General features: G+C 41.9%; 1 long non-coding RNA gene across 1 annotated transcript; it reads left to right on the top strand.

The window, feature by feature from the left end:
• The first annotated feature begins 31,191 nt into the window (after nucleotides 1–31,191).
• Nucleotides 31,192–93,803, top strand: LOC128654749 (uncharacterized). The gene is made up of 3 exons (XR_008401484.1): nucleotides 31,192–31,277; nucleotides 45,468–45,608; nucleotides 87,944–93,803. It is a non-coding gene; the product is annotated as an uncharacterized LOC128654749 (long non-coding RNA).
• Nucleotides 93,804–144,179: the final 50,376 nt, after the last annotated feature.

Raw genomic sequence — 144,179 nt, 5'->3', positions numbered from 1 at the left:
TAATTAGTATGTAGGATAGCCTTATGCTTATCCCAGGCATTAATTAGTATGTAGGATAGCCTTATGTTTATCCCAGGCATTAGTTAGTATGTAGGATAGCCTTATACTTATCTCAGGCATTAGTTAGTATGTAGGATAGCCTTATACTTATCCCATGCATTAATTAGTATGTAGGATAGCCTTATACTTATCCCATGCATTAGTTAGTACGTAGGATAGCCTTATGATTATCACAGGCATTAGTTAGTACGTAGGATAGCCTTATACTTATCCCAGGCATTAATTAGTATGTAGGATAGCCTTATACTTATCTCAGGCAATAGTTAGTACGTAGGATAGCCTTATGCTTATCTCAGGCATTAATTAGTATGTAGGATAGCCTTATACTTATCCCAGGTATTAATTAGTATGTAGGATAGCCTTTTGCTTATCCCAGGCATTAGTTAGTACATAGGATAGCCTTATGCTTATCTCAGGCATTAATAAGTATGTAGGATAGCCTTATACTTATCCCAGGTATTAATTAGTATGTAGGATAGCCTTATATTTATACCATGCATTAATTAGTATGTAGGATAGCCTTATACTTATCCCATGCATTAATTAGTATGTAGGATAGCCTTATGCTTATCTCAGGCATTAATTAGTATGTAGGATAGCCTTATACTTATCCCATGCATTAATTAGTATGTAGGATAGCCTTATGCTTATCCCAGGCAGTAATTAGTATGTAGGATAGCCTTATGCTTATCCCAGGCATTAGTTAGTATGTAGGATAGCCTTATGCTTATCCCAGGCAGTAATTAGTATGTAGGATAGCCTAATGCTTATCCCAGGCATTAGTTAGTATGTAGGATAGCCTTATACTTATCCCATGCATTAATTAGTATGTAGGATAGCCTTATGTTTATCCCAGGCATTAGTTAGTATGTAGGATAGCCTTATGTTTATTTCAGGCATTAATTAGTATGTAGGATAGCCTTATGTTTATTTCAGGCATTAATTAGTATGTAGGATAGCCTTATACTTATCTCAGGCATAAGTTAGTATGTAGTATAGCCTTATGCTTATCCCAGGCATTAATTAGTATGTAGGATAGCCTTATGCTTATCTCAGGCATAAGTTAGTATGTAGGATAGCCTTATGCTTATCTCAGGCATTAATTAGTATGTAGGATAGCCTTATACTTATCTCAGGCATAAGTTAGTATGTAGGATAGCCTTATGCTTATTTCAGGCATTAATTAGTATGTAGGATAGCCTTATGCTTATCCCAGGCATTAATTAGTATGTAAGATAGCCTTATACTTATCCCATGCATTAATTAGTATGTAGGATAGCCTTATACTTATCCCATGCATTAATTAGTATGTAGGATAGCCTTATGCTTATCCCAGGCATTAATTAGTATGTAGGAAAGCCTTGTGCTTATCTCAGGCATTAGTTAGTACATAGGATAGCCTTATGCTTATCCCAGGCATTAATTAGTATGTAAGATAGCCTTATGCTTATCTCAAGCATTAATTAGTTTGTAGGATAGCCTTATGCTTATCTCAGGCATTAATTAGTATGTAGGAAAGCCTTGTGCTTATCTCAGACATTAGTTAGTACGTAGGATAGCCTTATGCTTATCCCAGGCATGAATTAGTATGTAAGATAGCCTTATGCTTATCTCAGGCATTAATTAGTATGTAGGATAGCCTTATACTTATCTCAGGCGTTAATTAGTATGTAGTATAGCCTTATGCTTATCTCAGGCATTAATTAGTACATAGGATAGCCTTATACTTATCTCAGGCATTAATTAGTATGTAAGATAGCCTTATGCTTATCTCAGGCATTAATTAGTATGTAGGAAAGCCTTGTGCTTATCTCAGGCATTAGTTAGTACGTAGGATAGCCTTATGCTTATCTCAGGCATTAATTAGTATGTAGGATAGCCTTATACTTATCCCAGGTATTAATTAGTATGTAGGATAGCCTTTATGCTTATCCCAGGCATTAGTTAGTACATAGGATAGCCTTATGCTTATCTCAGGCATTAATTAGTATGTAGGAAAGCCTTGTGCTTATCTCAGGCATTAGTTAGTATGTAGGATAGCCTTATGCTTATCCCAGGCATTAATTAGTATGTAAGATAGCCTTATGCTTATCTCAGGCATTAATTAGTTTGTAGGATAGCCTTATGCTTATCTCAGGCATTAATTAGTATGTAGGAAAGCCTTGTGCTTATCTCAGGCATTAGTTAGTATGTAGGATAGCCTTATACTTATCTCAGGCATAAGTTAGTATGTAGTATAGCCTTATGCGTATCCCAGGCATTAATTAGTATGTAGGATAGCCTTATGATTATCCCAGGCATTAGTTAGTATGTAGGATAGCCTTATGCTTATCTCAGGCATTAATTAGTATGTAGGATAGCCTTATACTTATCTCAGGCATAAGTTAGTATGTAGGATAGCCTTATGCTTATCTCAGGCATTAATTAGTATGTAGGATAGCCTTATGCTTATCCCAGGCATTAATTAGTATGTAGTATAGCCTTATACTTATCCCAGGCATTAATTAGTATGTAGGATAGCCTTATACTTATCCCATGCATTAATTAGTATGTAGGATAGCCTTATGCTTATCCCAGGCATTAGTTAGTATGTAGGATAGCCTTATACTTATCCCATGCATTAATTAGTATGTAGGATAGCCTTATGCTTATCCCAGGCATTAATTAGTATGTAAGATAGCCTTATGCTTATCTCAGGCATTAATTAGTTTGTAGGATAGCCTTATGCTTATCTCAGGCATTAATTAGTATGTAGGATAGCCTTATGCTTATCTCAGGCAGTAATTAGTTTGTAGGATAGCCTTATGCTTATCTCAGGCATTAATTAGTATGTAGGATAGCCTTATACTTATCCCAGGCATTAATTAGTATGTAGGATAGCCTTATGCTTATCTCAGGCAGTAATTAGTATGTAGGATAGACTTATACTTATATCAGACATTAATTAGTATGTAAGATAGCCTTATGCTTATCTCAGGCATTAATTAGTTTGTAGGATAGCCTTATGCTTATCTCAGGCATTAATTAGTATGTAGGATAGCCTTATGCTTATCTCAGGCAGTAATTAGTATGTAGGATAGACTTATACTTATATCAGACATTAATTAGTATGTAGGATAGCCTTATGCTTATCTCAGGCATTAATTAGTATGTAGGATAGCCTTATGCTTATCCCAGGCATTAATTAGTACGTAGGATAGCCTTATGCTTATCCCAGGCATTAATTAGTATGTAGGATAGCCTTATGCTTATCCCATGCATTATTTAGTATGTAGGATAGCCTTATTCATTAGTATGTAGGATAGCCTTATGCTTATCTCAGGCATTAATTAGTATGTAAGATAGCCTTATGCTTATACCATGCATTAGTTAGTATGTAGGATAGCCTTATACTTATCCCATGCATTAATTAGTATGTAGGATAGCCTTATGCTTATCTCAGGCATTAATTAGTATGTAGGATAGCCTTATACTTATCCCATGCATTAATTATTATGTAGGATAGCCTTATGCTTATCCCAGGCAGTAATTAGTATGTAGGATAGCCTAATACTTATCCCATGCATTAATTAGTATGTAGGATAGCCTTATGTTTATCCCAGGCATTAGTTAGTATGTAGTATAGCCTTATGCTTATCCCAGGCATTAATTAGTATGTAGGATAGCCTTATGTTTATCCCAGGCATTAATTAGTATGTAGTATAGCCTAATACTTATCCCATGCATTAATTAGTATGTAGGATAGCCTTATGCTTATCCCAGGCATTAATTAGTATGTAGTATAGCCTTATGCTTATCCCAGGCATTAATTAGTATGTAAGATAGCCTTATGCTTATCCCAGGCATTAATTAGTATGTAAGATAGCCTTATACTTATCCCATGCATTAATTAGTATGTAGGATAGCCTTATACTTATCCCATGCATTAATTAGTATGTAGTATAGCCTTATGCTTATCTCAGGCATTAATTAGTATGTAGGATAGCCTTATACTTATCTCAGGAATTAATTAGTATGTAGTATAGCCCTATGCTTATCTCAGGCATTAATTAGTATGTAGGATAGCCTTATACTTATCTCAGGCATTAATTAGTATGTAGGATAGCCTTATGCTTATCTCAGGCATTAATTAGTATGTAGGAAAGCCTTGTGCTTATCTCAGGCAATAGTTAGTACGTAGGATAGCCTTATGCTTATCTCAGGCATTAATTAGTATGTAGGATAGCCTTATACTTATCCCAGGTATTAATTAGTATGTAGGATAGCCTTATGCTTATCCCAGGCATTAGTTAGTACATAGGATAGCCTTATACTTATCTCAGGCATTAATTAGTATGTAAGATAGCCTTATGCTTATCTCAGGCATTAATTAGTATGTAGGATAGCCTTATACTTATCTCAGGCATTAATTAGTATGTAGGATAGCCTTATGCTTATCCCAGGCATTAATTAGTATGTAAGATAGCCTTATGCTTATACCAGGCATTAATTAGTATGTAGGATAGCCTTATACTTATCCCATGCATTAATTAGTATGTAGGATAGCCTTATGCTTATCCCAGGCAGTAATTAGTATGTAGGATAGCCTTATGCTTATCCCAGGCAGTAATTAGTATGTAGGATAGCCTTATTCATTAGTATGTAGGATAGCCTTATGTTTATCCCAGGCATTAGTTAAGTATGTAGGATAGCCTTATGCTTATCCCAGGCATTAATTAGTATGTAGGATAGCCTTATGCTTATCCCAGGCATTAATTAGTATATAATATAGCCTTATGCTTATCCCAGGCATTAATTAGTATGTAAGATAGCCTTATGCTTATACCATGCATTAATTAGTATGTAGGATAGCCTTATACTTATCCCATGCATTAATTAGTATGTAGGATAGCCTTATACTTATCCCATGCATTAATTAGTATGTATGATAGCCTTATGCTTATACCATGCATTAATTAGTATGTAGGATAGCCTTATACTTATCTCAGGCATTAATTAGTATGTAGGATAGCCTTATGCTTATCTCAGGCATTAGTTAGTATGTAGGATAGCCTTATGCTTATCTCAGGCATTAATTAGTATGTAGGATAGCCTTATACTTATCTCAGGCATTAATTAGTATGTAGGATAGCCTTATGCTTATCTCAGGCATTAATTAGTATGTAGGAAAGCCTTGTGCTTATCTCAGGCAATAGTTAGTACGTAGGATAGCCTTATGCTTATCTCAGGCATTAATTAGTATGTAGGATAGCCTTATACTTATCCCAGGTATTAATTAGTATGTAGGATAGCCTTATGCTTATCCCAGGCATTAATTAGTATGTAAGATAGCCTTATGCTTATACCATGCATTAATTAGTATGTAGGATAGCCTTATACTTATCCCATGCATTAATTAGTATGTAGGATAGCCTTATGCTTATCCCATGCATTAATTAGTATGTAGGATAGCCTTATGCTTATCCCAGGCAGTAATTAGTATGTAGGATAGCCTTATTCATTAGTATGTAGGATAGCCTTATGTTTATCCCAGGCATTAGTTAGTACGTAGGATAGCCTTATACTTATCTCAGGCATTAATTAGTATGTAGGATAGCCTTATGCTTATCCCAGGCATTAGTTAGTAGCCTTGTGCTTATCTCAGGCATTAGTTAGTACGTAGGATAGCATTATGCTTATCTCAGGCATTAATTAGTATGTAGGATAGCATTATGCTTATCTCAGGCATTAATTAGTATGTAGGATAGCCTTATGCTTATCTCAGGCAGTAATTAGTATGTAGGATAGCCTTATACTTATCCCATGCATTAATTAGTATGTAGGATAGCCTTATACTTATATCAGACATTAATTAGTATGTAGGATAGCCTTATGCTTATCTCAGGCATTAATTAGTATGTAGGATAGCCTTATACTTATCCCATGCATTAATTAGTATGTAGGATAGCCTTATACTTATCCCATGCATTAATTAGTATGTAGGATAGCCTTATGCTTATCCTATGCATTAATTAGTATGTAGGATAGCCTTATACTTATCCCATGCATTAATTAGTATGTAGGATAGCCTTATGCTTATCCCAGGCAGTAATTAGTATGTAGGATAGCCTTATTCATTAGTATGTAGGATAGCCTTATGTTTATCCCAGGCATTAGTTGGTATGTAGGATAGCCTTATGCTTATCCCAGGCATTAATTAGTATGTAGGATAGCCTTATACTTATCTCAGGCATTAGTTAGTATGTAGTATAGCCTTATGCTTATCCCAGGCATTAATTAGTATGTAGGATAGCCTTATGCTTATCCCAGGCATTAATTAGTATATAATATAGCCTTATGCTTATCCCAGGCATTAATTAGTATGTTAGATAGCCTTATGCTTATACCATGCATTAATTAGTATGTAGGATAGCCTTATACTTATCCCATGCATTAATTAGTATGTAGGATAGCCTTATGCTTAGCTCAGGCATTAATTAGTATGTAGGATAGCCTTATACTTATCCCATGCATTAATTAGTATGTAGGATAGCCTTATTCATTAGTATGTAGGATAGCCTTATGTTTATCCCAGACATTAGTTAGTATGTAGGATAGCCTTATGTTTATCCCAGACATTAGTTAGTATGTAAGATAGCCTTATACTTATCTCAGGCATTAGTTAGTATGTAGTATAGCCTTATGCTTATCCCAGGCATTAATTAGTATGTAACATAGCCTTATGCTTATCCCAGGCATTAATGATTATGTAGTATAGCCTTATGCTTATCCCATTCATTAATTAGTATGTAGGATAGCCTTATACTTATCCCATGCATTAATTAGTATGTAGGATAGCCTTATACTTATCCCATGCATTAATTAGTATGTAGGATAGCCTTATGCTTATCTCAGGCATTAATTAGTATGTAGGATAGCCTTATACTTATCTCTGGCATTAATTAGTATGTAGTATAGCCTTATGCTTATCTCAGGCATTAATTAGTATGTAGGATAGCCTTATTCTTATCTCAGGCATTAATTAGTATGTAGGATAGCCTTATACTTATCCCAGGTATTAATTAGTATGTAGGATACCCTTATGCTTATCTCAGGCATTAGTTAGTATGTAGGATAGCCTTATGCTTATCCCAGGTATTAATTAGTATGTAGGAAAGCCTTGTGCTTATCCCAGGCATTAGTTAGTTCATAGGATAGCCTTATGCTTATCTCAGGCATTAATTAGTATGTAGGATAGCCTTATGCTTATCTCAGGCAGTAATTAGTATGTAGGATAGACTTATACTTATATCAGACATTAATTAGTATGTAGGATAGCCTTATGCTTATCTCAGGCATTAATTAGTATGTAGGATAGCCTTATACTTATCCCATGCATTAATTAGTATGTAGGATAGCCTTATACTTATCCCTTGCATTAATTAGTATGTAGGATAGCCTTATGCTTATCTCAGGCATTAATTAGTATGTAGGATAGCCTTATGCTTATTTCAGGCAGTAATTAGTATGTAGGATAGACTTATACTTATCTCAGGCATTAATTAGTATGTAGGATAGCCTTATACTTATCCCATGCATTAATTAGTATGTAGGATAGCCTTATACTTATCTCAGGCATTAATTAGTATGTAGGATAGCCTTATACTTATCCCATGCATTAATTAGTATGTAGGATAGCCTTATACTTATCTCAGGCATTAATTAGTATGTAGGATAGCCTTATGCTTATCTCAGGCATTAATTAGTATGTAGGATAGCCTTATACTTATCCCATGCATTAATTAGTATGTAGGATAGCCTTATACTTATCCCATGCATTAATTAGTATGTAGGATAGCCTTATGCTTATCCCAGGCATTAGTTAGTATGTAGGATAGCCTTATGCTTATCTCAGGCATTAATTAGTATGTAGGATAGCCTTATGATTATCACAGGCATTAGTTAGTACGTAGGATAGACTTATACTTATACCATGCATTAATTAGTATGTAGGATAGCCTTATGTTTATCCCAGGCATTAGTTAGTATGTAGGATAGCCTTATACTTATCCCAGACATTAATTAGTATGTAGTATAGCCTTATACTTATCCCATGCATTAATTAGTATGTAGTATAGCCTTATGTTTATCCCAGGCATTAATTAGTATGTAGGATAGCCTCATGCTTATCCCAGGCAGTAATTAGTATGTAGGATAGCCTTATGCTTATCCCAGGCAGTAATTAGTATGTAGGATAGCCTTATGCTTATCCCAGGCATTAATTAGTATGTAGGATAGCCTTATGCTTATCCCAGGCATTAATTAGTATGTAGTATAGCCTTATGCTTATCCCATGCATTAATTAGTTTGTAAGATAGCCTTATGCTTATACCAGGCATTAATTAGTATGTATAATAGCCTTATACTTATCCCATGCATTAATTAGTATGTAAGTTAGCCTTGTGCTTATCCCAGGCATTAATTAGTATGTAGTATAGCCTTATGCTTATCCCATGCATTAATTAGTTTGTAAGATAGCCTTATGCTTATACCAGGCATTAATTAGTATGTAGGATAGCCTTATACTTATCCCATGCATTAATTAGTATATAGGATAGCCTTATACTTATCCCAGGTATTAATTAGTATGTAGGATAGCCTTATGATTATCCCAGGCATTAATTAGTATGTAGGATAGCCTTATACTTATCCCATGCATTAATTAGTATGTAGGATAGCCTTATTCTTATCCCAGGCATTAATTAGTATGTAGGATAGCCTTATCCCAGACAGTAATTAGTATGTAGGATAGCCTTATCTTTATCACAGGCAGTAATTAGTATGTAGGATAGCCTTATGCTTTTCCCATGCATTAATTAGTATGCAGGATAGCCTTATACTTATCTCAGGCATTAATTAGTATGTAGGATAGCCTTATGTGTATCCCATGCTTTAATTAGTATGTAGGATAGCATTATGCTTATCCCAGGCATTAATTAGTATGAGAACAGGAGAAGTGGACCGAGCGCTACACCCAGGGCCTTAAGCTTACTAACTATATAGCCTCCTAGTAGGCTAACAATACAAAAGTTAAAATGGGGAGAGAGTAAGCGCTAAAAAGCTTAAAAGGCTAGTAAAAGGTACATTTTAATACATATAAAAATTTACAAATGGCAATCGGACGCATGGATCCATGTCGGACTTAACAAAAAATATATATAATAAACAAATCTAAAAATATCCAATGGAGTATAGCATGTGACGCTGACTTAGTGAGCCAGTGATGAGGAGTTAGAAGGACATGTACATTCAATAATATAAACAACCTAAGTGAGTGATTGAGTGCACACAATAGCTTTCAACAAAGAAAAATAGCATTAGTATGCAGGATAGGCTTATGCTTATCCCAGGCATTAATAAGTATGTAGGATAGCCTTATGCTTATCCCAGGCATTAATAAGTATGTAGGATAGTCTTATGGTTATCACAGGCATTAATAAGTATGTAGGATAGCCTTATGCTTATCCCAGGCATTAATAAGTATGTAGGATAGCCTTATGCTTATCCCATGCATTAATTAGTATGCAGGGTAGCCTTATGCTTATCCCATGCATTAATTAGTATGTAGGATAGCCTTATGCTTATCTCAGGCATTAATTAGTATGTAGGATAGCCTTATGCTTATCCCAGGCATTAATTAGTATGTAGTATAGCCTTATGCTTATCCCAGGCATTAATTAGTATGTAGGATAGCCTTATGCTTATCCCAGGCATTAATTAGTATGTAGGATAGCCTTATGCTTATCCCAGGCATTAATTAGTATGTAGGATAGCCTTATGCTTATCTCAGGCATTAGTTAGTATGTAGGATAGCCTTATGCTTATCTCAGGCATTAATTAGTATGTAGGATAGCCTTATGCTTATCCCAGGCATTAATTAGTATGTAGGATAACCTTATGCTTATCCCAGGCATTAATTAGTATGTAGGATATCCTTATGCTTATCTCAGGCATTAATTAGTATGTAGGATAGCCTTATTCTTATCCCAGCCATTAACTAGCATGTAGGATAGCCGTATTCTTATCCCAGGCATTATTAGTACGTAGGATAGCCTTATGCTCTTTCCATGCATTAATTAGTACATAGGATAGCCTTATGCTTATCCCAGTCATTAATTAGTATGTATGATAGCTTTATGCTTATCTCAGGCATTAATTATTATGTAGGATAGCCTTATGTTTATCTCAGGCATTAATTAGTATGTAGTATAGCCTTGTACTTATCCCATGCATTAATTAGTACGTAGCCTTATGCTTATCCCATGCATTAATTAGTATGTAGGGTAGCCTTATACTTATCTCAGGCATTAATTAGTACGTATGATAGCCTTATGCGTATCCCAGGCATTAATTAGTAAGTAGTATAGCCTTATGCTTACCCCAGGCCTTAATTATTAAGTAGGGTAGCCTTATGCTTATCCCAGGCATTAGTTATTATGTAGTATAGCCTTATACTTATCCAAGGCATTAGTTAGTACATAGGATAGCCTTATGCTTATCCCAGGCATTAGTTAGTACCTAGGATAGCCTTATGCTTATCCCAGGCATGCAATAGTATGTAGGATAGCCTTATGTTTATCCCAGGCATTAGTTAGTATGTAGGATAGCCTTATGCTTATCCCAGGCATTAGTTATTATGTAGGGTAGCCTAATGCTTATCCCAGGCATTAATTAGTATGTAGGATAGCCTTATGCTTATCCCAGGCATTTATTAGTATATAGTATAGCTTTATGCTTATCTCAGGCATTTAGTTAGTACGTAGGATAGCCTTATGCTTATCTCAGGCATTTAGTTAGTACGTAGGATAGCCTTATGCTTATCCCAGGCAGTAATTAGTATGTAGGATAGCCTTATGCTTTCTTTTACAAGATATGACGAGTCCATGGATTTCATCCTTACTTATGGGATTACGCCTCCTGGTCAGCAGAAAGTGGCAAAGAGCACCACAGCAGAGCTGTATATATAGCTCCTCCCTTGCCTCCCACCCCAGTCATTCTCTTTGTCTGTGTTAGTGATAGGAAGAGGTAAAGTGAGGTGTTAGTTTAGATTCTTCAATCAAGAAGTTTTTTTATTTTAAAATGGTGCCAGTGAGTACTATTTTTCTCAGGGAGAAATCGTCAGTCTATAACTTCCCAGGAGGAGTGGAGACATCTTATTTTTCTGCCCTTATGTTGATGATCTTAGCAAATGTTATCTAAGATCCATGCTGGTTCCCACAGAGCAGTTGAAGGTAGTGTAAAGAAATATCTGTGGAGAACCGTGTCATGCTACAAGCAGCATTGAGGTATGTTCAGTCATTTGTTTCTGGGGAGACTTGATGCATCAGAACTGGCTGACATTATTCTCTATCTGGGGAGGGGTAATCAGTATTCACTATACGTATGGAAATGGTGTACCTGGGATTCCCTTTTATTTTGTTTTACTCATTTAAAAGTGTGTTAGTGTTTCACTTTTAATTTCATGTGTGGACTGACGCTGGGAGCGGTTGCTGGCTGCTGTTATGATGCGGTTATATTTGGCTTTACAGGAGATATCTATGAGTTGCGCTTTTGTATTTATAATAAGAGGGGCACATGGCTTATTATAAATTGGAACCGACATGTTTATTTTTCGACCCATGCGGGTCTCGGTAAAGGCTAAGAGTTATGCCCATGGTGGGCGGGGCCTATTTTTGCGCGCTGTACCGCGCAGTGTGTTTTCCGGACGGCAGCAAGGTTCTGAGGCTCCGGTGGGGCCTAGCTCAGTTTTTGTACCCGAAGGTGCAGAAAGACTTGTGACCGTTTTCTTCAGTGTGATCTGGGGGCAGGTAGGCGCCGCAGCAGAGCTGTGGCAAGGTGCAGGGGCCGGAATTGATTTAAGTTAATATACTGATAAAATTGTTATATAATTGATATATACCATATCCTAACAAGTGGTGCAATATTGTTAAGCTATTTTGAGCACATAAGGGTTTTTTTATTGCCTAAAACTTTGTTTTGTCTCATAACAGAAAAATTGTTGCGATTTTATTATTTAAAGGCGCAGTACACTTTTCTCCAACATTGGTGTGTCCGGTCCACGGCGTCATCCTTACTTGTGGGATATCTCTTCCCCTACAGGAAATGGCAAAGAGTCCCAGCAAAGCTGGCCATATAGTCCCTCCTAGGCTCCGCCCACCCCAGTCATTCTCTTTGCCGTTGCACAGGCAACATCTCCACGGAGATGGTTAAGAGTATGTGGTGTTTAGTTGTAGTTTTTTTTTATTCTACTATCAAGAGTTTGTTATTTTAAAATAGTGCTGGTATGTACTATTTACTCTGAAACAGAAAAGGATGAAGATTTCTGTTTGTGAGAGGAAGATGATTTTAGCAGACAGTAACTAAAATCGATTGCGGTTTCCACATAGGACTGTTGAGATGAAGTAACTTCAGTTGGGGGAAACAGTTAGCAGACTTTTCTGCTTAAGGTATGACTTGCCATATTTCTAACAAGACTGTGTAATGCTGGAAGGCTGTCATTTCCCCTCATGGGGACCGGTAAGCCATTTTCTTAGTCTCAAACAGAATAAAGGGCTTAATATGGGCTATAAAACTGGTAGACATTTTTATGGGATAAATCGATTGCTTTATTTGGGCATTTTATTCATATTTATGCTGACAATTCACATTTATAAACTTGGGGAACGTTTATTAAACGGCAGGCACTATGTTAGACACCTTTTCCAGTCAGGGGGCCTTCCTAGTTGTAGACTGAGCCTCATTTTCGCGCCATTACTGCGCAGTTGTTTTTTGAGAGCAGGGCATGCAGATGCATGTGTGAGGATCTGAAAGTAGTTGGAAAAGTTTCTAGAAGGCGTCATTTGGTATCGTATTCCCCTCTGGGCTTGGTAAAGTCACAGCAAAGGCTGTAGCTGGGACTGTATAGGGGTTAAATTTGTAAACGGCTCCGGTTTAAAGGGTTAAAGCTCTGAAAATTGGTATGCAATGCTTTTAAGGCTTTAAGACACTGTGGTGAAATTTTGGTAAATTTTGAACAGTTCCTTCATACTTTTTCACATATTCAGTAATAAAGTGTGCTCTGTTTAAAATTTAAAGAGACAGTAACGGTTTTGTTTTAAAACGTTTTTTGTGCTTTATTGACAAGTTTAAGCCTGTTTAACATGTCTGTGCCTTCGGATAAGCTATGTTCTATATGTATGAAAGCCAATGTGTCTCCCCATTCAAAATTGTGTGATAATTGTGCCATAGCGTCCAAACAAAGTAAGGACAGTACTGCCACAGATAATGAAATTGCCCAAGATGATTCCTCAGATGAGGGGAGTAGACATGATACTACATCATCTCCTACTGTGTCTACACCAGTTTTGCCCACACAGGAGGCCCCTAGTACATCTAGCGCGCCAATGCTTATTACCAGGCAACAATTGACGGCTGTAATGGATAACTCCATAGCAAATATTTTATCCAAAATGCCTGCATATCAGAGAAAGCGCGATTGCTCTGTTTTAAACACTGAAGAGCAGGAGGGCGCTGATGATAATTGTTCTGTCATACCCTCACACCAATCTGAAGTGGCCATGAGGGAGGTTTTGTCAGATGGGGAAATTTCAGATTCAGGAAAAATTTCTCAACAAGCTGAACCTGATGTTGTGACATTTAAATTTAAATTAGAACATCTCCGCGCACTGCTTAAGGAGGTGTTATCTACTCTGGATGATTGTGACAACTTGGTCATTCCAGAGAAATTATGCAAGATGGACAAGTTTCTAGAGGTTCCTGTGCACCCCAACGCTTTTCCTATACCCAAGTGGGTGGCGGACATAGTGAATAAGGAGTGGGAGAAGCCCGGCATACCTTTTGTTCCTCCCCCTATGTTTAAGAAATTATTTCCTATGGTCGACCCCAGAAAGGACTTATGGCAGACAGTCCCTAAGGTCGAGGGGGCAGTTTCTACTCTAAACAAGCGAACTACTATCCCTATCGAGGATAGTTGTGCTTTCAAAGATCCTATGGATAAAAAATTGGAAGGTTTGCTTAAAAAGATTTTTGTACAGCAGGGTTACCTTCTACAACCCATTTCGTGCATTGTTCCTGTCACTACAGCAGCGTGGTTCTGGTTCTCTACTGAGAAAAGTCGCTCAGTAGAGAGACTCCATATGAGGAGGTTATGGACAGAGTTCACGCACTTAAGTTGGCTAACTCTTTTATTTTAGATGCCGCTTTGCAATTAGCTAGATTAGCGGAGAAAAATTCAGGGTTTGCAATTGTGGCGCGCAGAGCGCTTTGGCTAAAGTCTTGGTCAGCGGACGTATCATCCAAGACAAAATTGCTTAACATCCCTTTCAAAGGTAAAACTCTCTTTGGGCCAGAATTGAAAGAGATTATCTCAGACATCACTGGGGGAAAGGGCCACGCCCTTCCACAAGATAGGCCTTTCAAGGCCAAGAATAAGTCTAATTTTCGTTCCTTTCGCAATTTCAGGAACGGACCGGCCTCTAATTCTGCATCCTCTAAGCAAGAGGGTAATGCCTCACAGCCCAAACCAGCCTGGAAACCTATGCAAGGCTGGAACAAGGGTAAGCAGGCCAAGAAGCCTGCCGCTGCTAACAAAACAGCATGAAGGAGTAGCCCCCGATCCGGGACTGGATCTAGTAGGGGGCAGACTCTCTCTCTTTGCTCAGGCTTGGGCAAGAGATGTTCAGGATCCCTGGGCACTAGAAATAGTTTCTCAGGGTTATCTTCTGGAATTCAAGGAACTACCCCCAAGGGGAAGGTTCCACATGTCTCACTTATCCTTAAACCAAATAAAGAGACAGGCGTTCTTACATTGTGTAGAAGACCTGTTAAAGATGGGAGTGATACACCCTGTTCCAATGACGGAACAAGGAATGGGATTTTACTCAAATTTGTTCGTAGTTCCCAAAAAAGAGGGAACCTTCAGACCAATTCTGGATTTAAAGATCCTAAACAAATTTCTCAGGGTACCATCGTTCAAAATGGAAACCATTCGAACGATTCTACCCACTATCCAGGAAGGTCAATTTATGACTACCGTGGATCTAAAGGATGCGTACCTACATATTCCTATCCACAAAGAACATCATCAGTTCCTAAGGTTCGCCTTTCTGGACAAACATTACCAGTTTGTGGCCCTCCCATTCGGGTTAGCCACTGCTCCAAGGATTTTCACAAAGGTACTCGGGTCCCTTCTAGCAGTTCTAAGACCGAGGGGCATTACAGTATTACCGTACTTGGACGACATTCTAATACAAGCGTCGTCCCTTTCAAAAGCAAAGGCTCATACAGACATCGTTCTGGCCTTTCTCAGATCTCACGGATGGAAGGTGAACATAGAAAAGAGTTCTCTGTCTCCGTCAACAAGAGTTCCCTTCTTGGGAACAATAATAGATTCCTTAGAAATGAGGATTTTTCTGACAGATGTCAGAAAGTCAAAACTTCTAAGCACTTGTCAAGTTCTTCACTCTGTTCCACGTCCTTCCATAGCTCAGTGCATGGAAGTAGTAGGGTTGATGGTTGCAGCAATGGACATAGTTCCTTTTGCACGAATTCATCTAAGACCATTACAACTGTGCATGCTCAAACAGTGGAATAGGGACTATACAGACTTGTCTCCAGTGATTCAAGTAGATCAGAAGACCAGAGAGTCACTCCGTTGGTGGCTGACCCTGGACCATCTATCCCAGGGAATGAGCTTCCACAGACCAGAGTGGGTCATTGTCACGACCGACACCAGTCTAGTGGGCTGGGGAGCGGTCTGGGAATCCCTGAAAGCTCAGGGACTATGGTCTCGGGAAGAGTCTCTTCTCCCGATAAACATTCTGGAACTAAGAGCGATATTCAATGCTCTCAGGGCTTGGCCTCAGCTTGCAAAGGCCAGATTCATAAGATTCCAATCAGACAACATGACGACTGTTGCGTATATCAATCATCAGGGGGGAACAAGGAGTTCCCTAGCGATGAAAGAAGTGACCTAAATAATACAATGGGCGGAGGATCACTCCTGCCATCTATCTGCGATCCACATCCCAGGTGTGGAAAACTGGGAAGCGGATTATCTGAGTCGTCAGACTTTCCATCCGGGGGAGTGGGAACTCCACCCGGAGATCTTTGCCCAGTTGACTCAATTATGGGGCATTCCAGACATGGATCTGATGGCGTCTCGTCAGAACTTCAAGGTTCCTTGCTACGGGTCCAGATCCAGGGATCCCAAGGCGACTCTAGTGGATGCACTAGTAGCACCTTGGACCTTCAACCTAGTTTATGTGTTTCCACCGTTTCCTCTCATTCCCAGGCTGGTAGCCAGGATCAAACAGGAGAGGGCCTCGGTGATCTTGATAGCTCCTGCGTGGCCACGCAGGACTTGGTATGCAGACCTGGTGAATATGTCATCGGTTCCACCATGGAAGCTACCTTTGAGACAGGACCTTCTTGTTCAGGGTCCATTCGAACATCCAAATCTGGTCTCCCTCCAGCTGACGGCTTGGAGATTGAACGCTTGATTCTATCAAAGCGTGGGTTTTCAGATTCTGTAATAGATACTCTGGTTCAGGCCAGAAAACCGGTAACTAGAAAGATTTACCATAAAATATGGAAAATATATATTTGTTGGTGTGAATCCAAGGGATTCCCATGGAATAAGATAAAAATTCCTAAGATTCTTTCCTTTCTGCAAGAAGGTTTGGATAAAGGATTATCTGCGAGTTCTCTAAAGGGACAGATTTCTGCTTTATCTGTCTTACTACACAAACGACTGGCAGCTCTGCCAGATGTTCAAGCATTTGTTCAGGCTCTGGTTAGGATCAAGCCTGTTTACAGACCTTTGACTCCTCCCTGGAGTCTAAATCTAGTTCTTTCAGTTCTTCAAGGGGTCCCGTTTGAACCTCTACATTCCATAGATATTAAGTAATTATCTTGGAAAGTTTTGTTTTTGGTTGCTATTTCTTCTGCTAGAAGAGTTTCAGAGTTATCTGCTCTGCAGTGTACTCCGCCCTATCTGGTGTTCCATTCTGATAAGGTTGTTTTGCGTACTAAACCTGGTTTTCTTCCAAAGGTTGTTTCCAACAAGAATATTAACCAGGAGATAGTTGTACCTTCTTTGTGTCCGAAACCAGTTTCAAAGAAGGAACGTTTGCTAACAATTTAGATGTAGTCCGTGCTCTAAAATTCTACTTAGAAGCTACAAAAGAATTCAGACAAACATCTTCTTTGTTTGTCGTCTATTCTGGTAAAAGGAGAGGTCAAAAAGCAACTTCTACCTCTCTTTCCTTTTGGCTTAAAAGCATCATCCGATTGGCTTATGAGACTGCCGGACGGCAGCCTCCTGAAAGAATCACAGCTCACTCCACTAGGTCTGTGGCTTCCACATGGGCCTTCAAGAACGAGGCTTCTGTTGATCAGATATGTAAGGCAGCGACTTGGTCTTCACTGCACACTTTTGCCAAATTTTACAAATTTGATACTTTTGCTTCTTCAGAGGCTATTTTTGGGAGAGAGGTTTTGCAAGCCGTGGTGCCTTCCGTTTAGGTAACCTGATTTGCTCCCTCCCTTCATCCGTGTCCTAAAGCTTTGGTATTGGTTCCCACAAGTAAGGATGACGCCGTGGACCGGACACACCAATGTTGGAGAAAACAGAATTTATGCTTACCTGATAAATTACTTTCTCCAAGGGTGTGTCCGGCCCACGGCCCGCCCTGGTTTTTTAATCAGGTCTGATGAATTATTTTCTCTAACTACAGTCACCACGGTACCATATGGTTTCTCCTATATTTTTCCTCCTGTCCGTCGGTCGAATGACTGGGGTGGGCGGAGCCTAGGAGGGACTATATGGCCAGCTTTGCTGGGACTCTTTGCCATTTCCTGTTGGGGAAGAGATATTCCCACAAGTAAGGATGACGCCGTGGACCGGACACACCGTTGGAGAAAGTAATTTATCAGGTAAGCATAAATTCTGTTTTGAGTTCAAATTTTTTAATATATGTTTTGACTTCAGAGTACCATATATCAAGCATAAAACAACTATTGTTGCTATTGCTAGTCTGTTTAACATGTCTGAACTTGAGGAAAATACTTGTTCCATGTGTTTAGATGCCATTGTGGATCCCCCTCTTGTAAAGAGCGAATTTTATTTAAGGAAAATATGTCTAAGGATGCTTCTCAGTCTGATGAGAATCAGGGTATGCCGCTACTTTCTCCCCAAGCGTCAAAACCTTTAACGCCCACCCAAGCGACGCCGGATTCTTCAACAGCGTCTACTTCATTTACTCAGGATATGGCTGCAGTTATGTCATCTACCCTTACAGAGGTTTTATCTAAGTTGCCAGTGTTACAGGGCAAACGCAGCATGACAGCGGTCAATTTGAATACTGCGACCTCTGATGCTTTGTTTCTGATTGTACCCTCACAGGGATCTGATTTGGGGGTCAGGGAACTTCTGTCTGAGGGGGAACTTTCTGATTCGGGAAGTGTATTACCCCAGACGGACTCGGGCGTCATGTCCTTTAGACTTAAGGTTGAACACCTCTGACTGTTGCTTCGGGAGGTTTTAGCGACTCTGGATGACTGTGACTCTATTGTGGTACCACCAGAGAAATTGTGTAAGATGGACAAATACTTAGCGGTGCCTGCTTACTCTGATGTTTTTCCGGTTCCTAAGAGAATCTCGGAAATTATTACACGGGAATGGGAAAGACCAGGCATCCCGTTCTCACCTTCTCCTAATTTTAAGAAAATGTATCCCATATCTGACACTGTTCGGCACTCTTGGCAAACAGTCCCTAAGGTGGAGGGACCTATATCTACCCTGGCTAAGCGTACAACTATTCCTATTGAAGACAGTTGTGCTTTCAAAGACCCTATGGATAAGAAATTGGAGGGTCTTCTAAAAAAGTTATTTATTCATCAGGGTTTCCTTTTACAACCGACAGCTTGCATTGTACCAGTTACCACTGTGGCGGCCTTCTGTTTTGACGCCTTAGAAGAGTCTCTTAGGACTGAGACTCCTTTAGAGGAATTTCTAGATAGAATTAAGGCTCTTAAGCTGGCTAATTCTTTTATTACGGACGCCGACTTTCAGATTGCCAAGTTGGCGGCTAAGAATGCCGGATTTTCCATTTTAGCGCGTAGAGCATTATGGTTGAAGTCTTGGTCTGCTGATGTATCATCTAAGTCAAAGCTTTTGGCTATTCCTTTCAAAGGGAAAACCCTATTTGGGCCTGACTTGAAAGAAATCATTTCTGATATTACGGGAGGTAAGGGTCATCTCCTACCTCAGGATAAAGCAGCTAAACTGAGGGGTAAACAAAATAATTTTCGTTCCTTTCGGCTAAGAATGCCGGATTTTCCATTTTAGCGCGTAGAGCATTATGGTTGAAGTCTTGGTCTGCTGATGTATCATCTAAGTCAAAGCTTTTGGCTATTCCTTTCAAAGGGAAAACCCTATTTGGGCCTGACTTGAAAGAAATCATTTCTGATATTACGGGAGGTAAGGGTCATCTCCTACCTCAGGATAAAGCAGCTAAACTGAGGGGTAAACAAAATAATTTTCGTTCCTTTCGGAACTTCAAAGGAGTCCCCGCTTCTTCTTCTGCTAAACAGGAAGGAAATTTTGCGCAGGCCAAGGCCGTCTGGAGACCCAACCAGGCTTGGAACAAAGGTAAACAACCCAAGAAGCCCACTGCTGCTCCAAAGACAACATGAAAGGGCAGCCCCCGATCCGGGACCGGATCTAGTAGGGGCAGACTTTCTCTTTTTGCCCAGGCTTGGGTAAGAGATGTTCAGGACCCCTGGACACTGGAAATCGTGTCCCAAGGGTATCAACTGGAATTCAAAAATTCTCTCCCAAGGGGGAGGTTTTTTTCTTTCATGATTGTCTGTAGTGCAGATGAAAAGAGAGGCGTTCTTACGTTGTGTAAAAGACCTCTCTACTATGGGAGTAATTCGTCCCGTTCCAATACTGGAACAGGGGCAGGGATTTTACTCAAATCTTTTCATGGTTTCCAAAAAAGAGGAAACGTTCAGACCCATTTTAGATCTCAAGAGTCTAAACAAGTTTCTCAGAGTCCCATCCTTCAAGATGGATACTATTCGAACAATTCTACCATTGATCCAGGAGGGTCAATATAGGACTACCGTGGACTTGAAGGATGCATACCTTCATATTCCTATCCACAAGGATCATCATAAGTTCCTAAGGTTTGCCTTCCTGGACAAACATTTTCAGTTCGTGGCTCTTCCCTTCGGGTTGGCCACAGCACCCAGGATCTTCATAAAGGTTCTAGGGTCCCTTCTGGCGGTTCTCAGGTATTGCAGTGGCGCCTTATCTAGACGATATTCTGATCCAGGCGTCGTCTTACCATCTGACAAAGTCTCATACAGACATGGTTCTGTCCTTTCTGAGGACTCACGGGTGGAAGTTGAATCTAGAAAAGAGTTCATTAATTCCACAGACCAGGGTCCCCTTCCTGGGAACGCTAATAGATTCCATATCCATGAAAATTTTCTTGACAGAGGTCAGAAAATTAAAGATTCTGAACACATGCCGAGCCCTTCAGTCCAATCCTCGGCCATCAGTGGCTCAGTGCATGGAGGTAATTGGATTGATGGTGGCGGCAATGGACATCATTCCGTTTGGTCGTTTTCATCTCAGACTGCTACAATTGAACATGCTCAGACAGTGGAATGGAGATTATGCAAATTTGTCTCCTCAGATAGATCTGGATCAGGAGACAAGAGACTCTCTTCTTTGGTGGTTGTCAACGGATTTTCTGTCCCAAGGGACGTGCTTCCGCAGACCCTCATGGGTGAAAGTGACAATGGACCCCAGCCTACAGGGTTGGGGTGCAGTCTGGAATTCCCTGAAGGCTCAGGGTGTGTGGACTCGGTCAGAGTCTCTTCTTCCAATCAATATACTGGAATTGAGAGCAATATTCAATGCGCTTCAGGATTGGCCTCAGTTGGCTTCGGCCAAATTAATTCATTTTCAGTCGGACAACATCACGACTGTGGCTTACATCAATCATCAGGGAGGAACAAGAAGTTCCTTAGCGATGACAGAAGTATCCAAGATAATTCGGTGGGCGGAGACTCACCCTTGTTATCTGTCAGCAATCTACATCCCAGGAGTGGACAACTGGGAAGCGGACTTTTTAAGCAGACAGACGTTTCATCCAGGGGAGTGGGAACTCCATCCGGAGGTCTTTGCCACCCTGATTCTCAAATGGGACAGACCGGAATTGGATCTGATGGCGTCTCGTCAGAATGCCAAGCTCCCAAGATATGGATCCAGGTCGTTCAACCTAGCTTATGTGTTTCCACCGTTTGCTCTCCTTCCCCCGGGTGATTGCTCGGATCAAACAGGAGAGGGATTCAGTGATTCTAATCGTGCCTGCGTGGCCTCGCAGGACTTGGTATGTAAAACTTCCATTGAGGCAGGACCTTCTCATTCAGGGACCTTTCCAACACCCAAATCTAGTTTCTCTGCAACTGTCTGCTTGGAGATTGAACGCTGGATTTTATCTAAGCGGGGGTTCTCTGATTCGGTCATTGATACTTTAATTCAGGCACGTAAGCCTGTTACTAGAAAGATCTACCATAAGATATGGCGTAAATATCTTTATTGGTGCGAATCCAAGGGCTACTCATGGAGTAGAGTTAGGATTCCCAGGATTCTGTCCTTTCTCCAAGGATTGGAGAAACGGTTATCAGCAAGTTCGTTAAAGGGACAAATCTCTGCTTTGTCAATTTTACTACACAAACGTTTGGCAGATGTTCCAGACGTTCAGTCTTTTTGTCAGGCTCTAACCAGAATCAAGCCTGTGTTTAGACCAATTGCTCCACCCTGGAGTTTGAATTTAGTTCTTAATGTTCTTCAAGGGGTTCCGTTTGAACCCATGCATTCCATAGATATTAAGTTGTTATCTTTGAAAGTTTTATTTTTGGTTGCTATTTCTTCTGCTCATAGAGTTTCTGAGCTTTCAGCGTTACAATGTGACTCGCCTTATCTTATCTTCCATTCTGATAAGGTGGTTTTACGTACCAAACCTGGGTTCGTTCCTAAGGTTGTTTCTAATAAGAATATTAATCAGGAAATTGTTGTTCCTTCATTATGTCTTAATCCTTCTTCTTCTTTTGCATAACTTGGACGTGTTCCGTGCCCTGAAGTTTTACTTACAGGCAACTAAGGAATTTCGTCAATCATCTTCATTATTTGTTGTTTTTTCTGGAAAGCATAGGGGCCAGAAAGCTACGGCTACCTCTCTTTCTTTTTGGCTGAAGAGTATCATCCGTCTGGCATATGAGACTGCTGGACAGCAGCCTCCTGAAAGAATTACGTCTCATTCTACTAGGGCTGTGGCTTCCTCATGGGCATTTAAAAACAATGCTTCTTTTGAACAAATTTGCAAGGCTGCAACTTGGTCGTCTCTTCATACTTTTTCCAAATTTTACAAATACTTTTGCTTCTTCTGAGGCTGGTTTTGGGAGAAAGGTTCTTCAAGCAGTGGTGCCTTCCGTTTAGGTTCCTGTCTTGTCCCTCCCTTTCATCCGTGTTCTATAGCTTTGGTATTGTTTCCCACAAGTAAGGATGAAATCCGTGGACTTGTCATATCTTGTAAAAGAAAAAAAAAATTATGCTTACCTGATAAATTTGTTTCTTTTACGATATGACGAGTCCACGGCCCACCCTGTCATTTCTAAGACAGGTATTTATTTTTGTTAAACTTCAGTCACCTCTGCACCTTTGGCATTTCCTTTCTCTTCCTAACTTCGGTCGAATGACTGGAGGGGGAGGGAAGGGAGGAGCTATATATACAGCTCTGCTGTGGTGCTCTTTGTCACTTCCTGCTGAACAGGAGGCGTAATCCCACAAATAAGGATAAAATCAGTGGACTCGTCATATCGTAAAAGAAACAAATTTATCAGGTAAGTATAATTTTCCTTTTTCCCAGGCATTAATTAGTATGTAGGATAGCCTTATGCTTATCCCAGGCATTAATTAGTACGTAGGATAGCCTTATGCTTATCCCAGGCATTAATTAGTATGTAGGATAGCCTTATGCTTATCCCAGGCATTTAGTTAATACGTAGGATAGCCTTATGTTTATCCCAGGCATTAGTTAGTATGTAGGATAGCCTTATGTTTATCCCAGGCATTAGTTATTATGTAGGATAGCCTTATGCTTATCCCAGGCATTAATTAGTATGTAGGATAGCCTTATGCTTATCCCAGGCATTAATTAGTATGTAGGATAGCCTTATGCTTATCCCAGGCATTTAGTTAATACGTAGGATAGCCTTATGCTTATGCCAAGCATTTATTAGTGTATATTAAAGTAGGATTCATTCTCTAGATTTAAGAGTTACTGTCTCTCAGAACTATCAGGTTATTGGTTTGCTAAGAGAGCAGCATTTACCTCTCTTGTACGCACCATGAGCTCAGGCACTTTCTCAGGTCTGAGGGCTATAAGGTCATTGAGGGTTTAATCCATGTAAGGTGAAGCATAAGTGCGTTTGGGGTTTAGTCTGAGATATACACAAGTCTCCGTTATTACATGGGACACACTCATCAGTCAGGTGGGCTTGTTTGTCAGTCAGTTGGCACATGTGCAGTGGGACACACACACATCAGTCAGGTGGGCTTGTTTGTTTGTCAGTCAGTTGGCGCATGTGCAGTGGGACACACACATCAGTCAGGTGTGCTTGCTTTTTTGTCAGTCCGTTGACACATGTGCAGTGGGACACACAGATCAGTCAGGTGGGCTTGCTTGTTTGTCAGTCAGTTGGCGCATGTGCAGTGGGACACATACATCAGTCAGGTGGGTTTGTTTGTTAGTCAGTTGGCGCATGTGCAGTGGGACAAACACACATCAGTCAGGTGGGCTTGTTTGTCAGTCAGTTGGCGCATGTGCAGTGGGATACACACACATCAGTCAGGTCGGCTTGTTTGTTTGTTTGTCAGTCAGTTGGCGCATGTGCAGTGGGACACACACATCAGTCAGGTGGGCTTGTTTGTCAGTCAGTTGGCGCATGTGCAGTGGGACACACACATCAGTCAGGTAGGCTTGTTTGTCAGTCAGTTGGCACATGTGCAGTGGGACACACACATCAGTCAGGTGGGTTTGTTAGTCAGTCAGTTGGCGCATGTGCAGTGGAACACACATCAGTCAGGTGGGCTTGTTTGTTTGTCAGTTGGCGCATGTGCAGTGGGACACACTCATCAGTCAGGTGGGTTTGTTTGTCAGTCGGCGCTTGTGCAGTGGGATACACACATCAGTCAGGTGGGCTTGTTTGTCAGTCAGTTGGCGCATGTGCAGTGGGACACACACATCAGTCAGGTGGGCTTGTTTGTCAGTCAGTTGGCGCATGTGCAGTGGGACGCAAACACATCAGTCAGGTGGGCTTGTTTGTCAGTCAGTTGGCGCATGTGCAGTGGGACACATACATCAGTCAGGTGGGTTTGTTTGTCAGTCAGTTGGCGCATGTGCAGTGGGACACACACATCAGTCAGGTGGGCTTGCTTGTTTGTCAGTCAGTTGGCGCATGTGCAGTGGGGGACACACATCAGTCAGGTGGGTTTGTCAGTCAGTTGGTGCATGTGCAGTGGGACACACATCAGTCAGGTGGGCTTGTTTGTCAGTCAGTTGGCGCATGTGCAGTGGGACACACTCATCAGTCAGGTGGGTTTGTTTGTCAGTCAGTTGGCGCATGTTCAGTGGGACACATACATCAGTTAGGTGGGTTTGTTTGTCTTTCAGTTGGCGCATGTGCAGTGGGACACACTCATCAGTCAGTCAGTTGGCGCATGTGCAGTGGGACACATACATCAGTTAGGTGGACTTGTTTGTCAGTCAGTTGGCACATGTGCAGTGGGACACACACAGTCAGGTGGGTTTGTTTGTCAGTCAGTTGGCGCATGTGCAGTGGGACACTCATCAGTCAGATGGGCTTGTTTGTCATTCAGTTAGCGCATGTGCAGTGGGACACACACACACACCAGTCAGGTGGGCTTGTTTGTCAGTCAGTTGGCGCATGTGCAGTGGGACACACTCATCAGTCAGGTGGGTTTGTTTGTCAGTCAGTTGGCGCATGTGCAGTGGGACACACCAGTCAGGTTGGCTTGTTTGTCAGTCAGTTGGTGTATGTGCAGTGGGACACACTCATCAGTCAGGTGGGTTTGTTTGTCAGTCAGTTGGCGCATGTATAGTGGGACACACATACATCAGTCAGGTGGGCTTGTTTGTCAGTCAGTTGGCGCATGTGCAGTGGGACACAGACATCAGTCAGGTGGGCTTGTTTGTCAGTCAGTTGGTGCATGTGCAGTGGGACACATACATTAGTCAGGTGGGTTTGTTTGTCATTCAGTTGGCGCATGTGCAGTGGTACACGCTCATCAGTCAGGTGGGTTTGTCAGTCAGTTGGCGCATGTGCAGTGGGACACATACATCAGTCAGGTGTTTTTTTTTGTCAGTCAGTTGGTGCATGTGCAGTGGGACACACTCATCAGTCAGGTGGGTTTGTTTGTCAGTCAGTTGGTGCATGTGCAGTGGGACACACTCATCAGTCAGGTGGGTTTGTTTGTCAGTCAGTTGGCGCATGTGCAGTGGGACACACTCATCAGTCAGGTGGGTTTGTTTGTCATTCAGTTGGCGCATGTGCAGTGGGACACACATCAGTCAGGTGGGTTTGTTTGTCATTCAGTTGGCGCATGTGCAGTGGGACACATACATCAGTCAGGTGGGTTTGTTTGTCAGTCAGTTGGCGCATGTGCAGTGGGACACATACATCAGTCAGGTGGGTTTGTTTGTCAGTCAGTTGGCGCATGTGCAGTGGAACACAGATCAGTCAGGTGGGCTTGTTTGTTTGTCAGTTGGCGCATGTGCAGTGGAACACACTCATCAGTCAGGTGGGTTTGTTTGTTTGTCAGTCGGCGCATGTGCAGTGGGACACACACATCAGTCAGGTGGGCTTGTTTGTCAGTCAGTTGGCGCATGTGCAGTGGGACACACACATCAGTCAGATGGGCTTGTTTGTCAGTCAGTTAGCGCATGTGCAGGGGGACACAAACACATCAGTCAGGTGGGCTTGTTTGTCAGTCAGTTGGCGCATGTGCAGTGGGACACATACATCAGTCAGGTGGGTTTGTTTGTCAGTCAGTTGGCGCATATGCAGTGGGACACACACATCAGTCAGATGGGTTTGTTTGTCAGTCAGTTGGCGCATGTGCAGTGGGACACACTCATCAGTCAGTTGGCGCATGTGCAGTGGGACACACTCATCAGTCAGTTGGCGCATGTGCAGTGGGACACACTCATCAGTCAGGTGGGTTTGTTTGTCAGTCAGTTGGCGCATGTGCAGTGGGACACAAACACATCAGTCAGGTGGGCTTGTTTGTCAGTCAGTTGGCGCATGTGCAGTGGGACACATACATCAGTCAGGTGTGTTTGTTTGTCAGTCAGTTGGTGCATGTGCAGTGGGGGACACACATCAGTCAGGTGGGCTTGCTTGTTTGTCAATCAGTTGGCGCATGTGCAGTGGGGGACACACATCAGTCAGGTGGGTTTGTTTGTCAGTCAGTTGGTGCATGTGCAGTGGGACACACTCATCAGTCAGGTGGGCTTGTTTGTCAGTCAGTTGGCACATGTGCAGTGGGACACACTCATCAGTCAGGTGGGTTTGTTTGTCAGTCAGTTGGCGCATGTTCATTGGGACACATACATCAGTTAGGTGGTTTTGTTTGTCTTTCAGTTGGCGCATGTGCAGTGGGACACACTCATCAGTCAGGTGTGTTTGTTTGTCAGTCAGTTGGCGCATGTGCAGTGGGACACATACATCAGTCAGGTGGGCTTGTTTGTCAGTCAGTTGGCGCATGTGCAGTGGGACACATACATCAGTCAGGTGTGTTTGTTTGTCAGTCAGTTGGCGCATGTGCAGTGGGACACATACATCAGTCAGGTGGGCTTGTTTGTCAGTCAGTTGGCGCATGTGCAGTGGGACACATACATCAGTTAGGTGGACTTGTTTGTCAGTCAATTGGCACATGTGCAGTGGGACACACACAGTCAGGTGGGTTTGTTTGTCATTCAGTTGGCGCATGTGCAGTGGGACACTCATCAGTCAGGTGGGCTTGTTTGTCAGTCAGTTGGTGCATGTGCAGTGGGACACACTCATCAGTCAGGTGGGTTTGTTTGTCAGTCAGTTGGCGCATGTGCAGTGGGACACATACATCAGTCAGGTGGGCTTGTGTGTCAGTCAGTTGGAGCATGTGCAGTGGGACACATACATCAGTCAGGTGGGTTTGTTTGTCTGTCAGTTGGCAAATGTGCAGTGGGACACATACATGAGTTAGGTCGGCTTGTTTGTCAGTCAGTTGGCGCATGTGCAGTGGGACACATACATCAGTCAGGTGTGTTTGTTTGTCAGTCAGTTGGCGCATGTGCAGTGGGACACATACATCAGTCAGATGGGCTTGTTTGTCAGTCAGTTGGCGCATGTGCAGTTGGACATATACATCAGTTAGGTGGACTTGTTTGTCAGTCAGTTGGCGCATGTGCAGTGGGACACATACATCAGTCAGGTGGGTGTTTTTGTCAGTCAGTTGGTGCATGTGCAGTGGGACACATACATAAGTCAGGTGGTTTTGTTTGTCAGTCAGTTGGTGCATGTGCAGTGGGACACACTCATCAGTCAGGTGGGTTTGTTTGTCAGTCAGTTGGAGCATGTGCAGTGTGACACATACATAAGTCAGGTGGTTTTGTTTGTCAGTCAGTTGGTGCATGTGCAGTGGGACACACTCATCAGTCAGGTGGGTTTGTTTGTCATTCAGTTGGCGCATGTGCAGTGGGACACACATCAGTCAGGTGGGTTTGTTTGTCATTCAGTTGGCGCATGTGCAGTGGGACACATACATCAGTCAGGTGGGTTTGTTTGTCATTCAATTGGCGCATGTGCAGTGGTACACACTCATCAGTCAGGTGGGTTTGTTTGTCAGTCATTTGGTGCATGTGCAGTGGGACACACTCATCAGTCAGGTGGGTTTGTTTGTCAGTCAGTTGGCGCATGTGCAGTGGGACACATACATCAGTCAGGTGGGTTTGTTTTTCATTCAGTTGGCGCATGTGCAGTGGTACACACTCATCAGTCAGGTGGGTTTGTTTTTCAGTCAGTTGGCGCATGTGCAGTGGGACACATACATCAGTCAGGTGGGTTTGTTTGTCAGTCAGTTGGCGCATGTGCAGTGGGACACATACATCAGTCAGGTGGGGGTTTTTTTTTCATTCAGTTTGCGCATGTGCAGTGGTACACACTCATCAGTCAGGTGGGTTTGTTTGTCAGTCAGCTGGCGCATGGGCAGTGGGACACACACATCAGTCAGGTGGGCTTGCTTGTTTGTCAATCAGTTGGCGCATGTGCAGTGGGGGACACACATCAGTCAGGTGGGTTTGTTTGTCAGTCAGTTGGTGCATGTGCAGTGGGACACACTCATCAGTCAGGTGGGCTTGTTTGTCAGTCAGTTGGCACATGTGCAGTGGGACACACTCATCAGTCAGGTGGGTTTGTTTGTCAGTCAGTTGGCGCATGTTCATTGGGACACATACATCAGTTAGGTGGTTTTGTTTGTCTTTCAGTTGGCGCATGTGCAGTGGGACACACTCATCAGTCAGTCAGTTGGCGCATGTGCAGTGGGACACATACATCAGTTAGGTGGACTTGTTTGTCAGTCAGTTGGCACATGTGCAGTGGGACACACACAGTCAGGTGGGTTTGTTTGTCAGTCAGTTGGTGCATGTGCAGTGGGACACTCATCAGTCAGGTGGGCTTGTTTGTCAGTCAGTTGGTGCATGTGCAGTGGGACACACTCATCAGTCAGGTGGGATTGTTTGTCAGTCAGTTGGCGCATGTGCAGTGGGACACATACATCAGTCAGGTGGGCTTGTGTGTCAGTCAGTTGGAGCATGTGCAGTGGGACACATACATCAGTCAGGTGGGTTTGTTTGTCTGTCAGTTGGCGCATGTGCAGTGGGACACATACATCAGTCAGGTGGGTTTGTTTGTCAGTCAGTTGGCGCATGTGCAGTGGGACACATACATCAGTCAGGTGGGCTTGTTTGTCAGTCAGTTGGCGCATGTGCAGTTGGACATATACATCAGTTAGGTGGACTTGTTTGTCAGTCAGTTGGCGCATGTGCAGTGGGACACATACATCAGTCAGGTGGGTGTTTTTGTCAGTCAGTGCATGTGCAGTGGGACACACTCATCAGTCAGGTGGGTTTGTTTGTCAGTCAGTTGGTGCATGTGCAATGGTACACACTCATCAGTCAGGTGGGTTTGTTTGTCAGTCAGTTGGAGCATGTGCAGTGTGACACATACATAAGTCAGGTGGTTTTGTTTGTCAGTCAGTTGGTGCATGTGCAGTGGGACACACTCATCAGTCAGGTGGGTTTGTTTGTCATTCAGTTGGCGCATGTGCAGTGGGACACACATCAGTCAGGTGGGCTTGTTTGTCAGTCAGTTGGTGCATGTGCAGTGGGACACACTCATCAGTCAGGTGGGTTTGTTTGTCAGTCAGTTGGCGCATGTGCAGTGGGACACATACATCAGTCAGGTGGGCTTGTGTGTCAGTCAGTTGGAGCATGTGCAGTGGGACACATACATCAGTCAGGTGGGTTTGTTTGTCTGTCAGTTGGCGCATGTGCAGTGGGACACATACATCAGTCAGGTGGGTTTGTTTGTCATTCAGTTGGCGCATGTGCAGTGGTACACACTCATCAGTCAGGTGGGTTTGTTTTTCAGTCAGTTGGCGCATGTGCAGTGGGACACATACATCAGTCAGGTGGGTTTGTTTGTCATTCAGTTTGCGCATGTGCAGTGGTACACACTCATCAGTCAGGTGGGTTTGTTTGTCAGTCAGCTGGTGCATGGGCAGTGGGACACACTCATCAGTCAGGTGGGTTTGTTTGTCAGTCAGTTGGCGCATGTGCAGTGGGACACAGACATCTGTCAGGTGGGCTTGTTTGTCAGTCAGTTGGCGCATGTGCAGTGGGACACACTCATCAGTCAGGTGGGTTTGTTTGTCAGTCAGTTGGCACATGTGCAGTGGGACACATACATCAGTCAGGTGGGTTTGTTTGTCATTCAGTTGGCGCATGTGCAGTGGGATACACATCAGTCAGGTGGGTTTGTTTGTCATTCAGTTGGCGCATGTGCAGTGGGACACATACATCAGTCAGTTGGGTTTGTTTGTCAGTCAGTTGGTGCATGTGCAGTGGGACACATACATCAGTCAGGTGGGTTTGTTTGTCAGTCAGTTGGTGCATGTGCAGTGGGACACACTCATCAGTCAGGTGGGTTTGTTTGTCAGTCAGTTGGCGCATGTGCAGTGGGACACATACATCAGTCAGGTGGGTTTGTTTGTCATTCAGTTGGTGCATGTGCAGTGGGACACACTCATCAGTCAGGTGGGTTTGTTTGTCAGTCAGTTGGCGCATGTGCAGTGGGACACAGACATCTGTCAGGTGGGCTTGTTTGTCAGTCAGTTGGTGCATGTGCAGTGGGACACACTCATCAGTCAGGTGGGTTTGTTAGTCAGTTGGCACATGTGCAGTGGGACACATACATCAGTCAGGTGGGTTTGTTTGTCATTCAGTTGGCGCATGTGCAGTGGGACACACATCAGTCAGGTGGGTTTGTTTGTCATTCAGTTGGCGCATGTGCAGTGGGACACATACATCAGTCAGTTGGGTTTGTTTGTCAGTCAGTTGGTGCATGTGCAGTGGGACACATACATCAGTTAGGTGGGTTTGTTTGTCAGTCAGTTGGTGCATGTGCAGTGGGACACACTCATCAGTCAGGTGGGTTTGTTTGTCAGTCAGTTGGTGCATGTGCAGTGGGACACATACATCAGTCAGGTGGGTTTGTTTGTCAGTCAGTTGGTGCATGTGCAGTGGGACACATACATCAGTCAGGTGGGTTTGTTTGTCAGTCAGTTGGTGCATGTGCAGTGGGACAGCTGACGTCACATGTGGTTTATGTTTGGGGGGATGATGCAGAGCGAGATGCAGGAATGTACATCCGGTGTGTATCTGCCGTATTACTGACCATCTTATGTTCCCTCAGGTCCGCACTTTGTGGCTGTCAATAACAAGAATGAGATTGTGGTCACAGACTTCCATAATCACTCAGTCAAGGTGAGGTGTCGCTTTTGTGAGTTGCTTCCTCATGATGTCACAGCTTGTCAGTCTCTCCTCATGCCTGACACTCTCGCACATTTCTCTATATCTCTCGCCTTTTACCTGCTTATGTCTCTCTCGTCAGCCTTTTCTTTCTGTCTCTCCCTTTTTCTTCACCACCTCTTTCCTCAATATGACCCTGATTCCCAAAAAAAATGGTCAGGACGTGGTTTTCCACGCCAACACTCGCAGGGTCAGCCCTTGTGGAATTGTATAAAAAGGGGCGGTTCCTGCGAGTGGTGAGACGTCTTCCCTACAAATAATCAGAGCTGAGGTAAAAGTTTACAATGGAGCGTAAAGTACAGAGGGGGAAACCGGCATAAAACAGGAATATTTTGCTTAATACAAATCAAATGACGCTGTTTTCAGTGCACTGTACCTTAAAGTTGCTTTCATTTTTGTATAAATAGGTTTTCATTTCAGAATAATTAGTGCTTCTTGCATATAGGTGATAAGAGTCCATGATCCATTACTCCCTTCCTGCCACTAGGAGGAGGCAAACAGGACCCATTAACACTATATATATTTTTTGCTGTTTACAAAAAGCATATACAGATTCTCATATTAGTAAAATACCAAAAGTGAGTATATACATCAAGTACATTACTGCAAATGCATAAAATATAAACCTATCTGCATAAGCAATATAATGCTATAACTCTAGAGTGTATAAGCATTTCCTTAATCACAGTATAATATATATTTCTTTTTTAAGACACGATGAGTCCACTGATAATCTTAATTACTGATGGGATAATTAGCTCCTCCCTTCCCTCCCACCCCAGTCATTCTCTTTGCCTACGTTAGTGATAGGATGTGGTAAAATGAGATGTTAGAAAAGATTCTTCAATCAAGAGTTTATTATTTTTAAAGCAGTGCAAGATTGTGCTGCTTTGTTCTGGGGTGTAGCCGTAGTCCATATCAGTCTCTTCAGTAGAGCTTTTGGTGGCTTTAGAGCAATAAGAACTTGTGGGACATAATTCTCACTGCGCCTCCCATATTATTGCTGCCCTAACCATGAAAACCTGAGGAATTTATAGTCACAGGTCCATGTGGGGGATCGGACCCCTCAAACCTGGTGAACTGCCTTGGCTGTCAGGCAGCCATATGAGGTAAGTGCTTAATTTTCTTTTTCTTTCATGTAATTAGCAAGAGTCCATGAGCTAGTGACGTATGGGATATACATTCCTACCAGGAGGGGCAAAGTTTCCCAAACCTCAAAATGCCTATAAATACACCCCTCACCACACCCACAATTCAGTTTTACAAACTTTGCCTCCTATGGAGGTGGTGAAGTAAGTTTGTGCTAGATTCTACGTTGATATGCGCTCCGCAGCAAGTTGGAGCCCGGTTTTCCTCTCAGCGTGCAGTGAATGTCAGAGGGATGTGAGGAGAGTATTGCCTATTTGAATGCAGTGATCTCCTTCTACGGGGTCTATTTCATAGGTTCTCTGTTATCGGTCGTAGAGATTCATCTCTTACCTCCCTTTTCAGATCGACGATATACTCTTATATATACCATTACCTCTGCTGATTTTCGTTTCAGTACTGGTTTGGCTTTCTACAAACATGTAGATGAGTGTCCTGGGGTAAGTAAATCTTATTTTCTGTGACACTCTAAGCTATGGTTGGGCACTTTATTTATAAAGTTCTAAATATATGTATTCAAACATTTATTTGCCTTGACTCAGGATGTTCAACATTCCTTATTTTCAGACAGTCAGTTTCATATTTGGGATAATGCATTTGAATCAATCTTTTTTCTTACCTTAAAATTTGACTTTTTTTTTTCCCTGTGGGCTGTTAGGCTCGCGGGGGCTGAAAATGCTTCATTTTATTGCGTCATTCTTGGCGCTGACTTTTTTGGCGCAAAAAATCTTTTCTGTTTCCGGCGTCATACGTGTCGCCGGAAGTTGCGTCATTTTTTGACGTCCTTTTGCGCCAAAAATGTCGGCGTTCCGGATGTGGCGTCATTTTTGGCGCCAAAAAGCATTTAGGCGCCAAATAATGTGGGCGTCTTATTTGGCGCCAAAAAATATGGGCGTCGCTTTTGTCTCCACATTATTTCAGTCTCATTTTTTCTTTGCTTCTGGTTACTAGAAGCTTGTTTATTGGCATTTTTTCCCATTCCTGAAACTGTCATTTAAGGAATTTGATCAATTTTGCTTTATATGTTGTTTTTTCTCTTACATATTGCAAGATGTCTCACGTTGCATCTGAGTCAGAAGATACTTCAGGAAAATCGCTGTCTAGTGCTGGAACTACCAAAGCTAAGTGTATCTGATGTAAACTTTTGGTAGCTATTCCTCCGGCTGTTGTTTGTATTAATTGTCATGACAAACTTGTTAAAGCAGATAATATTTCCTTTAGTAAAGTACCATTGCCTGTTGCAGTTCCTTCAACATCTAAGGTGCAGAATGTTCCTGATAATATAAGAGATTTTGTTTCTGAATCTATCAAGAAGGCTATGTCTGTTATTTCTCCTTCTAGTAAACATAATTTTTTTTTAAAACTTCTCTCTCTACAGATGAATTTTTAAATTAACATCATCATTCTGATTCTGATGACTCTTCTGGTTCAGAGGATTCTGTCTCAGAGATTGATGCTGATAAATCTTCATATTTATTTAAAATGGAATTTATTCGTTCTTTACTTAAAGAAGTACTAATTGCTTTAGAAATTGAGGATTCTGGTCCTCTTGATACTAATTCTAAACGTTTAGATAAGGTCTTTAAATCTCCTGTGGTTATTCCAGAAGTTTTTCCTGTTCCTAATGCTATTTCTGAAGTAATTTCCAGAGAATGGGATAAATTGGGTAATTCATTTACTCCTTCTAAACGTTTTAAGCAATTATATCCTGTGCCGTCTGACAGATTAGAATTTTGGGACAAAATCCCTAAAGTCGATGGGGCTATTTCTACCCTTGCTAAACGTACTACTATTCCTACGTCGGATGGTACTTCGTTTAAAGATCCTTTAGATAGGAAAATTGAATCCTTTCTAAGAAAAGCTTATCTGTGTTCAGGTAATCTTCTTAGACCTGCTATATCATTGGCTGATGTTGCTGCAGCTTCAACTTTTTGGTTGGAGACTTTAGCGCAACAAGTAACAGATCATGATTCTCATAATATTATTATTCTTCTTCAGCATGCTAATAATTTTATCTGTGATGCCATCTTTGATATTATCAGAGTTGATGTCAGGTTTATGTCTCTAGCTATTCTAGCTAGAAGAGCTTTATGGCTTAAAACTTGGAATGCTGATATGGCTTCTAAATCAACTCTACTTTCCATTTCTTTCCAGGGTAACAAATTATTTGGTTCTCAGTTGGATTCTATTATCTCAACTGTTACTGGTGGGAAAGGAACTTTTTTACCACAGGATAAAAAATCTAAGGGTAAAAACAGGGCTAATAATCGTTTTCGTTCCTTTCGTTTCAACAAAGAACAAAAGCCTGATCCTTCATCCTCAGGAGCAGTTTCAGTTTGGAAACCATCTCCAGTCTGGAATAAATCCAAGCCTTCTAGAAAGTCAAAGCCTGCTTCTAAGTCCACATGAAGGTGCGGCCCTCATTCCAGCTCAGCTGGTAGGGGGCAGGTTACGTTTTTTCAAAGAAATTTGGATCAATTCTGTTCACAATCTTTGGATTCAGAACATTGTTTCAGAAGGGTACAGAATTGGTTTCAAGATGAGACCTCCTGCAAAGAGATTTTTTCTTTCCCGTGTCCCAGTAAATCCAGTGAAAGCTCAAGCATTTCTGAATTGTGTTTCAGATCTAGAGTTGGCTGGAGTAATTATGCCAGTTCCAGTTCTGGAACAGGGGATGGGGTTTTATTCAAATCTCTTCATTGTACCAAAGAAGGAGAATTCCTTCAGACCAGTTCTGGATCTAAAAATATTGAATCGTTATGTAAGGATACCAACATTCAAAATGGTAACTGTAAGGACTATCTTGCCTTTTGTTCAGCAAGGGCATTATATGTCCACAATAGATTTACAGGATGCATATCTGCATATTCCGATTCATCCAGATCATTATCAGTTCCTGAGATTCGCTTTTTTGGACAAGCATTACCAGTTTGTGGCTCTGCCGTTTGGCCTAGCTACAGCTCCAAGAATTTTTACAAAGGTTCTCGGTGCCCTTCTGTCTGTAATCAGAGAACAGGGTATTGTGGTATTTCCTTATTTGGACGATATCTTGGTACTTGCTCAGTCTTTACATTTAGCAGAATCTCATACGAATCGACTTGTGTTGTTTCTTCAAGATCATGGTTGGAGGATCAATTCACCAAAAAGTTCATTGATTCCTCAGACAAGGGTAACCTTCCTGGGTTTCCAGATAGATTCAGTGTCCATGACTCTGTCTTTAACAGACAAGAGACGTCTAAAATTGATTTCGGCTTGTCGAAACCTTCAATCACAATCATTCCCTTCGGTAGCCTTATGCATGGAAATTCTAGGTCTTATGACTGCTGCATCGGACGCGATCCCCTTTGCTCGTTTTCACATGCGACCTCTTCAGCTCTGTATGCTGAATCAATGGTGCAAGGATTACACAAAGATATCTCAATTAATATCTTTAAAACCGATTGTACGACACTCTCTAACGTGGTGGACAGATCACCATCATTTAATTCAGGGGGCTTCTTTTGTGCTTCCGACCTGGACTGTAATTTCAACAGATGCAAGTCTCACAGGTTGCGGAGCTGTGTGGGGATCTCTGACAGCACAAGGAGTTTGGGAATCTCAGGAGGTGAGATTACCGATCAATATTTTGGAACTCCGTGCAATTTTCAGAGCTCTTCAGTTTTGGCCTCTTCTGAAGAGAGAATCGTTCATTTGTTTTCAGACAGACAATGTCACTACTGTGGCATACATCAATCATTAAGGAGGGACTCACAGTCCTCTGGCTATGAAAGAAGTATCTCGAATTCTGGTTTGGGCGGAATCCAGCTCCTGTCTAATATCTGCGGTTCATATCCCAGGTATAGACAATTGGGAAGCGGATTATCTCAGTCGCCAAACGTTGCATCCGGGCGAATGGTCTCTTCACCCAGAGGTATTTCTTCAGATTGTTCAAATGTGGGAGCTTCCAGAAATAGATCTGATGGCGTCTCATCTAAACAAGAAACTTCCCAGGTATCTGTCCAGATTCCGGGATCCTCAGGCGGAAGCAGTGGATGCATTATCACTTCCTTGGAAGTATCATCCTGCCTATATCTTTCCGCCTCTAGTTCTTCTTCCAAGAGTAATCTCCAAGATTCTGAAGGAATGCTCGTTTGTTCTGCTGGTAGCTCCGGCATGGCCTCACAGGTTTTGGTATGCGGATCTTGTCCGGATGGCCTCTTGCCATCCGTGGACTCTTCCGCTACGACCAGACCTTCTGTCGCAAGGTCCTTTTTTCCATCAGGATCTCAAATCCTTAAATTTAAAGGTATGGAGATTGAACGCTTGATTCTTGGTCAAAGAGGTTTCTCTGACTCTGTGATTAATACTATGTTACAGGCTCGTAAATCTGTATCCAGAGAGATATATTATAGAGTCTGGAAGACTTATATTTCTTGGTGTATTTCTCATCATTTTTCTTGGCATTCTTTTAGAATTCCGAGAATTTTACAGTTTCTTCAGGATGGTTTAGATAAAGGTTTATCCGCAAGTTCTTTGAAAGGACAAATCTCTGCTCTTTCTGTTCTTTTTCACAGAAAGATTGCTAATCTTCCTGATATTCATTGTTTTGTACAAGCTTTGGTTCGTATAAAACCTGTCATTAAGTCAATTTCTCCTCCTTGGAGTTTGAATTTGGTTCTGGGGGCTCTTCAAGCTCCTCCGTTTGAACCTATGCATTCATTGGACATTAAATTACTTTCTTGGAAAGTTTTGTTCCTTTTGGCAATCTCTTCTGCCAGTAGAGTTTCTGAATTATCTGCTCTTTCTTGTGAGTCTCCTTTTCTGATTTTTCATCAGGATAAGGCAGTGTTGCGAACTTCTTTTGAATTTTTACCTAAAGTTGTGAATTCTAACAACATTAGTAGAGAAATTATGGTTCCTTCATTATGTCCTAATCCTAAGAATTCTAAGGAGAAATCATTGCATTCTTTGGATGTTGTTAGAGCTTTGAAATATTATGTTGAAGCTACTAAGTCTTTCCGAAAGACTTCTAGTTTATTTGTTATCTTTTCCGGTTCTAGAAAAGGCCAGAAAGCTTCTGCCATTTCTTTGGCATCTTGGTTGAAATCTTTAATTCATCTTGCCTATGTTGAGTCGGGTAAAACTCCGCCTCAAAGGATTACAGCTCATTCTACTAGGTCAGTTTCTACTTTCTGGGCGTTTAGGAATGAAGCTTCGATTGATCAGATTTGCAAAGCAGCAACTTGGTCCTCTTTGCATACTTTTACTAAATTCTACAATTTTGATGTATTTTCTTCTTCTGAAGCAGTTTTTGGTAGAAAAGTACTTCAGGCAGCGGTTTCAGTTTGAATCTTCTACTTATGTTTTTCATTAAACTTTATTTTGGGTGTGGATTATTTTCAGCAGGAATTGGCTGTCTTTATTTTATCCCTCCCTCTCTAGTGACTCTTGCGTGGAAAGATCCACATCTTGGGTAATCATTATCCCATACGTCACTAGCTCATGGACTCTTGCTAATTACATGAAAGAAAACATAATTTATGTAAGAACTTACCTGATAAATTCATTTCTTTCATATTAGCAAGAGTCCATGAGGCCCGCCCTTTTTTTGGGGTGGTTATGATTTTTGTATAAAGCACAATTATTCCAATTCCTTATTTTATATGCTTTCGCACTTTTTTATCACCCCACTTCTTGGCTATTCGTTAAACTGAATTGTGGGTGTGGTGAGGGGTGTATTTATAGGCATTTTGAGGTTTGGGAAACTTTGCCCCTCCTGGTAGGAATGTATATCCCATACGTCACTAGCTCATGGACTCTTGCTAATATGAAAGAAATGAATTTATCAGGTAAGTTCTTACATAAATTATGTTTTTTCCTGGGACTTGAGGAAAAGGAGCACTTGACTTTATTTCTAAGTATACACATATGGGGCTTAATGCAGGGCAAATATAGGCACCTTGGGACACATTATACTCTCAGAATCTGAGAGAACAAGACAGCATGTACAAGCGCTGGGGATGGGAGACAAGCTTTATGGTGGTTTAGGTTCTATGGCGTTTTCTTACTATTTTACGACCGGGAAAGCTACTATTAGTTTAGCCACGCCCACGATGGGTGGGTCTTCCTGTTTTGGCGCGCTCACTCTCTAAACTGCGTCTCTATCTGGAGGTCACACTGGATGCACACGGATAGTTCCTCTGCTTGGAAGCGCTTGTTTTTACATAAGGGAATAAGCGTTTCTGAGTTAGGAAGGTTGCTGCATCGTTTGCTGCTCTAACGGATCGTTTGCTGGAAGAGAGAGACTCCGGTCTGGCAGTAAGGTAGGCACCTAAGCAGAGCTGCTGAGGTGTAGAGGTGCAGTTTTTTATGTTTTTTGCCTTAAAATATGCTTTAAACTCGTTTTTAGCACTTGTAGTAAAAAAGTTTCTCTTTAAAATTTAAAGGCACAGTAACGTTTTTTTACATTTAAATAAAAAAAATAAAAAATTAAAGCTTTTATTGCAGATTTATGTTTTTTTGTGAATCAGTATGGACACAGAGACTTGCAAAGTGTTACTTGCTCCATGTGTTTGGATGCTAATGTGGAACCACCAATCCCTTTCTGTCCCTCATGTATTGAGAGGGCTTTAAGTTATAGGGAAAATATTTTTCATGAGCAAAATTTTTCAAAAGTGGATGTTTCTCAAGAGTCTAATGATGAGATTTAGGGTATGCCGCAGCTTTCTCCCCATGCGTCCCAAACTTTATCACCCGCTCAAGCAGTGCCCTGTACTTCTGCTCTAGCACCGGCTGGAAGTTACCTTAAAAGACATAGCTGCTCTCATGTCTTCCACAATTTCCGATGCACTGTCTGCTTTCCCAATGCTTCAAGACAAACGTAAGAGGAAAACCAGACATACAGTGAATGAGGTTTCTGATGCAATTGTGGCAATCTCGTAAGTACCCTCCCAAGGACCTGAGGAGGAGGGTATTGAGGTTCCATCTGAAGGCGAGATTTCAGATTCAGAAAGTTCATTGCCTCTGACGGACTCGGAGGTTGTAACTTTTAGGTTTAAACTAGAACACCTCCGCCTGTTACTCAGGGAGGTTTTAGTTACTTTAGACAACTGTGACTCCATGATTGTGGTTGCCCCTGCGAAGTCTAGTAAATTAGACGGATATTTCGAAGTTCCTTCTTACTCAGACATATTTCCGGTTCCAAAGCAAGCTTCGGAGATAGTTACTAAGGAGTGGAAGAGACCAGGCATTCCCTTTTCCCCATCCCCTATTTTTAAGAAGATGTTTCCCATAGCTGACTCTTTCAAGGAGCCTTGGCAAACAGTTCCTAAGGTGTAAGGGGCTGTTTCCACCTTAGCCAAGAGAACTACTATTTCCATAGAGGATAGTTGTGCTTTCAAAGATATATGGAGAAAAAATTAGAGGGTTTACTTAAAAAGATTTATGTTCACCAGGGTCTGCTGTTGCAGCCTGCTGCGTGCATTGCTACTGTCACTAGTGCGGCAGCATATTGGTTTGATGCTCTGTCTGAGTCTCTCAGGACTGAGACTTCTTTGGAGGAGATCCAAGACAGGATAAAAGCTTTGAAGCTAGCTAATGCTTTTATTACGGATGCTTCCCTTCAGATTATTAAGCTGGCAGCTAAGAGTTCGGATTTCTCTGTCCTAGCCCGCAGAGCCTTATGGTTAAACCCTTGGTCTGCGGACGTGTCATCTAAGTCTAAGCTTCTAGCGATTCCTTACAAGGGGAAGACCTTGTTTGGACCTGGCCTGACGGAAATTATTTCTGATATTACGGTAGGTAAGGGTCATCTCCTTCCTCAGGATAAGTGAAACAAACAAAAAGGATGACAGAGTAATTTTCGTTCCTTTTGAATTTCAAGGGAAATTCTTTCTGGTCCTCCACTAAGCAGGAACAATCTAAACCTACATGGAGACCCAATCAGTCTTGGAACAAAGGTAAACAATCCAAGAAGCCTTCTAATTAATCCAAAACAGCATGAAGGGCATGCCCCCGGGACTGGATCTGGTAGGGGGCAGACTTTCCTTCTTCATTCAGGCTTGGGTTCGAGATGTTCAGGATCCCTGGGCAATAGCAATAGTGTCTCAGGGATACAAATTGGAGTTCGAAAGTTTTCCTCCCAGAGGCAGATTTCTTCTTTCAAGATTATCTGCAGACCAGACAAAAGGAGAGGCGTTCTTACATTGTTTAAGAGACCTCTCTGCCCTGGGAGTGATTGTTCCCGTCCCAGTACAGGAACAAGGTCAGGGTTTTTATTCCAATCTGTTCATAGTTCCCAAAAAGGAGGGAACCTTCAGACAAATTTTAGATCTAAAGAGTCTAAACAAATTTCTCAGGGTTCCGTCATTCAAGATGGAAACTATTCGTTCCATTCTTTCTTTAATCCAGGAGGGTCAATTCATGACCACTGTGGATTTAAAGGATGCATACTTACATGTTCCTATTCACAGGGAGCATCACAAGTTCCTAAGATTTGCCTTCCAGGACAAGCACTTCCAGTTCGTGGCTCTTCCTTTTGGACTGGCCACTGCTCCCAGAATCTTTACAAAGGTTCTGGGGTCTCTGTTGGTGGTTCTTCGGTCACAGGGCATAGGGGTGGGCCCTATCTGGACGACATTCTAGTTCAGGCGCCATCTTTTCAACAAGCAAGATCCCACACCGACATAGTGTTATCTTTCCTGAGAACTCACTGGTGGAAGGTAAATTTGGAAAAGAGTTCCCTAGTTCCGGATACAAGAGTCACTTTCTTGGGAACCATAATAGACTCCTTGTCCATGAAAATATTTCTGACAGAAATCAGGAAATCAAAGATTATCAATACTTGTCGAGTACTTCAGTCCACTCCTCGGCCATCAGTGGCTCAGTGCATGGAGTTAATAGGGCTGATGGTGGCAGCGATGGACATCATCCCGTTTACTCGTTTCCATCTCAGACCTCTGCAACTAAGCATGCTCAGGCAATGGAACGGGGATTATGCTGACTTGTCTCCTCGAATAACTCTGGAACAGGAGACAAGGGACTTTCTTCAATGGTGGTTGTCTCTGGATCATCTCTCCCAGGGGACCTGCTTTCGCAGACCATCTTGGGTGATTGTGACAACAGACGCCAGCCTTCTGGGGTGGGGAGCAGTCTGGGGCTGTCTAAAGGCTCAGGGAGTTTGGACTCAGTCAGAGGTTGTTCTTCCTATAAACATTCTGGAGCTGAGAGCTATCTACAATGCTCTTCTAGCCTGGCCTCAGTTAGCCACGGTCCAGTTTATCAGGTTCCAGTCGGACAACATAACTTCAGTGGCTTACATCAATCATCAGGGATGACAGAGGTAGCCAAAATAGTCCAGTGGGCAGAAGTACACTCTTGTTACCTATCGGCAATCCACATTCCAGTGGTGGACAATTGGGAAGCGGATTTTCTGAGCAGGCAGACTTTTCATCCGGGGGAGTGGGAACTCCATCCGTAAGTGTTTCAAACATAGTTCTCAAGTGGGGTCAACCGGAATTGGATCTCATGGTGTCCCGTCAAAATGCCAAGCTCCCGAGATACGGGTCAAGGTCCAGGGACCCCCAGGCGGAACTGATAGATGCTCTGGCGGTCCCTTGGACTTTCAGTCTATCATACCTATTTCCTCCGTTTCTCTTCTTCCTCGGGTAATTGCTTGAATCAAACAGGAGAGGGTTTCGGTGATTCTCATAGCTCCGGCTTGGCCTCGCAGGATTTGTTATGCGGATCTGGTGGAGATGGCATCTCTACCACCTTGGAGACTTCCGTTAAGGAAGGACCTTCTTATTCAGGGGCCCTTCCTTCATCCAAATCTAGTTTCTCTGAAGCTGACTGCTTGGAGATTGAACGCTTAATTTTATCCAAGCGAGGGTTTTCTGATTCGGTCATAGAGACCATGATTCAGGCTCGTAAGCCTGTGACTAGAAGTATTTACCATAAGATTTGGCATAAATACCTTTATTGGTGTGAATCCAAGGGCTACTCATGGAGTAGGGTTAGGATTCATATAATTTTGTCTTTTCTCCAAGATGGTTTGGAGAAGGGTTTATCGATCGAGGGTCAGATCTCGGCTTTATCTATTTTGTAACACAAACGTCTGGCGGATGTTCCAGATGTTCAATCATTTTGTCAGGCCTTGGTCAGGATCAGGCCTGTGTTCAAACCAGTTACTCCTCCATGGAATTTTAATTTAGTTCTCAAAGTTCTTCAAGGGGTTCCGTTTGAGCCTATGCATTCCTTAGATATTAAATTGCTATCTTGGAAAGTTTTATTTCTTGTGGCTATTTCTTCTGCTCTGAGAGTGTTAGAACTCTCAGCATTACAGTATGAGTCACCTTACCTTATTTTCCATTCAGATAAGGTAATTATACATACTAAATTAGATTTCTTCCTAAGGTTGTTTCTGATCGGAACATTAATCAGGAGATTGTTGTTCCTTCCTTGTGTCCTAATCCTTCTCAGAAGGAAAGACTTCTGCACAATTTGGACGTGGTCCGTGCTTTAAAGTTTTATTTACATGCGACTAAGGACTTTCGCCAGTCTTCTTCTTTGTTTGTGGTTTTCTCGGGAAAACGTAAGGGACAGAAAGCTACGGCTACTTCTTTCTTTTTGGCTGAAGAGCATAATACGTTTTGCTTATGAGACTGCTGGACAGCAGCCTCCCGAGAGAGTTACGGCTCATTCCACGAGGGCTGTTGCTTCCTCATGGGCATTCAAAAATAAAGCTTCTGTAGAACAGATTTGCAAGGCTGCAACCTGGTCCTCTCTTCACACTTTTTCAAAGTTTTACAAATTTAACACTTTTGCCTCGGCTGAGGCCACTTTTGGGAGAAAGGTTCTTCAAGCAGTGGTGCCTTCCGTTTAGGTTCCCTGTCTTGTCCCTCCCGTATCATCTGTGTACTCTAGCTTGGGTATTGAATCCCATCAGTAATTAAGATGATCCTTGAACTCATCGTGTCTTAAAAAAAGAAAAGAAAATTTATGCTTACCTGATAAATTTATTTATTTTTTGACACTATGAGTCCACGGCCCGCCCTGCTCTTTTAGACAGGTTGTGGGTTATTCTAAACTTCAGACACCTCTGCACCTTGGCTTTTCCTTTCTCTTCCTAACTTCGGTCGAATGACTGGAGTGGGAGGGAAGGGAGGAGCTATTTAACAGCTTTGCTGTGGTGCTCTTTGCCTCCTCCTGCTGACCAGGAGGTGAATATCCCATAAGTAATTAAGATGATCTGTGCACTTATCATGTCAAAAAAGAAATAAATTTATCAGGTAAGCATAGATTTTATTACTTCTATGTAAGCTTCCGTATTGCAGATAGGTATAAATACAAATAAACTGTAACATTAGGCAATCATCAGAAAGGTGCTAAACCTGCCAGAGATATAATAAAGCCATTCAGTATAGTCTGTAATGTCTGAAAACTGCATAAAGAATGCAGGAACTGCAAAATAGTGTGACAAGCCTCTGGCTATAGCCACAAATAGCCTCTGAGCAGTGCGTGCGCTAAGGTAAAGCACTTACCTACAAACACCCCTCTTAAGGCGGAGATTAAAGTAGATACATAATAACGGTGACTTCAATACAACCAAGGCAGTGACAAGTACTCTTACACTGATTGTAGTGAGTCAAAAAGTGGCATAGGATCTTACTAAAACATCTATTATTAATAATGCAAGTAATGCAATTGATATTATGAAGCACAACACTATCCGGAAATGATACCATGAGTAGTTAAAGCATATATGATTGGTGTGCCGCTGTGCAAACTTTTGCCTATTCCCTGCCCAGTACAAGTATGCCTGGCGAAAATCTATACTGAGTCAGTCCAACACAGTATAGAGGCGTTTTTATCTTGCAGAAGAAAACACAAGTGATAGTTATTACTAGCTCAGGTATATGATCCTGTATCCCACACAGTGAGAAAGTACAGGTTACCAACTCTTAATATTCAATCTGAACTAACATAGATCACAATGTGACAATCTTCAAATGTCTGTGATCTTACTCATATTGCTGTGATACTAATCATACTAGTTATTTATATACATCAACATATACAAGACCAGAATATTGTCACGAATGTCAACCTCTCAGAACTGATTAATACTACATTTATCATGTGTTCAAGCAGAACATATCACCTGAACCCACAGTAATACTCATTCCTGCCCCTGAATAGAGTTCTATTAATACGAGTTCTGGAATGAACATTAGTGATTACCATTTAGAACTGCTCAATGCAATTCCTATAGACATGTAAATATATCTCAATGGCAATATTATCCAATATTAGGAATACAGTCAACCGGTCTCTTGTTGTTTTTTTGTGTTTTCACACTGGGTCTCTAATTTTATTGGTAATTTAATAAAAGTTATATTTTATGTGGTCATGATCGGTTTCTTCTACATATATTAGTCCAGGCTAAGAGTGCTAATGGTGCAGCCTATCTAGAGGGCTCTTCCCTCACCCTAGTGTTAAGTTTAAACCACTCCCCTCTTTTAATACATTTATAAGGCTATGATTGAATAGCCCTTCAATATTATTAAATCAGTAGGAGAGCTAGCCGCTTGTGGTGCCGCTGCACATTGGAGTGTTGAATTAAGCTATAAATGATGTTTTTGAGTATGTTGGTGAAGACTCGACACCTTTTTACTTGTAAGAAAAAATTGTGAGAACTGTAGTGTGAAAATGTTTATAGAATTACGCTGGGATGTGAGAGACATTTTCATATACGCCCATAGCATCCCTCACTGTGCCATGTAAACCACCCATGTCCATCTCTCTGTATGGCTCTTTCTTTGTTCAGTTTTTTCACTTGTTCTGTATTTCTTACCCTTCTGCTTTTTTCCTTCAACCTTCCTTGGCCTCTGTTTCTCTCCTCTCAATTTACCCTTCTCTTTCCTCACTTGCCCGTTGCATCTCCTATTACCCTCCCCCCCTTGTCACTGCTTCTCTTGGTGTCCCTTTGTTCTCTGCTTATTGTCTCCTGCACCTCCTCAGGTTTACAGCGCAGATGGTGAGTTCCTCTTTAAGTTTGGTTCTCATGGAGAAGGGAACGGTCAGTTTAATGCTCCAACCGGAATTGCTGTTGATTCCAATGGGAATATTATTGTGGCCGACTGGGGCAACAGTCGGATACAGGTGAGAAGTAAAAATAAGCTGAAGTAGTGGGAGGGAAAATACATAGCAGAGGAAACCGGGTCTTTACGGAAGGGTGATAGAAATCTCTGTAACCAACCAACGTTAACTCAGTACATCTATATCTGTTCCTTCTGCATAACGCTTCCTACCCCAGATCCCCTGTTACCCCAGATCCCCTGCTACTGCTGGTAATAATGTGCTTAGTGTTTCCTACACCAGATCCCCCTCTACTGCTGGTAATAATGTGCTTAGTGCTTCCTACACCAGATCCCCCTCTACTGCTGGTAATAATGTGCTTAGTGCTTCCTACACCAGATCCCCTGTTGCTGATGGTAATTATGTGCTTAGTGCTTCCTACCCCAGATACCCTGTTACCCCAGATCCCCCTCTACTGCTGGTAATAATGTGCTTAGTGCTTCCTACCCCAGATCCCCTGTTACCCCAGATCCCCTGCTACTGCTGGTAATAATGTGCTTAGTGCTTCCTACCCCAGATCCCCTGTTACCCCAGATCCCCTGCTACTGCTGGTAATTATGTGCTTAGTGCTTCCTACCCCAGATCCCCTGTTACCCCAGATCCCCTGCTACTGCTGGTAATAATGTGCTTAGTGCTTCCTACACCAGATCCCCCTCTACTGCTGGTAATAATGTGCTTAGTGCTTCCTACACCAGATCCCCCTCTACTGCTGGTAATAATGTGCTTAGTGCTTCCTACACCAGATCCCCTGTTGCTGATGGTAATTATGTGCTTAGTGCTTCCTACCCCAGATACCCTGTTACCCCAGATCCCCCTCTACTGCTGGTAATAATGTGCTTAGTGCTTCCTACACCAGATCCCCCTCTACTGCTGGTAATAATGTGCTTAGTGCTTCCTACACCAGATCTCCCGCTACTGCTGGTAATAATGTGCTTAGTGCTTCCTACACCAGATCCCCCGCTACTGCTGGTAATAATGTGCTTAGTGCTTCCTACACCAAATCCCCCGCTACTGCTGGTAATAATGTGCTTAGTGCTTCCTACACCAGATCCCCCGCTACTGCTGGTAATAATGTGCTTAGTGCTTCCTACACCAGATCCCCCGCTACTGCTGGTAATAATGTGTTTAGTGCTTCCTACACCAGATCCCCCGCTACTGCTGGTAATAATGTGCTTACTGCTTCCTGCCCCAGATCCCCCGCTACTGCTGGTAATAATGTTCTTAGTGCTTCCTACCCCAGATCCCCGCTACTGCTGGTAATAATGTGCTTAGTGCTTCCTACCCCAGATCCCCCGCTACTGCTGGTAATAATGTGCGTAGTGCTTCCTACACCAGATCCCCGCTACTGCTGGTAATAATGTGCTTAGTGCTTCCTACCCCAGATCCCCCGCTACTGCTGGTAATAATGTGCTTAGTGCTTCCTACACCAGATCCCCCGCTACTGCTGGTAATAATGTGCTTAGTGCTTCCTACCCCAGATCCCCCGCTACTGCTGGTAATAATGTGCTTAGTGCTTCCTACACCAGATCCCCCTCTACTGCTGGTAATAATGTGCTTAGTGCTTCCTACCCCAGATCCCCCGCTACTGCTGGTAATAATGTGCTTACTGCTTCCTACATCAGATCCCCCGCTACTGCTGGTAATAATGTGCTTAGTGTTTCCTACACCAGATACCCTGCTATTGCTGGTAATAATGTGCTTACTGCTTCCTGGACTGGATCCCCTGTTACTGCTGGTAATGATGTCCTTAGTGCTTCCTACACCAGATCCCACGCTACTGCTCGTAATAATGTGCTTAGTGCTTCCTACACCAGATCCCCCGCTACTACTGGTAATAATGTTCTTAGTGCTTTTTACACCAGATCCCCGCTACTGCTGGTAATAATGTGCTTAGTGCTTCCTACACAAGATCCCCCTCTACTGCTGGTAATAATGTGCTTAGTGCTTCCTACACCAGATCCCCCGCTACTACTGGTAATAATGTTCTTAGTGCTTTTTACACCAGATCCCCACTACTGCTGGTAATAATGTGCTTAGTGCTTGTTCTGTTACACCAGATCCCCTGCTACTGTTGGTCATAATGTGCTTAGTGCTTGTTCTGTTATACCAGGTCTCCTGCTACTGCTGGTAATAATGTGCTTAGTGCTTGTTTTGTTACACCAGATCCCCTGCTACTGCTGGTAGTAATGTGCTTAGTGCTTGTTCTGTTACACCAGATCTCCTGCTACTGCTGGTCATAATGTGCTTAGTGCTTGTTCTGTCACACCAGATCTCCTGCTACTGCTGGTCATAATGTGCTTAGTGCTTGTTCTGTTACACCAGATCTCCTGCTACGGCTGGTCATAATGTGCTTATTGCTTGTTCTGTTACACCAGATCTCCTGCTACTACTGGTCATAATGTGCTTAGTGCTTGTTCTCTTACACCAGATCCCCTGCTACTGCTGGTTATATTGTGCTTAGTGCTTGTTCTGTTATACCAGATCCCCTGATACTGCTGGTAGTAATGTGCTTAGTGCTTGTTCTCTTACACCAGATCTCCTGCTACTGCTGGTTATATTGTGCTTAGTGCTTGTTCTGTTACACCAGATCCCCTGCAATCACTGGTAATATTGTGCTTAATGCTTGTTCTGTTACACCAGATCTCCTGCTACTGCTGGTCATAATGAGCTTAGTGTTTGTTCTGTTACACCAGATATCCTGCTACTAATAATGTGCTTAGTGCTTGTTCTGTTACACCAGATCCCCTGCTATCACTGGTAATAATGTGCTTAGTGCTTGTTCTCTTACACCAGATCTCCTGCTACTGCTAGTAATAATGTGCTTAGTGCTTGTTCTCTTACACCAGATCTCCTGCTACTGCTGGTAATAATGTGCTTAGTGCTTGTTCTGTTACACCAGATCTCCTGCTACTGCTGGTAATAATGTGCTTAGTGCTTGTTCTCTTACACCAGATCTCCTGCTACTGCTGGTAATAATGTGCTTAGTGCTTGTTCTGTTACACCAGATCTCCTGCTATCACTGGTAATAATGTGCTTAGTGCTTGTTCTCTTACACCAGATCTCCTGCTACTGCTGGTAATAAGGTGCTTAGTGCTTGCTCTCTTACACCAGATCTCCTGCTACTGCTGGTTATATTGTGCTTAGTGCTTGTTCTGTTACACCAGATCCCCTGCAATCACTGGTAATATTGTGCTTAATGCTTGTCCTGTTACACCAGATCTCCTGCTACTGCTGGTCATAATGAGCTTAGTGTTTGTTCTGTTACACCAGATCTCCTGCTACTAATAATGTGCTTAGTGCTTGTTCTGTTACACCAGATCCCCTTTTATCACTGGTAATAAGGTGCTTAGTGCTTGTTCTGTTACACCAGATCCCCTGCTATTGCTGGTAATAATGTGCTTAGTGCTTGTTCTCTTACACCAGATCCCCTGCTACTGCTGGTAATAATGTGCTTAGTGCTTGTTCTGTTACACCAGATCCCCTGCTACTGCTGGTAATAATGTGCTTAGTGCTTGTTCTGTTACACTAGATCTCCTGCTATCACTGGTAATAATGTGCTTAGTGCTTGTTCTATTACACCAGATCCCCTGCTACTGCTGGTAATAATGTGCTTAGTGCTTGTTCTGTTACACTAGATCTCCTGCTATCACTGGTAATAATGTGCTTAGTGCTTGTTCTGTTACACAAGATCCCCTGCTATCACTGGTAATAATGTGCTTAGTGCTTGTTCTGTTACACCAGATCCCCTGCTACTGCTGGTAATAATGTGCTTAGTGCTTGTTCTGTTACACAAGATCCCCTGCTATCACTGGTAATAATGTGCTTAGTGCTTGTTCTGTTACACTAGATCCCCTGCTATTACTGGTAATAATGTGCTTAGTGCTTGTTCTGTTACACTAGATCCCCTGCTATCACTGGTAATAATGTGCTTAGTACTTGTTCTGTTACACCAGATCTCCTGCTATCACTGGTAATAATGTGCTTAGTGCTTTTTCTGTTACACTAGATCCCCTGCTATCACTGGTAATAATATGCTTAGTGCTTGTTCTGTTACACCAGATCTCCTGCTACTGCTGGTAATAATGTGCTTAGTGCTTGTTCTGTTACACGAGATCCCCTGCTATCACTGGTAATAATGTGCTTAGTGCTTGTTCTGTTACACCAGATCCCCTGCTACTGCTGGTCATAATGTGCTTAGTGCTGGTTTTGTTACACCAGATCCCCTGCTACTACTGGTCATAATGTGCTTAGTGCTTGTTCTGTTACACAAGATCTCCTGATATCACTGGCCCCAAGGCAGAACATACAGTGATCTGAGATGTCATTGCAGAAAATGCAGCATGTCTGCGGAAAGAACAGGACACATGCAGGAACTGTTATTAATTTAACTTTTCAGAGCTGCTCCACATTAGGCTGTTCTCTGGCTGCACTGTGTAAGTTTTCCTTATCACAATTCCTCCAGAGCAACGTGCTGTTTGAAGTGAACAGTCAAATATACAGTAGTGCTACAAAGTAGTAGTGCATTAATTGACTGGCTCTCAGAGATCATTTCAAGCCCACCCCCTAGCCTTTCACAGTCTGCAAAGCTGTTTTTTTCTGAATGTAAAACATTCGTATAAGCATTGCACCATTTTTAAAGTTTGTCTGCTGCTAATTTGCAATGCAATTTTCAACTACTGCACTATAATATAAAGCTTTAAATATTGCTTTATTCTCCAGCTAACACATTACAATTGAACTGGTGCTTTAGTGTAACTGCCTAATTTAAAATTGATTTTTTTTTAAAAATGACCTGCAGAAAATGTTTCACTAAAAAAATCTCATCACAGAAAGTGAAAAAAAAGTTCTGCCTCTGGGCTGGTAATAATGTGCTTAGTGCTTGTTCTGTTACACGAGATCCCCTGCTATCACTGGTAATAATGTGCTTAGTGCTTGTTCTGTTACACCAGATCCCCTGCTACTGCTGGTAATAATGTGCTTAGTGCTTGTTCTGTTACCAGATCACCTGCTATCACTGGTAATAATGTGCTTAGTGCTTGTTCTGTTACACCAGATCCCCTGCTATCACTGGTAATAATGTGCTTAGTGCTTGTTCTGTTACATCAGATCCCCTGCTACTGCTGGTAATAATGTGCTTAGTGCTTGTTCTGTTACACCAGATCCCCTGCTATCACTGGTAATAATGTGCTTAGTGCTTGTTCTATTACACTAGATCCCCTGCTACTGCTGGTAATAATGTGCTTAGTGCTTGTTCTGTTACACCACATCTCCTGCTACTGCTGGTAATAATGTGCTTAGTGCTTGTTCTGTTACACCACATCTCCTGCTACTGCTGGTCATAATGTGCTTAGTGCTTGTTCTGTTACACAAGATCCCCTGCTACTGCTGGTAATAATGTGCTTAGTGCTTGTTCTGTTACACCAGATCCCCTGCTACTGCTGGTAATAATGTGCTTAGTGCTTGTTCTGTTACACCAGATCCCCTGCTATCACTGGTAATAATGTGCTTCGTGCTTGTTCTGTTAAACCAGATCCCCTGCTACTGCTGGTAATAATGTGCTTAGTGCTTGTTCTGTTACACCAAATCACCTGCTATCACTGGTAATAATGTGCTTAGTGCTTGTTCTGTTACACCAGATCCCCTGCTACTGCTGGTAATAATGTGCTTAGTGCTTGTTCTGTTACACTAGATCCCCTGCTACTGCTGGTAATAATGTGCTTAGTGCTTGTTCTGTTACACTAGATCCCCTGCTACTGCTGGTAATAATGTGCTTAGTGCTTGTTCTGTTACACTAGATCTCCTGCTATCACTGGTAATAATATGCTTAGTGCTTGTTCTGTTACACTAGATCTCCTGCTATCACTGGTAATAATGTGCTTAGTGCTTGTTCTGTTACACCAGATCCCCTGCTACTGCTGGTAATAATGTGCTTAGTGCTTGTTCTGTTACACCAGATCCCTCGCTACTGCTGGTAATAATGTGCTTAGTGCTTGTTCTGTTACACAAGATCCCCTGCTATCACTGGTAATAATGTGCTTAGTGCTGGTTCTGTTACACCAGATCCCCTGCTACTGCTGGTAATAATGTGCTTAGTGCTTGTTCTGTTACACCAGATCCCCTGTTATCACTGTTATTAATGTGCTTAGTGCTTGTTCTGTTACACAAGATCCCCTGCTATCACTGGTAAAAATGTGCTTAGTGCTGGTTCTGTTACTCCAGATCCCCTGCTACTGCTGGTAATAATGTGCATAGTGCTTGTTCTGTTACACCAGATCCCCTGTTATCACTGTTATTAATGTGCTTAGTGCTTGTTCTGTTACACAAGATCCCCTGCTATCACTGGTAATAATGTGCTTAGTGCTTGTTCTGTTACACAAGATCCCCTGCTATCACTGGTAATAATGTGCTTAGTGCTTGTTGTGTTACACCAGATCCCTTGCTATTGCTAGTAATAATGTGCTTAGTGCTTGTTCTATTACACCAGATCCTCTGCTACTGCTGGTAATAATGTGCTTCGTGCTTGTTCTCTTACACCGGATCCCCTGCTATTGCTGGTAATAGTGTGCTTAGTGATTGTTCTGTTACACCAGATCCCCTGCTACTGCTGGTAATAATGTGCTTAGTGCTTGTTCTGTTACACCAGATCCCCTTCTACTGCTGGTAATAATGTGCTTAGTGCTTGTTCTGTTACACCAGATCCCCTGCTACTGCTGGTAATAATGTGCTTAGTGCTTGTTCTGTTACACCAGATCCCCTGCTATCACTGGTAATAATGTGCTTAGTGCTTGTTCTATTACACCAGATCCCCTGCTATCACTGGTAATAATGTGCTTAGTGCTTGTTCTATTACACCAGATCCCCTGCTATTGCTGGTAATAATGTGCTTAGTGCTTGTTCTATTACACCAGATCATCTGCTACTGCTGGTAATAATGTGCTTAGTGCTTGTTCTGTTACACAAGATCCCCTGCTATCACTGGTAATAATGTGCTTAGTGCTTGTTCTGTTACACAAGATCTCCTGCTATCACTGGTAATAATGTGCTTAGTGCTTGTTCTGTTACACCAGATCCCCTGCTATCACTGGTAATAATGTGCTTAGTGATTGTTCTGTTACACCAGATCCCCTGCTACTGCTGGTAATAATGTGCTTAGTGCTTGTTCTGTTACACAAGATCCCCTGCTATCACTGGTAAAAATGTGCTTAGTGCTGGTTCTGTTACTCCAGATCCCCTGCTACTGCTGGTAATAATGTGCATAGTGCTTGTTCTGTTACACCAGATCCCCTGTTATCACTGTTATTAATGTGCTTAGTGCTTGTTCTGTTACACAAGATCCCCTGCTATCACTGGTAATAATGTGCTTAGTGCTTGTTCTGTTACACAAGATCTCCTGCTATCACTGGTAATAATGTGCTTAGTGCTTGTTCTGTTACACCAGATCCCCTGCTATCACTGGTAATAATGTGCTTAGTGATTGTTCTGTTACACCAGATCCCCTGCTATCACTGGTAATAATGTGCTTAGTGCTTGTTCTGTTACACCAGATCCCCTGCTACTGCTGGTAATAATGTGCTTAGTGCTTGTTCTGTTACACCAGATCCCCTGCTATCACTGGTAATAATGTGCTTAGTGATTGTTCTGTTACACCAGATCCCCTGCTACTGCTGGTAATAATGTGCTTAGTGCTTGTTCTGTTATACTAGATCCCCTGCTCTCACTGGTAATAATGTGCTTAGTGCTTGTTCTGTTACACCAGATCCCCTGCTACTGCTGGTAATAATGTGCTTAGTGCTTGTTCTGTTACACAATATCCCCTGCTATCACTGGTAATAATGTGCTTAGTACTTGTTCTGTTACACCAGGTTCCCTGCTATCACTGGTAATAATGAGCTTAGTGCTTGTTCTCTTACACCAGATCCCCTGCTATCACTGGTAATAATGTGCTTAGTGCTTGTTCTGTTACACTAGATCCCCTGCTATCACTGGTAATAATGTGCTTAGTGCTTGTTCTGTTACACGAGATCCCCTGCTATCACTGGTAATAATGTGCTTAGTGCTTGTTCTGTTACACCAGATCTCCTGCTACTGCTGGTAATAATGTGCTTAGTGCTTGTTCTGTTACACCAGATCCCCTGCTATCACTGGTAATAATGTGCTTAGTGATTGTTCTGTTACACCAGATCCCCTGCTATCACTGGTAATAATGTGCTTAGTGATTGTTCTGTTACACCAGATCCCCTGCTATCACTGGTAATAATGTGCTTAGTGCTTGTTCTGTTACACCAGATCCCCTGCTATCACTGGTAATAATGTGCTTAGTGATTGTTCTGTTACACCAGATCCCCTGCTATCACTGGTAATAATATGCTTAGTGCTTGTTCTGTTACACCAGATCCCCTGCTATCACTGGTAATAATGTGCTTAGTGCTTGTTCTGTTACGCCATATCTCCTGCTACTGCTGGTAATAATATGCTTAGTGCTTGTTCTGTTACACCAGATCCCCTGCTATCACTGGTAATAATGTGCTTAGTGCTTGTTCTGTTACATCAGATCCCCTGCTATCACTGGTAATAATGTGCTTAGTGCTTGTTCTGTTACACCAGATCCCCTGCTATCACTGGTAATAATGTGCTTAGTGCTTGTTCTGTTACACGAGATCCCCTGCTATCACTGGTAATAATGTGCTTAGTGCTTGTTCTGTTACACCAGATCCCCTGCTATCACTGGTAATAATGTGATTAGTGCTTGTTCTGTTACCAGATCACCTGCTATCACTGGTAATAATGTGCTTAGTGCTTGTTCTATTACACCAGATCCTCTGCTACTGCTGGTAATAATGTGCTTAGTGCTTGTTCTGTTACACCAGATCCTCTGCTATCACTGGTAATAATGTGCTTAGTACTTGTTCTGTTACACCAGATCCCCTGCTATCACTGGTAATAATGTGCTTAGTGCTTGTTCTATTACACCAGATCCCCTGCTATTGCTGGTAATAATGTGCTTAGTGCTTGTTCTATTACACCAGATCCCCTGCTATTGCTGGTAATAATGTGCTTAGTGCTTGTTCTATTACACCAGATCCTCTGCTACTGCTGGTGATAATGTGCTTAGTGATTGTTCTGTTACACAAGATTCCCTGCTATCACTGGTAATAATGTGCTTAGTTCTTGTTCTGTTACACAAGATCCCCTGCTATCACTGGTAATAATGTGCTTAGTGCTTGTTCTGTTACACAAGATCCCCTGCTATCACTGGTAATAATGTGCTTAGTGCTTGTTGTGTTACACCAGATCCCTTGCTATTGCTAGTAATAATGTGCTTAGTGCTTGTTCTATTACACCAGATCCTCTGCTACTGCTGGTAATAATGTGCTTCGTGCTTGTTCTCTTACACCGGATCCCCTGCTATTGCTGGTAATAATGTGCTTAGTGATTGTTCTGTTACACCAGATCCCCTGCTACTGCTGGTAATAATGTGCTTAGTGCTTGTTCTGTTACACCAGATCCCCTTCTACTGCTGGTAATAATGTGCTTAGTGCTTGTTCTGTTACACCAGATCCCCTGCTACTGCTGGTAATAATGTGCTTAGTGCTTGTTCTGTTACACCAGATCCCCTGCTATCACTGGTAATAATGTGCTTAGTGCTTGTTCTATTACACCAGATCCCCTGCTATCACTGGTAATAATGTGCTTAGTGCTTGTTCTATTACACCAGATCCCCTGCTATTGCTGGTAATAATGTGCTTAGTGCTTGTTCTATTACACCAGATCCTCTGCTACTGCTGGTAATAATGTGCTTAGTGCTTGTTCTGTTACACCAGATCACCTGCTTTCACTGGTAATAATGTGCTTAGTGCTTGTTCTGTTACACCAGATCCCCTGCTATTGCTGGTAATAATGTGCTTAGTGCTTGTTCTATTACACCAGATCCCCTGCTATCACTGGTAATAATGTGCTTAGTGCTTGTTCTGTTACACCAGATCCCCTGCTATCACTGGTAATGATGTGCTTAGTGCTTGTTCTGTTACACAAGATCCCCTGCTATCACTGGTAATAATGTGCTTAGTGCTTGTTCTGTTACACAAGATCCCCTGCTACTGCTGGTAATAATATGCTTAGTGCTTGTTCTGTTACACAAGATCCCCTGCTATCACTGGTAATAATGTGCTTAGTGCTTGTTCTGTTACACAAGATCCCCTGCTATCACTGGTAATAATGTGCTTAGTGCTTGTTCTGTTACACCAGATCCCCTGCTACTGCTGGTAATAATGTGCTTAGTGGTTGTTCTGTTACACCAGATCTCCTGCTACTGCTGGTAATAATGTGCTTAGTGCTTGTTCTGTTACACCAGATCCTCTGCTACTGCTGGTAATAATGTGCTTAGTGCTTGTTCTGCTACACCAGATCCTCTGCTACTGCTGGTAATAATGTGCTTAGTGCTTGTTCTGCTACACCAGATCCTCTGCTACTGCTGGTAATAATGTGCTTAGTGCTTGTTCTGTTACACAAGATCCCCTGCTATCACTGGTAATAATGTGCTTAGTACTTGTTCTGTTACACCAGGTCCCCTGCTTTCACTGGTAATAATACGCTTAGTGCTTGTTCTCTTACACCAGATCCCCTGCTATCACTGGTAATAATGTGCTTAGTGCTTGTTCTGTTACACCAGATCTCCTGCTACTGCTGGTAATAATGTGCTTAGTGATTGTTCTGTTACCAGATCCCCTGCTATCACTGGTAATAATGTGCTTAGTGCTTGTTCTGTTACACCAGATCCCCTGCTATCACTGGTAATAATATGCTTAGTGCCTGTTCTGTTACACCAGATCCCCTGCTATCACTGGTAATAATGAGCTTAGTGCTTGTTCTGTTACACCAGATCCCCTGCTATCACTAGTAATAATGTGCTTAGTGATTGTTCTGTTACACCAGATCCCCTGCTATCACTGGTAATAATGTGCTTAGTGATTGTTCTGTTACACCAGATCCCCTGCTATCACTGGTAATAATGTGCTTAGTGCTTGTTCTGTTACACCGGATCCCCTGCTATCACTGGTAATAATGTGCTTAGTGCTTGTTCTGTTACACCAGATCCCCTGCTATCACTGGTAATAATGTGCTTAGTGCTTGTTCTGTTACACCAGATCCCCTGCTATCACTGGTAATAATGTGCTTAGTGCTTGTTCTGTTACGCCAGATCTCCTGCTACTGCTGGTAATAATATGCTTAGTGCTTGTTCTGTTACACCAGATCCCCTGCTATCACTGGTAATAATGTGCTTAGTGCTTGTTCTGTTACACCAGATCCCCTGCTATCACTGGTAATAATGTGCTTAGTGCTTGTTCTGTTACACCAGATCCCCTGCTATCACTGGTAATAATGTGCTTAGTGCTTGTTCTGTTACACCAGATCCCCTGCTATCACTGGTAATAATGTGCTTAGTGCTTGTTCTGTTACATCAGATCCCCTGCTATCACTGGTAATAATGTGCTTAGTGCTTGTTCTGTTACACCAGATCCCCTGCTATCACTGGTAATAATGTGCTTAGTGCTTGTTCTGTTACACCAGATCCCCTGCTATCACTGGTAATAATGTGCTTAGTGCTTGTTCTGTTACACCAGATCCCCTGCTATCACTGGTAATAATGTGCTTAGTGCTTGTTCTGTTACGCCAGATCTCCTGCTACTGCTGGTAATAATATGCTTAGTGCTTGTTCTGTTACACCAGATCCCCTGCTATCGCTGGTAATAATGTGCTTAGTGCTTGTTCTGTTACACCAGATCCCCTGCTATCACTGGTAATAATGTGCTTAGTGCTTGTTCTGTTACACCAGATCCCCTGCTATCACTGGTAATAATGTGCTTAGTGCTTGTTCTGTTACACGAGATCCCCTGCTATCACTGGTAATAATGTGCTTAGTGCTTGTTCTGTTACACCAGATCCCCTGCTATCACTGGTAATAATGTGCTTAGTGCTTGTTCTGTTACACCAGATCCCCTGCTACTGCTGGTAGTAACGTGCTTAGTGCTTGTTCTGTTACACAAGATCCCCTGCTATCACTGGTAATAATGTGCTTAGTGCTTGTTCTGTTACACCAGATCCCCTGCTATCACTGGTAATAATATGCTTAGTGCTTGTTCTGTTACACCAGATCCCCTGCTATCACTGGTAATAATGTGCTTAGTGCTTGTTCTGTTACACCAGATCCCCTGCTATCACTGGTAATAATGTGCTTAGTGCTTGTTCTGTTACACCAGATCCCCTGCTATCACTGGTAATAATGTGCTTAGTGCTTGTTCTGTTACACAAGATCCCCTGCTATCACTGGTAATAATGTGCTTAGTGCTTGTTCTGTTACACCAGATCCCCTGCTACTGCTGGTAATAATGTGCTTAGTGGTTGTTCTGTTACACCAGATCTCCTGCTACTGCTGGTAATAATGTGCTTAGTGCTTGTTCTGTTACACCAGATCCTCTGCTACTGCTGGTAATAATGTGCTTAGTGCTTGTTCTGCTACACCAGATCCTCTGCTACTGCTGGTAATAATGTGCTTAGTGCTTGTTCTGCTACACCAGATCCTCTGCTACTGCTGGTAATAATGTGCTTAGTGCTTGTTCTGTTACACAAGATCCCCTGCTATCACTGGTAATAATGTGCTTAGTACTTGTTCTGTTACACCAGGTCCCCTGCTATCACTGGTAATAATACGCTTAGTGCTTGTTCTCTTACACCAGATCCCCTGCTATCACTGGTAATAATGTGCTTAGTGCTTGTTCTGTTACACCAGATCTCCTGCTACTGCTGGTAATAATGTGCTTAGTGATTGTTCTGTTACCAGATCCCCTGCTATCACTGGTAATAATGTGCTTAGTGCTTGTTCTGTTACACCAGATCCCCTGCTATCACAGGTAATAATATGCTTAGTGCCTGTTCTGTTACACCAGATCCCCTGCTATCACTGGTAATAATGTGCTTAGTGCTTGTTCTGTTACACCAGATCCCCTGCTATCACTAGTAATAATGTGCTTAGTGATTGTTCTGTTACACCAGATCCCCTGCTATCACTGGTAATAATGTGCTTAGTGCTTGTTCTGTTACACCGGATCCCCTGCTATCACTGGTAAAAATGTGCTTAGTGCTTGTTCTGTTACACCAGATCCCCTGCTATCACTGGTAATAATGTGCTTAGTGCTTGTTCTGTTACACCAGATCCCCTGCTATCACTGGTAATAATGTGCTTAGTGCTTGTTCTGTTACGCCAGATCTCCTGCTACTGCTGGTAATAATATGCTTAGTGCTTGTTCTTTTACACCAGATCCCCTGCTATCACTGGTAATAATGTGCTTAGTGCTTGTTCTGTTACACCAGATCCCCTGCTATCACTGGTAATAATGTGCTTAGTGCTTGTTCTGTTATACCAGATCCCCTGCTATCACTGGTAATAATGTGCTTAGTGCTTGTTCTGTTACACGAGATCCCCTGCTATCACTGGTAATAATGTGCTTAGTGCTTGTTCTGTTACACCAGATCCCCTGCTATCACTGGTAATAATGTGCTTAGTGCTTGTTCTGTTACCAGATCACCTGCTATCACTGGTAATAATGTACTTAGTGCTTGTTCTGTTACACCAGATCCCCTGCTACTGCTGGTAATAATGTGCTTAGTGCTTGTTCTGTTACACCAGATCACCTGCTATCACTGGTAATAATGTGCTTAGTGCTTTTTCTGTTACACCAGATCCCCTGCTATCACTGGTAATAATGTGCTTAGTGCTTGTTCTGTTACACCAGATCCCCTGCTATCACTGGTAATAATATGCTTAGTGCCTGTTCTGTTACACCAGATCCCCTGCTATCACTGGTAATAATGTGCTTAGTGCTTGTTCTGGTACACCAGATCCCCTGCTATCACTAGTAATAATGTGCTTAGTGATTGTTCTGTTACACCAGATCCCCTGCTATCACTGGTAATAATGTGCTTAGTGCTTGTTCTGTTACACCGGATCCCCTGCTATCACTGGTAATAATGTGCTTAGTGCTTGTTCTGTTACACCAGATCCCCTGCTATCACTGGTAATAATGTGCTTAGTGCTTGTTCTGTTACACCAGATCCCCTGCTATCACTGGTAATAATGTGCTTAGTGCTTGTTCTGTTACGCCAGATCTCCTGCTACTGCTGGTAATAATATGCTTAGTGCTTGTTCTGTTACACCAGATCCCCTGCTATCACTGGTAATAATTTGCTTAGTGCTTGTTCTGTTACACCAGATCCCCTGCTATCACTGGTAATAATGTGCTTAGTGCTTGTTCTGTTACACCAGATCCCCTGCTATCACTGGTAATAATGTGCTTAGTGCTTGTTCTGTTACACCAGATCCCCTGCTATCACTGGTAATAATGTGCTTAGTGCTTGTTCTGTTACACCAGATCCCCTGCTACTGCTGGTAGTAACGTGCTTAGTGCTTGTTCTGTTACACAAGATCCCCTGCTATCACTGGTAATAATGTGCTTAGTGCTTGTTCTGTTACACCAGATCCCCTGCTATCACTGGTAATAATATGCTTAGTGCTTGTTCTGTTACACCAGATCCCCTGCTATCACTGGTAATAATGTGCTTAGTGCTTGTTCTGTTACACCAGATCCCCTGCTATCACTGGTAATAATGTGCTTAGTGCTTGTTCTGTTACACCAGATCCCCTGCTATCACTGGTAATAATGTGCTTAGTGCTTGTTCTGTTACACAAGATCCCCTGCTATCACTGGTAATAATGTGCTTAGTGCTTGTTCTGTTACACCAGATCCCCTGCTACTGCTGGTAATAATGTGCTTAGTGGTTGTTCTGTTACACCAGATCTCCTGCTACTGTTGGTAATAATGTGCTTAGTGCTTGTTCTGTTACACCAGATCCTCTGCTACTGCTGGTAATAATGTGCTTAGTGCTTGTTCTGCTACACCAGATCCTCTGCTACTGCTGGTAATAATGTGCTTAGTGCTTGTTCTGTTACACAAGATCCCCTGCTATCACTGGTAATAATGTGCTTAGTACTTGTTCTGTTACACCAGGTCCCCTGCTATCACTGGTAATAATACGCTTAGTGCTTGTTCTCTTACACCAGATCCCCTGCTATCACTGGTAATAATGTGCTTAGTGCTTGTTCTGTTACACCAGATCTCCTGCTACTGCTGGTAATAATGTGCTTAGTGATTGTTCTGTTACCAGATCCCCTGCTATCACTGGTAATAATGTGCTTAGTGCTTGTTCTGTTACACCAGATCCCCTGCTATCACTGGTAATAATATGCTTAGTGCCTGTTCTGTTACACCAGATCCCCTGCTATCACTGGTAATAATGTGCTTAGTGCTTGTTCTGTTACACCAGATCCCCTGCTATCACTAGTAATAATGTGCTTAGTGATTGTTCTGTTACACCAGATCCCCTGCTATCACTGGTAATAATGTGCTTAGTGCTTGTTCTGTTACACCGGATCCCCTGCTATCACTGGTAATAATGTGCTTAGTGCTTGTTCTGTTACACCAGATCCCCTGCTATCACTGGTAATAATGTGCTTAGTGCTTGTTCTGTTACACCAGATCCCCTGCTATCACTGGTAATAATGTGCTTAGTGCTTGTTCTGTTACGCCAGATCTCCTGCTACTGCTGGTAATAATATGCTTAGTGCTTGTTCTGTTACACCAGATCCCCTGCTATCACTGGTAATAATGTGCTTAGTGCTTGTTCTGTTACACCAGATCCCCTGCTATCACTGGTAATAATGTGCTTAGTGCTTGTTCTGTTACACCAGATCCCCTGCTATCACTGGTAATAATGTGCTTAGTGCTTGTTCTGTTACACAAGATCCCCTGCTATCACTGGTAATAATGTGCTTAGTGCTTGTTCTGTTACACCAGATCCCCTGCTATCACTGGTAATAATGTGCTTAGTGCTTGTTCTGTTACCAGATCACCTGCTATCACTGGTAATAATGTACTTAGTGCTTGTTCTGTTACACCAGATCCCCTGCTACTGCTGGTAATAATGTGCTTAGTGCTTGTTCTGTTACACCAGATCACCTGCTATCACTGGTAATAATGTGCTTAGTGCTTTTTCTGTTACACCAGATCCCCTGCTATCACTGGTAATAATGTGCTTAGTGCTTGTTCTGTTACACCAGATCCCCTGCTACTGCTGGTAGTAACGTGCTTAGTGCTTGTTCTGTTACACAAGATCCCCTGCTATCACTGGTAATAATGTGCTTAGTGCTTGTTCTGTTACACCAGATCCCCTGCTATCACTGGTAATAATATGCTTAGTGCTTGTTCTGTTACACCAGATCCCCTGCTATCACTGGTAATAATGTGCTTAGTGCTTGTTCTGTTACACCAGATCCCCTGCTATCACTGGTAATAATGTGCTTAGTGCTTGTTCTGTTACACCAGATCCCCTGCTATCACTGGTAATAATGTGCTTAGTGCTTGTTCTGTTACACCAGATCCCCTGCTATCACTGGTAATAATGTGCTTAGTGCTTGTTCTGTTACACCAGATCCCCTGCTACTGCTGGTAATAATGTGCTTAGTGCTTGTTCTGTTACACCAGATCCCTTGCTATTGCTGGTAATAATGTGCTTAGTGCTTGTTCTATTACACCAGATCCTCTGCTACTGCTGGTAATAATGTGCTTAGTGCTTGTTCTGTTACACCAGATCCCCTGCTATTGCTGGTAATAATGTGCTTAGTGCTTGTTCTATTACACCAGATCCCCTGCTATTGCTGGTAATAATGTGCTTAGTGCTTGTTCTATTACACCAGATCCTCTGCTACTGCTGGTAATAATGTGCTTCGTGCTTGTTCTCTTACACCGGATCCCCTGCTATTGCTGGTAATAATGTGCTTAGTGATTGTTCTGTTACACCAGATCCCCTGCTACTGCTGGTAATAATGTGCTTAGTGCTTGTTCTGTTACACCAGATCCCCTGCTACTGCTGGTAATAATGTGCTTAGTGCTTGTTCTGTTACACCAGATCCCCTGCTACTGCTGGTAATAATGTGCTTAGTGCTTGTTCTGTTACACCAGATCCCCTGCTATCACTGGTAATAATGTGCTTAGTGCTTGTTCTGTTACACCAGATCCCCTGCTATTGCTGGTAATAATGTGCTTAGTGCTTGTTCTATTACACCAGATCCTCTGCTACTGCTGGTAATAATGTGCTTAGTGCTTGTTCTGTTACACCAGATCACCTGCTATCACTGGTAATAATGTGCTTAGTGCTTGTTCTGTTACACCAGATCCCCTGCTATTGCTGGTAATAATGTGCTTAGTGCTTGTTCTATTACACCAGATCCCCTGCTATTGCTGGTAATAATGTGCTTAGTGCTTGTTCTGTTACACCAGATCCCCTGCTATCACTGGTAATAATGTGCTTAGTGCTTGTTCTGTTACACCAGATCCCCTGCTATCACTGGTAATAATGTGCTTAGTGCTTGTTCTGTTACACAAGATCCCCTGCTATCACTGGTAATGATGTGCTTAGTGCTTGTTCTGTTACACAAGATCCCCTGCTATCACTGGTAATAATGTGCTTAGTGCTTGTTCTGTTACACCAGATCCCCTGCTACTGCTGGTAATAATGTGCTTAGTGCTTGTTCTGTTACACGAGATCCCCTGCTATCACTGGTAATAATGTGCTTAGTGCTTGTTCTGTTACACAAGATCCCCTGCTATCACTGGTAATAATGTGCTTAGTGCTTGTTCTGTTACACCAGATCCCCTGCTACTGCTGGTAATAATGTGCTTAGTGGTTGTTCTGTTACACCAGATCTCCTGCTACTGCTGGTAATAATGTGCTTAGTGCTTGTTCTGTTACACCAGATCCTCTGCTACTGCTGGTAATAATGTGCTTAGTGCTTGTTCTGCTACACCAGATCCTCTGCTACTGCTGGTAATAATGTGCTTAGTGCTTGTTCTGTTACACCAGATCCCCTGCTACTGCTGGTAATAATGTGCTTAGTGCTTGTTCTGTTACACAAGATCCCCTGCTATCACTGGTAATAATGTGCTTAGTACTTGTTCTGTTACACCAGGTCCCCTGCTATCACTGGTAATAATACGCTTAGTGCTTGTTCTCTTACACCAGATCCCCTGCTATCGCTGGTAATAATGTGCTTAGTGCTTGTTCTGTTACACCAGATCTCCTGCTACTGCTGGTAATAATGTGCTTAGTGATTGTTCTGTTACCAGATCCCCTGCTATCACTGGTAATAATGTGCTTAGTGCTTGTTCTGTTACACCAGATCCCCTGCTATCACTGGTAATAATATGCTTAGTGCCTGTTCTGTTACACCAGATCCCCTGCTATCACTGGTAATAATGTGCTTAGTGCTTGTTCTGTTACACCAGATCCCCTGCTATCACTAGTAATAATGTGCTTAGTGATTGTTCTGTTACACCAGATCCCCTGCTATCACTGGTAATAATGTGCTTAGTGCTTGTTCTGTTACACCGGATCCCCTGCTATCACTGGTAATAATGTGCTTAGTGCTTGTTCTGTTACACCAGATCCCCTGCTATCACTGGTAATAATGTGCTTAGTGCTTGTTCTGTTACACCAGATCCCCTGCTATCACTGGTAATAATGTGCTTAGTGCTTGTTCTGTTACGCCAGATCTCCTGCTACTGCTGGTAATAATATGCTTAGTGCTTGTTCTGTTACACCAGATCCCTTGCTATCACTGGTAATAATGTGCTTAGTGCTTGTTCTGTTACACCAGATCCCCTGCTATCACTGGTAATAATGTGCTTAGTGCTTGTTCTGTTACACCAGATCCCCTGCTATCACTGGTAATAATGTGCTTAGTGCTTGTTCTGTTACACGAGATCCCCTGCTATCACTGGTAATAATGTGCTTAGTGCTTGTTCTGTTACACCAGATCCCCTGCTATCACTTGTAATAATGTGCTTAGTGCTTGTTCTGTTACCAGATCACCTGCTATCACTGGTAATAATGTACTTAGTGCTTGTTCTGTTACACCAGATCCCCTGCTACTGCTGGTAATAATGTGCTTGTTCTGTTACACCAGATCCCCTGCTATTGCTGGTAATAATGTGCTTAGTGCTTTTTCTGTTACACCAGATCCCCTGCTATCACTGGTAATAATGTGCTTAGTGCTTGTTCTGTTACACCAGTTCCCCTGCTACTGCTGGTAGTAACGTGCTTAGTGCTTGTTCTGTTACACAAGATCCCCTGCTATCACTGGTAATAATGTGCTTAGTGCTTGTTCTGTTACACCAGATCCCCTGCTATCACTGGTAATAATATGCTTAGTGCTTGTTCTGTTACACCAGATCCCCTGCTATCACTGGTAATAATGTGCTTAGTGCTTGTTCTGTTACACCAGATCCCCTGCTATCACTGGTAATAATGTGCTTAGTGCTTGTTCTGTTACACCAGATCCCCTGCTATCACTGGTAATAATGTGCTTAGTGCTTGTTCTGTTACACCAGATCCCCTGCTATCACTGGTAATAATGTGCTTAGTGCTTGTTCTGTTACACCAGATCCCCTGCTACTGCTGGTAGTAACGTGCTTAGTGCTTGTTCTGTTACACAAGATCCCCTGCTATCACTGGTAATAATGTGCTTAGTGCTTGTTCTGTTACACCAGATCCCCTGCTATCACTGGTAATAATATGCTTAGTGCTTGTTCTGTTACACCAGATCCCCTGCTATCACTGGTAATAATGTGCTTAGTGCTTGTTCTGTTACACCAGATCCCCTGCTATCACTGGTAATGTGCTTAGTGCTTTTTCTGTTACACCAGATCCCCTGCTATTGCTGGTAATAATGTGCTTAGTGCTTGTTCTATTACACCAGATCCTCTGCTACTGCTGGTAATAATGTGCTTCGTGCTTGTTCTCTTACACCGGATCCCCTGCTATTGCTGGTAATAATGTGCTTAGTGATTGTTCTGTTACACCAGATCCCCTGCTACTGCTGGTAATAATGTGCTTAGTGCTTGTTCTGTTACACCAGATCCCCTTCTACTGCTGGTAATAATGTGCTTAGTGCTTGTTCTGTTACACCAGATCCCCTGCTATCACTGGTAATAATGTGCTTAGTGCTTGTTCTGTTACACCAGATCCCCTGCTATCACTGGTAATAATGTGCTTAGTGCTTGTTCTGTTACACCAGATCCCCTGCTATCACTGGTAATAATGTGCTTAGTGCTTGTTCTGTTACACCAGATCCCCTGCTATCACTGGTAATAATGTGCTTAGTGTTTGTTCTGTTACACCAGATCCCCTGCTACTGCTGGTAATAATGTGCTTAGTGCTTGTTCTGTTACACCAGATCCCTTGCTATTGCTGGTAATAATGTGCTTAGTGCTTGTTCTATTACACCAGATCCTCTGCTACTGCTGGTAATAATGTGCTTAGTGCTTGTTCTGTTACACCAGATCCCCTGCTATTGCTGGTAATAATGTGCTTAGTGCTTGTTCTATTACACCAGATCCCCTGCTATTGCTGGTAATAATGTGCTTAGTGCTTGTTCTATTACACCAGATCCTCTGCTACTGCTGGTAATAATGTGCTTCGTGCTTGTTCTCTTACACCGGATCCCCTGCTATTGCTGGTAATAATGTGCTTAGTGATTGTTCTGTTACACCAGATCCCCTGCTACTGCTGGTAATAATGTGCTTAGTGCTTGTTCTGTTACACCAGATCCCCTGCTACTGCTGGTAATAATGTGCTTAGTGCTTGTTCTGTTACACCAGATCCCCTGCTACTGCTGGTAATAATGTGCTTAGTGCTTGTTCTGTTACACCAGATCCCCTGCTATCACTGGTAATAATGTGCTTAGTGCTTGTTCTATTACACCAGATCCCCTGCTATTGCTGGTAATAATGTGCTTAGTGCTTGTTCTATTACACCAGATCCTCTGCTACTGCTGGTAATAATGTGCTTAGTGCTTGTTCTGTTACACCAGATCACCTGCTATCACTGGTAATAATGTGCTTAGTGCTTGTTCTGTTACACCAGATCCCCTGCTATTGCTGGTAATAATGTGCTTAGTGCTTGTTCTATTACACCAGATCCCCTGCTATTGCTGGTAATAATGTGCTTAGTGCTTGTTCTGTTACACCAGATCCCCTGCTATCACTGGTAATAATGTGCTTAGTGCTTGTTCAGTTACACCAGATCCCCTGCTATCACTGGTAATAATGTGCTTAGTGCTTGTTCTGTTACACAAGATCCCCTGCTATCACTGGTAATGATGTGCTTAGTGCTTGTTCTGTTACACAAGATCCCCTGCTATCACTGGTAATAATGTGCTTAGTGCTTGTTCTGTTACACCAGATCCCCTGCTACTGCTGGTAATAATATGCTTAGTGCTTGTTCTGTTACACGAGATCCCCTGCTATCACTGGTAATAATGTGCTTAGTGCTTGTTCTGTTACACAAGATCCCCTGCTATCACTGGTAATAATGTGCTTAGTGCTTGTTCTGTTACACCAGATCCCCTGCTACTGCTGGTAATAATGTGCTTAGTGGTTGTTCTGTTACACCAGATCTCCTGCTACTGCTGGTAATAATGTGCTTAGTGCTTGTTCTGTTACACCAGATCCTCTGCTACTGCTGGTAATAATGTGCTTAGTGCTTGTTCTGCTACACCAGATCCTCTGCTACTGCTGGTAATAATGTGCTTAGTGCTTGTTCTGCTACACCAGATCCTCTGCTACTGCTGGTAATAATGTGCTTAGTGCTTGTTCTGTTACACAAGATCCCCTGCTATCACTGGTAATAATGTGCTTAGTACTTGTTCTGTTACACCAGGTCCCCTGCTATCACTGGTAATAATACGCTTAGTGCTTGTTCTCTTACACCAGATCCCCTGCTATCGCTGGTAATAATGTGCTTAGTGCTTGTTCTGTTACACCAGATCTCCTGCTACTGCTGGTAATAATGTGCTTAGTGATTGTTCTGTTACCAGATCCCCTGCTATCACTGGTAATAATGTGCTTAGTGCTTGTTCTGTTACACCAGATCCCCTGCTATCACTGGTAATAATATGCTTAGTGCCTGTTCTGTTACACCAGATCCCCTGCTATCACTGGTAATAATGTGCTTAGTGCTTGTTCTGTTACACCAGATCCCCTGCTATCACTGGTAATAATGTGCTTAGTGATTGTTCTGTTACACCAGATCCCCTGCTATCACTGGTAATAATGTGCTTAGTGCTTGTTCTGTTACACCGGATCCCCTGCTATCACTGGTAATAATGTGCTTAGTGCTTGTTCTGTTACACCAGATCCCCTGCTATCACTGGTAATAATGTGCTTAGTGCTTGTTCTGTTACACCAGATCCCCTGCTATCACTGGTAATAATGTGCTTAGTGCTTGTTCTGTTACGCCAGATCTCCTGCTACTGCTGGTAATAATATGCTTAGTGCTTGTTCTGTTACACCAGATCCCTTGCTATCACTGGTAATAATGTGCTTAGTGCTTGTTCTGTTACACCAGATCCCCTGCTATCACTGGTAATAATGTGCTTAGTGCTTGTTCTGTTACACCAGATCCCCTGCTATCACTGGTAATAATGTGCTTAGTGCTTGTTCTGTTACACGAGATCCCCTGCTATCACTGGTAATAATGTGCTTAGTGCTTGTTCTGTTACACCAGATCCCCTGCTATCACTTGTAATAATGTGCTTAGTGCTTGTTCTGTTACCAGATCACCTGCTATCACTGGTAATAATGTACTTAGTGCTTGTTCTGTTACACCAGATCCCCTGCTACTGCTGGTAATAATGTGCTTGTTCTGTTACACCAGATCCCCTGCTATTGCTGGTAATAATGTGCTTAGTGCTTTTTCTGTTACACCAGATCCCCTGCTATCACTGGTAATAATGTGCTTAGTGCTTGTTCTGTTACACCAGTTCCCCTGCTACTGCTGGTAGTAACGTGCTTAGTGCTTGTTCTGTTACACAAGATCCCCTGCTATCACTGGTAATAATGTGCTTAGTGCTTGTTCTGTTACACCAGATCCCCTGCTATCACTGGTAATAATATGCTTAGTGCTTGTTCTGTTACACCAGATCCCCTGCTATCACTGGTAATAATGTGCTTAGTGCTTGTTCTGTTACACCAGATCCCCTGCTATCACTGGTAATAATGTGCTTAGTGCTTGTTCTGTTACACCAGATCCCCTGCTATCACTGGTAATAATGTGCTTAGTGCTTGTTCTGTTACACCAGATCCCCTGCTATCACTGGTAATAATGTGCTTAGTGCTTGTTCTGTTACACCAGATCCCCTGCTACTGCTGGTAGTAACGTGCTTAGTGCTTGTTCTGTTACACAAGATCCCCTGCTATCACTGGTAATAATGTGCTTAGTGCTTGTTCTGTTACACCAGATCCCCTGCTATCACTGGTAATAATATGCTTAGTGCTTGTTCTGTTACACCAGATCCCCTGCTATCACTGGTAATAATGTGCTTAGTGCTTGTTCTGTTACACCAGATCCCCTGCTATCACTGGTAATGTGCTTAGTGCTTTTTCTGTTACACCAGATCCCCTGCTATTGCTGGTAATAATGTGCTTAGTGCTTGTTCTATTACACCAGATCCTCTGCTACTGCTGGTAATAATGTGCTTCGTGCTTGTTCTCTTACACCGGATCCCCTGCTATTGCTGGTAATAATGTGCTTAGTGATTGTTCTGTTACACCAGATCCCCTGCTACTGCTGGTAATAATGTGCTTAGTGCTTGTTCTGTTACACCAGATCCCCTTCTACTGCTGGTAATAATGTGCTTAGTGCTTGTTCTGTTACACCAGATCCCCTGCTATCACTGGTAATAATGTGCTTAGTGCTTGTTCTATTACACCAGATCCCCTGCTATTGCTGGTAATAATGTGCTTAGTGCTTGTTCTATTACACCAGATCCTCTGCTACTGCTGGTAATAATGTGCTTAGTGCTTGTTCTGTTACACCAGATCACCTGCTATCACTGGTAATAATGTGCTTAGTGCTTGTTCTGTTACACCAGATCCCCTGCTATTGCTGGTAATAATGTGCTTAGTGCTTGTTCTATTACACCAGATCCCCTGCTATTGCTGGTAATAATGTGCTTAGTGCTTGTTCTGTTACACCAGATCCCCTGCTATCACTGGTAATAATGTGCTTAGTGCTTGTTCAGTTACACCAGATCCCCTGCTATCACTGGTAATAATGTGCTTAGTGCTTGTTCTGTTACACAAGATCCCCTGCTATCACTGGTAATGATGTGCTTAGTGCTTGTTCTGTTACACAAGATCCCCTGCTATCACTGGTAATAATGTGCTTAGTGCTTGTTCTGTTACACAAGATCCCCTGCTACTGCTGGTAATAATATGCTTAGTGCTTGTTCTGTTACACGAGATCCCCTGCTATCACTGGTAATAATGTGCTTAGTGCTTGTTCTGTTACACAAGATCCCCTGCTATCACTGGTAATAATGTGCTTAGTGCTTGTTCTGTTACACCAGATCCCCTGCTACTGCTGGTAATAATGTGCTTAGTGCTTGTTCTGCTACACCAGATCCTCTGCTACTGCTGGTAATAATGTGCTTAGTGCTTGTTCTGCTACACCAGATCCTCTGCTACTGCTGGTAATAATGTGCTTAGTGCTTGTTCTGTTACACAAGATCCCCTGCTATCACTGGTAATAATGTGCTTAGTACTTGTTCTGTTACACCAGGTCCCCTGCTATCACTGGTAATAATACGCTTAGTGCTTGTTCTCTTACACCAGATCCCCTGCTATCACTGGTAATAATGTGCTTAGTGCTTGTTCTGTTACACCAGATCTCCTGCTACTGCTGGTAATAATGTGCTTAGTGATTGTTCTGTTACCAGATCCCCTGCTATCACTGGTAATAATGTGCTTAGTGCTTGTTCTGCTACACCAGATCCCCTGCTATCACTGGTAATAATATGCTTAGTGCCTGTTCTGTTACACCAGATCCCCTGCTATCACTGGTAATAATGTGCTTAGTGCTTGTTCTGTTACACCAGATCCCCTGCTATCACTAGTAATAATGTGCTTAGTGATTGTTCTGTTACACCAGATCCCCTGCTATCACTGGTAATAATGTGCTTAGTGCTTGTTCTGTTACACCGGATCCCCTGCTATCACTGGTAATAATGTGCTTAGTGCTTGTTCTGTTACACCAGATCCCCTGCTATCACTGGTAATAATGTGCTTAGTGCTTGTTCTGTTACACCAGATCCCCTGCTATCACTGGTAATAATGTGCTTAGTGCTTGTTCTGTTACGCCAGATCTCCTGCTACTGCTGGTAATAATATGCTTAGTGCTTGTTCTGTTACACCAGATCCCTTGCTATCACTGGTAATAATGTGCTTAGTGCTTGTTCTGTTACACCAGATCCCCTGCTATCACTGGTAATAATGTGCTTAGTGCTTGTTCTGTTACACCAGATCCCCTGCTATCACTGGTAATAATGTGCTTAGTGCTTGTTCTGTTACACGAGATCCCCTGCTATCACTGGTAATAATGTGCTTAGTGCTTGTTCTGTTACACCAGATCCCCTGCTATCACTGGTAATAATGTGCTTAGTGCTTGTTCTGTTACCAGATCACCTGCTATCACTGGTAATAATGTACTTAGTGCTTGTTCTGTTACACCAGATCCCCTGCTACTGCTGGTAATAATGTGCTTAGTGCTTGTTCTGTTACACCAGATCACCTGCTATCACTGGTAATAATGTGCTTAGTGCTTTTTCTGTTACACCAGATCCCCTGCTATCACTGGTAATAATGTGCTTAGTGCTTGTTCTGTTACGCCAGATCTCCTGCTACTGCTGGTAATAATATGCTTAGTGCTTGTTCTGTTACACCAGATCCCCTGCTATCACTGGTAATAATGTGCTTAGTGCTTGTTCTGTTACACCAGATCCCCTGCTATCACTGGTAATAATGTGCTTAGTGCTTGTTCTGTTACACCAGATCCCCTGCTATCACTGGTAATAATGTGCTTAGTGCTTGTTCTGTTACACGAGATCCCCTGCTATCACTGGTAATAATGTGCTTAGTGCTTGTTCTGTTACACCAGATCCCCTGCTATCACTGGTAATAATGTGCTTAGTGCTTGTTCTGTTACCAGATCACCTGCTATCACTGGTAATAATGTACTTAGTGCTTGTTCTGTTACACCAGATCCCCTGCTACTGCTGGTAATAATGTGCTTAGTGCTTGTTCTGTTACACCAGATCACCTGCTATCACTGGTAATAATGTGCTTAGTGCTTTTTCTGTTACACCAGATCCCCTGCTATCACTGGTAATAATGTGCTTAGTGCTTGTTCTGTTACACCAGATCCCCTGCTACTGCTGGTAGTAATGTGCTTAGTGCTTGTTCTGTTACACAAGATCCCCTGCTATCACTGGTAATAATGTGCTTAGTGCTTGTTCTGTTACACCAGATCCCCTGCTATCACTGGTAATAATGTGCTTAGTGCTTGTTCTGTTACACCAGATCCCCTGCTATCACTGGTAATAATGTGCTTAGTGCTTGTTCTGTTACACCAGATCCCCTGCTATCACTGGTAATAATGTGCTTAGTGCTTGTTCTGTTACACCAGATCCCCTGCTACTGCTGGTAATAATGTGCTTAGTGCTTGTTCTGTTACACCAGATCCCTTGCTATTGCTGGTAATAATGTGCTTAGTGCTTGTTCTATTACACCAGATCCTCTGCTACTGCTGGTAATAATGTGCTTAGTGCTTGTTCTGTTACACCAGATCCCCTGCTATTGCTGGTAATAATGTGCTTAGTGCTTGTTCTATTACACCAGATCCCCTGCTATTGCTGGTAATAATGTGCTTAGTGCTTGTTCTATTACACCAGATCCTCTGCTACTGCTGGTAATAATGTGCTTCGTGCTTGTTCTCTTACACCGGATCCCCTGCTATTGCTGGTAATAATGTGCTTAGTGATTGTTCTGTTACACCAGATCCCCTGCTACTGCTGGTAATAATGTGCTTAGTGCTTGTTCTGTTACACCAGATCCCCTTCTACTGCTGGTAATAATGTGCTTAGTGCTTGTTCTGTTACACCAGATCCCCTGCTACTGCTGGTAATAATGTGCTTAGTGCTTGTTCTGTTACACCAGATCCCCTGCTATCACTGGTAATAATGTGCTTAGTGCTTGTTCTATTACACCAGATCCCCTGCTATTGCTGGTAATAATGTGCTTAGTGCTTGTTCTATTACACCAGATCCTCTGCTACTGCTGGTAATAATGTGCTTAGTGCTTGTTCTGTTACACCAGATCACCTGCTATCACTGGTAATAATGTGCTTAGTGCTTGTTCTGTTACACCAGATCCCCTGCTATTGCTGGTAATAATGTGCTTAGTGCTTGTTCTATTACACCAGATCCCCTGCTATTGCTGGTAATAATGTGCTTAGTGCTTGTTCTGTTACACCAGATCCCCTGCTATCACTGGTAATAATGTGCTTAGTGCTTGTTCAGTTACACCAGATCCCCTGCTATCACTGGTAATAATGTGCTTAGTGCTTGTTCTGTTACACAAGATCCCCTGCTATCACTGGTAATGATGTGCTTAGTGCTTGTTCTGTTACACAAGATCCCCTGCTATCACTGGTAATAATGTGCTTAGTGCTTGTTCTGTTACACCAGATTCCCTGCTATCACTGGTAATAATGTGCTTAGTGCTTGTTCTGTTACACCAGATCCCTTGCTATTGCTGGTAATAATGTGCTTAGTGCTTGTTCTATTACACCAGATCCTCTGCTACTGCTGGTAATAATGTGCTTCGTGCTTGTTCTGTTACACCGGATCCCCTGCTATTGCTGGTAATAATGTGCTTAGTGATTGTTCTGTTACACCAGATCCCCTGCTACTGCTGGTAATAATGTGCTTAGTGCTTGTTCTGTTACACCAGATCCCCTGCTACTGCTGGTAATAATGTGCTTAGTGCTTGTTCTGTTACACCAGATCCCCTGCTACTGCTGGTAATAATGTGCTTAGTGCTTGTTCTGTTACACCAGATCCCCTGCTATTGCTGGTAATAATGTGCTTAGTGCTTGTTCTATTACACCAGATCCTCTGCTACTGCTGGTAATAATGTGCTTAGTGCTTGTTCTGTTACACCAGATCCCCTGCTATTGCTGGTAATAATGTGCTTAGTGCTTGTTCTATTACACCAGATCCCCTGCTATTGCTGGTAATAATGTGCTTAGTGCTTGTTCTGTTACCCCAGATCCCCTGCTATCACTGGTAATAATGTGCTTAGTGCTTGTTCTGTTACACAAGATCCCCTGCTATCACTGGTAATAATGTGCTTAGTGCTTGTTCTGTTACACAAGATCCCCTGCTACTTCTGGTAATAATATGCTTAGTGCTTGTTCTGTTACACGAGATCCCCTGCTATTACTGGTAATAATGTGCTTAGTGCTTGTTCTGTTACACCAGATCCCCTGCTATTGCTGGTAATAATGTGCTTAATGCTTGTTCTATTACATCAGATCCCCTGCTATTGCTGGTAATAATGTGCTTAGTGCTTGTTCTATTACACCAGATCCTCTGCTACTGCTGGTAATAATGTGCTTAGTGCTTGTTCTGTTACACTAGATCCCCTGCTATCACTGGTAATAATGTGCTTAGTGCTTGTTCTATTACACCAGATCCTCTGCTACTGCTGGTAATAATGTGCTTAGTGCTTGTTCTGTTACACCAGATCCCCTGCTATCACTGGTAATAATGTGCTTAGTACTTGTTCTGTTACACCAGATCCCCTGCTATCACTGGTAATAATGTGCTTAGTGCTTGTTCTATTACACCAGATCCTCTGCTACTGCTGGTAATAATGTGCTTAGTGTTTGTTCTATTACACCAGATCCTCTGCTACTGCTGGTAATAATGTGCTTAGTGCTTGTTCTGTTACACCAGATCCCCTGCTATTGCTGGTAATAATGTGCTTAGTGCTTGTTCTATTACACCAGATCCTCTGCTACTGCTGGTAATAATGTGCTTAGTGATTGTTCTGTTACACAAGATCCCCTGCTATCACTGGTAATAATGTGCTTAGTGCTTGTTCTGTTACACAAGATCCCCTGCTATCACTGGTAATAATGTGCTTAGTGCTTGTTCTGTTACACCAGATCCCCTGCTATCACTGGTAATAATGTGCTTAGTGCTTGGTCTGTTACACCAGATCCCTTGCTATTGCTGGTAATAATGTGCTTAGTGCTTGTTCTATTACACCAGATCCTCTGCTACTGCTGGTAATAATGTGCTTGTTCTGTTACACCGGATCCCCTGCTATTGCTGGTAATAATGTGCTTAGTGATTGTTCTGTTACACCAGATCCCCTGCTACTGCTGGTAATAATGTGCTTAGTGCTTGTTCTGTTACACCAGATCCCCTGCTACTGCTGGTAATAATGTGCTTAGTGCTTGTTCTGTTACACCAGATCCCCTGCTACTGCTGGTAATAATGTGCTTAGTGCTTGTTCTGTTACACCAGATCCCCTGCTATCACTGGTAATAATGTGCTTAGTGCTTGTTCTATTACACCAGATCCCCTGCTATTGCTGGTAATAATGTGCTTAGTGCTTGTTCTATTACACCAGATCCTCTGCTACTGCTGGTAATAATGTGCTTAGTGCTTGCTCTGTTACACCAGATCACCTGCTATCACTGATAATAATGTGCTTAGTTCTTGTTCTGTTACACCAGATCCCCTGCTATTGCTGGTAATAATGTGCTTAGTGCTTGTTCTGTTACACCAGATCCCCTGCTATCACTGGTAATAATGTGCTTAGTGCTTGTTCTGTTACACAAGATCCCCTGCTATCACTGGTAATAATGTGCTTAGTGCTTGTTCTGTTACACAGGATCCTCTGCTACTGCTGGTAATAATATGCTTAGTGCTTGTTCTGTTACACGAGATCCCCTGCTATCACTGGTAATAATGTGCTTAGTGCTTGTTCTGTTACACCAGATCCCCTGCTATCACTGGTAATAATGTGCTTAGTGCTTGTTCTGTTACACAAGATCCCCTGCTATCACTGGTAATAATGTGCTTAGTGCTTGTTCTGTTACACAGGATCCTCTGCTACTGCTGGTAATAATATGCTTAGTGCTTGTTCTGTTACACGAGATCCCCTGCTATCACTGGTAATAATGTGCTTAGTGCTTGTTCTGTTACACCAGATCCCCTGCTATTGCTGGTAATAATGTGCTTAGTGCTTGTGCTATTACACCAGATCCTCTGCTACTGCTGGTAATAATGTGCTTAGTGCTTGTTCTGTTACACCAGATCCCCTGCTATCACTGGTAATAATGTGCTTATTGCTTGTTCTGTTACACCAGATCCCCTGCTATCACTGGTAATAATGTGCTTAGTGCTTGTTCTATTACACCAGATCCTCTGCTACTGCTGGTAATAATGTGCTTAGTGCTTGTTCTGTTACACCAGATCACCTGCTATCACTGATAATAATGTGCTTAGTGCTTGTTCTGTTACACCAGATCCCCTGCTACTGCTGGTAATAATGTGCTTAGTGCTTGTTCTGTTACACCAGATCCCCTGCTACTGCTGGTAATAATGTGCTTAGTGCTTGTTCTGTTACACTAGATCCCCTGCTATCACTGGTAATAATGTGCTTAGTGCTTGTTCTATTACACCAGATCCCCTGCTATCACTGGTAATAATGTGCTTAGTGCTTGTTCTGTTACACCAGATCTCCTGCTACTGCTGGTAATAATGTGCTTAGTGCTTGTTCTGTTACACCAGATCCCCTGCTATCACTGGTAATAATGTGCTTAGTGCTTGTTCTGTTACTAATTTGTGAGTTACACTAAGCGCCGATTGCTAGGGACCCTTTGCTTTAATAAATTGACCCCTAGCGGTCAAATAGAAATGGATAATCAGATAAGAGGTAATTAAAGCGCCAAAGAACAAATGGCCGGGTCTAAGATATATAAAATTATGTCAGTTTATTCATACGTATACATAAAAGTTAACATTACGTTAAACCATAAGAAATAAATAATCAAGGATCCAAGATTTTACAATAAGTTAAAATCAAAAATTAAAAACAATTAATTATACAATCTTTCCATACAATAGTAAAATTTCAAATAGTGTGATATATCCGAATGTAAGGTGAATCAGTGTAGCTAATTCTACTAGAGAGACACTTTCTTGTATTAAGGTCTGTCAAATAGTAACTTCCTTGTATTGAGGTCTGTCTAATGATAACTAAATGTCTTGCATCTTGTGGTAATAGTGGTGTGCAATGTAATTCCGTGTGTTTTGCTAATTTCTGTCTTCCAATGAACTAATGTGAGTTTAAAGTGCCTGATAATACCAAAAATGATCGTGTCTAAAGTTGAGTGTTTTAAAATTCTTCCTTAAAAAATGTGGAAAACAAATTTCCCAAACGATAATCAAACAACAAAGTGAACAAACGATAATCAAATTGCTATGTGAACAAACTTAATATTCCATTGTGATAAAATAATAGTGGTCACAGTCAATGGTGAACAAAAATAATGAAAAAAGTAAAACTTCAAATGTGAAAGAAAAAAGAAAAAATGAAAAAAATAATAAAAAAATAATCCTGAAAAAATGTGAACAGTCACACATCCATAAAAATGTCAATTTAGGATAAAAATGTGTACTTGTTATTCCTCCCAAATGGAGTGTGGAAACTTAACTCCCAGTGTTCCTCTCGCCAATGTGAAGTACAATTTATCTTCTAAGTGGTGACCCAAACGGTCAATGCAATTCTCAGCAGTTTTCTATTCTTTTCTGCCAAAAACAAAAACAATAATAGTGCAGATGGTTTTAAACAAAATAATCCTACCAGAGTGTCACTTACCAGTCGACGCGTTTCGGTCATACACTGACCTTTCTCAAGACTGGTTTTTCTTATTCTTTGGGGTCTTTTTATACCCTGTTTAGTTAGCATTTTCATAATACCGGAAGTAGCAATCACCACTTCCGGTTTGCGTGACGCAAATCTTTTTCTTGTTTTGTTATAATGTTTTTATTAACTTTCCGTTTTGTCTAACTTGTTTTTTTGTGCTTCTTTTAAATATACTTTGGAGCTATTATTAAATATACTTTGGGGCTATCCTTTCATGTTTATTTTTACTTTGAACTTCCGTTTTCTTCATTTCCTCATTAGTTAAATCTTAAGGTGTGTACAATATACTCACTCCCATTGGCTATTGATAAATGTGTGGGTGTTACCTCATTAGTCAAATTCTAAGGTGTGCTCCGTATAGTCACCCCTATTGGTTGTTGTTAAATGTTGTAGAAGCGTGTGTGTTTATCGTATCAGCTGTGTTCTTCTGTTTATTTTATGAGCAGGTCAGCCTATGAAAACTGACAGTTTCTGCTTAGACTCGCTATTCTCATTGATATTTAGTGAGCTTATTTATGAGGTCTAGTAGTTCACGATCTAAATTGTAGGTTTTACTTATGTTTATTTACAAATTGTGGATAATTAGAACGTTAGTTCCATTTAGCCGCTTTATATTAACAATGTATAATTTAAACGTCATGCAGATATATGTCTTTTTCGTTTCGCTAACATTGTTTTTTTAAAAATAGTTGTGGTTTACTCTTCCTCAATATTTGTTCATTTATAGTTATCTTTTCATTCAATATTTGCATTGCGAGGGTCACAATTTTTGTTCACCTCTAAAAATGAAAATTATACATTCGTTATAATCGTGCCGGTTTTTTGGATTTCAAAAACCTCTCTCTGATTATCCAACCTTTAGACTTTCCAGATTACTCCATGAGGCGGGTCTTTTCTAATAGATTTTAATGTTCTGTATTTTTTAATTACTTTTTATTCTCTTGATATGTTGTTGGGTATGTGGGGATTAAATTTACCTTTAAAGAATGGATGAGCGTGGGAATGGAAGGGCTATTTCTTTCTACTCTTATGCCCTATAGGGATTAAGTTTGCTTCTTAAAAAATGGATGAGTGGAGATGGAAGGGTTATTACATTCTACCCTTATGACTTTTGTGCTTGGTCCTTCCTTAATTGTATCTTAGGTCTTTCTAAGGGTTCAGTTTGGAATTTTTTGAGCTTGGGTCCACTATTCTAGAGGTGATGTTACTTTATAGAATTTTTTGTGGAAGTTATGTACTTAGTTAGGGTGTTGGATTACTGTTGATTGTTTGTTCTGAGTGAGTGAAAAATGATCGAATGTTGTGATCGATCAGTGATATTACTGTTGATGCTTCTATTGGGCAGAGTGTTTAGCTGTTAACTATAAATGGTTTTAAAGTGTAGTTCATACTCAGTTGTTAATATTCAACTTGTAAGTCTGCATTCAACAAGGACTAGGTAACTTTCAATCTGATATAATGCGCTAGTCCTTATAATTTGGGACCAAATAACTGACTGAGCATTTGTTAAGATGAGTCAGAGACGAGTCGAAGGAGAGATATTTTACATTAGTTCAAATTTATATTTGTCCGTTATTTCATTTTCTCCAGGCTTTTGTGGGATATTTCTTGGAATTGTTCTTGAGTGTTATCTCTTTGGTTGTCGTTTCTTTAATGGGAAAAAAAATTTTGTTAGTCTCTTTTTTGATTTCCAGATGACATATTTTCACCGGATAGTCAAAATCTCTTACTTAAATTTCAAGATAAAAGGATTCATAAGATTTTTTCACAGTGAGGGTTATTTATGTTATTATTTTCGTAAGGTCTTTCATCTTAAGAGTTATTTTGGTACTCTTCCACAGGGTTGGTTGATTTAGGACAGACATCAATTTAGATTCAATAGGTGGGACAAATCCTCTTTGTTGTTCAAACCCCTTGGGTAGAGGGAATCCAGACGAAAGATCCATTTTGACTCCTCAGTGAGTAGTCTTTTCTCTTGGTTACCTCCTCGCCAGTTCTTCGATACTTTCTGTATTCCTATGTATGTCAAAGCCTTAGTGTCTCCAGGATGTTTTTCCAAGAAGTGTTTGTACAATGCTGTTTCTTTGTTGAGTTTCTCGATACACAGCAGATGTTCGCGTATCCTATCCCTCAGTTGTCTGGACGTTTGTCCCACATACTGAAGTCCACATGGGCATTGGAGTAGATACAATACGTTCTTATCTTGGCACCGTATTAAGTCATTGATCTTGTATTTTTCTTTGTTGTTATATGATTGGAATTCTGTTGATTTTTTGCCACATTTGCATGCCTTGCATGTATGACAGGGGAAGAAGCCTTTTATTGTTTTCCCAAATGTGTCCTTTATTTCCAATTGTTTGACTTTCTTTATGCTTGGTGCTAATTTGTTTTTCAGAATGCTAGTTCTTCTATATACAAACTTTGGTCTTTGGGGTAACCTTTCTCCAAGGATGTCATCATCCCTCAGTATGTTCCAATGCTTCCTAAAGATGTCTTCAATAATGCGACTATTCTCACTGTATTCTGTTATTAGCGGTACATCAAGGGTCTCGTTGTCATTAGTCACCCTGGTCCTGTCTTTATATTTGGTTAATTCCTTTCTTTCAATTTTTCGGATCTCTTCTATCCTCTGGTCCAGATGGTGTTCATTGTAACCTCTCTCAAGGAATTTTGCCTTGATTATCTGGGCTTGTTCTTCCCATTTTTGTGGATCTGAACAGTTTTCTCCAACATAGGTGTGTCCGGTCCACGGCGTCATCCTTACTTGTGGGATATTCTCTTCCCCAACAGGAAATGGCAAAGAGCCCAGCAAAGCTGGTCACATGATCCCTCCTAGGCTCCGCCTACCCCAGTCATTCTCTTTGCCGTTGTACAGGCAACATCTCCACGGAGATGGCTTAGAGTTTTTTAGTGTTTAACTGTAGTTTTTCATTATTCAATCAAGAGTTTGTTATTTTCAAATAGTGCTGGTACGTACTATTTACTCAGAAACAGAAAAGAGATGAAGAATTCTGTTTGTATGAGGAAAATGATTTTAGCAACCGTAACTAAAATCCATGGCTGTTCCACACAGGACTGTTGAGAGCAATTAACTTCAGTTGGGGGAACAGTTTGCAGTCCTTTGCTGCTTGAGGTATGACACATTCTAACAAGACGATGTAATGCTGGAAGCTGTCATTTTCCCTATGGGATCCGGTAAGCCATGTTTATTACGATTGTAAATAAGGGCTTCACAAGGGCTTATTTAGACTGTAGACCTTTTTTGGGCTAAATCGATTGATATTAACACTTATTTAGCCTTGAGGAATCATTTATTCTGGGTATTTTGATATAATAATATCGGCAGGCACTGTTTTAGACACCTTATTCTTTAGGGGCTTTCCCAAAGCATAGGCAGAGTCTCATTTTCGCGCCGGTGTTGCGCACTTGTTTTTGAGAGGCATGGCATGCAGTCGCATGTGAGAGGAGCTCTGATACTTATAAAAGACTTCTGAAGGCGTCATTTGGTATCGTATTCCCCTTTGGGTTTGGTTGGGTCTCAGCAAAGCAGATACCAGGGACTGTAAAGGGGTTAAAGCTTAAAACGGCTCCGGTTCCGTTATTTTAAGGGTTAAAGCTTCCAAAATTGGTGTGCAATATTTTCAAGGCTTTAAGACACTGTGGTGAAAGTTTGGTGAATTTTGAACAATTCCTTCATGTTTTTTCGCAATTGCAGTAATAAAGTGTGTTCAGTTTAAAATTTAAAGTGACAGTAACGGTTTTATTTCAAAACGTTTTTTGTACTTTCTTATCAAGTTTATGCCTGTTTAACATGTCTGAACTACCAGATAGACTGTGTTCTGAATGTGGGGAAGCCAGAATTCCTATTCATTTAAATAAATGTGATTTATGTGATAATGACAATGATGCCCAAGATGATTCCTCAAGTGAGGGGAGTAAGCATGGTACTGCATCATTCCCTCCTTCGTCTACACGAGTCTTGCCCACTCAGGAGGCCCCTAGTACATCTAGCGCGCCAATACTCCTTACTATGCAACAATTAACGGCTGTAATGGATAATTCTGTCAAAAACATTTTAGCCAAAATGAACCCTTGTCAGCGTAAGCGTGGATGCTCTGTTTTAGTTACTGAAGAGCATGACGACGCTGATATTAATATCTCTGAAGGGCCCCTAACCCAATCTGAGGGGGCCAGGGAGGTTTTGTCTGAGGGAGAAATTACTGATTTAGGGAACATTTCTCAGCAGGCTGAATCTGATGTGATTACTTTTAAATTTAAATTGGAACATCTCCGCATTTTGCTTAAGGAGGTATTATCCACTCTGGATGATTGTGAAAATTTGGTCATCCCAGAGAAACTATGTAAAATGGACAAGTTCCTAGAGGTGCCGGGGCTCCCAGAAGCTTTTCCTATACCCAAGCGGGTGGCGGACATTGTTAATAAAGAATGGGAAAGGCCCGGTATTCCTTTCGTCCCTCCCCCCATATTTAAAAAATTGTTTCCTATGGTCGACCCCAGAAAGGACTTATGGCAGTCAGTCCCCAAGGTCGAGGGAGCGGTTTCTACTTTAAACAAACGCACCACTATTCCCATAGAGGATAGTTGTGCTTTCAAAGATCCTATGGATAAAAAATTAGAAGGTTTGCTTAAAAAGATGTTTGTTCAGCAGGGTTACCTTCTACAACCCATTTCATGCATTGTCCCTGTCACTACAGCCGCATATTTCTCACACGGACATCGTCCTGGCCTTTCTCAGATCTCACGGCTGGAAAGTGAACGTGGAAAAGAGTTCTCTATCCCCGTCAACAAGGGTTCCCTTCTTGGGAACAATTATAGACTCCTCAGAAATGAGGATTTTTCTAACAGAGGCCAGAAAGACAAAACTTCTGGACTCTTGTCGAATTCTTCATTCCGTTCCTCTTCCTTCCGTAGCTCAGTGCATGGAAGTGATCGGGTTGATGGTAGCGGCAATGGACATAGTTCCTTTTGCGCGCATTCATCTAAGACCATTACAACTGTGCATGCTCAGTCAGTGGAATGGGGACTATACAGACTTGTCTCCAAAGATACAAGTAAATCAGAGGACCAGAGACTCACTCCGTTGGTGGCTGTCCCTGGACAACCTGTCACGAGGGATGACATTCCGCAGACCAGAGTGGGTCATTGTCACGACCGACGCCAGTCTGATGGGCTGGGGCGCGGTCTGGGGATCCCTGAAAGCTCAGGGTCTTTGGTCTCGGGAAGAATCTCTTCTACCGATAAATATTCTGGAACTGAGAGCGATATTCAATGCTCTCAAGGCTTGGCCTCAGCTAGCGAGGACCAAGTTCATACGGTTTCTATCAGACAACATGACGACTGTTGCGTACATCAACCATCAGGGGGGAACAAGGAGTTCCCTAGCGATGGAAGAAGTGACCAAGATCATTCTATGGGCGGAGTCTCACTCCTGCCACCTGTCTGCTATCCACATCCCGGGAGTGGAAAATTGGGAAGCGGATTTTCTGAGTCGTCAGACATTGCATCCGGGGGAGTGGGAACTCCATCCGGAAATCTTTGCCCAAGTCACTCAACTATGGGGCATTCCAGACATGGATCTGATGGCCTCTCGTCAGAACTCCAAAGTTCCTTGCTACGGGTCCAGATCCAGGGCTCCCAAGGCGGCTCTAGTGGATGCACTAGTAGCACCTTGGACCTTCAAACTAGCTTATGTGTTCCCGCCGTTTCCTCTCATCCCCAGGCTGGTAGCCAGGATCAATCAGGAGAGGGCGTCGGTGATCTTGATAGCTCCTGCGTGGCCACGCAGGACTTGGTATGCAGATCTGGTGAATATGTCATCGGCTCCACCTTGGAAGCTACCTTTGAGACGAGACCTTCTTGTTCAGGGTCCGTTCGAACATCCGAATCTGGTTTCACTCCAGCTGACTGCTTGGAGATTGAACGCTTGATTTTATCGAAGCGAGGTTTCTCAGATTCTGTTATCGATACTCTTGTTCAGGCCAGAAAGCCTGTAACTAGAAAGATTTACCACAAAATTTGGAAAAAATATATCTGTTGGTGTGAATCTAAAGGATTCCCTTGGGGCAAGGTTAAGATTCCTAGGATTCTATCCTTCCTTCAAGAAGGATTGGAAAAAGGATTATCGGCAAGTTCCCTGAAGGGACAGATTTCTGCCTTGTCGGTGTTACTTCACAAAAAACTGGCAGCTGTGCCAGATGTTCAAGCCTTTGTTCAGGCTCTGGTTAGAATCAAGCCTGTTTACAAACCTTTGACTCCTCCTTGGAGTCTCAATTTAGTTCTTTCAGTTCTTCAGGGGGTTCCGTTTGAACCCTTACATTCCGTTGATATTAAGTTATTATCTTGGAAAGTTTTGTTTTTAGTTGCAATTTCTTCTGCTAGAAGAGTTTCAGAATTATCTGCTCTGCAGTGTTCTCCTCCTTATCTGGTGTTCCATGCAGATAAGGTGGTTTTACGTACTAAACCTGGTTTTCTTCCAAAAGTTGTTTCTAACAAAAACATTAACCAGGAGATTATCGTACCTTCTCTGTGTCCGAAACCAGTTTCAAAGAAGGAACGCTTGTTGCACAATTTGGATGTTGTTCGCGCTCTAAAATTCTATTTAGATGCTACAAAGGATTTTAGACAAACATCTTCCTTGTTTGTTGTTTATTCAGGTATAAGGAGAGGTCAAAAAGCAACTTCTACCTCTCTCTCTTTTTGGATTAAAAGCATCATCAGATTGGCTTACGAGACTGCCGGACGGCAGCCTCCCGAAAGAATCACAGCTCATTCCACTAGGGCTGTGGCTTCCACATGGGCCTTCAAGAACGAGGCTTCTGTTGATCAGATATGTAGGGCAGCGACTTGGTCTTCACTGCACACTTTTACCAAATTTTACAAGTTTGATACTTTTGCTTCTTCTGAGGCTATTTTTGGGAGAAAGGTTTTGCAAGCCGTGGTGCCTTCCATTTAGGTGACCTGATTTGCTCCCTCCCTTCATCCGTGTCCTAAAGCTTTGGTATTGGTTCCCACAAGTAAGGATGACGCCGTGGACCGGACACACCTATGTTGGAGAAAACAGAATTTATGTTTACCTGATAAATTTCTTTCTCCAACGGTGTGTCCGGTCCACGGCCCGCCCTGGTTTTTTAATCAGGTCTGATAATTTATTTTCTTTAACTACAGTCACCACGGTACCATATGGTTTCTCCTATGCTATTATTCCTCCTTAACGTCGGTCGAATGACTGGGGTAGGCGGAGCCTAGGAGGGATCATGTGACCAGCTTTGCTGGGCTCTTTGCCATTTCCTGTTGGGGAAGAGAATATCCCACAAGTAAGGATGACGCCGTGGACCGGACACACCGTTGGAGAAAGAAATTTATCAGGTAAACATAAATTCTGTTTTTTCTCATCCTTAAAAGTTGTCCCTTTGGGATATTCGCTTTCCAATTTCTGTGATGACAACTGGTTTGGTGGACATAGTTGTTACTGTCCACCTTTTTGAAATGAGTCGATGTTTTAATAGTGTTGTTCTTTATTTCTATTTCCAAATCAAGGTAAGTAAGAGATTTTTGACTGTGTTCATACGTGAAGCGTAAATTGAGTTCATTTTGGTTCATCACTTTGAAGGTGTATTCCAAATCCTCTTGTGTTCCTTTCCAGATTAGTATTATGTCATCAATATAACGGCGATAGAGAACCAGGTCCGCGCCAGCGGGACATGATTCCCAAAATATTTCTTCCCACTTTGCCATGTAAAGATTGGCATAGCTGGGCGCGAACCTGGTCCCCATCGCCGTCCCACATATCTGCCTGTAGAACTTCCCTTCATTACTGAAGTAGTTGTGATGTAAAATGTAGTTTATACTTTCTAGTATGAATTCACATTGTCTCTCCGGGAGTTCTTTGTCTCTCTCCAAATAGAATTGTACTGCCTTTAATCCTTCCTCATGCGGAATACTTGTATATAATGCAGTAACATCACAAGTTGCCAGGATAAAGTTCTCCTCCCAGCTTATTTCCTCGAGTAGATTAATTATCTGAGTGGAGTCCCTTAGATATGATGGAACGCGTCGACTGGTAAGTGACACTCTGGTAGGATTATTTTGTTTAAAACCATCTGCACTATTATTGTTTTTGTTTTTGGCAGAAAAGAATCGAAAACTGCTGAGAATTGCATTGACCGTTTGGGTCACCACTTAGAAGATAAATTGTACTTCACATTGGCGAGAGGAATACTGGGAGATAAGTTTCCACACTCCATTTGGGAGGAATAACAAGTACACATTTTTATCCTAAATTGACATTTTTATGGATGTGTGACTGTTCACATTTTTTCAGGATTATTTTTTTATTATTTTTTTTCATTTTTTTCTTTCACATTTGAAGTTTTACTTTTTTCATTATTTTTGTTCACCATTGACTGTGACCACTATTATTTTATCACAATGGAATATTAAGTTTGTTCACATAGCAATTTGATTATCATTTGTTCACTTTGTTCTTTGATTATCGTTTGGGAAATTTGTTTTCCACATTTTTTAAGGAAGAATTTTAAAACACTCAACTTTAGACACGATCATTTTTGGTATTATCAGGCACTTTAAACTCACATTAGTTCATTGGAAGACAGAAATTAGCAAAACACACGGAATTACATTGCACACCACTATTACCACAAGATGCAAGACATTTAGTTATCATTAGACAGACCTCAATACAAGGAAGTTACTATTTGACAGACCTTAATACAAGAAAGTGTCTCTCTAGTAGAATTAGCTACACTGATTCACCTTACATTCGGATATATCACACTATTTGAAATTTTACTATTGTATGGAAAGATTGTATAATTAATTGTTTTTAATTTATTTATTTATTTAACTTATTGTAAAATCTTGGATCCTTGATTATTTATTTCTTATGGTTTAACGTAATGTTAACTTTTATGTATACGTATGAATAAACTGACATCATTTTATATATCTTAGACCCGGCCATTTGTTCTTTGGCGCTTTAATTACCTCTTATCTGCTTGTTCTGTTACACCAGATCCCCTGCTACTGCTGGTAATAATGTGCTTAGTGCTTGTTCTGTTACACCAGATCCCCTGCTACTGCTGGTAATAATGTGCTTAGTGCTTGTTCTGTTACACTAGATCCCCTGCTATCACTGGTAATAATGTGCTTAGTGCTTGTTCTGTTACACCAGATCCCCTGCTACTGCTGGTAATAATGTGCTTAGTGGTTGTTCTGTTACACCAGATCTCCTGCTACTGCTGGTAATAATGTGCTTAGTGCTTGTTCTGTTACACCAGATCCTCTGCTACTGCTGGTAATAATGTGCTTAGTGCTTGTTCTGCTACACCAGATCCTCTGCTACTGCTGGTAATAATGTGCTTAGTGCTTGTTCTGTTACTATAAGGCACTCTCTTAAACCGACATAACCTCGCTGCAATAAACTTTCTAACTTATTAACCCCTATAATGCCAATAGCCCACTGCAATAAACTTCCTAACCTTTTAACCCCTATACTGCCATAATCCCTCAACGCTAACTAGCCCTACACTACTTAACTACCTAACAGCTACCCCCCAAAGCCCTTAACCTAACGCACCCCAAGTTACACAAAATAAAAAAAACTAAAATTACACACACAAAAAAAGCACTACCAAAAAAAAACAAAAAAACGTTATGCCTATCTTTACAAAAAAAAAATCTTATACTAACACTAAAACTTCTCTAACAATTGCCCTGAAAAGGGCATTTTGTAGGGATTTGCCCTAAAGTAATTTAGCGTTTTCTTGGCACAAAACATCCCTATTCTAAAACCAAAGTAACTACAGTTACAAGAAACTTGGTCATTTGATATTTAGCATATGATTATGATTGGCTGACAACGGTGACGCCATTTAACACAGGCAATACTGAAAGGAATATCTTTTGTGACTATCTTGTTTCAGAACACTAGCTCAACATGCACATCCTGTGCTTGCAGTCAGCATTGCATGGGGAATGGGTGGGAGATGTCACAGTATGTTCTTTAATATTTGTTTAAGCTTTCTCCTTTCTCTCAGGCCACATAAATTACCTTTGTCTTATTTCTTTTACCCCAATCCCATGTCCCTCACTCTCATATCCACCATTCTTCCCCCTTTTCCACATTCTCTCTTCAACTTCCTTCCTTTACATTCTCCCACCTCCCGCCTACCTTCTCTCCAACCTCCCTCCTGTCCTCACTCTAACCTCCCTCCTGCCCTCTCTGTTACCTTCCTCCCACCTTCTCTCTATCCTCCCACCTACTATCTAACCTTCATCCCACCTTCTCTCCAACCTCCCTCCCTCCTGTCTCTGTCCTTTTCTCTTTCTCTTACCTTCTCCTTTTGTCCCAAACCTTTTTTCTCTCTTTAGGTATTTGACAGCTCTGGATCCTTCCTGTCCTACATAAACACCATGGCAGATCCTCTATATGGGCCTCAGGGACTTTCCCTCACATCTGACGGGCATGTGGTGGTGGCAGACTCTGGCAACCACTGTTTCAAGGTATACCGGTATTTACAGTGACCTTGACACCACAGGGAGGGCTAAGCCAGTGTTCATCCTGCTTCTCTGTGCCAGTAAATCAAGTACCCTTCTGCAAGCAATACTCATTTTTGTGCACAGACTCAAGTGATGTTTTCTTGTCCTCTTCAAGCTGCTGGGTTCATTCTTCAGATATAGTATGAACTTCACACAGCTGCCAGGGGCACAGTGTTTGTAGCTCTCTGTTGCATACTTTGCGCAATGCCTTCTGAACTATGCCAAACCATTCATCTGAGCAAATACGTGTATCTCTGACAGGATGGGAGTAACACTACTTGACTGCTAAGAGTCTGCTGAGAATCCACTGAATTTAGACTATTTTGATGGGAAAAGAATCGTTGAAAAGAGTTGTACCTCTCACAAGTCTGTCGTCTGAATGTCTCCAGGTGCCAGTAGCAACTTAATGGAGTTTCCACATTTGTGCCATGAAACCATGGGTCTTACTGCTTCTCTTGTCTGCTGCTGAACGGATGACTGAGCTGTTTGTCCTGCTTGTTGCTAATGATGTGCGTCAGACTTAGGAAGCTCTCCGCTACCAGCGTGTAAGGATGAGGTCCAAGCACAGCTTCTCCTTTACCACGCTCTGGCTTTTCTAGGCACATGGATTATATGTAAGGATTAACCAACTTTAATGGTGGTGATTCTACGATTGGCCAGATAGTGACACAGTTGGTTGCACTAATATACTTGCACTTTCCTTCTGGCTGCTCCATCATGGGTCAGATCACATAATCTGTAGAGGACCTTGCCTCTAGATAGACTCTGACAGGGTATTGCTACTGGAGGTTGGGGCCTTGTGGTAGTGTTAACAGGTGATCATGTTCTCTCCCTCACTCCAGTAATAAATGCACCACAACCGGAGCTCTCCCTAGTTTGCAATGCTGTGTTAAGGAAAGTTGCTTTGTCTATTACAGCTTTCTGTTCATGTAGAGCTATGGGATAGTGGTTACATCAAAGGTTAATGAGATAGTTGTGTTGCCTGGAGCATTAGAGAATCTACTAATTCCACTGGAGTGAATGAGGTTTACTATGAACAGGAGGGAGGCTCTGCTAATTTATATGTGAGCCATGAGATTTGTGTGTGGGACATGGCTGAGGATCTGCTGAGTTGTTATTATTGAATTTTGACTTGAGTGATGGTTTGTTGCAAGTAGGAGATGATCGAGTTATGTGAGGGATGTTAGTCAGGCTCTGCTGAGTTGGGTGTAAAAGCTGATCATGGTCTACTGAGTTATATGTGAGAAATGAACAAGGTTCTGTTGAGTGTCATGTGAGATGTGAGTGGCGTTCTGCTGAAATGCATGACATATAAGTGAATGTCTGCTGAATTGCATGTGAAAGGTGATCAATATTCTGATGAGTTGTTTGTGGCAGATGAGTGAGGTTCTACTACGTATAATAATGGTCTGCTGAATTGGGAGTAGGACATTTTTGTGGATATACTGAGTTGCCTGTGAGACCTTATCCTTATTGAGGATCTGCCTAGTTGTGTGTGGGACTTTAGAATCTGTTGAGTTTCCTCAATCTACTGTGTTAATGAGGAACAGGTTGCATGTAGGACATTAATGAGTATCTGCTTAGTTGCTTGTAGGAGATGTCTGAGGATCTGCTGAGATGTGAGTGGGACATTAGTGAGTATCTGCTTAGTTGCTTGTAGGCGATGATTGAGGATCTGCTGAGATGTGCGTGAGGACCTGCTTAGTTGTGTATAGAAAATTATTGTGGATCTGCAGAGATGTGAGCGAGGACATAAGTGAGGATCTGCTTAGTTACTTGTAGGAGATGACTGAGGATCTGCTGAGATGTGCGTGAGGACATAAGTGAGGATCTGCTTATTTGTTTATAGGCGATGATTGAGGATCTGCTGAGATGTGAGCGAGGACATAAGTGAGGATCTGCTTAGTTACTTGTAGGAGATGATTGAGGATCTGCTGAGATGTGAGTGAGACATTAGTGAGGATCTGCTGAGTTGTGTATAGAAAATGATTATGTATCTGCAGAGATGTGAGTGGGACATAAATGAGGATCTGCTGAGTTGTGTGTTGGAGATGATTGAGGATCGGCTGGGATGTGATTGGGACATTAGTGAGGATCCGCTTAGTTGTGTGTAGGAGATGATTGAGGATCTGCTGAGATATGAGTGGGACATTAGTGAAGATCTGTGTGTGGGTTATATGCAGTAAGTGAGTATGTGGGGTAGTAAAACTTGAAAATTGCAGGTAGAACAGCAGATTTGCTGAAGGGAAATAGCTCCTGAATGTAACCTGGGTTAAAGGGAGAGGACACAGAGCACACTGGAGGCTGCACTTTACTGTATTTCTTCAGTTTTGTTTATTTTATCATAACTATCCTGTTAACCATTTTTCACTCAAAGTAGAAGCCAATTCATCAATGAGATCTTTCCTGCTGATGAACAGGGACAGGCTAACAGAAACATAGTAAGACCAAATCCAGGCTTATAGTCAGGAACAGGGTAATGCCTACTCCAGGCCTATAATCTGTAGCAGGGTAATATGCTAGAATATAGTAATCCCCCCTCTAGACTGATCATCTGGAACAATCTAATGCCCACTCTAGGCTGATCATCTGGAATATGGTAATGCCCCATCTATGCTGATCATCTGAAACAAGATAATGTCCCTCTAGGCTGATCATTTGAAACATAGTAATGCCCCCTCTATGCTGATTATCTGAAACAAGATAATGCCCACTCTAGGCTGATCATATGGAACATGGTAATGCCCACTCTAGGCTGATCATCTGGAACAAGATAATGCCCACTCTGGGCTGATCATCTGAAACAAGATAATGCCCACTCTAGGCTGATCATATGGAACATGGTAATGCCCACTCTAGGCTGATCATCTGGAACAAGATAATGCCCACTCTGGGCTGATCATCTGAAACAAGATAATGCCCACTCTAGGCTGATCATATGGAACAAGATAATGCCCACTCTAGGCTGATCATCTGGAACAAGATAATGCCCACTCTAGGCTGATCATATGGAACACGGCAATGCCCACTCTAGGCTGATCATATGGAACAATCTAATGCCCACTCTAGGCTGATCATATGGAACACGGTAATGTCCACTGTAGGCTGATCATATGGAACATGGTAATGCCCCTTCTATACTGATTATCTGAAACAAGATAATGCCCACTCTAGGCTGATCATATGGAACAATCTAATGCCCACTCTAGGCTGATCATCTGAAACAAGATAATGCCCACTCTAGGCTAATCATATGGAACACGGTAATGCCCACTCTAGGCTGATCTGAAACATGGTAATGCCCCCTCTATACTGATTATCTGAAACAAGATAATTCCCACTCTAGGCTGATCATATGGAACATGGTAATGCCCACTCTAGGCTGATCATCTGGAACAATCTAATGCCCACTCTAGGCTAATCATATGGAACACGGTAATGCCCACTCTAGGCTGATCATCTGAAGCTAGATAATGACCATTCTAGGCTGATCATATGGAACATGGTAATGCCCACTCTAGGCTGATCATCTGAAGCAAGATAATGACCATTCTAGGCTGATCATATGGAACACGGTAATGCCCACTTTAGGATGATCATCTGAAGCAAGATAATGACCATTCTAGGCTGATCATATGGAACACGGTAATGCCCACCCTCGGCTAATTATCTGGAATAATCTAATGCCCACTCTAGGCTGATCATCTGAAACATAGTAATGCCCCCTCTATACTGATTATCTGAAACAAGTTAATGCCTCCTCTTGGCTGATCATATGGAACATGGTAATGCCCACCCTCGGCTAATTATCTGGAATAATCTAATGCCCACTCTAGGCTGATCATCTGGAGCACGGTAATGCCCACTCTAGGCTGATCATCTGGAACAGTGTAATGTCCACTCTATAGCTATGATGGGGTGACACATATGTCTGTAGCTATGAAGGGGTGACACATATGTCTATAGCTATGAAGGGGTGGCACATATGTCTGTAGCTATGATGGGGTTGCACATATGTCTGTAGCTATGATGGGGTGGCACATATGTCTGTAGCTATGATGGGGTGACACATATGTCTATAGCTATGAAGGGGTGGCACATACGTCTGTAGCTATGATGGGGTGGCACATATGTCTGTAGCTATGATGGGGTGGCACATATGTCAGTAGCTATGATGGGGTGGCACATATGTCAGTAGCTATGATGGGGTGGCACACATGTCTATAGCTATGATGGGGTGACACATATGTCTATAGCTATATATTGTAGAATATTGTGAAGTTTGTGGACCAATGTTGTGGTGTATTTAATATATTACTAACCTTCTGGCAAGAAGTGGATCGTATTTCAGTTGCACCCGTTCACTGTGTGCCAGATAATGTTTAACCGATGACATGAGGACAATTTACAGATGATCCCGATATCCACAAGTGACTCACTTGAGTCCATCATTCATCCGATGACTTGCACATGATCTTATCAATCAGGATGACTGAGGGCTGACACCATCTGTCCTTCTCAGTGAGTTTCTCCTAGAGCAGTGCCACACTGAGACTACCCTCCAGGGTGACAAATGACGTGTGGTTCCTCTCTCTGTGAGGTTAGCACACAATCTGTTTTGTTCTATGAGGGAGAAATAGAAAATGTGTCCCCTCTCCTGGGGAGTGATAGGTCCTGTGCCTAGTCCCTATGAATGTTTGGGGTTTCTGGGATGGTTCAGAGTTAGTGTCTTTCTTGTACAGTTATATTTTGTTATGTTTAAAGGTTTTTTATGCTTTCTATGTCTTTTTTTATGGATATAATGCTTTTATTTTACTTTTTGCTGAATACTTCACCACCTGAATGTAATTTATCACCTGTTTCATTACCCCAGCCACAGGAAAGAGACAATCCACACCAGGGTGAAACAGGGTTAACACAGAAACTCAGTATCTGGTCATCCTTAGTGCCATAGACTGTAACATGATAGTAAATGGATGGATCCAAGAGGACCGGAGGCTGTGGTCAGGCGGGACAGGAGGCCGTGGTCAGGCGGGACAGGAGGCCGTGGTCAGGCGGGACCAGAGGCCGTGGTCAGGCGGGACCGGAGGCCGTGGTCAGGCGGGACCGGAGGCCGTGGTCAGGCGGGACAGGAGAGGCCGTGGTCAGGCGGGACAGGAGAGGCCGTGGTCAGGCGGGACAGGAGAGGCCGTGGTCAGGCGGGACAGGAGAGGCCGTGGTCAGGCGGGACAGGAGAGGCCGTGGTCAGGCGGGACCGGAGAGGCCGTGGTCAGGCGGGACCGGAGAGGCCGTGGTCAGGCGGGACAGGAGAGGCCGTGGTCAGGCGGGACAGGAGAGGCCGTGGTCAGGCGGGACAGGAGAGGCCGTGGTCAGGCGGGACAGGAGAGGCCGTGGTCAGGCGGGACAGGAGAGGCCGTGGTCAGGCGGGACAGGAGAGGCCGTGGTCAGGCGGGACAGGAGAGGCCGTGGTCAGGCGGGACCGGAGGGAATGTGTCTGGGAGGAGTAAATGCAGGAAATTGTATTGAGAAGGGAAGGAGAATTTATAGTGTCAGACTGAACATTTGTGCTTAGAGTTGCAGGGGGAGGCATGGTCTATGGATGGCTGGATCAGAGTTTTCATTCTAAGTTGCAGGGCATCTACCCCAAAGGTCAGGAATGGAAGACTGTGCAAATAAACTTATTTCAACCACGTGTGCGTCTCATTATTTAATTAGTAACCTGTTTCCATAGTGTGTCTGTACATTATGGGTTTAGATGGCAAACTTAACGGACATTAACCCCTAAATACAATTTAGTATAGAGGTTACTTTCTGCCAACCTCTAGTCATCGATTCTACCCTGTTCAAATCTGTCTTTCTCTTCATCCCAGTGCTGATGTGTTTGCACATGTGAAGTAACTCTCCGTCACATGCCTGCAGTATAACCTAGGTACCAATATGTCAGCACCATGATTAGCAGGAGGTGCATGAGATGTATTTAGTGTATAATGTGCAGTAACTCTCTATCACATACCTGCAGTGTAACTTAGGTACCAATATGTCAGCACCATGATTAGCAGGAGGTGCATGAGATGTATTTAGTGTATAATGTGCAGTAACTCTCTATCACATACCTGCAGTGTAACCTAGGTACCAATATGTTAGCACCATGATTAGCAGGAGGTGCATGAGATGTATTTAGTCTATAATATGCAGTAACTCTCTGTCACATACCTGTAGTGTAACCTAGGTACCGATATATCAGCACCATGATTAGCAAGAGGTGCATGAGATGTATTTAGTGTATAATGTGCAGTAACTCTGTATCACATACCTGCAGTGTAACCTAGGTACCAATATGTCAGCACCATGATTAGCAGGAGGTACATGAGATGTATTTAGTGTATAATGTGCAGTAACTATCACATACCTGCAGTGTAACCTAGGTACCAATATGTCAACAGCATGATTAGCAGGAGGTACATGAGATGTATTTAGTGTATAATGTGCAGTAACTATCACATACCTGCAGTGTAACCTAGGTACCAATATGTCAGCACCATGATAAGCAGGGTGTGTGTGAAATGTATTTAGTGTATAATGTGCTGTAACTCTCTATCACATACCTGCAGTGTAACCTAGGTACCAATATGTCAGTACCATGATTACCAGGAGGTGCATGAGATGTATTTAGTGTATAATGTGCAGTAACTCTCTATCACATACCTGCAGTATAACCTAGGTACCAATATGTCAGCACCATGATAAGCAGGAGGTGTATGAGATGTATTTAGTGTATAATGTGCTGTAACTCTCTATCACATACCTGCAGTGTAACCTAGGTACCAATATGTCAGTACCATGATTAGCAGGAGGTGCATGAGATGTATTTAGTGTATAATGTGCAGTAACTCTCTATCACATACCTGCAGTGTAACCTAGGTACCAATATGTCAGCACCATGATTAGCAGGAGGTACATGAGATGTATTTAGTGTATAATGTGCAGTAACTCTCTATCACATACCTGCAGTGTAACCTAGGTACCAATATGTCAGCACCATGATTAGCAGGAGGTGCATGAGATGTATTTAGTGTATAATGTGCAGTAACTCTCTATCACATACCTGCAGTGTAACCTAGGTACCAATATGTCAGCACCATGATTAGCAGGAGGTGCATAAGATGTTTTTAGTGTATAATGTGCAGTAACTCTCTATCACATACCTGCAGTATAACCTAGGTACCAATATGTCAGCACCATGATTAGCAGGAGGTGCATGAGATGTATTTAGTGTATAATATGCTATAACTCTATCACATACCTGCAGTGTAACCTAGGTACCGATATGTCAGCACCATGATTAGCAGGAGGTGCATAAGATGTTTTTAGTGTATAATGTGCAGTAACTCTCTATCACATACCTGCAGTGTAACCTAGGTATCAATATGTTAGCACCATGATTAGCAGGAGGTGCATCAGATGTATTTAGTGTATAATGTGCAGTAACTCTCTATCACATACCTGCAGTGTAACCTAGGTACTAATATGTCAGCACCATGATTAGCAGGAGGTGTATGAGATGTATTTAGTGTATAATGTGCAGTAACTCTCTATCACATACCTGCAGTGTAACCTAGGTACCAATATGTCAGCACCATGATAAGCAGGAGGTGCATGAGATGTATTTAGTGTATAATGTGCAGTAACTCTCTATCACATACCTGCAGTGTAACCTAGGTACCAATATGTCAGCACCATGATTAGCAGGAGGTGCATAAGATGTTTTTAGTGTATAATGTGCAGTAACTCTCTATCACATACCTGCAGTATAACCTAGGTACCAATATGTCAGCACCATGATTAGCAGGAGGTGCATGAGATGTATTTAGTGTATAATATGCTATAACTCTATCACATACCTGCAGTGTAACCTAGGTACCGATATGTCAGCACCATGATTAGCAGGAGGTGCATAAGATGTTTTTAGTGTATAATGTGCAGTAACTCTCTATCACATACCTGCAGTGTAACCTAGGTATCAATATGTTAGCACCATGATTAGCAGGAGGTGCATCAGATGTATTTAGTGTATAATGTGCAGTAACTCTCTATCACATACCTGCAGTGTAACCTAGGTACTAATATGTCAGCACCATGATTAGCAGGAGGTGCATTAGATGTATTTAGTGTATAATGTGCAGTAACTCTCTATCACATACCTGCAGTGTAACCTAGGTACCAATATGTCAGCACCATGATAAGCAGGAGGTGCATGAGATGTATTTAGTGTATAATGTGCAGTAACTCTCTATCACATACCTGCAGTGTAACCTAAGTACCAATATGTCAGCACCATGATTAGCAGGAGGTGCATGAGATGTATTTAGTGTATAATGTGCAGTAACTCTGTATCACATACCTGCAGTGTAACCTAGGTACCAATATGTCAGCACCATGATTAGCAGGAGGTGCATGAAATGTATTTAGTGTATAATGTGCAGTAACTCTCTATCACATACCTGCAGTGTAACTTAGGTACCAATATGTCAGCACCATGATTAGCAGGAGGTGCATGAGATGTATTTAGTGTATAATGTGCAGTAACTCTCCTTCACATACCTGCAGTGTAACCTAGGTACCAATATGTCAGCACCATGGTTAGCAGGAGGTGCATGAAATGTATTTAATGTATAATGTTCAGTAACTCTCCCTCACATACCTGCAGTGTAACCTAGGTACCAATATGTCAGCACCATGATTAGCAGGATGTGCATGAGATGTATTTAGTGTATAATGTGCAGTAACTCTCTATCACATACCTGCAGTGTAACCTAGGTACCAATATGTCAGCACCATGGTTAGCAGGAGGTGCATGAGATGTATTTAATGTATAATGTACAGTAACTCTCTATCACATACCTGCAGTGTAACCGTAACCTAGGTACCAATATGTCAGCACCATGGTTAGTAGGAAGTGCATGAGAGGTATTTAGTATATAATGTGCAGTAACTCTCTATCACATACCTGCAGTGTAACCTAGGTACCAATATGTCAGCACCATGATTAGCAGGAGATGCATGAGATGTATTTAGTGTATAATGTACAGTAACTCTCTATCACATACCTGCAGTGTAACCTAGGTACCAATATGTCAGCACCATGATTAGCAGGAGGTACATGAGATGTATTTAGTGTATAATGTGCAGTAACTAACACATACCTGCAGTATAATCTAGGTACCAATATGTCAGTACCATGATTAGCAGGAGGTGCATGAGATGTATTTAGTGTATAATGTGCAGTAACTCTCTATCACATACCTGCAGTGTTACCTAGGTACCAATATGTCAGCACCATGATTAGCAGGTGGTGCATGAGATGTATTTAGCGTATAATGTGCAGTAACTCACTATCACATACCTGCAGTGTAACCTAGGTACCAATATGTCAGCACCATGATTAGCAGGAGGTACATGAGATGTATTTAGTGTATAATGTGCAGTAACTCTATCACATACCTGCCGTGTAACCTAGGTACCAATATGTTAGCACCATGATTAGCAGGAGGTACATGAGATGTATTTAGTGTATAATGTGCAGTAACTCTCTCACATACCTGCAGTGTAACCTAGGTACCAATATGTCAGCACCATGATTAGCAGGAGGTACATGAGATGTATTTAGTGTATAACGTGCAGTAACTCTCTCACATACCTGCAGTGTAACCTAGGTACCAATATGTCAGCACCATGATTAGCAGGAGGTGCATGAGATGTATTTATTGTATAATGTGCAGTAACTCACTATCACATACCTGCAGTGTAACCTAGGTACCAATATGTCGGCACCATGATTAGCAGGAGGTGCATGAGATGTATTTAGTGTATAATGTGCAGTAACTCTATCACATACCTGCAGTGTAACCTAGGTACCAATATGTCAGAACCATGATTAGCAGGAGGTGCATGAGATGTATTTAGTGTATAATGTGTAGCCCCAAGGCAGAACATACAGTGATCTGAGATGTCATCGCAGAAAATGCAATATGTCTGCAGAAAGAACAGGACACATGCAGGCACTGTTAGCGCTTGAACTTTGTAGTGCTGCTCCACATTAGACAGTTCTCCTCAAACAGAGCTGTGCTCTGGTTGCACTGTGTAAGGTTTCCTTAGCACAGTGCATCCAGAGCAAAGTGCTGTTTGAAGTGAGCAGTCAAATGTGCAGTAGCGCTGCAAAGCAGCAGCGCATTGCTTGTTGACTTGCTCTCAGAGAAAAAAAAATCAAACCCACACCCTAGTCTTTCCCAGTCTGCAAAGCTGTTTATTCTGAATGTAAGACGTTAGTATGAGCTTTGCATCTTTTTTATTACTACATTTCTATGTTAGACCAAGAGAAAAGGAAACATTTATTCAAGAGACATTTTAAAATTTTCTGCACTATATTATAAAACGTTAAAAATTGCTTTACTCTTCAGTTAATCAACACATTGCAATTTAACTGGTGCCTTAGTGTAACTGTCTAATTTAAAATTGAATTTTATTTAAAAATAACCTGCAGAACATTTTTCACTAAAAAAATCTCATCACAGAAAGTGAAGAAAAGTTCTGCTTCTGGGAGTAGGTGCATGGTTGATAAGGGTTTCTACTTCTTTGTATTGTGTTTATAACCCTGCCATAAACTTATATATATTATTTGGATAGCACTACTAAGATTTTCATAAATATACTGACACTATCACATACCTGCAGTGTAACCTAAGTACCAATATGTCAGCACCATGATTAGCAGGAGGTGCATGAGATGTATTTAGTGTATAATGTACAGTAACTCTCTATCACATACCTACAGTGTAACCTAGGTACCAATATGTCAGCACCATGATTAGCAGGAGGTGCATGAGATGTGTTTAGTCTATAATGTGCAGTAACTCTCCTTCACATACCTGCAGTGTAACCTAGGTACTAATATGTCAGCACCATGATTAGCAGGAGGTGCATGAGATGTATTTAGTGTATAATGTGCAGTAACTCTCCCTCACATACCTGCAGTGTAACCTAGGTACCAATATGTCAGCACCATGATAAGCAGGAGGTGCATGAGATGTATTTAGTGTATAATGTGCAGTAACTCTCTATCACATACCTGCAGGGTAACCTAGGTACCAATATGTCAGCACCATGGTTAGCAGGAGGTGCATGAGATGTATTTAATGTATAATTGCAGGTATGTGAGGGAGAGTTACTGCACGTGTAACCTAGGTACCAATATGTCAGCACCATGGTTAGTAGGAGGTGCATGAGATGTATTTAGTGTATAATGTGCAGTAACTCCTTTACATACCTGCAGTGTAACCTAAGTACCAATATGTCAGCACCATGATTAGCAGGAGATGCATGAGATGTATTTAGTGTATAATGTACAGTAACTCTCTATCACATACCTGCAGTGTAACCTAGGTACCAATATGTCAGTACCATGATTAGCAGGAGGTGCATGAGATGTATTTAGTGTATAATGTACAGTAACTCTCTATCACATACCTGCAGTGTAACCTAGGTACCAATATGTCAGTACCATGATTAGCAGGAGGTGCATGAGATGTATTTAGTGTATAATGTGCAGTAACTCTATCACATACCTGCAGTGTAACCTAGGTACCAATATGTCAGAACCATGATTAGCAGGAGGTGCATGAGATGTATTTAGTGTATAATGTGTAGTAACTCTCTATCACATACCTGCAGTGTAACTTAGGTACCAATATGTCAGCACCATGATTAGCAGGAGGTGCATGAGATGTATTTAGTGTATAATGTGCAGTAACTCTATCACAAACCTGCAGGGTAACCTAGGTACCAATATGTCAGAACCATGATTAGCAGGAGGTGCATGAGATGTATTTAGTGTATAATGTGTAGTAACTCTCTATCACATACCTGCAGTGTAACTTAGGTACCAATATGTCAGCACCATGATTAGCAGGAGGTGCATGAGATGTATTTAGTGTATAATGTGCAGTAACTCTCTATCACATACCTGCAGTGTAACCTAGGTACCAATATGTCAGCATCATGATTAGCAGGAGGTGCATGAGATGTATTTAGTGTATAATGTGCAGTAACTCTCTATCACATACCTGCAGTATAACCTAGGTACCAATATGTCAGCACCATGATTAGCAGGAGGTGCATGAGATTTATTTAGTGTATAATGTGCAGTAACTCTCACATACCTGCAGTGTAACCTAGGTACCAATATGTCATGCACCTCCTGCTAATCATGGTGCTGACATATTGGTACCTAGGTTACACTGCAGGTATGTGATAGAGAGTTACTGCACATTATACACTAAATACATCTCATGCACCTCCTGCTAATCATGGTGCTGAGATGTATTTAGTGTATAATGTGCAGTAACTCTCTATCACATACCTGCAGTGTAACCTAGGTACCAATAGGTCAGCACCATGATTAGCAGGAGGTACATGAGATGTATTTAGTCTATAATATGCAGTAACTCTCTCACATACCTGCAGTGTAACCTAGGTACCAATATGTCAGCACCATGATTAGCAGGAGGTACATGAGATGTATTTAGTCTATAATGTGCAGTAACTCTATCACATACCTGCAGTATAACCTAGGTACCAATATGTCAGCACCATGATTAGCAGGAGGTGCATGAGATGTATTTAGTGTATAATGTGCAGTAACTCTCTATCACATACCTGCAGTGTAACCTAGGTACCAATAGGTCAGCACCATGATTAGCAGGAGGTGCATGAGATGTATTTAGTGTATAATGTGCTGTAACTCTCTATCACATACCTGCAGTGTAACCTAGGTACCAATAGGTCAGCACCATGATTAGCAGGAGGTACATGAGATGTATTTAGTCTATAATATGCAGTAACTCTCTATCACATACCTGCATTGTAACCTAGGTACCAATATGTCAGCACCATGATTAGCAGGAGGTGCATGAGATGTATTTAGTGTATAATGTGCAGTAACTCTCTATCACATACCTGCAGTGTAACCTAGGTACCAATATGTCAGCACCATGATTAGCAGGAGGTGCATGGGATGTATTTAGTGTATAATGTGCAGTAACTCTCTATCACATACCTGCAGTGTAACCTAGATACCAATATGTCAGCACCATGATAAGCAGGAGGTGCATGAGATGTATTTAGTGTATAATGTGCAGTAACTCTCTATCACATACCTGCAGTGTAACCTAGGTACCAATATGTCAGCACCATGATTAGCAGGAGGTGCATGAGATGTATTTAGTCTATAATGTGCAGTAACTCTCCCTCACATACCTGCAGTGTAACCTAGGTACCAATATGTCAGCACCATGGTTAGCAGGAGGTGCATGAGATATATTTAATGTATAATGTGCAGTAACTCTCCCTCACATACCTGCAGTGTAACCTAGGTACCAATATGTCAGCACCATGGTTAGTAGGAGGTGCATGAGATGTATTTAGTGTATAATGTGCAGTAACTCCTTTACATACCTGCAGTGTAACCTAAGTACCAATATGTCAGCACCATGATTAGCAGGAGATGCATGAGATGTATTTAGTGTATAATGTACAGTAACTCTCTATCACATACCTGCAGTGTAACCTAGGTACCAATATGTCAGTACCATGATTAGCAGGAGGTGCATGAGATGTATTTAGTGTATAATGTGCAGTAACTCTCACATACCTGCAGTGTAACCTAGGTACCAATATGTCAGCACCATGATTAGCAGGAGGTGCATGAGATGTATTTAGTGTATAATGTGCAGTAACTCTATCACATACCTGCAGTGTAACCTAGGTACCAATATGTCAGAACCATGATTAGCAGGAGGTGCATGAGATGTATTTAGTGTATAATGTGTAGTAACTCTCTATCACATACCTGCAGTGTAACTTAGGTACCAATATGTCAGCACCATGATTAGCAGGAGGTGCATGAGATGTATTTAGTGTATAATGTGCAGTAACTCTATCACAAACCTGCAGGGTAACCTAGGTACCAATATGTCAGAACCATGATTAGCAGGAGGTGCATGAGATGTATTTAGTGTATAATGTGTAGTAACTCTCTATCACATACCTGCAGTGTAACTTAGGTACCAATATGTCAGCACCATGATTAGCAGGAGGTGCATGAGATGTATTTAGTGTATAATGTGCAGTAACTCTCTATCACATACCTGCAGTGTAACCTAGGTACCAATATGTCAGCACCATGATTAGCAGGAGGTGCATAAGATGTTTTTAGTGTATAATGTGCAGTAACTCTCTATCACATACCTGCAGTATAACCTAGGTACCAATATGTCAGCACCATGATTAGCAGGAGGTGCATGAGATTTATTTAGTGTATAATGTGCAGTAATTCTCACATACCTGCAGTGTAACCTAGGTACCAATATGTCAGCACCATGATTAGCAGGAGGTGCATGAGATGTATTTAGTGTATAATGTGCAGTAACTCTCTATCACATACCTGCAGTGTAACCTAGGTACCAATAGGTCAGCACCATGATTAGCAGGAGGTACATGAGATGTATTTAGTCTATAATATGCAGTAACTCTCTATCACATACCTGCAGTGTAACCTAGGTACCAATATGTCAGCACCATGATTAGCAGGAGGTACATGAGATGTATTTAGTCTATAATGTGCAGTAACTCTCTATCACATACCTGCAGTGTAACCTAGGTACCATTATGTCAGCACCATGATTAGCAGGAGATGCATGAGATGTATTTAGTGTATAATGTACAGTAACTCTCTATCACATACCTGCAGTGTAACCTAGGTACCATTATGTCAGTACCATGATTAGCAGGAGGTGCATGAGATGTATTTAGTCTATAATGTGCAGTAACTCTCCTTCACATACCTGCAGTGTAACCTAGGTACTAATATGTCAGCACCATGATTAGCAGGAGGTGCATGAGATGTATTTAGTGTATAATGTGCAGTAACTCTCCCTCACATACCTGCAGTGTAACCTAGGTACCAATATGTCAGCACCATGATTAGCAGGAGATGCATGAGATGTATTTAGTGTATAATGTACAGTAACTCTCTATCACATACCTGCAGTGTAACCTAGGTACCAATATGTCAGTACCATGATTAGCAGGAGGTGCATGAGATGTATTTAGTGTATAATGTGCAGTAACTCTATCACATACCTGCAGTGTAACCTAGGTACCAATATGTCAGCACCATGATTAGCAGGAGGTGCATGAGATGTATTTAGTGTATAATGTACTGTAACTCACTATCACATACCTGCAGTGTAACCTAAGTACCAATATGTCAGAACCATGATTAGCAGGAGGTGCATGGGATGTATTTAGTGTATAATGTGCAGTAACTCTCTATCACATACCTGCAGTGTAACTTAGGTACCAATATGTCAGCACCATGATTAGCAGGAGGTGCATGAGATGTATTTAGTGTATAATGTGCAGTAACTCTCTATCACATACCTGCAGTGTAACCTAGGTACCAATATGTCAGCACCATGATTAGCAGGAGGTGCATAAGATGTTTTTAGTGTATAATGTGCAGTAACTGTCTATCACATACCTGCAGTGTAACCTAGGTACCAATATTTCAGCACCATGATTAGCAGGAGATGCATGAGATGTATTTAGTGTATAATGTGCAGTAACTATCACATACCTGTAGTGTAACCTAGGTACCGATATATCGGCACCATGATTAGCAAGAGGTGCATGAGATGTATTTAGTGTATAATGTGCAGTAACTCTCTATCACATACCTGCAGTGTAACCTAGGTACCAATATGTCAGCACCATGATTAGCAGGAGGTGCATGAGATGTATTTATTGTATAATGTGCAGTAACTCTATCCCATACCTGCAGTGTAACCTAGGTACCAATATGTCAGCACCATGATTAGTGGGAGGTATATAAGATGTATTTAGTGTATAATGTGCAGTAACTATCACATACCTGCAGTGTAACCTAGGTACCAATATGTCAACACCATGATTAGCAGGAGGTACATGAGATGTATTTAGTGTATAATGTGCAGCAACTATCACATACCTGCAGTGTAACCTAGGTACCAATATGTCAGCACCATGATAAGCAGGAGGTGTATGAGATGTATTTAGTGTATAATGTGCTGTAACTCTCTATCACATACCTGCAGTGTAACCTAGGTACCAATATGTCAGCACCTTGATTAGCAGGAGGTGCATGAGATGTATTTAGTGTATAATGTACAGTAACTCCCTATCACATACCTGCAGTGTAACCTAGGTACCAATATGTCAGCACCATGATTAGCAGGAGGTGCATGAGATGTATTTAGTGTATAATGTACAGTAACTCTGTATCACATACCTGCATTGTAACCTAGGTACCAATATGTCAGCACCATGATTAGCAGGACGTACATGAGATGTATTTAGTGTATAATGTGCAGTAACTATCACATACCTGCAGTGTAACCTAGGTACCAATATGTCAACACCATGATTAGCAGGAGGTACATGAGATGTATTTAGTGTATAATGTGCAGTAACTATCACATACCTGCAGTGTAACCTAGGTACCAATATGTCAGCACCATGATAAGCTGGAGGTGTATGAGATGTATTTAGTGTATAATGTGCTGTAACTCTCTATCACATACCTGCAGTGTAACTTAGGTACCAATATGTCAGCACCATGATTAGCAGGAGGTGCATGAGATGTATTTATAGTGTATAATGTGCAGTAACTCTCTATCACATACCTGCTGTGTAACCTAGGTACCAATATGTCAGCACCATGATTAGCAGGAGGTGCATGATATGTATTTAGTGTATAATGTGCAGTAACTCTCTATCACATACCTGCAGTGTAACCTAGGTACCAATATGTCAGCACCATGATTAGCAGGAGGTGCATGAGATGTATTTAGTGTATAATGTACAGTAACTCTCTATCACATACCTGCAGTGTAACCCAGGTACCAATATGTCAGCACCATGATTAGCAGGAGGTGCATGAGATGTATTTAGTGTATAATGTACAGTAACTATCACATACCTGCAGTGTAACCTAGGTACCAATATGTCAGCACCATGATTAGCAGGAGGTGCATGAGATGTATTTAGTAATATTAGTAGTGTAAAGAGTAATGAGCTGATAACTCCAATACTAACTAAGGGGGCGCTCCTCTAGTAAACAGTATTTCTATGTTATGATAATATATCAAATAGTATACAAGATAATTAAACCTAGCGAAAATGGTAAACAGCTAGATATAGGCAAATACAAATACAGTATAAATAGTAAATCTATGAAGTTTGTAGTATATACGGTAAATACCAATCCCAAGTGATATAGATGGTGTACAGTCTCTTCAGATGTTCCAAGAGGGTCAAGAATACGGCTACTGTCTGGAAAAGCTCGTCATAAATAATGAAAATTCCCCTGGAAGTGGGAAAAAAAAAATACAGAGGCGTCTCTAAGTGCAGCAACAACAACACAAATTCAAATCAGCAGTGAAGATCTATGTCGATGTACTCACATTTAACAAAGCACACTATAGTGCAAATGGAACTGACCGAGGCTTCTGAGCCGCTCGGCTGACTCTATGACAATGGTTACACAGCAAAAAAAATAATTGAAAGAGATGATGAAGATTATATAAAGGGAGAAATGTTTACATATAACAAACAACATAAAGTAAAGAAAATAATAATAAACCCTAACATTATGATCATACCCCACAGAACCATGATGAGTGGACTATGGTAGAAAATAAGAATAAAAAGTACAAGAAGAATAAAAATAGTACTCCTAAAAATTCTTATCAGACATCCATCACTACTCACTTTGGCCCACCCCATTCACACTGGAGACAAGATGAAAGGAGAAATAGCCAAGGGTCAAGAACACACTATAATTATGATTCACATAATCGTATTGAGAGTTTAGGGAATGAGGAAAATGAGATTCACTTTCTGTCTACTCCTTCCACCTCTACCCATACACCTATAACTTCACAATGTAGTGATGCTTTAGCCCTATGCATTCCCAAAATGTATTTGCTCTATATGTAGATCTGTATAGATTTACAAGGAAATTCACATTACAGAAATATTTTGCAGAGAAAAAATTAAAAGAGAAAAATTGCATCCCTTTTTTGACTGATAATATGGAGGGTCGTATATCAAATAACATCATTTTTAGTGAACCAGATGAATTAGTGGATCGTCTAAAATATAATGGCTTTGTTCATACTGGCTTCAGGAATAAATCAAACTTTGCACCAAAATGCACTAATTCCCAATATATTGATATTTTCAAAGACTTGGTGTTGGAGGAATTTGAGAAAATCCCCAAAAGATATGGAGGCATTCAAAATTTGAATTATGAAGAGAGAAAAGCCCTTAAATTATTAAAAAGTAATCAAGATATTGTAGTCCGCCAGGGGGATAAGGGTGGTGGAATTGTAATTCAAAATTTTAATGACTACCTACTTGAGGCTAAAAATATACTATAAAAAACTGGCTGAAGGTCCTACTGAAAAATACTTAGGTATATTGTCTGGGATTGTAAATTTTGCCTATGTTGAAGGGATAATCTTAAAACCTGAAAAAGAATATATATTACCTAAATTACCAAATATGGCTTTTTATTACCATCTAAAATTCACAAAAATATAACATCCCCTCCATGAAGACCTATTATAGCAGGAATGGGTAGTCTTACAGATAATGCTTCATCTTATGTTGATTTCTTTTTTAAAAAATATGTTCAAGGACTAGATTTCTATATTAGGGACTCAGTAGACCTTTTTGGAGAAATTACAACGTTTTTGTCTGGAGGGATCACATATGTGGATTACTTGTGACGTCCAGGCGTTATATTCCAATATCCCACACTCTTTAGGAATTAAGGCTATTTCCAAATTTCTGGAAAGAGATTGGTATTTGCCATATTTACAAAGATAATTTATTTTACAATTAATAGCATTTATATTAGAGCATAATTATTGTATGTTTCAAGATGATTTTTACCTACAAATTAAGGGAACAGCCATGGGGACCAGTTTCGCCCCCAGTTTTGCTAATCTCTATATGGGATACTTTGAGGAGAATTACATCTATAATTCCAGATTTGGGGCGAGTCTGGTCTTCTATAGTCGTTTCATAGATGACCTTATTTTTATTTAGAAGGGAAGCTCTGTAGAAGCTACTGATTTTGTTAATAGCGCTGCGGAATCTGTTGGCGCTCTACAAATAACCGATAATAATAATAATACTGATTTTGTTACCCACTTAAATTCTAATAATCTGGGTTTAACCTTTACTAGTTGTATACAGAGTCTATAGTGTATTTGGATTTAAGTCTGTCTTTCAATGAGCAAGGAAGAATAGAATCTAAAACACATTTTAAAACTGTAGACTGCAACAGTTTTCTTAGTTTTGATAGCAATCATTACATTCCATGGAAAACTAATGTACCATACGGCCAGTTTAAACGCATTAGGAGAAATTGTAGTAATATTCAAATGTATGACGAACAGAGCCTATCTTTAAAAGAACGGTTTATAGAAAAAGGTTACCCACTTAGCCTGATTGAGAAGAGTTATTTGAAAGCAAGGTCTGATGAGAGAAACTTAAAATCAGTTGTAAAAAAATCTAAAGAAGGAAAAATACAGGACTGTGATATAATGTTTATAACACAATATAACAGTCACCATAAGGAAATTAAAAAAGCATTAGGAAAATACTGGAATATTCTTAAAAAAGACCCTGTCCTGAAAGAGAATCTAGGTGAGCAACCCAAAGTGGTGTTTAAAATAGCACCTACTCTAAAAAACCATTTATCACCAAGTAAAATTGTCAAACATGCGATAAAACTATTGATAAAATAACTAGATCAGCACAAATATATAGGAGCCAGCAAAAAGGGGTCATTTAAATGTGGGAAAAAGAATAGTAAAATCACTCATGGAAGAACCACATTTAAATCAAATACATCCAAACAGTCTCTCTGTCATGTGCCTCCACTTATGTTATCGCTTTGTTAACGTGTAAATGTGGGGCTCTTTACGTAGGTCGTACGATTAGACGGTTGAGCCATAGGTGGTCCGAACACTTTAGAAACAAGAAAAGTAATTATCAATATCATAGTATCACTAGACACTGTAACATGAAACGTAGGGAAGAACTAAATTGAAAAGCAAAAGAAGACCAAAGTCTCCAGGGGATGTACACGTGAATAGCACTCAGATTCCCTGAATAATAAAGAATAGGACTAAGTTACAAGTGGCGGATATACTAGTTAAATTAAAATATAACTTTTATTGGAGCTTTAAAATAATGGTAAGACAATACATATTAAAAACACAGGAATTGTGTCAGCTTAATTAGAGAGTGGCAGGTCAGAATCAAATAACAGGATTCCTGGGAAATTGTCTCTTAGAATTTAAGTTTAATAAGTGGTCTTAATAAAATAAACTTGGAATAAACTGTAGGTCCACAGTCAAAAATCGATCCTAGTTTGTTAATCACAAGGATCAATCACAATCAATAGATCAGGTACAGTGGTTAAATACTGAGTGGTTCTACAGTTGAGTAAATGATTTAATATATTAATGTAATTAGTATAATACATCAAGTACAGTGTTGCAAATGGTTATGGTATATTGTGATATACCATGTACATTCTCAAATTTACAGTATCATTTGAAGGTTTAACTAGCGTATTTTACAATGTAAATGGTTACTCCGGGGTTTGTAATTCCCCAATTTAAAGCAAGTATAGTTATTACTTGAAGTTATAACTTAAATATATGTCCTAAATGGTGATAGCCGGATTTTAACAACTCCCCTTCAGGAATAATATATACACTTATTAACCCAGAATTGCGTTTCTATTGATAATTATCAGTGTCAGTTATCAACGTGGTCATATATAATTTTATACATATCGTTCCTGAGATTTATCCAGGACAGTAAATAAGTACTGAATACAACCACAGTGTAACCCTGAAGAATAATTAAATCAAGTTAACTGTATTTCTCTAGTACATACTAAGTGAGTTATAGTGCTGGTAAATATACCGTATAGTAAGACGATCTGAGTTTGTTACATTAATTGCTACTAGTGTCAACAATCTAATGTTGCTGAATAAGTATAATAAAAAAATGTCTATGACTGATCGTGCTTGCTATATAAAGAACCATGCAACTATAAAGAGACCCGGTATAGCTGATCATTTATAAAGGTGTCAGTCTATTCCCTTTGCGATATACTGGGAATGCTTAAATATAGATAGATCACTAATGCGTTATAATTTACTAGATTTCCAAGTTATATTCAAATTGCAAGTTGTCAGCTCGAGTTTCCCCAGAATTGAAGCCTGTTACATGCACAGAATGCAGCTTGCTTAGTTACAAAAATTCCCCGGCTTGCGCCTCTGTGATATACGAGTCAGCGTTGCACTCAGCTGCTGAAGTAAATAGTTCAATATAAAGTCACTAATGTGACATAGGATAAGCAGACTAAGTTAAATTATTCCTAATTCCTGCCAAGTAGAGAGCCCATTATCTCCCAACCTCCCCTGACATGTTTCGCCGAGCAATTCGGCTTTATCAATTGTTATAATTGTTATAGCATTACCCCTATAGAGATAATTCCTAAATCTCACAAATATAACAGATTTTTAAGATTATGTCAAAGGGAGACTTTTTTGGATTTATAAACTTGATGTTTTCCAAAAGGCCTTAATCTTAATATAGATCTTGCAGCATTTTGAATGGAGACAATTATACATTTAATTAGTAATGATTCACATTTATTCATTCTATGAATTTATTTGATATTGAATCAACAGATACCACTAGTATATTAATATATATATGTTAGTATTTGGGATTTGTGACACACAGTGCAATATTACATATTAATAGTGTATAAGCCTAACACTGTTCACACTATCTGATGATATAATTTGTAATCACTGCTATGTGAGAGGGCATTGACACATGTAGTCATTTACTTTTATATATATGCGTATTCATATATTCATCACGTATGCACTAAATGAGTATACTCTCATCTATCATATTATTTATATATTTTATATTATCACATACACCTCCGAGGCCGATTACCTCATTATTAATAATAAATATGATGATCACATACACCTCCGAGGCTGATTAACTCATTATTAATAATAAATATTATGATCACATACACCTCCGAGGCCGATTACCTCATTATTAATAATAAATATGATGATCACATACACCTCCGAGGCCGATTACCTCATTATTAATAATAAATATGATGATCACATACACCTCCGAGGCTGATTAACTCATTATTAATAATAAATATTATGATCACATACACCTCCGAGGCCGATTACCTCATTATTAATAATAAATATGATGATCACATACACCTCCGAGGCTGATTAACTCATTATTAATAATAAATATTATGATCACATACACCTCCGAGGCCGATTACCTCATTATTAATAATAAATATGATTTACCACTATTATGATCACATACACCTCCGAGGCCGATTACCTCATTATTAATAATAAATATGATTTACCACTATTATGATCACATACACCTCCGAGGCCGATTAACTCATTATTAATAATAAATATGATGATCACATACACCTCCGAGGCCGATTAACTCATTATTAATAATAAATATGATGATCACATACACCTCCGAGGCTGATTAACTCATTATTAATAATAAATATTATGATCACATACACCTCCGAGGCCGATTAACTCATTATTAATAATAAATATGATGATCACATACACCTCCGAGGCTGATTAACTCATTATTAATAATAAATATGATGATCACATACACCTCCGAGGCCGATTAACTCATTATTAATAACAAATATTATGATCACATACACCTCCGAGGCCGATTAACTCATTATTAATAATAAATATGATTTACCACTATTATTATCACATACACCTCCGAGGCTGATTACCTCATTATTAATAATAAATATTATGATCACATACACCTCCGAGGCCGATTAACTCATTATTAATAATAAATATTATGATCACATACACCTCCGAGGCCGATTACCTCATTATTAATAATAAATATTATGATCACATACACCTCCGAGGCTGATTACCTCATTATTAATAATAAATATTATGATCACATACACCTCCGAGGCCGATTACCTCATTATTAATAATAAATATTATGATCACATACACCTCCGAGGCTGATTACCTCATTATTAATAACAAATATGATTTACCACTATTATTATCACATACACCTCCGAGACCGATTAACTCATTATTAATAATAAATATGATGATCACATACACCTCCGAGGCCGATTACCTCATTATTAATAATAAATATGATTATCACATACACCTCCGAGGCCGATTAACTCATTATTAATAATAAATATTATGATCACATACACCTCCGAGGCTGATTACCTCATTATTAATAATAAATATTATGATCACATACACCTCCGAGGCTCATTACCTCATTATTAATAATAAATATGATTTACCACTATTATGATCACATACACCCCCGAGGCCGATTACCTCATTATTAATAATAAATATTATGATCACATACACCTCCGAGGCCGATTAACTCATTATTAATAATAAATATTATGATCACATACACCTCCGAGGCCGATTACCTCATTATTAATAATAAATATGATTATCACATACACCTCCGAGGCCGATTAACTCATTATTAATAATAAATATTATGATCACATACACCTCCGAGGCTGATTACCTCATTATTAATAATAAATATGATGATCACATACACCTCCGAGGCTGATTACCTCATTATTAATAACAAATATGATTTACCACTATTATGATCACATACACCTCCGAGGCTGATTAACTCATTATTAATAACAAATATGATTTACCACTATTATGATCACATACACCTCCGAGGCCGATTAACTCATTATTAATAATAAATATGATTTACCACTATTATGATCACATACACCTCCGAGGCCGATTAACTCATTATTAATAATAAATATGATTTACCACTATTATGATCACATACACCTCCGAGGCTGATTACCTCATTATTAATAATAAATATGATTTACCACTATTATGATCACATACACCTCCGAGGCTTATTACCTCATTATTAATAATAAATATGATTTACCACTATTATTATCACATACACCTCCGAGGCCGATTACCTCATTATTAATAACAAATATGATTTACCACTATTATGATGTATTTATCTACATTTTTATTTATAAAGAATTTTTAAGGTAGCACTTGTCGTTATTAATTGGATATCATATCACTTATCATAATTTTTGTTATGGTATAATCCGGATATCGAGGGTTAATACCAGATGAAAGATGCCCTGAGTACGGGAATAGCAACACACAAACCCAGTTAATTCACTGAACGGGGAAAATACACGCAATCCTTCCCTCCTGGAACAGGCAAAAGAATAATTCAAAGTAGCAATTCCCCCCAAACACGAGACCAAGCTCCGTCTTGAGGGTAAAACAGGAATCTCTTTTATTAAGGGCTACGTGCCCGGTATTTATGCATGTCTCCCACCTGGTGGACACTCCCCTAGGGGACCAGATGGGAGATTGGGACAAGTATAGTACATTAGCCAATCACAGTGACTCAGGCATAAACGGTCCCCTTGGTACCAGTAAACCCCTCCTCTATCCTGTAGATAATTGGGAAGAAATCCAGTTATCTCTATGGCTAGAGGAAATACGCCCTTTTACAGGATACAATAAAAATACATTACGTAAACAAGTAAACAAACACAAGAAAACAATGGATTCCTTCCTGGCACCTAGCAGTCTGGACTCTGGAGGTGATTGAACAAGGTGAAAGCGTATCACCTAAACCTAATTACAGTAAACAATAGCTGATGCCAGGAACCTGTCTCAGAAAATACAGTTTCTCAAAACTGAACAAGGAGAGAGTTAACCCCTTTAGTACTGTTGGATTCACACCCTGTACCTGTAATGGGCACAGGGTGACTTAAACAAAATGCCCGAATCCATAATCCGTTGGGAGGTTGACAGTTTCAGCGGTGTTTGGGAGATTAAAAAAAAAGAAATATGAACGGGGGAGTACGGACAGGAAATCGTACGAATCCACACTAATTAACCAGGAGAGCCACATAGTTCCAGGACAGAGGGGTCTGTCACACGGCTCCCTCCTGGTGGGACACTCCGGCAGACCCGGCTTGACCCTTTGGCGGGTCAGCTTGGGGTTGACCGGACTAGTAGCTGGTTGGAATATCATTTTGCCCGGACAATCCATCTGCATTCCCGTTCTGCTTACCGGGTCGGTAGCTGATGGTGAAGTTATAGGGTTGGAGGGCTAAACTCCACCGCAGCAATCTACCATTGTCTCCTGAGACCCGGTTAAGCCAGACTAAGGGATTGTGGTCCATTATGAGAGAGAATTCCTGTCCATATAAATAAGGGCTCAACTTCTTCAGTGCCCAGACCAGGGCTAAACATTCCTTCTCTACTGCTGCATAACTTACTTCTCAAGGTAACAACTTTCTGCTTAAGTATGCGACAGGGTGCTCTCCTCCATCCTCCCCGACTTGGCTCAGCACAGCCCAGAGTCCATTATTATTATTATCGGTTATTTGTAGAGCGCCAACATATTCAGCAGCGCTATAAACAAAGAGAGTACAACAAAACAATTAAAGGGATCAAATGGGTAGAGGGCCCTGCCAAGAGTTGCACTGTTGTAATCCACTCTTAAGATGGTGATCTACAAACAGCTGGACTCTTAGGCTTACATGTTAAGGGGGTTCAGGGGATAGCAATGGAGGAGTGGAACTGGTATAAAGTAAGGTTAGCATAGGTTGTATGCATCCTTGAACAGTAGAGTCTTTAGGGAGCGCTTGAAGCTTTCAAAACTAGGGGAGAGTCTTGTGGGGCGAGGCAGAGAGTTCCACAAGATGGGAGCCAGTCTGGAGAAGGCCTGTAAACGGGAGTGAGATGAGGTAACCCGAGAGGAGGAGAGTAGGAGGTCAGGAGCAGAGCAAAGGGGACGGGAGGGAGAGTATCTGGAGACAAGGTCTGAGATATAGGGGGGAGCAGTTGAGGACTTGTGTGTCAGAGTGAGAATTTTGTGTTTGATCCTAGAGGCAAGAGGAAGCCAGTGAAGGGATTGGCAGAGAGGAGCAGCAGATGAAGTGCGACGTGCAAGGAAGATGAGTCTGGCAGAGGCATTAATTATGGATTGTAAGGGAGCTAGGCGGCAGGTGGGGAGACTAGAGAGGACAGAGTTTCAGTAATAAAGGCGGGAAAGAATGAGAGAGTGGATTAAAATCTTAGTTGTGTCTTGTGTAAGGAAGTGTCTAATTTTGGAGATGTTTTTAAGGTGCAAGCGGCAGGCTTTAGCCAAGGACTGAATGTGAGGAGTGAAGGAAAGATCTGAGTCAAATGTGACCCCGAGACATCGGGCATGCGGGGTAGGGGTAATGATGGAGTTGTCGACAGTTATAGAGATATTGGGGTGGAGATTTTGGAGGAAGGGGGAAAATGAGGAGCTCAGTTTTGGAGAGATTTAGCTTGAGGTGGTGGGAGGACATCCAGGAAGAGATGTGAGAAAGACAGTTAGTGACAAAGGTTAGCAAGGAAGGAGATAGGTCTGGTGCAGAGAAGTAGATTTGGGTATCATCGGCATACTAATGATATTGGAAACCATGGGACTTAATTAGGGAGCCTAGTGATGATGTATAGATTGAGAAGAGAAGGGGGCCGAGGACAGAGCCTTGAGGTACTCTGACAGAAAGTGGTGACGGGGCAGAGGAGGCCCCAGAGAAGGCTACACTGAAGGTACGGTTTGATAGGTAGGAAGAGAGCCACGAAAGGGCTGTGTCACAGATGCCGAAGGTTTGGAGCAAAAGAGGGTGGTCAACAGTGTCAAAGGCTGTGGACAGATCAAGGAGGATAAGCAGAGAGAAGTGGCCTTTTGATTTTGCTGTAAGTAGGTCGTTGGTGACCTTAATAATAGCTGTCTCTGTAGAGTGATAGGGACGATATCCAGATTGCAGTGGGTCAAGAAGGGAGTTTAACGTAAGGAAATGGTATAGGCGTGCATATACTAGTTTTTCGAGAAGCTTTGAAGCAAGAGGGAGGAGGGAAATAGGGCGATAGTTGGATGGGGAGGTAGGATCAAGGGAAGCTTTTTTGAGGATAGGTGTGACCAGTGCATGTTTCATCGATGAGGGAAATGTACCAGTGCTGAGGGAGAGGTTGAAAATGTGTGTTAGGATAGGGGTAAGGGTAGCAGAGAGGGAGGGGAGTAACTGAGGGGATAGGGTCAAGGGGACAGGTAGTGAGGTGAGAGCGCAGTATAAGTTCCGAAACTTCTTCCTCAGTGACAGGGGAGAATGAACTAAGTTTCAGGTTATGAGGGTTGTGGTTGAGTGAGAGTATTTGAGGGGGGGAGAGAATGTAATTATGTTGAGAGCTGATTTCATGTCTGATGGAGTAAATTTTGTTAATGAAGTGACTGGCAAAGTCTTGAGCTGACAGAGAAGTTGTATTAGGAAGTGGGGGAGGGTGGAGGAGAGTATTGAAAGTGGAGAACAAACGTTTTAGGTTTGAAGAGATAAGAGTAGAGAAGTAGTGTTGCTTGTGGAGATTAAGGGCAGAATAGTAGGAGTTCAAGATGATTTTGTAATGAAGAAAATCAGCTGAACTCCGTGTTTTTCTCCAATGCCGTTCAGCAGTACGGGAACATCTGCGTAGGTACCGTGTCAGAGGAGTATGCCAGGGCTGGGGATGAGTGTGTGATTTCCGAGCAATGGTATGAGGGGCGAGATTGTCAAGGACGGATATAAGGGTGGAATTATAGTGGCAGATAGATTGTTCAGGGCAGGAAAAGGAGGAGAAGGATGAGAGGAGCGGTTTAAGGGAATTAGCAAGTTGTTGCTGATCTAAAGACATAATGCTTCCGTGAAGTTTGGTGTGAGGAGTAGAAGGAGGGAGAGTTGTAGGAAGGGATGATATGTTGCAAGTAAGGAGATGGTGGTCAGAAAGAGGAAAAGGGGAGTTTGAGAGAGTGCATCGATAGCTAAAGATCAGGTCAAGAGAGTGACCGTCTTTGTGAGTGGGAGAATCAGTCCATTGTGACAGACCAAAAGAGGAAGTGAGTTGCAGAAGTTGTTTAGCAGATGAGGCAGTGGGATTGTTAAGGGGGATGTTGAAGTTGCCAAGAATGAGGGCAGGGGTGTCTGAGGAAAGGAAATAGGGTAGCCAGGCAGCCAAGTGATCTAGAAATTGAGTTGAGGAGCCAGGGGGTCGGTATATGACTGCAACATGTACAGAGAGAGGGGAGAATAAGCGAATCATGTGGGTTTCGAATGAGGGAAAAGTGAGGGAAGAGATAGGATGTATTTGTTGAAAGGTGCAACGAGAGGAAAGTAAAATACCTACACCACCTCCTTGTCTGTTACCAGACATAGGAGAATGGCTGAAGTGGAGACCCTCATGTGACAGAGCAGCAGTGGATGCTGTGTCTAGGGGAGAGAGCCAGGTTTCTGTTAGAGCCAGAAGGTTGAGGGAGCGAGAGATAAAGAGGTCATGCATAGAAGTGAGCTTGTTGCAAACAAAGCGAGAGTTCCAGAGTGCACAAGTGAAAGGGGTAATGGCTTTAGATGCAAGAGGAATGTGAGTAAGAGTTTTGTTTTCTGAGTCTATGGGATGGTACACATGGATGTGCATGGCTTGTCAGTGGTTGGGGACCAGGAGTAGGGGAGATGTCACCAGCAGTAAGTTGAAGCAAGAGGGAGAATGACATGAAATGAGATACAGATTTGCAGTAGTGAGACTGCTTTTGAGATGAGCTGCAGGGGGGAGAGAGAGTGTTTAGGAATAGGTAAAGTTCATGAGTACAAAAGTAAGGTGAGTTTAAGAGAGATGGGCTAATGAACAGTGGAGGTGGAGAGGGAGAAGGAGTAATTGAATAGTTTAGTTTGTTGAGACAAAGGGTAGTAAAAAGGAATATGAATATATTGAACATTTTTACAGAATTTGGAACCAGTTAAAAACATAAGACACAGAATTACTGTAACAATTGCATAAGGGAACAAAAGGTATATGAAACATAATGTTACAAAAGTACTGTGTATTCTATAGGGTTAAGGGAATGGAAGGATGTGCTGATCAGTGTATGCACTTGTCATTTCAGGAGAGTGAAAGTTGTGTGGGAGACTATCTATAAATGAGGAAATGAGCTTGGGGTGGGTGGGGTGAGGGGTAGGGTGGGAGGGAAGCTGTTTTCCAGAAGGCTACCTGTTGTAAGTTAGAGGGCAGTTGGAGCAGCTGAGTGGAAAAGTCTGTGTATTTTCTCTGAGTTTTGGGAGAGGATGTGTTTGAAATCAAGCTGAAGGAGAGAGATATATTAGGTTAATGATGGTCCAGCAAGAGTGTGCTAAAGGAGTGGGAGGGTACATTTAAGCTGAGGGTCAATCATGCAGAAACAAAAAAAAGCTTCAACAAAATATTACAGAGATAAGACTGAGACTGAGGTATACAAGGGGTGAAATAAAACCATTAAACAAATAGATAAATGGGCAATAGCTGCTTAAACTAACTTAACACAATGGCAGACATAAAGTTGATAAAATATGCAATGAGCTAGAGGTATGCAAATTATGACTAGCACAGCCTGTAATTACAAAGTCATGGTAGTATATACATTTAAAATAAAAACAAAAGGAATTATATCACTAAATATACAAACACATACAATAAAACAACTTGGTAGGTAAAGTTGGAGCAGCTGAGTGGGCAGTTGGAGCAGCTGAGTGGAAAAGTCTGTGTATTTTCTCTGAGTTTTGGGAGAGGATGTATCCATACATGGAAGCATCTGTATGAACGAGAAAACGTTTGTTATGGACTGGGGCAGCAAAGACGGGCATTCAAAAGAGCCTGCTTCAGTGCCTGAAATGCGGCTTGACAAGCTGGAGACCACAGGACCTGTTTAGGGAGGTTCTTCTTAGTCAGGTAAGTCAGGGGCTTGGCGATAGTACTGTAGTCCGGTACAAAACGCCTGTAGTAACCTGCCGTCCCCAAGAAGGCTAGCACTTGGGTTATAGTGATAGGTGTGGGCCAGTTAGCCACAGCCTCTACCTTGGCTGGCTCCGGTCTCTGGCTCCCACACCCCACTCTGTGACCCAAGTACTGTACTTCAGCCATACCTAGATGGTACTTGTCTGGTTTCAAGGTCAGGCCAGCGGCCCGAATCTTGTCCAGAACCACCCCTACATGGACTAGGTGTTCCTCCCAGGACTCACTGTAGACCGCGATGTCATCCAGGTATGCACAAGCGAATTCCTGGAAGCCATCAAGGAGTCTATCCACCATATGCTGGAAGGTAGCCGGAGCATTCTTCATCCCAAAGGGCATGACCTTAAACTGAAACAGGCCAAATGGGGTGACAAATGCTGACTTGGGGATAGCATTCTCAGCCAGGGGAATCTGCCAATAGCCCTTACACAGGTCTATTGTGGTCAGATAGCGTCCCCTAGCAATTTGGTCTAGTAATTTGTCTACCCGGGGCATCGGGTAGGCGTCAGTGGTGGTCCTTTTGTTGAGCCACCTGTAGTCCACACAGAACCGGGTGGTCCCATCTTTCTTAGGTACCAGGACTACAGGCGAAGCCCAAGGGCTATCGGAGTGTTCGATGACTCCCAGCCGAGCCATCTCCTGTATCTTCTTCCGCATTCCTTCTCGGACTGCTTCGGGGATGCGGTAGGGGGCTGTCGCAGGGGATTTTGTCCAGGGGTCTCTACCTTATGTACAGCTAGGGTAGTGTAGCCGGGTTCTTGGGAGAACGTTGCCTGCTTCTCCCACAGAAGCTGTCTTGCCTGTACCTTCTCTGTAGGGCTTAACTGGTCCCCTAGCTGCATAAGACTAGTGAGGTCAGTCTGGGGGTCCTTCTCTAGTAAGTCGGGCAGGGGTAAATTCTCTGGGTCGTTTGCAGCAGGGGCACACACTGCAGCAACATCCTCTGGCCTCTCCTGATACTCCTTCAGCATGTTCACATGAAAGGATCGCTGGATCCTTTCATCTGCACAGCTGGCTATAATATAGGTAGTATCACACACCTGAGCTAACACCTTATATGGGCCCTGCCAAGATGCTTGCATCTTGTTTGTCCTCACAGGCTTGAGCACCAAAACTTTCTGTCCAACCTGGAAGACCGGCTGCTGGGCACCCCGATTGTACCACCTCTTCTGTTTCCCCTGGGCCACCTGGAGATTCTCCCTTATCATCAGGGACAGTTTCTCCAGGCGGTCCCGGAGTTCCAGGACATATGGCACTATGGGGGTCCCCTCCTGCTCTGTCTCTCCCTCCCAGTGTCCTCTAATGAGATCCAGGGGTCCACGGACCCTTCCCCCATAGAGAAACTCAAAGGGAGAGAACCCAGTAGATTCCTGGGGCACCTCTCTGTACGCAAATAACAGATGAGGCAGAAATCGCTCCCAGTATCTGCAAGCGTCAGTAAAGGTCCTCAACATTTGCTTGAGGGTGCCATTAAAGCGCTCGCAGAGACCATTAGTATGTGGGTGATATGGCGAACTGAGCAGCGGTTTAAAGCCGCACACCTTCCACAGCTGCTGGGTGAGCACAGCGGTGAACTGGGTCCCCTGATCGGAGAGAATCTCCTTAGGGAACCCGACCCTAGTAAAAACCTTAACCAGGGCATCAGCTACTGTCTCTGCCTCTATATTAGACAGTGCTACTGCCTCTGGGTAACAAGTGGCATAGTCCACCACGGTGAGAATATACTTCTTACCTGATGGACTAGTCCTGGCCAGTGGACCCACAATGTCAACGGCTATGCGGGAAAAGGGTTCCCCAATGATAGGCATAGACATAAGCTTAGATTTTGGGTGATCCCCCCGCTTACCTACCTGTTGACAGGTGTCACACGTACTACAATATACCCGCACATCTCGGTTAAAATTGGGCCAGAAGAAATTTTGGGTGATCCTATGAGCTGTGCGGCGGGACCCTAGATGTCCAGAAAATGGTACATCATGCCCAATCCGCAGAATATCTTGCCGGTATTTCGCAGGCACCACCAGCTGCCGATTCTGCGGAGGGGTAGTAATTTTCTGGGAAGGTTTAGGAATTCTATATAGCCTATCCCCCACCCACTCATAACGTTCCCCATCTACCCCCTCTTCCCCAGCATCTGCCCTAGCCCTATACCGCTGAAGGGTTGGATCCTCCCGGGTTTCCCTCCCGTACATCTCTGGGGTATCCCAGCCTAAGGGGGCCTGATCTAGGGTACAAGTCGGGGGAGAGAGCCTTACCTGGGGCTCAGCAGCAGGTGGGTCGGTCTCTGCGGCACGGGTCTGGGCACTGGTAGTCACAGGGTTAACATCAGCGGGACCCATCGGAGCATAGGCAGAAACAAGGGGGGCCAAGTCATTTCCAAGGACAACATCAACTGGTAAATCCTTCAGGAACCCCACATTCACATGTCTAGCGCCCACTCCCCAATCCAAATGTATCCGGGCAAGAGGTAGGCGGAACACAAAGCCCCCTGCTACCCTCACAACCACATTATCTCCGGTGTGCTGGTTCTCGGACACCAAGTTCTTTTGGAGCAAGGTCATGGTAGCACCAGTATCTCGTAGACCACTGACCTCCTTTCCATTCACTTTAACCAGTTGCTGGTGCTGTTGCCGGTTATCCCGGTGGGCAGCTTGCACGGGGTCTGCTTCATGTAGGATGACCCAGCATTCTTCCTCCTCTACGCAGTGGGCAGCAGGCTGAGGGTTACGTGGGTTTCCGCCGGCGGGTCTCCTCCAGGACTGTGCTTGATTTGCTGTGTTTAGGGGACACTTTGGTCTTTTGTGCCCTAGTTGCTTACATCCGAAGCACCGAATGGGCTGCAAGTAGTCCCGTGAGTTGAACCGGGCTGGCTGAGGATAGTTCGTGGCTGGAGGTGGTACTGTAGAGCGGTGCGCCGAGGGTTGGTAACTGGTAGCTGCTGGGGTGACTATGGGTCAGTACTCCACTCTGGCAGGGGTCTTATTGGTAGCAGTGTCCAGTTTGTGGGCATCCGTATACTCATCTGCCAGGCGAGCAGCTTCATGCAGTGTGGCGGGTTTACGGTCCCGAACCCACTCTCTAACTCCTGCGGATAACTAGTCGAAGCAATGTTCTCAGGAATAGCTGAAGCACCTCTTCCCCAGATACAGCTTGGCACCCTGCCATCCAGTGAGCTGCTGTGCGGTGCACCCTACATGCCCACTCGGCGTAGGAATCTCCAGCTAGTTTAACAGTGTCTCTGAACCGTCTCCTGTATGCCTCTGGTGTAACCGCATATCTGGAGAGCAGAGCCTCTTTTACAGCATTATAATCGCCGACTTCCTCATCTAGAATGGCCTGAAAAGCCTCGCTGGCCCAGCCGGATAATTTTCCGGATAATATCGTGACCCAGTCCTCTGCGGGTACCTTGTGTAGTGCACATTGCCTCTCAAAATCCACAAGGTACCCATCAATCTCTCCTTCTGTTTCAATGAAGTTTTTAAAAGCTGCAAAATGTACTTTTCTCTTTTCCACTGGGGTTGCTGTGACTTGGGCTGCTGCAGTGCTGCCTTGGCGAAGTAGGCTGGCCTCCACAGCTGCTATGACCCAGTTGATAATTTCTGCAGTCGGGTTGGGGCCATAATGTGCCAGTCTTATTTTAACCGCCCGGTCAAAGCTTGCTTCTTCGGGGGTTCTGTCTGATATGCTGGGCCCATTGGTTCCTTCGGTCCCTGGTACTCCGTCCATCTCGGTCAGTATTATAATAATCTCCCTATTCCTGAGGTTACTGGCCTGTCGGCCCCGTTGTTCTAGCAGGTCTTTCATACGGTACTCCCATTAGGTCCGGATGTGTAGTTGCTCTTCTGGGCGATGAGGACCATCCCGTCGCTTGCCACCAATTGTTATGGTATAATCCGGATATCGAGGGTTAATACCAGATGAAAGATGCCCTAAGTACGGAATAACAACACACGAAACCAGTTAATTCACCGAACAGGGAAAATACACGCAATCCTTCCCTCCTGGAAAAGGCAAAAGAATAATTCAAAGTAGCAATTCCCCCCCAAACACGAGACCAAGCTCCTTCTTGAGGGTAAAACAGGAATATCTTTTATTGAGGGCTACATGCCCGGTATTTATGCAGGTCTCCCACCTGGTGGACACTCCCCTAGGGGACCAGATGGGAGATTGGGACAAGTATAGTACATTAGCCAATCACAGTGACTCAGGCATAAACGCTCCCCTTGGTACCAGTAAACCCCTCCTTTCTATCCTGGAGATAATTGGGAAGAAATCCAGTTATCTCCATGGATAGAGGAAAGACGCCCTTTTACAGGATACAATAAAAATACATTACGTAAACAAGTAAACAATCAAACACAAGAAAATAATGGATTCCTTCCTGGCACCTAGCAGTCTGGACTCTGGAGGTGATTAAACGAGGTGAAAGCGTATCACCTAAACCTAATTACAGCAAACAATAGCTGATGCCAGGAAACCTGTCTCAGAAAATACAGTTTCTCAAAACTGAACAAGGAGAGAGTTAACCCCTTTAGTTCTGTTGGATTCACACCCTGTACCTGTAATGGGCACAGGGTGACTTAAACATATTGCCCGAATCCATAATCCGTAGGGAGGTTGACAGTTTCAGCGGTGTTCGGAAGATTAAAAAAAAAGAAATACGAACGGGGGAGTACGGACAGGAAATCGTACGAATCCACACAAATTAACCAGGAGAGCCACATAGTTCCAGGACAGAGGGGTCTGTCACAATTTTGTATGTACATTTTTTAGTATATGCTGCATTTATAAATGAGAGTTCCCCTATGGCTCAGCATTAGTTGGATTGTATCATATACTTATAATGGATATTGGCTATATCGATTGGGATAGTTATGGCTACACATATATATCCATCATTAGATATTCACCATATAAATGCAAACATTATCATAAACGTTAAATGAGGTTTTGTCTAGATTGTGATGTGCTGTGCACATTGCTTAGGATTAACTGATTACAGCAGCGAAATAGGGGTTAATATATCAACATCGTTCTTGAATGTATTTGTCAATATATATATATATATTTGTTTTTTTATAGTTTTATTTGAGGTTTATAACAAGGCATACATGGAACATATAATAAAATAGCACAGCATGAATTTTGGAATACAAATAATATAAGACATAGCGTTGTACATTGATGATATGTATTCCAGAAAGATGTAAAAAAAAGAAGAGGGTGCAATAAGTAGATAGTATACCAAATATGCTATATACCTCCGAACTGATATATGAAGCCACTTTTGGACCTCAAAACTATATAAACATGTTATTGGAGGTAAATTCCAACTAAGGAGACCACTTTTGGATCTCATCTGAATAACATCATTTTCTGTCAATATAATAACATAAATATAACCAGATATAAATATAATAACATATAAAGAGCAACACCAGGGAGCCTTCCACTTTAGTCAAGTATAACATCTGGTTAGTGCTAGTCTGTACCTTGTTGGAGGGAGCCATCTTGTTAACCTTGCTAAACAACCTAATCATATTGGGTGCTATATAATGTAGAAATGACTCCTAAAGAAGGAGTAATGTACCCCATAGGGCATATAAAACATATCTACCAAACAATCAGGTACTTAAATATGCACAGTAGGACTCCCCTCTGGGAACTGGTTACATTCTCTGCTGAAATGGCATAGACTTAATATAATGTGAGATTGACAATATATTTATTTTGTACCTGCATATTAGCCCAAGTTTTATATATATATATATGTATATGTATTAGCATTGTGATACACAATAAGGCCTATCAATTCTAGCAATCTAACTAAGGCACTATCCACCTATAGTATCAGCACATATACAAATTTAAGTCATAGGTACTAGGATCTTAACCCTGAATGGAATTAATTTGATGGCCAACAGTTGCAGTCTATTTAGAAATGTACATAGAAAGTTGACTTCGCCACCTAGCAACAATAGCAGTTTTGGAACTACAATGTTCTAGCGGTTTATATGAGTGCACATATTTATAATCCCCACAGTTACAGCGGTTTGTAAATGCTATAGACAGTTTTCAGATTGTCACTGAAGCTTAAAAACTTTGACCTCATGGCATCAGTAATCTAACGGTCTGTCTCACCTCCCCAAGGCACTGAAAGCACCTGAACTAAGAAGCCATCTTTTCCATTAATTTCTGTGGTGGGAGTACTCGCTAGCTAGGGTTTAGTAATAAGTAAGAAAGAAAAAAAAATATATAATAAAAAGCAACAATACCAATAATAACAATAATTGTACTTAGGGGGGGCGGAGTCGACTGCCGCCATGAACAGTCGCATGTAGTTGGAGCTCCGTGCTGAACCTTACTGGGGATAAAGCAAACAGTTGTAAAACCTTCTAAAACAGCTACAACGAACCCCTATCACTAGCACAACTGCTGGAGGCATCACATTGGAAGCGGATCGCTCGGGAATATAGAGGACCGCAAGTTAAATTAGCCGCCTGTATTCCGGTCTGGGCCTTGAGATCGGGCCTACCCCACAATCAACAGGAACACTACATACATCCACATCGGAGGTGTGGAGGGCGGACAATAAATAAGAGGAGACAACAAGGGGACCCGGATCGGCAGGCAAAAGAAAAACAGGCCGCAGCGGAGTAAGGTAAAAAAGCGCGAATTGCCACTTAACAGATAACAATTGACCACACAATAAGAAAATACACCTGGGTCTGTGAATAAAGCTGCACACTTTAACGGACACACATATACCCTACTAGGGGACAGCTTGTGCATGAAGATTTGACAGATTGAGGTTTAACATTCTACATACCAATCCAAGCACATAGGAGGGGAAGGATATTAAGGCCTTATCTGCATAGCTGAAAACAGTAAATAAGTAACAGCAAGCAGCATAAATTAACATTGAAAAGAAAAGAGAAAGATCTAAGTAATACACCATGGCTGCAAGGAAGCAAAATAAAGGTGATAAAATAAATAAAAATATGTCTGCCACAACAACTAAAATGAGCACTTATTTTAAAGCTCTCTCAGCACCTCTCAAGAACAAGAGATAGACTCTGAGCAAGAGGAAAATTCACCTCCTCAAAAACCCACACCTCATGACACAGAAAGTGAAGCACCACTCACCAGAGCAGACCTAACTTTACTTGCTTCAAAAGAAGACTTTAATACTTTACTGCTGCAAGTAGGGAAAATATTAAAAGACGGCTTGGCAGAAGTAAAAAAGGATTAGTGAAATCAACGAAAGAATTGAATATATGGAGGAGCAAACAAATGATGTGGCTAATATAGTGGATGGACATTCCAGATGCATAACACTACAGGATGTACAGATACAACAACTTAAGAGCCAACTAGAAGACCTAGATAATAGGAGTAGAAGGCAGAATTTACGTATCTGTGGAGTGCCTGAGACAGTAACAGGGGATGCAATCCCGCACTACTTACAGAAACTGTTTCAACACCTAACAAATAACCCCTCGGCTACTCCATACCAACTGGACAGAGCACACAGGGCTCTGAGACCCAGACCAAAGGACTCCGAACCACCTAGAGACATAATCCTCAAATTTCACAAATACCAAGACAAGGAAACAGTGGCTTAAGCAGCCAGAAAAACTACTCCTATTCTTTTTGAAGGGAAGACCATTCAAATATACGCCGACTTAAGCCCCATGACTCTGGCCAACCGTCGAGAAGCAAGATTTATAACTGAACACTTGAGAGAGCACAAAATCCTCTATAGATGGGGATACCCTTTTTGCCTGAAAGTCAACAAGGACAATAAGATCATAACATATAGAAGTGTTGAGGACCTAGAAGAATTCTGCAGAGCATTGCATATCCCTCCTCCTAAAATGCCTCACATACAAGAGAAAAACAACCCGATAAAGAAAAATACAGCAGATGCTCCTCAACCTCAACGCCCACACTGGCAAACAGTAAATCGCAAAAGACTAAGAAACGCACCAGCTCTCCCTCATCCAGCAGTGGAAGACTGAAAGAGAAGGGACTAGTAGAAGATCCTGCAAAGATTCAGGTCAAAAAGGACTGGTAAATTGGTAAAAGCAAGATGCTATAAGATCATTTATGTTTACTTACACACTCAAATGGGATGTATGACAAAGTTTTCACTAAGAGATAAAACTTAGGAATGGTATTATTATTACATGAACTTGGGCTCTTTGTTATCACAGCAAATACATAAGGTTTAGTAATGGTGATGGCGAATACCCATGCTAAGAATTGTATATAGTGACACAATTTTAACAGGTAGTATAACATACCTTAGCTGTCATGCTACACTGAATCCCCCAGTTATCTTAACCAAGTACTCTAGTACTTAATCTTAACTGTACCCCCAAACATTGAGTCAGTTGGGCTCAATTACAACCTGGCTATCACCAGGTATTGTTATGTTGTTAATGGTTTGCAGTTTTTTGAGTTTTATGAATTGTTTTTGTTCATTGTTGTAACTGTCAAGATTGTTGTCATATACATGGGGCTCCATGTACTAAGAGGCGGGCGGACAGCTTCTTAACTCGCCAAGCTGTCCGCCAGCCTCCGCTACACACGGGCAGCGGATCTATTGATCCGCTTGCCCGTATGTACCATTACACACTCAGCGGAGTGTGTAATGCCCACCCCTTCAGTCGCGCGACCAATCATGCGACTGAAGGGGCTGTCAATCACCGAGAGCGAGCGAGCTCTCAGTGATTTTGCTTCGCCACCTAAGAGGTGGCGTAGGGTGTAGGAAGCAGCGGTCTAATGACCGCTGCTTCTTACATTGCGGGAAGCAGGCTCGCATATGCGAACCTGCCCCGCAAAGGCTCCGGAGCAGCTTTCGCTGCTTCGTACATGCAGCCCTTTGTATTTCCAGATGTTATGTCTAGCAGCTGCATAGGGATTCCTACCAGTTCACTGGGTAAGTGGCCCAACCTCTCTATAGGGAGAAATAAAAGACACACTTATCAGAACATAAGCACCATCAGAGGATACATATTTCTTCTTTTATTTAGAGCAATATGGCACTAAGTCAAATTAAATGTTTAACTCAAAACTGTAAGGGACTTAACTCACCTACTAAGAGGTCGGTAGCATTGTCACATTTTCATAAACTGAAAGGAGATATTATTTTTGTTCAGGAGTCACACTTTATTAGGTCAGGTGCTCCTAAATTCACATCCAGAGATTACCCCACTAGCTTCTTTAATTCGCACCCGAACAGGAAGGTAGCAGGGGTTGGAATAATCTTGCATAAGAATGTTCACTTCCACCTCCAAAATAGATATGATGACAAGGAGGGCAGGGTTATTATTTTAACAGGATTATTATTTAACACACAGGTGACCTTGGTTTGTCTATATGCACCAAACTCCCAACAGGGGAGATTTTTAAGAAAAGCTAATGATAAAAGAACTAGGGAAGGGGGTAGTAGTTATTGGAGGTGATCTTAATATCGAATCAGATCCCCAAAATTGATAGTTCCTCCACAAAGAAAAGAAAAATATGCTCAACAATTAAGACCCCAAATGTAACAGATTGTTTTCGCAATAACAATATGGTGGACATATGGAGGCTACAGCATCCTCAAACGAAAGATTACACACATTACTCACATGCGCAAAAGTCTTTCTCGAGAATAGATTATTTTCTTATTGATCATAATCATATACACCTAGCAACACACACGGAGATAAGTTTGGCTGCATGGACAGACCATGCAACGGTTACAATGGAACTCGATTGGCACAACAGGCCTTCAAGAGCATCTTCTTGGAGGATGGATGAGTCAATCCTCCATGACCCAGAAATAACAAAAGACATAAAGGCAAAAATAGAGGAATACTTCAGAATAAACACTAATTCAGTAACTAGGATAGGAACCTTATGGGAGGCACATAAGGCGGTCATTAGGGGTTGCTGTATATAACATAAAGCAAGAAAGAATAGGGATAGAAACGCAGAGTACCGGAAGCTGATGCAGCTGCTCGTGGAAGCAGAACATCTCCATAAACTAAATCCAGGTAACATAAATACATTAGGGAACCTCACCAAAGCTAGAGCAGCACTAAACACGTATCTACAAAGAGAAACACACAAGAAAGCACTTTATCTTAAAAAAAATATACTTTTATGGAGGGAATAAGGCAGGATCCTTACTAGCTAAAGCCCTGAAAAAGAAAACAGCTATAAACCACATCTATAACATTAAAGACAGTGATGGAATTATGAAACATAGAAACCCAGAAATAGCAGAGTCTTTTAGGAAATATTATGAGCATATATATAATTTATCAAGAGAGAAGGAACCCCCCTACCTTACAAATATACTTTCGTACTTAGAATCAGTGAATTTACCTACGATCACTTTACAACAGAAGAGGGCCCTAGACTCACCAATAACGGCTTTGGAGATACTGAATGCTATTAAAGACCTACCATCGGGCAAGAGCCCAGGCCCAGACGGACTAACCAATAAATACTATAAAACTTTTAAAGAAGAGCTGGTAGCCCCTCTACTATCCCTATATCAAACATTAGATAATGACACCCAACTTCCAACCCTAATGAAAGAGGCACACATATCGGTTATTCCTAAGCCAGGTAAAACATTAGACACACCTTCGGACTATAGACCCATTTCATTATTGAACACAGACCTAAAGATTCTAGCAAAAATATTAGCAGCCCGAATTAGCCCAATACTCCCCTCCTTAATACATATGGACCAGACAGGATTCGTAGAGGGCCGAGAGGCTAGAGACAATACTATTAGAGCATTACAGCTGATGGAATATTCTAAATAAAATAAACACTATCTTCCTATCTACAGATGCCGAAAAGGCTTTCGATAGGTTAAATTGGGAATATCTTTTCACCACACTCAAAAAATGTGGTTTTGGAGACACCCTTATTAATAGAATACGGGCCCTATATAGTTCCCCGACTGCAAAAGTTAGAATCAACGGGCAGTTGTCAGAAGGGTTTCAAATAGGCAACGGTACAAGACAGGGTTGCCCCCTCTCCCCATTGTTGTTCGTTCTTAGTATAGAAACATTAGCAGCTCGTATCAGACAAAACAATGATATCAAAGGTATTTCCTTAAGCGAGAATGAATATAAAGTTTCATTATATGCGGACGACGTCCTTCTGTCCCTCACTTCACCAAATACCTCCCTGAGGGCAGTCACAGAAGAATTTAGGATGTTTGGAAATCTCTCTTATTTTTCCATAAATTACTCTAAATCAGAGCTACTAAACATTAACCTCCCTCATGCAAAACTAAACGCTTTGATGAGCCATAGCCCATATAAATTACAAACTACTGCATTAAAATACCTCGGGATACATCTCACCCCAAACGATAGATTACTCTTTAAATTAAATTACTCTAAACTGTTTCATTCCACCCAAACAGACTTAGATACTTGGAAGAAAGGGCCCTTTTCCTGGTTAGGTAGGATCCAGACACTAAAGATGACAACTCTTCCGAGAATGCTGTATGTAATGCAGGCTATCCCTATTAGAATCCCCACTTCTTTCCTTCACAGATGGCAGGGCATATTAAATAATTATATATGGGGGTCGATAAAGCCCAGAATAAATAGAACTACACTATATAGGCCACTAATGGAGGGAGGATTGGGTCTTCCATGCCTGGACACATACTACAAAGCTATAGGACTCCAAAGAATTTTAGACTGGCATAGGAATGCACAGACTAAAGCCTGGGTAACAATAGACTCACATATTTTAAAAGCCCCAAATGTTGGAGTCCTGTGTTGGATCCCTAAGACGCATAGACCGGACTCTACCATTAGATACCCACAATACGTCTTCTCTATTTGGGATAAATTGATTGCACACTCTAGCTACATCTCCACACTTCATTCACCAATGTCTCCAATTTCACCAAACGCAGAGTTCTTGGGGGGTCTGGATTACACAAAAGCAGGGCCTACCCGATTTGAAATTGGTTATACAACCCAGATATATAACTTGATAGCAAATTCAAAAGTTAAACAGAGAAGCGAACTGGGAGACTATCTGAACGGGGCCTTTACACAATGGCTCAAATACAAGCAACTGGCTCATTTGGTGGAGAGGTCTGAACACAGACAAGAATGGATGAGGCCACTAACACCATTCGAAACACAATGCATGGCTAAAGGAACACTTAGGCACACATTATCTATAGCTAAACGCATAGTGACTGCTGGTACGGGCTTGGAATTACCGGCATACACACACAATTGGCATAAAGAATTAGAGATTGAATTAGATAACACTACTTGGAAACAAATTTTTCAATCAACCAAAACTTCATCCTTGTCAGCTAGAATTATAGAATTAAATTACAAAATAATGTCAAGATGGTACCTCACTCCATCACGCTTGCGCAGTATATACACAACTGCATCTGATAGATGCTGGAGAGGATGTGGACTAAAAGGTTCTATGTCACACATATGGTGGAGTTGCCCAAAAATTAGCTTACTATGGGAACAAATTGAATCCTTACTAAAGCATTTATTTACCCCTACCTTCATATTGAAATCAACTTTTGTTCTCCTAAACTTACCGATCCCAAAAATGTGCCGAATACGTCAGTGCCTACTTCAGTTTATCCTAAACTCAGCCAAAACAATAATAGCACGAAATTGGAAAAACCCCACAGCCCCCACAATACAAGAATGGTTACACCATTTTGAAGAAACACTAATATTAGAGGAATATGGGTATTTTAAAACTCAAAGATTAGAGATGTTTTTTTATATCAAATTTTATTGGGACTCAATAAAACAACAATACTTTTGCAGCCAGAAAGGAGAAACAAATACTCAGAATTCTTAAAAATAGATGGGTTTCCTTTCTTTTCTCCTCTTTTTCCCCCTTGCTTTTAGAATTACAGACAAGATTATATGGTGGTGTCCTGGTATGATAAGTGATAAATGACAAATGATTAATGATAATTGATAAATGGCAAATGTATGATGACAAATGAATATTGCAGATGAAAAATTTCATGTATATGACACTTTTATGTTTTATATTTGTTAAAAGGTTGGATTATCCTTTTATAAAATCAATAAAAACTATTTTAAAAAAAAATAATTGTACTTAGGTCAAACGTGGTTGTGTTAGTTTGAATAAAACAGTCGCAGAAATTAACCCACACAGTGTCCATCAGCTTATGATATGCCTAGTTATGGGCATAAATTCATACCGGTCCCAGTATGCACAGTTTACCCAATTCCAAGCTTTACCAGAGTCAAATGATATGAAATGGGAGAGTTGCAGTAATAATGATGGTTCCTTTGGGCAATGGCAGAGCCCTCAGATCAGTGATCTTTACTAGGCTGTGGTACTAGTGTCTCAACTTCTCTCCATATCGCAATCCATGCGATGGGAATCCGGGGATCCTTCTTACCAGCGGTTGTGGTCTTAACTGGAGTCCTTTGATGTTTAGTGGACTCCGATGCCGCTGAGTGTTCCTTTGAGCAGGTAAAGTGTTCTCAGCCCAAGTCTGTTCCTGCACTTGCGATGTTTGTGCCGTAGCTTCAGCGCTCCACACTACAGATTGCTCAGCCGATAAATCCAGGGCTTGCTTGTCGGGCATACTTGTAAGACCATCTCCTCTTCCCTCTGTCCCACCTTGCTCGATTTGGATAGTTTGCTGGGAGGTAAATATGCCACTGGTCGCAGCCGGAACTCGGTCTTGGTATGAGGGCACCACTTGATTGGAAAAGCGCTCACGTGCGCTATCTCCTCCGTTTGTTTTTCCACTGTGGGCATAGAATGCTTGATATCACTTCGCACTGTAACTGCTTGTAGGTCCTCCCATGCAGTGGACCATGTATGGAGAATTTTCACAAAGTGCTCATCCAGCAATCGGGTCACGACTTCAAGCGTCATAGTGGTATTAGGCGCCATCTGGTTTGCTTACTAAGTGAATGTGATAGAGCTGTGATTTAAGTATGTCTAGTGTACAACTCGCCTGGTGTCATCCCATTTAAGAGTCTTTTGAAGCAGTGTTAAACTCCTGCCTTGTAACCCAGTTTCCCGGGGGAGGTATAATGCGGCAGCCCTGGTCACGCAGACGGTCGGTCTTGCAAAAGGTAGCGATCACTTTGTGGCACAACTGAAGAGCATAGGCGATCAGCAATCCCGATGTGGATTTGAACTTCCAATTATCCCACTGTTGCAGAACCTAAATTTGCTCTGTTTTAAACAGCAATCATGCAATTAAGGCTTTTAAAGATAATTAGTGTCAGGAGCTCCACAGAAATGCATCCTGCCTCTTCGGCTATAGGCTCCGCCCCCCCGTCAATATATTTTTTGAACAAACTATGCCTTTAGTTGCGGTTCTGGGAACATATGTAACATATGTGTATTATACTACTTTATGTACACACTTTGTTTATCTGTTTAATGGTAACATAGATTAAAATTGTGTGATGTCATAAAGGAAGTGTGGTAAACACTGAGAAATTCATTGATTGGTTGAGATAGGTTTAAAAGGTTAGCGGAAGTTTTTAACAAATACAGTCTGAGGAAACGGCGTTGCATGCGGAGAAACGCGTCACTGTCTGAGATGTTTTAAAGTATTTTAATTAAAGCACTTGTTTTATACATTACCGCTGTACTGTTGACTTATTGGAGTCAATTTACCTTGCACCAAACATTGGTACCTGCATGTTGAACCTCTATGGGACGGTACAGTGAGTGAATCGCTATGGAGAGAACACGTCACTACAGCCTGCTGTGTAACCATTGTCATAGAGTCAGCCGAGCGGCTCAGAAGCCTCGGTCCGTTCCATTTGCACTATAGTGTGCTTTGTTAAATGTGAGTACATCGACATAGATCTTCACTGCTGATTTGAATTTGTGTTGTTGTTGCTGCACTTAGAGACGCCTCTGTATTTTTTCCCACTTCCAGGGGAATTTTCAAGATGTATTTAGTGCATAATGTGCAGTAACTCACTATCACATACCTGCAGTGTAACCTAGGTACCGATATGTCAGCACCATGATTAGCAGGAGGTGCATGAGATGTATTTAGTGTATAATGTGTAGTAACTCTATCACATACCTGCAGTGTAACCTAGGTACCAATATGTCAGCACCATGATTAGCAGGAGGTGCATAAGATGTATTTAGTGTATAATATACAGTAACTCTATCACATACCTGCAGTGTAACCTAGGTACCAATATGTCAGCACCATGATTAGCAGGAGGTACATGAGATGTATTTAGTGTATAATGTGCAGTAACTCTCACATACCTGCAGTGTAACTTAGGTACCAATATGTCAGCACCATGATTAGCAGGAGGTGCATGAGATATATTTAGTGTATAACGTACAGTAACTCTCACATACCTGCAGTGTAACTTAGGTACCAATATGTCAGCACTATGATTAGCAGGAGGTGCATGAGATGTATTTAGTGTATAATGTGCAGTTACCCTCTATCACATACCTACAGTGTAACCTAGTTACCAATATGTCAGCACCATGATTAGCAGGAGGTGCATGAGATGTATTTAGTGTATAATGTGCAGTAACTATCACATACCTGCAGTGTAACCTAGGTACCAATATGTCAGCACCATGATTAGCAGGAGGTGCATCAGATGTATTTAGTGTATAATGTGCAGTAACTCTCTATCACATACCTGCAGTGTAACCTAGGTACCAATATGTCAGCACCATGATTAGCAGGAGGTGCATGAGATGTATTTAGTGTATAATGTGCAGTAACTCTCTATCACATACCTGCAGAGTAACCTAGGTACCAATATGTCAGCACCATGATTAGCAGGAGGTGCATGAGATGTATTTAGTGTATAATGTGCAGTAACTCTCTATCACATACCTGCTGTGTAACCTAGGTACCAATATGTCAGCACCATGATTAGCAGGAGGTGCATCAGATGTATTTAGTGTATAATGTGCAGTAACTCTCTATCACATACCTGCAGTGTAACCTAGGTACCAATATGTCAGCACCATGATTAGCAGGAGGTGCATGAGATGTATTTAGTCTATAATGTGCAGTAACTCTCTATCACATACCTGCAGAGTAACCTAGGTACCAATATGTCAGCACCATGATTAGCAGGAGGTACATGAGATGTATTTAGTGTATAATGTGCAATAACTCACTATCACATACCTGCAGTGTAACCTAGGTACCAATATGTCAGCACCATGATTAGCAGGAGGTGCATGAGATGTATTTAGTGTATAATGTGCAGTAACTCTCTATCACATACCTGCAGTGTAACCTAGGTACCAATATGTCAGCACCATGATTAGCAGGAGGTGCATGAGATGTATTTAGTGTATAATGTGCAGTAACTCTCTATCACATACCTGCAGAGTAACCTAGGTACCAATATGTCAGCACCATGATTAGCAGGAGGTGCATGAGATGTATTTAGTGTATAATGTGCAGTAACTCTCTATCACATACCTGCAGTGTAACCTAGGTACCAATATGTCAGCACCATGATTAGCAGGAGGTGCATGAGATGTATTTAGTGTATAATGTGCAGTAACTCTCTATCACATACCTGCAGAGTAACCTAGGTACCAATATGTCAGCACCATGATTAGCAGGAGGTGCATGAGATGTATTTAGTGTATAATGTGCAGTTACCCTCTATCACATACCTACAGTGTAACCTAGGTACCAATATGTCAGCACCATGATTAGCAGGAGGTGCATGAGATGTATTTAGTGTATAATGTGCAGTAACTCTCTATCATATACCTGCAGTGTAACCTAGGTACCAATATGTCAGCACCATGATTAGAGGGAGGTGCATGAGATGTATTAGGTGTATAATGTGCAGTAACTCTCTATCACATACCTGCTGTGTAACCTAGGTACCAATATGTCAGCACCATGATTAGCAGGAGGTACATGAGATGTATTTAGTGTATAATGTGCAATAACTCACTATCACATACCTGCAGTGTAACCTAGGTACCAATATGTCAGCACCATGATTAGCAGGAGGTGCATGAGATGTATTTAGTGTATAATGTGCAGTAACTCTCTATCATATACCTGCAGTGTAACCTAGGTACCAATATGTCAGCACCATGATTAGAGGGAGGTGCATGAGATGTATTAGGTATATAATGTGCAGTAACTCTCTATCACATACCTGCTGTGTAACCTAGGTACCAATATGTCAGCACCATGATTAGCAGGAGGTGCATGAGATGTATTTAGTGTATAATGTGCAGTAACTCTATCACATACCTGCAGTGTAACCTAGGTACCAATATGTCAGCACCATGATTAGTAGGAGGTGCATGAGATGTATTTAGTGTATAATGTGCAGTAACTCTCCTTCACATTCCTGCAGTGTAACCTAGGTACCAATATGTCAGCACCATGATTTTAAGGAGGTGCATGAGATAAATTTAGTGTATAATGTGCAGTAACTCTCTATTACATACATGCAGTGTAACCTAGGTACCAATATGTCAGCACCATGATTAGCAGGAGGTGCATGAGATAAATTTAGTGTATAATGTGCATTAACTTTATCACATACCTGCAGTGTAACCTAGGTACCAATATATCAGCACCATGATTAGCAGGAGGTGCATGAGATGTATTTATAGTGTATAATGTGCAGTAACTCACTATCACATACCTGCAGTGTAACCTAGGTACCAATATATCAGCACCATGATTAGCAGGAGGTGCATGAGATGTATTTATAGTGTATAATGTGCAGTAACTCTCCTTCACATACCTGCAGTGTAACCTAGGTACCAATATGTCAGCACCGTTATTACCAGGAGGTGCATAAGATGTATTTAGTGTATAATATACAGTAACTCTCTATCACATACCTGCAGTGTAACCTCGGTACCAATATGTCAGCACCATGATTAGCAGAAGGTGCATGAGATGTATTTAGTGTATAATATACAGTAACTATCACATACCTGGAGTGTATCCTTTGTACCAATATGTCAGCACCATGATTAGCAGGAGGTGTATGAGATGTATTTAGTTAGTGTATAATGTGCATTAACTTTATCACATACCTGCAGTGTAACTTAGGTACCAATATGTCAGCACCATGATTAGCAGGAGGTGAATGAGATGTATTTAGTGTATAATGTGCAGCAACTCTCACATACCTGCAGTGTAACCTAGGAACCAATATTTCAGCACCATGTTTAGCAGGAGGTGAATGATATTTATTTAGTGTATAATGTGCAGTAATTCTCTATCACATACCTGCAGTGTAACCTAGGTACCAATATGTCAGCACCATGATTAGCAGGAGGTGCATGAGATGTATTTCTTTTACAAGTTACAATGAGTCCACGGATTTCATCCTTACTTGTGGGATATCGCCTTCTGGTCAGCAGGAGGAGGCAAAGAGCACCACAGCAGAGCTGTATATATAGCTCATCCTCCCTTCCCTCCCACCCCAGTCATTCTCTTTGCCTGTGTTAGTGATAGGAAGAGGTAAAGTGAGGTGTTAGTTTAGATTCTTCAATCAAGAGTTTATTATTTTTAAAATGGTACCAAAGTCTGCTATTTTTCTATAGGGTGTAGCCGTATTCCTTGTCAGCCTCTAGAGTAGAGCTAAAGGTGTCTTTAAAGCAATGGAAACTGGTGGGGTTTTTAGCTTCACTGCGCCTCCCATACTTGTGCTACCCTTATGTTGATGGTCTTAGAGAGTATTAACTAAGGCCCTTCTGTGTTCACAGAACTGAAGGAGGGAACAAATGGACCTCTTTACGCTGTGAGAATCGTCATGCTGGTACTCAGCATTAAGGTAAGTGCAGTCTTTTTATTTCTGGGGCTTCTGGAGCATATCTCAGAACTGGCTGTACTCCTTGCATATTTGGGGAAACAGGGTTCTTAGTAAAGGGCTTCCCTATTCTTAGTGTGTGTGAGCGGCTGGTAAATGTCTCAAGGAATGTTAACCAGCACGGCTATGGGTGTCAGGAGTGTTTGTGTTATAGAGTACACTTGGGACACTGTTAGCATTTAGCCTTAATCTTTATTATAAGAGGAGCGGCTGGTAAATGTTTTTAATTTTTGGGCTGACGCTGGGATATGTTGCCGGAGTGTGACTAGTAATTTACTGGGTTTTTTTTAGGCGGTTACATGAAAGCCTTTGCCTAAAGATATTTTCCCGGGTTTACTGAATTTGACAACGCCCACGATGGGCAGTGTTTTGACTTGGCGCACAGTTTCTCTTACTCCGGAAGTCCCTGGTTGATAGAGACGCATCGCAAGTATTGCCTAGACCGCATGGTTTGTGACTAAAGCAAGCGGTTATAGGCTCTGCTCCGGATTGTTCCTAGGAGTGGTCAGGGGACCGTGGGGGCAGGTAGGCGCCTCAGCAGAGCTGTTGAGGCGAGGTGCTTGGTGACAATACGTTTTTCTACATTTTTGTCTGCAAGAAAAATTGTTGTCAGTTTATTTGTTAAAGAGACAGTGTACTTGTAATAAGGTTCTCTTTAACTACTGACTAATTTCTAACTACATTATTACTGTTGTACGTTACTGCTGTTAGTATGGATTCAGATGACATCCAAGTTGTAACTTGTTCTATGTGTTTGAATGCCCCAGTGGAACCTCCAGTTCCCTTTTGTCCTTCATGTTGTGAGAGAGCTTTACATTATAGGGACAAAATGTTTTGTGATAAACCCTTGCCTAAGACAGATGCTTCTCAGGAGTCTATAGATGAGACGCAAGGTATGCCACAGCTTTCTCCCCAAGCATCACAGCCCTTAACGCCCGCGCAAGCAGGGTCATGTATTTCCCCAATGTCTGCAGCATTTACATTAAAAGACATTGCTGCAGTGATGTCCTCTACGCTTTCTGATGCGTTATCTAATCTTCCTATTTCGCACGGCAAGCGTACAAGAAGGGACACCTATGTGGGCACGTATGCTACTGATTCCATGGTGGCAACAACCTCCAGGGGCTCTGAGTTGGAGAGTATGGAGGTACTCTCTGAGGGTGAACTCTCTGAAGCTGGGAGTGCTTTACCCTTAACTGATCCTCCTGATGTGATTTCATTCAGGTTTAAGCTTGAACACCTCTGTTTATTACTGAGAGGTGTTAGTTACTTTGGATGACTGTGACCCCATCATAGTCCCGCCAGAAAAACTAAGTAAGTTAGACAGATATTTGGAAGTTCCGTCTTACTCAGACGTCTTTCCAGTTCCTAAAAGGACCTCAGAGATTATTGCAAAGGAATGGGGCAGACCAGGTATTCCTTTTTCTCCTTCGCCTATATTTAAAAAGATGTATCCTATAGCTGACGCTATTAAGGATTCTTGGCAGACAGTCCCTAAAGTAGAGGGAGCTATTTCTACCCTGGCTAAGCGAACTACTATTCCTATCGAGGATAGTTGTCCCTTTAAAGACCCTATGGATAAGAAGTTAGAGGGTCTTCTTAAGAAGGTTTACGTTCATCAGGGTTTTCTTTTGCAACTGGCAGCCTGCGTTGTTACTGTGACCAGTGCGGCTGTTTTCTGGTTTGATGCTTTAGAGGAGTCTCTTAAGACAGAGACTCCCTTGGAAGAGATACAGGATCAGATTGAAGCTCTTAAGTTAGCTAATTTGTTTATTACGGATGCTTCTCTGCAGATTACTAAATTGGCGGCTAAGAGTTCGGGTTTTGCTATCTTCGCACGTTGGGCTTTATGGTTAAAGTCTTGGTCTGCGGATGTGTCATCCAAGTCTAAGCTCTTGACTATTCCTTACAAGGGGAAGACCCTGTTCGGGTGTGACTTGAAGGAAATTATTTCAGACATTACAGTAGGCAAGGGTCATCTCCTCCCTAAGGATAAAAAGTCCAAACAGAAAGGGCGACAGAGTAATTTTCGTTCCTTTCGAAATTTCAAGGGGGTTCCCTCTTCTTCTTCCGTTAAACAGGAAGGGGATTATTCACAAGCCAAGTCCACTTGGAGACCCAACCAGTCTTGGAACAAGGGTAAGCAGTCCAAGAAGCAGGCTACCACTACCAAGTCGGCATGAAGGGGCGGCCCCCGATCTTGGACCGGATCTGGTAGGGGGCAGACTTTCTCTCTTTGTCCAGGCTTGGATAAGAGACTCCACTCATAGAGCCAAATTAGCATACTCAATTTCTTACACATGACCATCCTATATAATAAAAGGCCAAGTGTGTTTGTCCGAAGCTGTCATGCGCAGTAGAGACAGCACGAGGACAAACACACCTGGCCTTTGAGTCCCTAGCTGATCTGCAACCGCGCAGAACTGGGCGTGGCTGGGCGTGAGTAGGGGCGTGGCCGGTGTGAAGGGGCGTTACCATGCGTGAATGGCCGTGAAAGGGGCGTGGACGCGCGATAGAGGGGGAGAGAAATAGAGAGGTGAGAGAGATAGATAGGGGGAAGAGAGAGGGGAGAGAGAGGGGTGGGGAGACAGCAAAAGAGAGGGGGAGAGAGACAGCAATAGAGAGAAGGGGAGAGAGACAGCAAAAGAGAGGGGGAGAGAGACAGCAAAAGAGAGAGGGGGGAGAGAGAGCGCAAAAGAGAGGGGGAGAGAGCGCGCAAAAGAGAAGGGGGGAGAGAGAGCGCAAAAGAGAGGGGGAGAGAGAGCGCAAAAGAGAGGGGGGAGAGAGAGCGCAAAAGAGAGGGGGGAGAGAGAGCGCAAAAGAGAGGGGGGAGAGAGAGCGCAAAAGAGAGGGGGGAGAAAGAGCGCAAAAGAGAGGGGGAGAGAGAGCACAAAAGAGAGGGGGTAGAGAAAGAGCGCAATAGAGAGGGAAGAGAGGGGGGGAGAGAGCGCAAAAGAGATGGGGGAGAGAGAGCGCAAAAGAGATGGGGGAGAGAGAGAGCGCAAAAGAGAGGGGGAGAGAGAGAGAGTGCAAAAGAGAGGGGGAGAGAGATAGCGCAAAAGAGAGGGGGAGAGAGAGAGCGCAAAAGAGAGGGGGAGAGAGAGAGCGCAAAAGAGAGGGGGAGAGAGAGCACAAAAGAGAGGGGGAGAGAGAGAGCGCAAAAGAGAGGGGGAGAGAGAGAGCGCAAAAGAGAGGGGAAGAGAGAGAGCGCAAAAGAGAGGGGGAGAGAGAGAGCGCAAAAGAGAGGGGGAGAGAGAGAGCGCAAAAGAGAGGGGGAGAGAGAGCACAAAAGAGAGGGGGAGAGAGAGAGCGCAAAAGAGAGGGGGAGAGAGAGAGCGCAAAAGAGAGGGGGAGAGAGCGCAAAAGAGAGGGGGAGAGAGCGCAAAAGAGAGGGGAAGAGAGCGCAAAAGAGAGGGGGAGAGAGCGCAAAAGAGAGGGGGAGAGAGAGAGCGCAAAAGAGAGGGGGAGAGAGCGCAAAAGAGAGGGGGAGAGAGAGAGCGCAAAAAAGAGGGGGGAGAGAGAGAGCTCAAAAGAGAGGGGGAGAGAGAGAGCAAAAGAGAGGGGAGAGAGAGAGCGCAAAAGAGAGGGGGGAGAGAGCGCAAAAAAGAGGGAGGAGAGAGAGCACAAAAGAGAGGGGAGAGAGAGAGCGCAAAAGAGAGGGGGAGAGAGAGAGCACAAAAGAGAGGGGGGAGAGAGAGAGCTCAAAAGAGAGGGGGGAGAGAGAGCTCAAAAGAGAGGGGGAGAGAGAGAGCAAAAGAGAGGGGGGAGACAGAGAGCAAAAGAGAGGGGGGAGACAGAGAGCAAAAGAGAGGGGGGAGAGAGAGAGCAAAAGAGAGGGGGAAGGAGAGAGCACAAGGGGTGGGACCACTGTACTGCAAAAAATGGCCCGTGTGAACGGGCTTTAGGACTAGGACTATTATAATATGCCTACATCGGCAATGCTTGTGTACAAGTGTGACCTGCCTATTGGCTCTTTTCAACTCGAATACACCTTTTAGAAATGTGATCAGTCATATTGAGTATAATTGAGATTTCCAACTTAAAGAACGGGATTCCCCCTGTATACAAGACGTTACTTTAAGTAATTTCTTCAATAAAAGTTTGTGGCAAGGGTGATACTCCAGCAATCCATATGTCCGTGATTTATATGTCAGCTCTATGTCTATTATTCATTTATTCATGGTACTGGATTAATTTAAATTCAACTGTGTTATGCAGTGAATTGGTGACATCAATAATAACTGTAACGCAAATGACGACTTCCAACATCTGATCATGAACATGTACATGACATATTCTTTAATGACAAATAAGCGCATTGATGTAATATATCTATACATTTTGGTATAATGTAACCACAATGTGCTAACATCGAAACTGTTTACATACAAAAAGGATCTACCAATTATTGCTATTATAACACACCTCTAACGAATAAGGCAAACTGATCAAGGTACTTAAAGTGAAAACAATTCACTCCTCTTAACACGCCCTTTTCCAAATCCTGAGTATATAAATCGTCAGATGACGTCAATTGAGTAACGGGTTTAACAACCAATAGAACATCTTGACATGATGTACTCTAACCTATTACATTTTGCCAGTGGGCGTTTGAATGCAACAAATCATGCTCAGTAGCGGCGGCCCGCACCCCCTCTGAGGAAGCGTTCTTTGTGAAACGCGCGTCAGGGGTCTGAAAGGAGCAGCTCTGTCTCTCCTTGTTGTTTAACTTTTAACCGCTTACCAGGTTTACCTAAAGGCTTGCTGATATATCCATACTTACGCTACTTTTCAGCCTTCAATCTTAGCTGTAATCATTAAAAGTAATATAGCCCTCGGATTGTAAGGGCTTAGTATAATTTTACTTGATATATAGTTTGATGGCTGTTAGAAAAATATAAACGGATACTCATTTCAGCAGTTGTGATATTTATAATTTACCTGGTTTAAGTGTTTTTAATTCTTTTTGCTCAAGCTATTGTATGCATGTGTGTTCCTAGTCTAAGTAATAAAATATAGAATGTATGAATGTGATGGAACTTTTAAATGAACATTTCTATACATAATCCACCATATTATATGCAGAGTGTATGATTAATCTACATTTGTGGAGCTTATTTCTAAATACTTCATTGTATATTTTTACAATTAGTTATACTATTTGTTTGGATAAGAGACGTTCAGGATCCCTGGACACTAGAAATTGTGTCTCAGGGGTATCAGTTGGAGTTCAAAAATTCTTCCCCCAGAGGAAGGTTTCTTCTTTCACGATTATCTGTAGACCAGATAAAAAGAGAAGCGTTCTTACGCTGTGTAGGAGATCTCTCCTCCATGGGAGTAATATGTCCAGTTCCAATACAGGAAGAGGGACAAGGATTTTATTCAAATCTATTTGTAGTTCCCAAAAAAGAGGGAATGTTCCATCCTATTTTGGACCTCAAAAGTCTAAACAAATTTCTCAGCGTTTGTCAGGGTGCCAGGAATCAGACTGAGATGAGAAGTGCAAAAATAATCACACCTTTATTAATAGCAAAAAATAATAAAAAGTCCAGAAGTCAAATAACAAGCCAGGAATCAAAACCAGATCTGGTAGTCAGACGAGCCGAGTCAGGAGCCAAAGCGAATAGTCAGACGAGCCGGAATCAGGAACAAGGAAAACAGCAGAGTGAGGAACAAGCCAGGGATCAGGAACCAGGAAGGACGTCAGGCAGCCAGGTAATACACAGGAACTCTCACAAACATGTCTGAGACAACGCAAAGGCAAAGCATACTGAACAGAGGCCCTTTAAATAATAAGTGATGACATCCCAATTCTGACACTGCATCCTGTCTCACATGGATGATGCACACCAGTCTGGCCATAAAAGGAAGTGCAGGAATTGAGCAGCATCCCCCATAATGCACCATAGTCAGGAAGAGAGGTGAGTAAAATGGCTGCCAGCACATAGCAAACACAACAGGGAAAAAAACCCTGACAGTACCCTCCCCTCAACGACCCCTCCCCCATGGGAGGACAAAAGGCTTATTGGGGAAACGGGCATGGAAGGCACGGAGGAGGGCGGGAGCATGAACATCAGAGGAGGGAACCCAAGAATGCTCCTCCGGACCGTAGCCTCTCCAGTGAACCAAATACTGTACACGGCCCCTGGACATACGAGAGTCAATAATGCTGCTGACCTCATACTCCTCATGGTTGTCAACAAAGATAGGACGGGGACGAGGCAACACAGTGGTAAACCAATTACAAACCAATGGTTTCAAGAGGGAGACATGAAAAACATTGGAGATGCGCATAGCAGGAGGAAGATCAAGAGCGTAGGCCACAGGATTAACCCGTCGGAGTATTCAAAAAGGACCAACATAACGGGGAGCCAATTTATTGGAAGGCACACGAAGGTTCAAGTTGCGGAAGGACAGCCAAACTCTCTCACCAACCTGGTAGGAAGGTGCGGGCAGACGCCTACGATCAGCCTGGAACTTTTGGCGCTGCATAGAATGATGAAGGCAAACCTGAATCTGCACCCACGTGGAACGGAGTTGCCGGAGATGCTCCTCCAAAGCCGGAATACCCTGAGACATGAATGAATCTGGCAACAAGGATGGTTGAAACCCATAATTCACCATGAATGGGGATAACTTGGAGGAAGCATTAATAGCACCATTACGAGCAAACTCTGCCCAAGGTAACAGTTCAGACCAATTATTGTGGTGATCTGAGACATAGCAACGGAGGAACTGTTCCAGAGCTTGATTAGACCATTCCGCAGCCCCATTGGATTGAGGGTGATATGCCGAGGAGAAGGAAAGCTGGATCCCCATTTGAGCACAAAAGGAACGCCAAAATCTGGAGACAAACTGGCTACCCCGGTCCGACACTATCTCCTTGGGTAACCCATGTAATCGGAAGACCTCCCGGGCAAAAATTGAAGCAAGCTCCTGAGCGGTAGGCAGTTTCAGCAAGGGAATGCAATGTGACATTTTAGAAAAACGGTCAACCACCATAAGGATAACAGTATTACCATTGGAAACAGG

Source organism: Bombina bombina, chromosome 3 (assembly GCF_027579735.1).
Source record: "Bombina bombina isolate aBomBom1 chromosome 3, aBomBom1.pri, whole genome shotgun sequence".
Classification (NCBI taxonomy): Eukaryota; Metazoa; Chordata; class Amphibia; order Anura; family Bombinatoridae; genus Bombina; species Bombina bombina.
The sequence above is the reverse complement of the archived record's forward strand: the minus strand, read 5'-3'. Positions and strand labels throughout refer to the sequence as shown.